The sequence below is a fragment of the Patella vulgata genome, chromosome 2 (assembly GCF_932274485.2).
Source record: "Patella vulgata chromosome 2, xgPatVulg1.2, whole genome shotgun sequence".
Lineage (NCBI taxonomy): Eukaryota > Metazoa > Mollusca > Gastropoda > Patellidae > Patella > Patella vulgata.
This window is the reverse complement of record NC_065880.2, coordinates 67239942-67384120: the sequence shown is the minus strand read 5'-3', so window position 1 is coordinate 67384120 and position 144179 is coordinate 67239942. Positions and strand designations below refer to the sequence as shown.

Here is a 144179-nt window from a genome sequence, read left to right as displayed (position 1 = left end):
TAATCTAAAATCATAACGGCAATCAACAAAAATCGATGAGTAAAACTTATTTATTCCATACATTATTGTTTATTTAACAATAAGTAAGTGATTAACAGTTTATTTAACGATAAGTACAACTCAGTTAATTGACTACTGTTATAATAACAAGGGGGGTGAAACAGCCCGGGATGAAACACCCTAATAAAAAATTAGGTTGGGATGAAACAGCCCGGGGTGAAACTGTTGTGGGATGAACTGACCTGCATCCCCAATACGAGTATTGTTCCAAAAAAACGCAGAAACCAATATCTCTTTGTTTTCTCTTTCTTTCTGCCTCTTTAAATCTACTACATAATTCCTTATTTTTTTCTCTGTATCTTTTACACTTTTCCTTATTTGAGAATGGCATTGTATTTTTTTAAAATAAATTGCAAACCTAACTTTATCGTGATACAATGCAATTCTAGCCCCATCTAGTGTCAAAAGTGTGTGTGAGTTACCTCCCTTATGATGGTGTGGGACAGAAATTTTTCTGGTGTGGGACGGAATAACTTTTTAATTGGGCATAGGTTTTTAAATTACAAGTTGTTTTCAAAGAACAAGTGTCCGCTACTTTTATGGATTAATTCATTGATAGTTTGGTATACTTTAGTTTTTTTATAAAATTAATTATAGGAAATATAAAACTTTTTGTAAGCAAAAAAGTGTGGGACGGAAATTTTGAAATAAAACTGAAAACAAATAACAGTTAAAAGGAATTTAAAAAAAAACTTATATAGATATTTGATTAGTGGACTGTTAGTAAAGCATAAACAAGTTTCAGATAATTTCAATTTTTAACATAATTTAAGTGACAACAATTTAATCTTTTCCGTCCCACACCATAGAATTTCACAACAAACGACACATTTTGTTAAAATTTAAAATTTATTAAAATCTGACCAGAAAAAAATTTATAGGCAATGAAAGGCAAGATACTTAGGTTCATTTAAAATACAAATTTATTTAGCTTGATAAATATTTTTTTTTTATTCTGTATGGTTACCGGTTTTGAAACACACCCTAGTAGCATCTGACGGTAGTACCGTAGCTCCAGGTGGTATTTCTGTAGCATCTATGAATTCCATGTCCACGTGGATCATGGATTCTGCAGCGTGGAAGCTGGTTTGTAGGTCGTACTCGGGAGAAAAGCCTCCCCGGGTACACATTCCGGATTAAAAGGGAAAATGCCGCATGCCTTAAACCCATTTTGGATGTTTTGAGCGGACAGAAAGATTCTGCAAAATCTGTTTTAAAAATTGTGGGCCAAGATTTTTTCGTGATGGTATCTGAAGGATTTTCAATTAAATATTGGGAGCAAAATTTATTATAATGAGATTTAAGTGATTTGAAAACTGTGCGATCTAAAGGTTGTGGACGTTCCGGACCGATGCTTGGAAGGAAGACTTTCGCAAACCATTCCTGGGCAAGGACATCTTCCATCCAAGCCCGTTCTGATAAGTCCAAAATGTTCCCTCGGGGGCATCTTGCACTCTCCAGGCCTGAAGTGACTTCTGGGTTTTCCCCACGTACTATCAGCATTCACGGTGGCCAGACAAGTCACGGATTCTCTGGAATTGCTGGTTCTAGCAGGAACTGACTTAGACCCCTTCCTTGCACAAACCTTTATAGGAGTGTGTTTCATCATGAAACCGGTTTCGTCCATATTCCATATTTTTTCTGGGCATTTTTTAAGTTGTAAGTCGTCTAGGATGTTGTTTAAAGTGCCAAAATAATGCGAGACCACATCTTTATTCATCATCCTAACTCTATTTCCGGTTTCCTTAATACGATATCGGGGTGTCGTTTCTGTAATGATCGAAACCAATCAGGCCCGGGAATCCCACCTTTAAAGGGGGTGTCCAGTTTCATTTGGTTGACTATCCGTCCTGTCTTGGATATCAGATGTTGCCGGCTCACCCAAAACCCCATACCGGACGCTAAGTGCCGTCTCTACAATTTCCTTTTCTATTTTTTCAGGAATGGCTGTAGGTCTCCCTATCTGACTTCCTGGGAGGATCCTTCCCTTAACGTGGTCCCGTTATGTTGACTTTGGAATACCATGTTTTGCAAATGCCTCTGAATATGACAGGCGTCCGGTTTTAATTGCCAATACCGCTTCCTCCATTTTTTCAGGGTCGTGGTTCTTATATAACCCCTTTTTGACATACGTTCGGGGCATGGTTAATTCTAAAATAAATAAATAATATAAATAAATTAAACATGCATTATGCAAGAGCAAAATCTGCTCATTACAAGTCTTTCTTTAGGCCTGAAATGTTATCTAAATTATCAATTAGACATTAATTAACGTATCCAGACCATAATAAACTCTCGATGTCAAGGCTAGCCTTCGATGTTGGCTGGATTAGATTCCTATATGCCGCGAACGGCCGTTGATAATTAAATAAAAAAAAGTGAATAATCGAGACTTGCTGTTTATATTAATGATTTTAGTAATGATGACCGAGACTATGCCAAAATTTCACGAGCTTCTTTCTCGGCTCATGGAGGATCAATTTGACTGAAATTTTCAGCAAATTACCTTTACACTATCTAGTTTTTAACTATTATAGCGAGAACTGCCATCTCGTTATCTTATCTCCCATAACGTATCTTTAATAAATAATTTACAAATGAATCGTCAGGCACGTTTTTTAAACTGTTAAGAGTTTTTAATTATGCCTATGTTATGGGGTAATATCGTTCATGTATAAAATTAACTAAGGGGTAATTTCGTCCATCATGAAAATTAGGTGGGGTAATTTCGTCCTATATTTATTTTGATTATTTTGTTAATAAACTACCATTTATTTTGCGACAGAATTGCGCTAGACTAACTATATTTATCGAAAACATAAGGGGTAATAACTTACGGGCCAATTTAAATGGAGTTATATCCATAATCCTTTAGTGGCATTTAGCAATTTATCAATATTATCATTGTGTTTGATAACGATAAGAGAATACTTATCGAAACGTGCTTGTGTATAATAAACCAGTGATTGTTGTCTAATATAACTGTGTCAGTGGAGTTATATCCCTTTAACGTAAGGTAAACTTACCGTCGTCTGGTCTGGGTCGTAACCTTGAGATGACCTAGAATTCCACCAATCACGGAAGATGTTACATATCTTATTTATTATTTATAAATGACGTAAGCGGTGTTCTGGATATGTCTATCACGTGATGTTATGATCCGATGAAAAAGCATTCGCGGTTGGAAAACGGTAAAATTTCACGCGAACGGCGTTAAAAGAAAGGTGCGCGAAATTTCCCCTACGGGCGAAATTAAACAATATTACCCTATTCTTATCACGGCCTTCACGTAATAATACCCTGCATATTTCGGCACTAATTTCGATTGGTTACAAGCCCAGCTTGTGAGCCTATCAGATTCCTCGATCGTCGCGAATACCAATTCTCGCGCTTTCAAGCTAAAATGTCTAGCCTAACCTGTGATAATCGAGTTGAAAGTTCAAAGTTCGTTCAAATGTCAAGGTTTCCGTGGAGGTCTCTTCGTCACAACCTCTGATTGGACGCTACTGTTCACGTGTCTGTATGAGGTCTAATTTCGTCCACCTTCCATTTATATGACGTATTGTTCTGCCGGAAGTAGATCGAGATGTGCTGGTGAATGATTAACTCCACGTCCAATCTGTAACAGAGACGATGATTGGTCAATATTTCTCTATTCGGTCTTCCCTCGCCCCCCCCCCCTTCCGGCCCGTAATTCCTAGACTTTGATGACAGGCAATCAACCAAGTCACCAACCGGCTCGTTTCGGAATAAATTACGACGGGGATGGGGATCACTGCCAATTTAAAGTATTTTTGTTCTCCTTCCCCGCAAACCGTTCGCCAGCGCCAAAAATAGGGGGGGGGGGGGTGGCAGCATGCGCCGGGTGCGCCCCCCCCCCCCCCATGTCATGATCGGATTAAAAAGTACTACTAGTCTAGGCAGCCTAACAAGACGAAGACCAGCCAAGCGTGATTTATTTTTTTTTATATAATATATACAGTTAACAAACTATCAGATCACCGTCAATGAAATCTGCACCAAGATCATACTGGGTGATGTCATAAGTCAACAGCATCTTCATAATTCCCCTCCTTTTCCCAGTACCTAATTCTGCGCGGAATATGTCTGACCTTGCCTATTTTTGAGCTTTTCAATTCTGCCTGCATATACAGTCTTTTCCTGAGTTTCGTTATCGTACCACTCAAAATATCAGTGAGAATGACAACACAAGTCTCCTCGAGATCATGGAAATGAGTACTGATATCTGCAATATCCCGTTCTTGTTTCTTCAGAACCTTTGCTGCTGCTCTCCTGTACAGTTCTTTCCTTATATCACTCTGCTTCTTTCTATCCCGATTCCTCGTTTTTCTCGACATACCAATTGCCCATATGACAATTTTGTACATTCCATCTAAGTAACTGAGCAATTTAAATGAAAGACACAATCCGCCAGATCACATAAAATAGGCGCTGAACATCCCAATTACTTCTTTAGCATCTGTTTTAAATTTTCCTGAATCGCCCTTTTGATATCTTGTATACAGGTACTTGAACTATCATTTTCTTCAATTTTTAGATGATAACTAAGTTTCTATATAATCGGAAGAATCGTGGATATACTTGGGATAGATTCGTGACATACGATTTGTGTTGCTGCCTTCATATGTTTTAGGATAGCAAGTACGTCTTCTACCAGGCTTTGTTCGCTGGTGTCCAACAAAATGGACCTTGCATCTTTTTTCATTGAAGGATCAGTAAATGTGGCATGAATAGGGACTGTTTGTTTTAATACCCTCTCTAACATTTCGTAGGTGCTGTTCCACCTAGTTTCAACGTCTTGGATTAATTGATGTTCAGGATAACCCATTCTATTTTGCTTGGTGTGCAACATGTTCGTTGCAAGTGCGCTCTTTTTAAAGAATCCTACAAGTTGTCGACATCTTGTCAGGAGCACTGTTAGCTGTCTGTTTGCTGCTATTCCAGTCGGATTGAGCGTATAGGCAAAACATGGAAGGTGACGAGTGGACGTTTGATCAAATTTAGATACGGCCTTTACGATATTTGAGGCATTGTCCGTAACAATACAGATTGGATTTATGCCCCATTCATTAAATGATTCTACCAGAGCATCATACAGGTTATCAGAGGCGTGGGAGCCTGGCAATTCGCGAGTTTGAAGAACACAATTTTGAAGTTGCCAGTTACACATTAAAGGAGCGGTCACTGTCATGTATGACTGAGTAACATTGGAGGTCCAACAATCTGTAGTTACGGATACGTTCATTGCTTTGTTAATTTCGTGCTTAACTTTCGCTCGCGTGTCATCGTACATCTTTGGCAGGATTGATTCCCTGAAAGAGGTTCTTGATGGCAGGGTGTATTTGGGTTCGGCCTCTCGAAGGATTTCTCTAAATAATGACGATTCTACGGTTGAAATGGGTCTCATATCGCTGAATAGATGGACAGCTACGGCTTTAGTTAATGCCATGGCCTTGGTACATGTAGTTTTTTCTTGTAGGATATGTGAAATGGTGCTTAGAAATATGTGATTGTAAGTTGGTTGTGGTACCGATATATATAATTAACTTTTGAATGACATTGCCTGCAGATCGCGTATGTTTTGTCTAACTCATTAGTATCACCATCAGTTGGGTTTTTTTTCTTATAAAATCCAAAATGCGACCACACACTACTTTTGGCCCCCGGAAAATCAAATATTGCCCGAGTCTCTTGAGACATGTTACGTGTAAGACTATTACTGTAACTACAATCAATTTGCTGTGTTTTTGGCGAAATAAGCCTAGCTTAACGTAACGGACAACAATCGTGTTTTCAATTTTCTCGGCAAAAACCAGTCAAGGGAAATAACTCTAACTTAATTAATTACAATTTGTCATTGTTGTAAGCGACATCGAAAATTACCGAAGCGGTGGTTGAACTGTAGAGTGTGCGTGTTTTTAGTTTTAGCGTGTTTTGAATGATCTAACGCTGAATATTTGATACGGTACCAAGCATTCCGTTAATTTCATTTTATTGAAGCCCCATTATTTTTTATACGTGTATCGATATCACGAAACTGAATATCGATATCCATATTTTTCATAAGTTGCCGACGATTATCGGCTATATCGATATTTTTTGCCAGCACTACTATTGATATGGATCCCTTCTTGGGTTGTTGCATAGAAGCCAAGAGTGATGTCCTTGCCATCTGCTCCGCAGTGGTGCGACTGTTATCTCCAGAGCGTTTGGCTATTTTCCCCATTAATTGGGAATATTTTCAGAAGGAACCTTGTTCACCAGAAAATCAAACACTTTCATTCTAGTATCCACTGAATAAGTTTTGCTATCCTTCTTTGTTTCGACCACTGGATTCTTCTTTAGTTCAAGCTTTTCATTTTCCAGTGTTCTAATAAAGCTGTCTTTCTCATGAAGTTTCATTTTAAGTTGGTTGTCCTGCTCTAGAGAATAACAAGTACATGCGATTCACTTTAGACTTTCTTAATCGTTCATAAGCTCTCTTCAGTCTTTTCTGTTTCTCCTCACTCAGAGATGTGGTGGTCTTCTTAAGTTTCCTTTGAAGGTCACGAATAATTTTTTTTTATTTTCAATGCTTTTGGTTTTTCGATTCAGTTGTTGATTTAATTGTTTTATTTTGATGTTTATGTTTATCTATTTCTTGTTTCATAATTTTGATTTTCTTTGAGAATCTCCCCTGCTCACTCTTTGAAGCCGACACACAAATTATTATTTTTTTTTTTAGCTTCTGCTTCCTAGGTGTTATAATTTCTCTGGTAGGTTTTGGCGGTGGGGTAGCAGTAGCTTCCGTAGCAGTAACTTCCAAGGCCGGAATAGTGAACAATGACGGATCAGTTGTTGGTATGTCAGCAGAGGAACATACAAATGGCTGTCAGGTCGTTGGGCTGGAGCTTGTTTTTTGATCAGCTTGATCAAAAGCGGGGGGGGGGGGGGGCGTGCTAACTACTGGTGATACACATTGGGTCTCAATATTGTCGTCGCCCCTGTCCGTCTGTCCACAATCTGTTTGTGAAATCTTTACTGGTTACAATTTTTATTCGATTTTCACAAAACTTAAAATTTAGGTCTATATCACCCAAGGATCTCGGTTCCTTTCGAAATGAGACACTGTTTTCATCGATTTGTGTCTGCCACGAATCTTACCGGGAACGATCTATATTCACCTCGGAAACTAAAAATAACATCTCGAGAATGCAATGAAACTTCGCCAGTTTTAAGTTGAAATGATGTATTAACGCCCTACATACCTTTGAATGAATCCTGGGGGTCCGATCAGAGTCTGTAGACAATAAGATTCCAGGCAAAACTTTAAAATTTACCGCACACACGAAATATTTTAGAGAATGAAAAAACGAGGCGGTAGAGGGGAATTTCCTTTACATCATATCACGAAATCTTTGGGAAATACCACACAACAACCAATGAATACCGGATATTTCGGGGGTAGCTCCGAACGCTCTTGAAGCCAGCCGTTACGTAACGATGGGATAAATGTGGCATCGTCGATCTTGCGGATTGCCACATACCTAATCAATGATGGAAGAATATAATCAAGATAGGATTTGAACATCTGTAAAACATGATGTAACTCACGTTACATGAAATCATAGAACTAAATACACGTATTTTTACAGTTGAATAAATAAAAATACAGTTTTATTTATAATTATATAATTTATGCATAAATTAAAAGGCAGTTGACAGACCATGACTTTATAGATGGGTTTATTTTGAAATCAAACTCCATACCAAGAAAGTACGACCAAGTTCAGGTAAAGTTAATTTCCGCAAGAAAGACTTCCTTCAACCAACATTATTCACTTGATAGCTCTTTTAATTTTACCCAAACAAGGCCCTAATTTATATACATTACAAATCAATTCCTTCAATGACACAAATCTGATATCCATTTCTTCATGATTACCACTGAGTGATATTCTGCTTAGCTGCACTTTATTCTTTGAATTGGATCAAATTATTTAATTTTAAAAACAAAATACCAGTATTCATTATTTTGCATTTTTATTTTATTAGTTCCCCGACATGGTAAAATTAGAAGTATAGTTGTGCTCACTGAAAAATATTACTTGAACAACTTTTTGAAGTTCATTGTTTTGCGAAGTAGGCCTATAGTAATACAGTAAACAAGGTAATTCCGTCCCCGGTTTAAACCAGCCATTACATTATTATTTTGTCAATCGTTTCACTGATGTTTTCTCAAATAAAAGATGACGGTCTTACTTTATGGTATGAATTATAGTCTAGGCCTAATGAATTTTCAACATACCTGTTTATAAAGACTGAACGCAGACTACGTAGGCTATTCGCCAGTGCTGACAAGTCAGTCGACGCGTCTTCGTTATGTTTGTAGTACCATGAGTCTTCTGTCAGACGTGGATAGCGGTCCATTGATTCCGGTCGCCACATGCTACGTACGACCCATGCATCTTTTCTTACTACATATCTTAGTAGCCTTGTGATCGTCTAGAATTTGTCTCTAGCTGTCTTTGCTTCTGCTTCACGTTGTGTATTTACTTCTTACTGTTTTCTTAAGACGTTTGTCTTTGAGTAGTTATAACAATGCAACAGTTACTGTTCGTTTTTTACATTTTATATATAAAGCTGGATAAATACAAGCATAGTATAGATTACAATACTAAAGTCATTCTCAAGCCATCGATATGGACGAGTCTGCTGATAGAAATGGTTACATATTTCCCTTCCAGAATAGGTCTGGTGTCTAACGAATTCTCACAAGTATGATAATTTTGTAGCTGTGGGTTTTGGACGTTCAAATATCTAATTGGTCAAATATGATGTAAACAATTATAGCTATTGGTTAATTAAGTCACATGACGTCGAAACCCACCCTTATATGGTTAAATGGAAATTTACTGGATGAAATAGACACCAAATTTTTGATGTTTTGTTTGCACATAAATGTTACCTTCAAGTTCAATTCTTCTAATCGTTTTTTTTTTTATTTTTTTTTATTTATGATTGCCAAGCTATTTTATTTTCCTACATAAATTTGTATTGCTTAATTCGTGGTGGAAGGATAAGTTTTATCGAAAAGTCAGATTAGTTCTGGTAAGGGAATACAATTTTTATTTTTTTTTAAATTTTAAATATGGGTGTTCAATCTTGCCTCGCCAATGGGGTAACTTTGAACGGTACATTCCATTCGATAAATGTCAATTCAAGTTTTGACACATTTGGGAAGAAACATTAAAACACCGTATTAGAAGTAAGGATGTAACGAGTCAAAAAAATTTGAACCGGTTAACTGATGGGCAAAAAACCGACCGTGACCGGTCAACCGATTCAATTTGTGTATAGTTAATTAATTGTCGGTAAGAGTTATTAATTGTCGGTACCGTACAAAACAACATTAAAGTTTACTTTTCACACTGTTTAACTTCATTTTAAATATAAATTATAAGGTCCTAAGTTATAAGAAGAGTTTATTTATTGCAGCTTATTTTCGATTTCATTCAAATTTCACCGAAAGAAACATTGACATGATGTACCGGTAATACAACGGTATGCTACCACGTGGTTGTCACTCGCCCCGATATCACATGATGCCGAACGTTGTGTGACTGACAGATCGGAAAAATAATTAGATATTTTTAGTGTTCAACCTGTTATGAATATAGGAATATTCTAAGGCCCCAACCTACCTCCATCTCAATGTGCAATATTGGAATGTAATCCAATAATATATTTAGTTCGGCGTCTTTATTCGCGCGCACGGCATTACGTTTATATTCATACGCAGTCAAAAGTGAATTTGTAGTCAAGATTACCCAGTCCGAACATACAACGCAAGACGTCGCTCTTTTCTGGGGAGTCTTAATAGATCACGCACACTTTACATTAGGTGAAAACATTATTATAGTATGCGTACAACTGGTGGGGAATCTAATGATTAATGGCGGGTATTATTAACTGTAGAGACAAATCACACCAAATCGAAACTATGTTTTTACGGACAGAGCATGGCAGACTCGCTTGTCATGATTCTTTGAATATAAAAAAAAATAATGACCCGCCCACTTTCTATAAAAATCGTAGTTGAAAAAAACCAAAGTGAACTACAGTAACAAATATGAATTTATTTAAATCGTAACACTAAAACAACAAATTCTAAAACGTTTTTTAAAACGATTAGTTATGACCACCAGATTAAACTCGAAGCACGTGAAAAAAAATTACAAATTATAGGCCTACTTAGCCTGTTAATAGATTTTATGTTCACGTTTAGTCTGTGTGGTATAGTCCTAAACTTATTGGAACAGTCAAAATTCGTGATTTTTATTCAAAAATAGCAACTTGTCCACATTCTCTGGTAACAAATTAGATCTGTGTTTAGTCACGGTTCTGCCTGCTGCACTAAACGTACGTTCGCTCGGGACAGATGTTGCGGGAATTGATAAATACTTGTATGCCAGCTTAGCAATATTGGGGAAATTTGATTCATTCAGGCGCCACCACTCTAAAGGGTCAGAAATTCGCACTAAGGCATTTTTAAATTCTGTTAGTTCTGATGCTATATTGTCAACGCCACTTGAGGAAGGGCCTATATCGCCCGTCAAATAATCAAAAACTCGACTCTTTTTCGCCACCGGTGCTAGATCATCAATCACTGTATTGTGTAATTGCGGGTCGGCAGGAGTACTATTGTCGGACTTATTTAATTCAGTTAAAAGAAGCTCAATTTTGTCCCAAATCAAAATTCTCTGGTTTTCTGCTAAAAATCTCAGAGATTTGTACCGTGGATCCAGGGCTGTTGAGAGCATTAATGGTGAAAGTAGACCAACGTCATTGGGAAGTCCATCCGTATTAATATCCAGTCGTTTGACAAGGCCATTTTTAATGACACTTTTTAACTCTAATACGAGATTTGAGTCACAATCATTACCAGGTAAATCGCGTTCAAAAAGACCAGCCAACAAGACATGTACACCGCTAGATGATGGTACTTTTTCTGTTGCCAAGATCTCCGTGGCGTCGGCTAACGGCTCCAGTATCGGTACCAAATCTTCAATTACTTTCCAAAACGAGTCCTTTAAATCAAGGGCAATACGATCTGATATTTTTGTAACAGAGTCGTCAAAAATTACTGAATACACGGGAATCCTTAATTTGAGAAGTCGCTCTAACATCATATACGTGGAATTCCAGCGCGTGGCAACGTCCTGGATTAGTTTTAGGGGATGATCACCCTGGGCCTTACGTAGCGCTTCTGTGGCTAAAACGGAATGGTTAAAATGGCTAACAAGTTTCCGGGCCGCACCGATGACCCTAGCAATAGCCTGCAGCTTTAACCCATCAGTTATTGCCAACTGTAAAGTGTGGGCGAAACACCCAGTGTGGGCGAGACCAGATTCTCTTGCCGCCACCTTCATATTTGCGGCATTATCGGTAACTAGGGAAACGACGCTTTTAATCTGAAATTCATTTATCAAATCTTTTATAACTTTAGAAATATTCATCCCTGTATGGTGGTCTTCTATAGCACGGGTAGCAAGCAAAGTATTACACATTTTCCACGAGTTTTCACAAATAAAATGTGCGGTTAAACTGATGTAACTAGTGTTAGTCAAACTGGTCCATATGTCGGACGTAAGTGAAACATCGACATCTTTAATTTTATTTACAACATCTTTCTTTGTTTCTTCATATATAGATTCGATATGTTTACTTATTGTAGCCCTACATGGCATTTGAAAATCTGGATTCAGGGCAGCCGAATACTCTCGGAACCCCACCCCTTCTACAATACTAACGGGACGTATATCCCTAGCGCACATGAGCGCAAGCTTTTTATTTATATAATTAGTTCTTACTGGTAAGAGTTTTTTACTTGTGAAACAAGATATGCTAGGTTGTGTCGTCGAACTATTTATCTTACCGGCATCCGTAATATTTGTAGTACCGGTACCGATATTTATTGATTTATGATGGATATTTTTCAAATGATTCCGCATGGTTGACGTACCGCTAGAATAGGCCAATAGCGTTCCACATAATGTGCATTTTGTCTTCTTCTTGTTATCGGCTAATTCAAAATATTTCCACACTGGTGAACGGTTTTCGTCTTTTGTAGTAGCCATTATTCCCTTAAATTTATATTTATAAATATTGCTGTATTAAAAGCCTGTTTTGTTTTTATTAAAATACTACGAACGCTACTACAAAATTAATTCTTGTGTTTACCACACGTGACTGAACACGTGACCCCATCGAGCCAATGAAACGACAAAAAGATTATAGCATTTGGCCACGTGCAAGAGAGACGAAAGATACTTTGTTCACGGCATGATTTTTCTACTACGTTTTTGAGCAGTGAATACGGTCGTTTTATAACCGGGAAAGTTTTGTATCAACGTGCAATATGAACAAGCGAGTGTTGGTTAATGCTAGTGTACTACTAGTGGATATACCTGACATTTTATATAGAGCGAGTAACGGTCAAGGGAATATCGAACCGGTCACCTTGTCGAACCGAACCGTAACCGGTCAACCGAGTAACCGTTTACATCCTTAATTAGAAGTAGGCCTATTATGATATTTTAGACCTAATAAATACATCAAAATACAATTAACATTTCAATAACAAAATATACATCTAAATTAAATTTATTTAATAAATAATCAATTTTTTATTTAACAATTTAACAGGAATAAACAATTTAACAGAAATTTAAAAATAAAAATATCTAAGATATTTGTTTAATCAATTCATCAACATTGATACAATTATCATTTCAAGAAGAATCAACACTTTACTGTAAGATTAGTCCAAATCTTCTATCGATTTTGGGAACTGATAAAACCCTAATAATTTGTTTGGGCTCAATAGTGCCCACATCCGGGATATTAAGCATTATTATTAACATCTACAAGGTACTTTTTACGAAGTACGGAGAAAAGACTATTTAAAGGGGCATTATGGAAGATTAGATGAAGAGCTGTCGGGAAGTCGTGCTTGAACAATATAGTGGTCTAGTGGGAAAATGCCACATTTTTTAAATCCTGCAACTAGATGCTTACTTGTTTCAGATTCTATAGGGCATATTGAAGGTATAATGAATTAAGAAGTCGTGGAAAACTTGTGATTTCTTGCCTTGTTTAGTTTTCCATTCATTTAATATTTTTTGCCAAAACCTTTCAGTGACTTATAGAAAGATACATCCAATGGCTGTAGAATATGAGTTGCATTTGGTGGCAGACAAGTAAAAACAATATTGTTTTCATTTGCAACTTTAAGAACCCGTTCACTAAAGTGACTACTAAGATTATCTCCAACAATTAAAATTTTACCCTTTAAATGACAACAAACTTATCTTTGTCGTTGTGCATGCAACAAAAATAGTAACAAACTTATCTTGAAATGTCGTGTTATCAAACCAATCACTTCTATTCCTGTTGTATCCTGGTATTTTCTGGTCCACACTCTATCCAAGTTGACCATATATGTTCACTTTTATGTATGCTGTAAGCATTTTACCGGAGGCAGACTCACTAAACATAATGAGAGTTGCTGTTTCTAATTCTTTCGGGATATTTCACACCTCTTTTCAAAATACATTTTTTTAAACCTGGATCATCAGATAAATTCGTTTCGTCATAATTGGACAGGCCTATGTTTTCAGGGTTAATTTGGCTACCATCCTGATGTAGTAAACTTTGCTGCAAATTATTAAAAAAAAATTAGCCAACAGTGAGGCTGATGTCTCCCGTCGATATAAAAAAAATAAATAGATGACACATATTAATTAAACATTTATTATTTTTTTTTCAAAAGTATCAAGCAATCAATAAACTGATTATCAACTATACACTAAGTTTCGTCACTCTCTATCAGATAGAATCAAAGTTATCTTGTTCCAAAGCAACGACCAATGAAATTGCTTACCCCTGTTTAGCTTTAGCTCGAAATGTTAATCATTGAACTCAGTCAAGACATTCACCAAATGAACATCTACATAGATGTTTAAACATTCTACCTCAATTAAAAGCAGAGTTGTTATGTTCCAAAGTCTTGACCAATCGAACTTTAGCAGAAAATTCTCATCATCAAGCTTAGTCAAGGTAGCTTTTCTTCATACCTGTCGCTTCAGTAAATAACCTGTCACTCTCAATTATCAAACTCAAAGACTAATCACATCACACATATCCATACATGTAGGTACACACGCACGTGGTTAGGTCTTTGACGTACATTGCTCTATATAAATATCGTAATATGAAACCTTTTTATTTCTTCTACATCGGATTGCTTAAAAGTTCTTGAAAGTCGGCGAATCTGCTTTGGCTCAGCGACTCGAAGATTCGTACAATTCTATCATCCGTATCCACATGAATTCCGCAAAGTATCATGGTATCACACTTCCGTACTAAATCGAATACTTTACCGTTGAGTTGTAGAATTCAGATTTTAAAATATCCGTAATAAATTGAATATCAAAACACAAATCACACCTGTGCATTGCACCGTATTTACATCTACCGCGTGCGAAGGACAGATAACGCCACCTGGAATTCCCTTCTCACATATCCGGACTATATTTACGCTGCAAATTATATTTATATATGAAATATTTTTCCGACCTGATTTTTTGATTTTGTCAAATTGTCTTATAAATTATTCATAGCCTTTATTTATGGAAATTGTTTAAAACTTTTTAAATGATTAAATTAAACAAGCAACGAGCCGCGTGCATTTCCATTCCAACCACTACTATATTTACTGTGGTGTCGTTACGGTAGAATTATTTCAGGTGACTTGGGGGTGCGTTTTAATTTATTTAGATATAATACTCCATAATGCTATAAACTAGTGTCAAGCAGATGAAAACAAGCGTAGATGGTGTGAAATTCATTGATATAAAATTGTCTACTTCCAAACTGTGTGAGTAACTGTAGCCTACGACAGAGCGAAATGTAAACAGTGCAAATGGCGGCTTTTCGCGGTATTTCCGTGATTAATTCTTGCATTTAGAAACAAATAATTAAATGTACGTAACGTGGACGTGAGTATTGTGGTTAATTTACTGAACATCAAGCGACAGGTAGTTTTATTTGCTACCTGTCAGACGAAAAAATCGCCTGTCGGCGACAAGTAGACAGGCGAACATTTCGAGCCATGGAGCGTCGTCACTAGTCTCACTTAATTAAAATCAAAGTTATTGGCCCCAAAGCATCAACCGATCAGATTACTTATCTCTGCTTACCGTAAGCAGACAATGTTTATCACCGAACTCCATCAAGGCATTCACCTAATAAACACCTACACCAAGTTTGAACATTCTACCTCAACTAGAACTAGAAGGAGAGTTATTGTGTTTCAAAGTCTCGACCAATCAAATTGCTTATCGATCTGCTTACCCTAAGCAGAAAAGGCTTATTATAGAACTTAGTCAAGGTATTGATGTGATAAAACCATACACCAAGTGTCATCACTCTCACTTAATTAGGACTAAAATTATCGTGTCCCAAAGCATCAACCAATCAAATTGCTTATCTCTGCTTACCATAAGCAGAAAATTCTCATCTTCTAACTCCCAACTCTATCAAGGCATTTACCTAAGAAACACCTACGCCAAGTGTGAACATTCTAGGTCAATTATAATGAGAGTTATTGTGTTCCAAAGTCTCGACCAATCAAATTGCTTATCGCTCTACTTACTGCTTATCGCTCTGCTTACCCTAAGCAGAAAATGGTTATTATGGAACTTATTCAAGGTATTGATGTGAAAAAACCACACACCAATGTCTCATCTAACTCCAAACCCCATCAAGGCATTCACCTAATAAACACCTACGCCAAGTGTGAACATTGTAGCTCAATTAGAATGAGAGTTATTGGGCGTACTCGATTGAACGTTCCGGAATTGAATTCTCTCAATCCCAAAAATAGTGACAATCGAGTGAAAATGGGTACTTCGGGCTACAACGCATGCGTCGACTGGATATATAAATATCTCATCCAACCATGCAGCCGAAACCTGTTCGTCGTGTTTAATTACGTCACACTTCTACTCACACCACCTCCGTCGTCGGGCCTGACAGAACTGTGACGGGGACTGAATTCCGCGTCACTCGATTGCAATTCTGTCAATTCGGGACGTTCCGGACTGTGAATCGAGCATCCCTACTGTGTTCCAAAGTCTCGACCAATCAAATTGCTTGTCGCTCTGCTTACCCTGAGCAGAAAATGCTCAAGGTATTGATGTAATAGTTATCGTGTTTTCCCAAAGCATCAACCGATCAAATTGCTTATCTCTGCTTACCCTAAGCAGACAATGCCCATCTTCGAACTCAATCAAGACATTCACCTAATAAACACCTACACCAAGTTTGAATGTTCTAGCTCAATTAGAAGGAGAGTTATTGTGTTCCAAAGTCTCAACCAATTAAATTGCATATCGCTCTGCTTACCCTGAGCAGAAAATGTTCATTATCGAACTTAGTCAAGGTATTGATGTAATGAAACTATACACCAAGTTTCATCACTCTCACTTAATTAGGGAGATCACGTGGCTAAGTGGGTAAGACGCTGGCTCGCTAGCCTGGAGGTCGGGTGTTCGATCCCTGCATTGGCCGAGAAAGTTCATCAAGATTTTCCGGCGTGGTTTCCCCTTGTCAGTGATGCAGGACCTGACAAGGACAGCTGTCTAGTCCTTCGGATGAAACGAAAAACCAAGGTCCCGTGTATACATTGGAATGCACGTAAAAGATCCCTTGGCAGTTGGAATTCGATGTAAGAGTAGGCGAGAGTGCCGCTGCCCGGGCAAAATTTCCCTCATAGCACACTGTATGGCGTATGCCTGTCTTCATTAGCCCAGTATAGGAGCAGAACAGTAGGACGTTAAATTTCTTTTCATTTCTTCGAAAGGCGGGGGACAAAAAACATTCTACAGTCGACGACGACATACCTGCCCTAGCTGATTTGATATTTTGGCAATTTCTTTTTACTATAAGCCCAGTCAACACTCGACATTGAACAATGGTACGATTTAAACATGATTTTATCAAGAGCCGTAAATCTAACTAATACCATGACTAATTGGACGATCCTCTTCTGGTGAAAAAACTGGAGGCCGACCAGGAATACCAAGGCGTTTACCTTTAATTTTATTGTTGAGCGTACCTAAAGGAATATTATAAATAATAGATCATGCCTTTCTTAAACTGTTTGTGCCATTTTTATACATGAATCACCCATTCCAAAAAATGGGCGTGTCACTGTTGCATTGTGGGAGATCGGTGAGCAAACTACTCGTAGGGCGCCATTAGCTTGCATTGGATTTTCCTGACCAAATTTCGAAAAACGCCAATTTTACGTTAATTTTAGTGATGGGGAATATTTCATATGATGTGATAGAGACACAGATGGTTGATGCACGTAAATAATACCTCAGAAAGCACATTCTGAAGTATACAGATCGCAAAAAGGTATAATGAAAACTCCATCAACCATCTGTGTCTCTATCACATCATATGAAATATCCCCCATCACTACAATTAACGTAAAATCAGCGTTTTTCGAAATTTGGTCAGAGAAATCCAATGCAAGCTAATGGCGGCCTACGAGTAGTTTGCTCACCGATCTCCCACAATGCAACAGTGACACGCCCTTTTTTTGGAATGGGTGATTCATGTATACGTCCACATTCCCAATGTGGACGTATTATGCTGTCACCCCTGTCTGTGTGTATGACTGGGTCGCCCCCAAGGCACAATTCTTAATGGATATGTCTTGAAACTTTGCACACTTATTCCTCATACCCTAAGGATGATCTCTATTGTTTTTGGTGCATGCTCGACCCCCAGGGGCAGAGCCACCCCGATTTCTTGTATTTGTTTGTTTGTCGTCTACAGGCCGCATTTCTTAACGTATCATCTTGAAACTTTGCATATTTATTCGTTATACCCTAAGGAACGTCCCTATTGTTTGTGGTGCATGCCCAACCCCCAGGGGCATAACCACGCCTATTTTCTTTTTGTGTGTCGCCTACGGGCCAGAATTCTTAATCGATCGTCTTGAAAAAAAATTTCATACATATTCCTTATACCCTAAGGATGACCCCATTTGTTTGTGGCGCATGCCCGATCCCCCAGTGGCAGAACCACGCCTACTTATTCCTTGTACCCTAAAGATGACGTCTATTATTTTTGGTGCATGTCCGACCCCCCTGGGATACAGCCACGCCAATTTTTATATGCGTCTTGTGTATCGCACACAGGCCGCAATTCTTAACAGATCATTTTGGAACTTTGCATACCTATTCCTTATACCATAAGGATGGCCCTTATTGTTTTTTGCCTCCATGTTTTCTTTGTGTGTCTGTGTGTTGCCTACAGGGGACGATTTTTAATGGATCGTCTTGGAACTTGGCAATTGTATTCTTTATAGCCTAAGGACGACAACTGCATGTCCCGACCCCCAGGGACAAAGCCACACTCAATTTTTGTGTTTATCGTATACAGGCTGCAATTCTAAATGGATCAGCTTGGAACTTGGCATATGTATTCCTTATGGCCTAATAATGGTAGCTATTGATTTTGGTGCATGCCGCGTTCCCCAAGGGCAGCGCCACGCCCAATGTTTGCGTTTTGCGCCCGAAGTCCACAATTCTGAATGGATTATCTTGGAACTCGGTATACTTATTACTTATACCCTAAGTACGGCAACTATTGATTTTGGTGTATGACCGCCCCCCTCCCCGCCCTTTCGGCGATGCAACACCAACTTTTTGTTGATAATTTGTCTGTAGTGTAAATGATATTGATAGGGTTACAATTATAAATAGATTTGGATCCAATTCGGAATGATCCATCATAGGGTTGTACCTATTTATTCTGATCCATGTCCAACCCCCAGGGACAGAGACACGCCCAATTTTTGTGTTTGTCTACATGCTGGAATTGTAAATAGAACATCTTGGAACTTGGCATATTTATTCCTTATACTGTAAGGACAGCAACTATTTATTTTGGTGCATGTGTATCTGTAAATACAGGTTGCAATATTTAACGGGTTTTGTTCAAATTCAGCATATCAATCATTTCAATAACAGGGTGGTAACTATTTAAATTGTTCCATATCCAACCCCCAGGGGCAGAGCCACGCCAAATTTTTGTATATATCGTCTACAAGCTGCAATTTTGAATGGATCATCTTTGAACTTTTCTTATTTATTCCTTATACCGTAATGACCGCAACTATTTATTTTGGTGCATGCCCCGACCCCCTGGGGCAGTGTCAAGCCCACTTTCTTTGTTAATATTTAGTCTGTAAATTTGGCAAAATATACCCAACGCATAGTCTTCTTTGCCTCTTGTCACATCACAGTCATTGCAGCCATTTCATGGTCAAAGCAGGAATGTGGACGTATATTGCAGCGTTAGCGATGGGCTCGTTATCTTCGGAGTAGTTCTTGTATCGACGTGATCCAAGCTTTCTATTGTAATTGCGAAACACATTTAATTTAAAATGTAAAAAATACAAAAAGAATAGTTAATTTATTCATTATTAATAATATGTCAGATACATAACAATCATTGTGAATAAGTCTTTGGGTCAATTTGAACATGTTCAAAGTTGCCCGATAATGGTGTATTTTTTAAATGTTTAAAGCTCTTAAACTTTTATTTTTGTTCAAAATTATGAAGTAACTGTTTAAAAATTTGTATGGAGTTTTCTAAGGTTGAATAATGTATACTTACAGATTCCTAGTGTAAAGTTGACAAGCTATACATTTCGTCGCCTGACTATATCCGCTTTTGTTACAATTGGAGTTATTGCCCTTTACCTCCAAATTATAGGCTCAATTCTATCTGTTTATGCAATTTCTAGCCTTAAATATGAAAATAGAGGCGATTTCTCAACAATTATCACCTTACTATCTCCACTTTCTTAGCCCTCTACGAATTCTAGAGTACTGTATGTGATTAACCAATGACGAATGTCAGATTTCTCACATGATTTGGAGATAGCATAATTTTTTGAAGTTCTGTTACAGGGAAAGGACTAACGTCAGGTAACAATATTTGATTTTTCTTAACACCTATCATCATGCCTATCAAATCCCTTGATCCAAGGATTTGTAACGGTGCTTTATATTTCAATTTACTTTAGAAATTTGAGTTTAAATGATGCTTTTGTTTACTTATGAAGACAGCACACTTTGTATGTGAAGAATAGAAGAAATAATTGCAATACACATAGAACAATTATTAATTATTTCATCATATATATTAACAAGCCAACAGTAAGGCTGATGTCCCCCGCCCAAAACAAATAGATGCCCATATTAATTAATCGCACATTTTTTTTTTCAAAAGTATCGAGCAATCAAACTATACACTAAGTTTCATCACTCCCTATCAGGCAGAATCAAGATTATCTTGTCCCAAAGCATCGACCAATGATATTGATTAGCTGCTTAGCTTCAGCTCGAAATGTTAATCACTGAACTTAGTCAAGACATTCACCTAATGAACATCTACATCAAGTTTAAACATTCTACCTCAATTAAAAGCAGAGTTGTTATGTTCCAAAGTCTTGACCAATCATTGCTTATCGCTCTTTAACCTAAGCAGAAAATTCTCAAAATCGAACTTAGTCAAGGTAATGATATAATGAATCAATATTCGAAGTTTCGTCGCTCTCACTTCATTATAACCAAAGTTATTGTGCCCCCAAGAATCAACTAATCAGATTGCTCGTCTATGCTTACCATAAGACAATGTTCATCATCGAACTCCTTCAAGGCATTCGCCTCAAGAACGCCTACACCAAGTTTGAACATTCTACCTCAATTAGGAGAGTTATTGTGTTCCAAAGTCTCGACCAATCGAATTACTTAATGCTCTGCTTACCCTCAGCAGAAAATATTCATTATCGAACTTAGTCAAGGTATTGATGAGACAAAGCTATACATCAAGTGTCCTCACTCTCACTTAATTAGAATTAAAGTTATCGTGTCCAAAAGCATCAACCAATCAAATTGCTTATCTCAGCTTCCCCTAAGCAGAAAATCCTCATCTTCGAACTCCATCAAGGCATTCACCTAATAGATACCTACGCCAAGTATGAACATTCTAACTCAATTACAATGAGAGTTATTGCGGTCCAAAGTCTCGACCAATTAAATTGTTTATCGCTCTGCTTACCCTGAGCAGAAAATGCGCATTATCGAACTTAGTCAAGGTATTGATGTAATGAAACTATACACCAAGTTTCATCAGCCTCACCTCGCTTAATTAGAACTAAAGTTATCGTGTCCCAAAGCATCAACCAATCAAATGGCTTATCTCTGCATACCTAATCAGAAAATGCCCATCTTCGAACTCCATCAAGGCATTGACCTAATAAACACCTACACCAAGTTTGAACATTCTAGCTCAGTTAGAAAGAGAGTTATTGTGTCCCAAAAAGTGTGACGGAAAGACAGACAGATGGGCGAGCCCATTTTAATAGTCCCCTGCTTTCTTCGAAAGGCGGGGGACAATTAATCTATATTCCAAGTTGAGCGTTTAAAAACCCAATTTCATTTCATTTATATTTCAGCAACATTAAACTCAAAATGTCAAACTCAAAATGATAACAAAGGATGGTGAAGAACCAGAAGCTGATTTTGAAGCGGTTGAACCAGCCATAGAACTAGGCCTACACCCTTCATTCGTTATAGATAATCAAATGCAAGAAACATAACAAATATTGCGAATAAATGTCTTGCAGGAGACGTTGCACATGTTCAAAGTTGCCCCATTTTACTTTAAAAATAGTGTATTACTAATATTTTTGTTCTTAAGTTTTTATTTTTATTCAAAACCATGAAATGACTGTTTGGAATTTAGCAAATATGAAGTGTTTATGTTGAATGATGTATACTTAAAGATTTCTAGTATAAAGTTGACAGGATAGACATTTGACCTAGGCTTGACCTTAATACTATTGACATGCCACAGTTACATGATGGGAGTATCATTTCATCAAATGCGAATTATTTTTTATCATCTAAGTTGTATATTTATTTTTAGTAATCATTATTTTATGATATTAAAAAAATAAATATAAAATGCTCAAACAATATATTGAAAAATGTTCAAAGTAGGCCCAGTTGACGGTAGTGCTCAAACAAAATACTGAAAAATGTTCACAGTTGCCTTACTGTTGGAAGTAGCCCCAGTTGACGGTATGGATGTTATTTCTTTGCAACTAAGCATGAATATGTGAACAGGGCCTGCTTTTTAAAGATGGGTTCCCAGAAAAGTATTTATCGGGTAGTTATTTCCAATAAAAGTATGGCAATTTTGGTTTATATGGAAAGTAGAGATATCCAATCTTACTAGAAAAATACTGGATTCCCCGAATAACGCTCATGGGGCGTATACAGGACAAAAATGTAAGGGTTCCCCTAATCGATTAGGAATTTCTGCACACGTGATGTCAAAGGTCACACGCGAACATTGAACGCTTGATGTACAAGTTAATAAACTTTATGAAGAGTTAGACGTACAACACTTTCTGGGATAAAAAAAAACGCGGGTAGTGGATAATCCGAGAATTTAATTAGGATTCGATATTTGTAATAAATAGTAAGCGATTAAAGACAACATCGTCTCATGTATGCAATTAAAATTCTCCTCTGACTTCCAAGAGAGGTAAGTCACGTGACGTAAACATGACCTGGTTTGATCGAATTTTTATAGCAGGGCATCCCTTCGCAATTACAATGTTTAAGAAGGATTTGAAGCAAAATTATGACAAATTAATTAGTTTGAATATGATTTTAGTCCATATATACCATTAAATCACCCAGTTTGTACGCGGGAATGTATCTTTAAAGGAAGAGTGTAGAAAATATTGTTACTCACGTTACATTAATATTGTAAAATCAAAACAAAAGAATACTTATAAATAAAACTTTATGGCACCGTAGTGATAACATGTTACAGATAGTTCAAATAAATCCAAGCATAGATAATACTATTTTTATAAGTAGTACTTATGCTACTTATTCAACGAAACTGTTGGTAAGTTTATTTAAACAGTGCAAAATTATCTAAAATTTAGAAATATAAGCTTACAAAAATTGTAATTTCAATTTATTACATTATAGTAGATCTAAATGCTCAAGTTCGTTTAACAGTGAACTTAGGTTCATAAAATGTTTAGAATAATAATAATAGTACAGTGAACAATCATGTACAAATATTTCTATAAATGTTGAAGTTTCTCCGTAACTATTCTTAAAAGAGCTGTTTTATCTTTCGTAAAAGGTGAGGCACTGACTAAATCAGCTTTAACTGTTGTACAGTGAAATCTACTAATATACCATTTCATCTTGTGCTATGCAGGGATAAATTTCACACATCAATCTGTATTGTTGCTTTTGAGGGATCATACACTTCACAATCATCATGTAACATGGTTTCTCTCTCATTGTTATAGGATTTGGATTGTTCTCGTTTGAAAAAAAAAAAATCAATGTTCTAAAAACTGAGGTAATATATCCACAATGTTCTTGTACACGGCCTTCTTCCATTTCTTTCATAATTTTGCTATTGTTATCAAATTTCCAGTAATGCCGGGGATACTTCAAGCTGAACCAATGGATGCAGTACATCATTATACTTGAGGTTGCATCTTTTACCGTCTCTGTAATCTTCACAATTGCCAACATTCACGTGTGTCACAAAGTAATGATTCGGGTAGACAAATCGTCGCTCATTCAGAAATCAGCGTTTGAAATATCCGATGTTTTCATCAGCCCAATTTCTGTATTTTGCGTGTCAAAACCATAACCAAAATTTCTGTGCACAAACTTTGAGATTATATGCACGACATATTAGCCCACAAGCGAAATCTTCCTTCTAAACATGCTCTGTGACCCCGTTAATTTGGACGATGACGATACGTCAGTTTGTACCAGACTTTGGCGTATCTGATGCTGATACGTGGGAAGGATGGTGACCAGAGCACGGGGTGGCTTTGGCACGTAGAAATTTGTATTTGGTTGTCGAAATCGCCCCACTACGATGCTTTTGAAGGTCATTAAGAATCATTCGAATATACCCACATTTCAAAAAAATGAAATGAAATGGGGTTTAACGTCCTACTCCTATGCTGGGCTAATGAAGACAGGCATACGCCATACAGTCTGCTATGAGGTAAATTTTGCCCGGGCAGCGGCACTATCGCCTACTCTTATATCGAATTCCAACTTCCAAGGGATCTTTTACGTGCATCCTAATATATACACGGGACCTCGGTTTTTCGTCTCATCCGAAGGACTAGACAGCTGTCCTTGTCAGGCCCTCCGTCATGCATCACTGACAAGGGGATCAAACACCCGACCTCCAGGCTAGCGAGCCAGGGTCTTACCCACGTGACCCCCCCCCCCCATTTCAAAGATTAATACTTTCTTGTTTTATTGAGATAAAGCTTTGGTGTCTGATTATTCGATTACCATTGCAACGTGATACTCATGGCAACTGCAAACCGCGATTGTCAGGGATTTACGCAAACCTGGGCATTTGGTACTAAAATGCGACACCATGTCCGTAACCCGCTTACCGGAAATTTTGTATGGGCAGGATACAGCTAGCCAATTCCTGGTTCCATTCTGCGACCTCCAGTGCCGGTGCAAAGTTCCAAATTACAAAACCACACAAAAATAAAATGAGTGGATGTATTTAAAGCATTTCTTTTGTTGTGCTGTTGTACTTTAACTTGGAAAGTTTTGGCGGAGTAGTGTGATCCAAAGAGGTAAACAACTTCACGCCTCGTTCGCTGAGAGTCTATCTGGAGATATGAATAGTTCCAATTTGCAACGGATGATCTATGCTGAACGTGACGGACTTGATGGCAATCCAGTTGACGAGTTTACCAGCATAGGCCTGACGAAGTTTCAAGATCCCCAGACTCCGCGAAAGATCCTTCCAGTCAGTCCTGGACATCTTCAGTGGTTATTTCTATGACGTTGGTAGGTGCTGTTCCTGAAAATCTTACAATCGGTGCCAATTCACTGGGTAGATTGACAGTGTCGTGGGGCGCAACGCTCGTTCAACTAAACTATGTAAAGTCTCTTTTATTCTGGCTGTGATGTGGTTCGAAAAAATTGATAGTAATAATGCAGTGCGGATGAAATATAGAAGCATGGGCGGCAAAGTCGTATTCCTAATTTGGCCAGCGCATGAGTCACAAAACAAGTGTATATACCCACATATACAAACATCTTCTTTTTCATGTAACAGAACTTCTACTCCGGAGGGCTGATAGTACTTCCCTCTGGTACTCGCATTTATAACCCATTGCAAAGCCTACTTGTAAAATTCTACTGTTTTTCTTTTCATTTTCAAATTCTGTTGATTGAACTCTCTTCGCGCGAACATGGTCTCTTATAGTACCAAATTCCTGAAAATTTAAGGTTTGTATTTCAAATAATGTGGAATGGTTTTGTATCTTTTGTGATTGTTGTTAAATATGAAACCTTCGTAATTAAGTTTCTCAAGTGACACAAGTAGTGTTAAATAATCTGGTGTTTCCGAATTTAATTTAGATCTAACTTGTATGATTAATTTTGTTTAAAAAAAACGTGTGAGGATTATTTTCATTGACGTCAGAAATATGTGACGTCATTGATTAAACGCGTCATAAAAATATTTCTATGAGTTGCGTAATCCCGCTTGGGCGAGATTTGGGAAGTTGGCATGCGCATTGCTATTTTTGCCCAGTGTATCCGGTTTCGGTCTGAATTTTTTTTTAATCAACAGTCTGTGGGACAGATTTAGTTACGCTCCTGTGTTAGCGGAAAAGAGCTGTGCTCAAGCACCGCGCTTAGCTCTATAATATGTAACAGGCATTGCCTGAGTAGAGCGAAGCTGATTATTGTCAAATAAAACCTTCATAATTAATTTTCTCAAGTGATACAAAAAATGTTAAATAATTTAGTTTTTCAAAATTGATTTTTATTTAGATCTAAATTTTATACATTAATTTTGTTTTTAAAAAAAAAAGAAAAAAAGTGTGAGAATTATTTTCATTGACGTAAAAAAATATGTGACGTCATTGATTAGACGCGTCATAGAAATAGTTCGATGAGGCTCGTAATCTCGCTTGGGCGAGATTTGGTGTGTAGAATTATTTTTGTTAGTTACGTCATAGATATGGTTACGTGATCTCGTTTGGTCGAGATTTGGTAAGTTGACATGCGCATTGCCTGTTTTGCCCAGTGTATCCGGTTCCGGTCTGAAATTTTTTTTAATCAACAGTCTGTGGGTGACATTTTCAATTACGCTCCTGTGTTACCGGAAAAGAGCTTCGCTCTATATTTTTATTTTTTTATTTTTTTTTTCGCTCTATATTAAGAATAGGACAGAACTAGAAGTGAAATGGGTTGTTACTCGTAATAAGATTTTTGTGTTTTGTAAATGTTTTCATTTCTGGAGCCCCGCCCCCTCCATGTGAGGGCCCTGAGTTGTAATATGTAGGTTAATCTAGCTGCTAAATTATCTTTTACTGCTATTGTATTTATGTATAAATTCAAAATACAATCAGTCAAAGGATTTATTTCTTCTATAACCAATACAAATCAAATGGGCGGTTATCGATGCAAAAGTTAAATGCTTTGATAAAATGTATTTTCGATTGATTATATGTAAAAAGTACAATGTACTGGTAATGATGAAGTCAAAATACTTCAAGTAAGACCAAAGTTAAATGTAAAACGTCAAATGTAACGTGTCAAATGACAATAGTTTTATTGGAAAATGCTGCGGTTTTTTTTTTAACATGTCTACATTTTACCAAGCTGGTTAAAATACAGATCTATATTTCGTTTCGTTGTTTTAGACTTTCGATGGCCTACACTACATGAAGATCTGACAAGTCGTACTATAAGGTCGTGTCAGGGGTCGTACGAGCGGCTTTTGGCCCTATGCCGTCAGACATTGATTAATCAATCGACGTTGACGTTTCGAGTGGTTTACCCACAGTTCCGTGGAACGCCAAGAAGTCGCCGTAACAGACCGTTTCACTGGCTTATCCCTCACTTCAACCAAACCGCCGGTAATACAACAACTCTTCCAGATCCTATTGTAGTGAAGACAAGAAAAATGAAATTTTGAAACGAAACGAATTAGAATTTGTGCTTTAATCAGATTGGCATTTTACATTTCTCCCATTACATTTAACATTTGCGCTCTGTCGCATCTCATTTGATATGCAAATGTAGATATCACGTGACTTATTAACATATCCGGGAACGAGACGGCGACCAACCAGGCCCAATATAAGCCAGCACCCTATAGGGATATTCACCACACGATAAGAGGAAATCAAATATTTCTCATTTTTAAAAACCCATTTTTTTTTTAGCCATGTTGGGTCGTTTTTCTGTTAAAATTGTTTACAGTGCTACTATCCCTTGCTTCGTGGCAAGGGAGCGGAGACCATGATGATATTTTTTACATTTTTGGCGCATTTTGCTTCCTTTTTTTTTAACGCTCATAGATTACTCGCTTGGAAATTGAATTTAACTTTGTTTTTTGTTTTGTTTTATTTGTTTTCCCCAGTTCTAGATATATCCCATAATTTGGTGCGCACTTCGTCTAAAGCTCGACTAAACGAGCCATATTATTGCCCAATGTCTTATAATATAAAGTCCCAGATCCTACTGTCGTGAAGACTAATAAAACACAATTTGAAATACAAAAACGAAGCTAAACAGGATCTGTGTTTTATTCAAGGGGAAGCTATCGTAGATTTTAATATTTGATTATTTGATGTTTCAGATTTTCTGCTTATTGAGGATGGTTCGGAGTTAAGAAAACAGTTAAATTTATTAAGAACAGACTTAGATAAACAGGTATTTTATCCCAAAAATCCGAAAGTTAAACGAAGAAACTATGGTGGCTCAGTGAGTATAGCACTGGCTCACTAAGCACGAGATATCGGTTTGGCCGAGAAAGTTACTCGGGATTTTCCAGTCAGTGGAACATTAGCAGACAAGTGGGAGAGAGAAATGGGGTTTAACGTCCACTCGACACAGACTAGGTCATTTCGGGACTAACATATGGTTTAATTTTATTTCAATAATTCCCTTGCGCGTAGGGGTCTTTAGCAGTGGGAGGAACCGGAGAAAACCCACGAGGTTGGACAGGCAACCCTATTCCTTGTCACGTACAACCGGAGATTCGAAACCACGCCAGTTGAGTCAATGACAGACCTTATGATACAGCGCAGCGCGCACGTGCCAACCATTCGGCCATCCACCCCCCACCCCCCCCCCACCCCCCCAGACAAGTGGGACGTAAGCACAATCCCACTTATTAAAAGAACAATTGCATATTCAGATTGGTTCCAGGGGCAGACTTCTTGTCGAAATGTTGCACAGTGACAAAACAACAGAAGTTGTATTCCGTAGTACTGTGTTTCATACTAATACACGCATACACGTGCGTGTGCATGTACAGGGAGACTTGGTAGCTTAAATTCGCCGAAGAGTGGGTGTATGCCCGCAGTTGTTAGTTCGGTGCCGACCGCAAGGATGTTAAACCTCGTCGCAGAAATGTAGGACATTAAACCCCATTTGATTCGTGTATAAGATATGTATGAGACTAAGTGTTAAATTAATGGGTGTATTTCTCTTAACATTTACAGGCTACAATATTCTGTCGTGAGATTGATAGTTTGTGGAAATTAATAAAAGATTTTATACGACTTTCTGCACCTATTTTACTTTGTTTGGTGTTTTGGATTCTAACAAGATTTACAGTCACCGTTAAGCACCAGGTATTGTTACAGTTTCCTAGCTAAAGTCTCTCAACATCTTTGGGTTATTTATTGATAATGTACCAACCCAACTTTCGGCATTCTCTCGAGATGATATAAAAAGGATAATGGTCAAAAGTCAGTCCTACCGGCAATCTTCGCTAACATCCTTTTAATCGGATTGAATCCAAACCGACATAAGTCATAAGATTTTCATTTTACATTTTGGTAACATGATTTTATTTACCTAAAGAAACATACATTTTGAATTATACAGACACTGGCACGGGTGGCATATTGCAAAGTAATCTAGCAACGCCCGGATGTTGTAAAACTCACAGTCGTTGCTTCAGGAACATGAGAGAGACTAGTTCAACCTATACCTCTTTACGTCAGTGTTCGCTTCTGTAGTGTTGTTGTGGGGGGGGGGGGGGTGTTCAGTGAGTAAGACGCTAATCCGGTGTTGGCAGAGAAAGTTCCTCGGGATTTTCCATCCAGGTTTCCCCTTGTCAATAGTGCAGGAAGGGGGAAAGACCCGTATACACATTGGCATTTGGCATGTATATTTAAGAACCTTTAAAATAAGACCAGACCGCAGTACTGCTGTCTGGGCAAATTTTTCCTCATTAGTGCAATCCGTATTGTAAATTAGTCGGGAATCGTTGAAAAAATAAACGACAAATAAATAAATAATAATAATAATGTGTTTAGAAAACGTCCCGTCATAAATGTCCGCCATCTTGGAAATATGATCATTGTAAACGGCAGAAATCGAATTTGCACCCCCGAAAATATATATTGACACAAAAATCGATTACGTAATCAAAATCAGCACATCGTCAAATTTTCCCACCACAAATTACAGCCATATTGGAAATACACTCAATATTTGAACATGTGATCATTTTACACAGTTGTAAACGGCAGAAAACATGTATTGACATAAAACACAACTATTTAATCAAAATCAGCTTATCGTCACATTTTCCCGCGAAAATGGCCGCCATCTTGGAAATATTCAAAATAGGTGAACATGTGATTATTTTACACTGTTGTAAATCGCACAAACGGAATTTGTGCCCCTAAAACATAAATTGACATCCAACATGACTACTTAATCAAATTAGCACATTGGCCGATTTTCCCGCCAAAAATGGCCTCCATTCTGGAAATATCCTCTTGAAGTGATGGAAAAAAATATCTGAAATGTAGTTATGACCCCTACCAATATTAATAGTGCCAAATTACACTTACAGTTGATATATCGGTAACATAAAAAAAAAGTTTGAATATTATCACAAAATAGCTACCCTTTAATTAATGGTGTCCCATACTATGAAGACCTACTAAGAAAAAAGGTCAACATTGGTTTTTATCATTAATCATCAAAACCTTCAAAATAAAGCTTATTCCACGATTTATTCCCGAAAAGCTGATGGATGGGAATTATGTAACAAACTGAATCGGACTATAAATCACCCCATTTATTTTCATTTGGCTAACAAATGTTTGAACTTGTGTTTTTGTATTGTTAAATAGTAATTTAGGTCCCTCTGATTTTATTACAATCAAATTGAATAGGCTACATATAGAGAATCTCCTACGAGTCTTTTTTGATATGAAAAAAATATGAACACAAGTCGATAATGTAGAAAAGAACGAGGTGATATCGCTCAGTAGAATACGAAAGTTATCACAGCGATATCTACTGTAGAATGTGTTATTGGGTGATAAATTGTAATTGCTTATTTAGCTGTAGATTGTGAATGAAATATTTGAATTAAAAGCTTTGAATACCATTTTAAATTATCATTTAAAGTGCCAGATTATTTATAATTTTAGCCAATGGTATTGTCGTCATTACTTGGTTGTGTTGTCGCCACCATGTGTGTGTATTCCACACCATTCATTTTGTCCTTCAACCGATACAGAAAGATACGCCACGAAAGAATAAAGAAATTATCTTCCCGATTCATCAGGGAGGGCAGTGTGCATAAAGTAGACTCTGATACCCGGACTACAGATAGTGACGTGACGTGTATCACTGACAGTTCATTCAGCGATAACGTTGGTAATCCCCCTATATCTTCCACTTCGTCTACTAACAGTCAACAGTCAGCAGATGGTTACACAGATCAATCAAACGTTATGGAAATTATCGGAGCTGTTCAGATGAAAGAACCAGTCGAAAATCCTGAGAAATGTTGTCACGATTGTGGTGATAACTCCATGAAGACGTGTGATTGTTGTCCTTCAAAATAAATATTAAAAACATCATTTTCATAAAACACAGTTCTCGTGAGCTTGATTGTTACAATGAAGTACGTGTATTAAAGGGATTTTTTTTTTTATATATATAGATAAATAAAGTTTTACTAAACATTCCATGTTTGGCGATATACAGCAGTAGTCTGGCTAGATTTGGGGTAGGGGAGCTAGGCGCGCATTTTATGGCGAAAACTACTATCTTTTCCTTAACATGTTGGCATGTTTCTTTTATGTATATGGACAGATTTATAGAGTTGGTAGATCTGAGAATACAAGGGCGAGCGAGGCTGGGCGTGAGTACTGTGAGGGAACAGCATGGGCGTGCTAGACTGGTTTCAGCCTTCAGGGAGACCATCTGTCGGTATACCTTGACTACACGATAAAGCTTCGGCTGAAAATGTTTTAAGATGTATAGAAGATAAAAAAAGCGGGACATCACTGACAAACCAGGTGCTTGATCCCGATTAGTGGCCGAGTAAAGGTCTATGAAGGTCTCAAGTTCGCTCCTGGTGTTGATTTCCCTGCGTGGTTTCTCTTTGTTAGTAGCCCAGGCCCGACAGTGTCTAGTCTTTCGGCTGTTACGACAAATCGTGCAAGTAAAAGAACCCAGTGCAGCAGTAATTCTAAATAAGAATGGGCTGTAGCTACGCTATCCGATCACACTTTCCCTTATAGTACACTGTATGACGTGTGCTCATCTTCATTAGCCCGGTTGGTAGCAGAAAAGTTAAAGGCCCGATGCGTCATTTAGCGCTATATAGGAATCCCTTGCAAACTACCAAATTGTGAAAGTTTAATCTCTAATATGAATATCAGTCCAAATATAGTTCAATTCCTTTACAAAGTTATGATAAATTTAAACTTCGTCGATCTATACTGTTCGCTATGTAACAAGACGCCGCCATCTTTTATTAGTAGCAGAGAAATTTAATGGGGCTATTTTAAATCCAATTGAATTGAAGCCGGAAGATTATGTCCCGCCACCCGAGAGGAGAATTCTGGGTGGTGATGATGTGTTTGAGGTGGCTTTTCCAAGATAATGCACGGACTTTTCTATTGTTCTTTCGTGGTCTTCGAAAGAATTATTAGTAGCAGAAATTCGCCTATGTATCTGTTATCACTCGTCACTTCAGTCAGTTATATAGAGGGATAACTCGTGTTTTCCTTTTGCGTTCGTCACTCTCGATTGTTGAAAGATTGATTGCGCATCTATCGTAGCAATGATCTCTGTGATAAAATAATATTTGGAACGTGTTTAACCAGTTCTATCACATATGTGATAATGACTGGCACCAATATTGTCCTTTAAAGAGATGTTCGATGCATAACTGTATGAAGCAATACCCACACTTGGCAACGGCGATCATCGGCGAAACCGCGGCAGTCTTACCACACGTCTTCTACGTGTATCGCGATTGCATGTGCGTTTCAAACACGTAATCACGGCGATTATATCAGCTGGTCAGATTTTTGAAAATTTCAAGATGACGACATACACACTGATACGTGAACTTTAAATCACCTGTTTTTATAGCAAGTAATACCTGAAAAGCATGGACGCCATAAGAGCTTAATGCAAGCTTGGTAACCGCGCAATGATCGTATTAAGAACTCCATAAACGCAGTGGGAATCCCGTAAGATCGCCATGAGGACGTGGTGCAGTCGCGCTAAAGTAGTGAAATCATTGTAACATCACCATGCCAACGCCCTACGGACTCCGAACGCTTGGCGGGGTTGTGGCAGACACGCGAGGGTCGTGGTGAAGACGCCATGAAGTGCCCGTTGCAAATGTTACAATTTTCGCAGCGTCTTTGTCACATGTGTACTACGCGTGTACTGCGTTCATGGAGATATTACCACGCATGTCTCGCCCACCTTTCAGATCACACCATGTTCTAACATCTTTCCAGGTCAGATCGCAGAACCCTGGCGTTTGTTTTGAACATGTTCTAAACAAACGTCGTGAAACGGCGATCACTTGCGACCATCTGGCGTTTCCAGCACGCGTTTACCACGCTTATGGCGATCTGAGACCATTTTCCGTCGCCGTAGCAGCGCAGTAAGCACATCACCCCGGTCTGACGGGGATAGTACTGAATGCCCCTGGATAACTGTTTTGCCGAGAATGGGGTGGGGGGCCAAAATATGATTTGGGTAACAAAAAACTCGGTGTTGAAAACCAGTCTTTACAAAATGGCAATCTGCTCTATTTTTCAATATTATTAACAGAAAATAAATCTATTAAGGGTGCTTAGTTTCATTCTTTTTAAAGGACCCTTTTTTTATCAGGGGATTTGTTAAAATTATCAAATTTCGTAACTTGTTTTGAATTAAAATGACACTGCAAAATTATCCTATAAATTATCACCTTACAATAAAGCAAATTGTTATATCTTTTTTTTTTAAACAATGCATGAATTACTCTACGGGAAGCTAACATTTTATTTTAAACGCTTACTCTTCCTGTTGGTACCTATACTTGTTTTAACAACTATCGATGTACAATTTCCAAATACAAGTTGACACCATCGCGCAAGAAAGGCTCGCCAGTGATAATTGTTTTGGCAAAGATCCACAGTTTAACATAATCCTAATTGAATATGGAATGAAATCATACAAAAAGAACTTCCATTTTGCCTTAGTTTATTACGAACAATTTGAAGGCTTATTTGAATTCAAAAGAAATTATGAAATTTGATAATGTTTAGGGTCCTATTATTAAAGTGCTATAAAATGATAATCAATATTATTACAACGCCACTCAGGTTAAGACATTGTACCCTTCCCACGCCAATCCCATCGTTTCAAGGAAAAGCCCCCTCAAACAAATGATCACCAACCATATCGAAATCAACGCAAAAAGAAAACTGCTCTAGAAAAACTTGATCTCATAAAAATTCTCCTCATGGGTGGCGATTCCCCGCCATTGAGCCACCGGACTAAAATAAATTGTCTTAAATGTTATCTGTAGACTTGAAAGGGATATTATAAAATAATGTTTTAAATGTAATTTATTGGTAAATGTACATTGGTCTAGGTATGTTGTGATTAAAATCCAGCATGTCGAAAACATAACGCCGAAGGAATTTTATTTTCAAAAATGGATTTATTTCGTATCTCGGTATTATTCGCCTTTACAATCTAAAAAAAAAACCACCTCACAAATATAATATAGATTAGTTTATCATTAATAGAGATTTATCTATTAAAATAGCTGACCTTAATATACAGTGGTATACTAGATATTTCTAGAGATAAAACTATTATTATATTAATGTAAAATGGAGAATATATTATTTCTAAGTTTAATATTAGGCTTCGTTCTAGTAAGATTAACATACAGTATTACTAGACCAACTAATATTGTTCTAGAGAATAATGGTTACAAGAATATTCTGGTTGCTATTCATCCTAATGTTGCTGAAGATCCCAATCTTATAAACAATATAAAGGTAAGTTTCGTGAAATTTAAATAGGCCTACACTATTATCAGTTCTTTAATAGCAAAGTGATATTGAGCTGTGACTGTATTTAATTAAATGTCAAATCCAGCCACATAAGAAAGTGTTGTACTCTCCTGTTACAGCTCTCAATATGTTCTTCACTATAAAGGACTTTAATATCACTTCAATGTCATTCACGTTGTGTTTTTTTAAAATACCAAAACTCAGGAAAAAAATGTTCTTCGAAAATATAGAAGTTATAACAGCTAGGAATACATATTCAAGACCAAGTCTAAAGAACTGTCTTCTCAGCCGGCGCGCGTTCTGGTCTTTTATAATCCTGATATCTCGTGGACAGCAAGGTATTAATGAATTAATTGATTGGTTGAGTATGCCAGGAATTAGCCAAATAAAGACTATGTAGGCAAGAATGTAAAACTGCTTTTAATATATTTTATGGTTTAACAACGGCTCTGGAATCTGGATGGCATTTTATTTGCGGTATTGGTTGATGTCACAAGTCTGGAAACAAGAGAAATGCGACATACAACTAATATTTTGAAAACAAATTAATTACGCTTTAAATAAATAAGCAGCATAACACAGAGCTATTATGGTATTCTTATTACGTTAGAATTCTAAAAGGCATCAATCTCCGATTATATTGAAGTATGCCTTATTTACATGTGTATTGCTTGAATGAAGAATTCTGTTTAAGTCGAGCGAAGTTCGTTCCGGTGTTTGACGACAAAGTTCCTTTGTATTTTCCTGTATGATTCTGAACTAATTGTAAGTCGGACGGAGACTGGTTAATTATTCGGATAGGACGAAAATCCGAGATCCCGTGTACACATTGGTTTGCACGTAAAATAATCATTGGCAGTTCAATTTTAAAAAAAAAGTTTGCCTAAACGCTGCTGCACGGGCCAAATGTCCCATATTCCCAGAAAAGTAAGACGTTAAATCACCATTTTATTTCGTACATTAATTTATACGTGTCTAAATAAACAACCAATTATTTGCATCCGTAAGTGATCGCCGCGATTATCTCAATATTTTGAGGTGATAACTTTCAAATGAACTACTTATATTGGTCTATACACATATTATAAACGGATACCCTGTCACAGGTTCCACTCCCTACTGATCATCGACGGGAGGAATATTGTAGTGAACGAAAACAGAGACCAGCGGTGAACGTAAAGGTCTGAAAATTGTGGATAGAATGCGCATGTTTATCTGACAATAGTCAGTGTATATTATATTGACGCTATACTCAATTTTATTTCCATGTGTGCTTCGTTAGTGTTCCAGTGTTGAAAAAGGAACTTATCTCTAAATGGTCACAGATCACTAATGATTAATTCTCGTCTCTTAGACCGGCTCTAACTTTTTTTCCAAATTTTCGTTGGGTAACTTGAGATACTTGAGATACATACACAAACTGGAAGTAAAGAGCATTAAACATGCATTTTTCGACCCTACATTTCAACCTAAACAACCTCTCTACTCCTCAAAATCATGAATATTTACCAAAACCTGGCAGAAAATATATTTTCAAACCCTTTTCTTCGATTCAACACCAAAAAGTCAACAAAAATCCCCATGGAAAAGGGAAAGGGAGAGAAAGACTAAATATCACTTTCGCCCTTCATTCGTAGGAATATTTGGTGAGCTGTGTCCAAATAAACATGTTAGATAACTCTGTGGCACCATGCAAGAACCTGATAAGCCACGTGACATTCAATTTAAGAAAAACGCAACTAAAGTCTGTGGTCTATAATTCCAAATCTATGATCTCTATTTGATGTTTTGTGATTTTGATGTGTACAGAGGCATAGTATAAAAATTCTGGATGATAATCAGTCTTGTAACTGCAAACCTTACGGAAACTTTTGGGCAAATATGAATTTCTGAGATAATATTTTTTGAATTTTCCATGCAAAAAACTGATAAGCCACATTGATGAAATCAAATTGAAGGTTTGTTGGCTTTAATCTTATAAAATACGTCATAAATCAACTGAAACAACACATACAAAAGTAAATAAAACGAAATTCCACATATGCAAGGAATATCAAGGGCGGACTCAGCGACCATATGTTTTGTGTGTGTGTGTGGGGGGGGGGGGCTCGGGTGACGAAGCGCTCAACAGGGGATCCAGGTGGCCTACTCCTGACAATTTCGAAAGGTAGAAGCCCAAAAATGCCATTTCCAGTGACCTGAGACAAGAATCCGGTTCTAAAGTGCGCCCACTGGATCGCACCCCGCACCCCTCCCCGCGCTTAAATCCTCCCTTAAATATCAAGCAGTTACGGTCCAATATGCACAAATATCGAAAGGAACCAAGATTTGTTTGTTGGATATGACCATATAAGTCAAATTTCATCAATATGGGATAAAAATTGTGACTTCCAGAGGGTCCACATTCCAAACTTGGTATTACGTACTTTTACACTATTTGCGTACAAGTAGTAGCAATTTTGTCAGGTAGTTTTTACGAAATTCAAACTCAATCATCATTTTGGTAACAGTGATATATTTAAACCTTTTTTAAATTGGATAAAAATTGGGACCACAAGCTAAAAACGTGATTTTTCATACAATCGGGGGTCATAACCCAGGAAATCATGGCCCGATATATGCAAATATCGACAGGTACCAAGATCGTTTTGATATAAACATATATTTTAAGTTTCATCAAGATCGTATAAAAGTGTGACTTCTAGAGGGACCACAACCTTGGTATAACATACTTTTACACTATTTGCAGCCATTTTGCGGGGTTGGATGGCCGAATGGTTAGCACGCGCGTGCTGTATAATAAGGTCTGTCATTGAGTCAACTGGCGGGGTTTCGATTCCTCGGTTGTACGTGACAAGGAGTAGGGTCGCCTGCCCAACCTCGTGGGTTTTCTCTGGGTCCTCTGGTTTACTCCCACTGCTAAAGACCCATACGCGCAAGCGAATTATAGAAATAAAATTGAACCATGTGTTAGTCCTGAAATGACTAAACTTAGTTACGGACCTGGGGGCAAGAATCCATGAAGTTACGATCCGATATGCGCGAATATCAAAAGGAAACAACCCGAGATAAATGACCTTGGGTGTGACTTGTGGGTTATCCGGTTCTTGCATGGAAACGTTGGCACACAAATCCGATCTTATGAGGCTTATCAGGTTCTTGCATGGAATATGCTTATTTTTATATCAGGTTAAAACTATTATAGACTTGGTTATCATGTCAAATATATTCACAGTGTCTTCATGATTACAGTCAAGATGGATACTACCCATCTACGTTCAGTGGCACTCTTATCTCAATTTTGGGGAAAATGTGGGTTATCAGGTTCTTGCATGCTGCCACAGAACTGTGGTTATCTCCTCTTAACTCTAAGTGAATGTCTAGACATTATCACAAAACGACGGATATACAATATTGAGAAAAATAAAATTTCGGTTTTGACCTTTTATTTCCCTAGTTTGGTTTCATTTCATTGAATTGAGCAATATAATTCTTGAATGAGTTACGTATCCACATTAAGAGAATCTAACGACCACCCCAGAACTCTCAATATTAAAGGACAATATTGGTGTCAGGCATTATCACATATGTGATAGAACTGGTTAAACACGTTCCAGATATAATTTCAACACAGAGGTCATTGCTACGATAGATGTGTAATGACGATTTCAATAAAGGGAAGTGACGAACACAACAGGAAAACACTAGTTATTCTTCCATATAACTGACTGAAGTGACGAGCGATAACAAATACACGGGCGAATTTCTGCTCACTAATAATTCCTTCGAAGACCAAAAGTTGTTATATAAGACTTTCGGAGGATATCTGACAATTCAAAGAAATAATTGACTGTCACTAGATATGGGAAAACGAGAAGAATATAAAAAGTCCGTGCATTACCATGTTTTTATTAAGTATAGAATGAATAAAAACCAGGGTTGACAGTTGTCAGCTAGGTTTAGGACTCTGGTAAGGGCATGGTATTCTTCCTAATTTCGACCGAACTAATATATTATTACTCAAATCCTGAGGGCAAATGATAAGCTCTGCCCCATTTCCGTATAATGATTACGTCGATAACGCGTCCACCGCTCCTTTCACATCGCGTTTAGAGATCGGCAGATCTTGTTTCACTTTATGATATCACAAACTTATAACAAAATATTGTGTTTACTAAAACTGCCCCGTTTAGTAACAATGTTTATAGTGGGGACTTTGTTCTTGTTTTTAGCAAATGTTTATAGATGCCTCTGCTTATATGTACATTGCCACGTATTACCGAGCATATTTCCAACAAGTCACCATATTGATACCAGCTACTTGGAAAGATGATCCTTCTTACCAAAAAGCTACAACACAGCTATATGATAATGCTGATATTGAATTCGCCTCACCAAATCCACTACACAGCGCCGCACCCGGACCTTTCTCTCGAAGTTATAGTGGTTGTGGTTCTCCTGGTATTCGTATACATCTAGCTCCTGATTTTCTTACCGACAGAAACATACAAAGGACATTAGGACCAATAGGTATGTTATATTGGAATACCCAGTAATGTGATGAAAGTAGAATGTACTACCGTTATAAACTCTCGGATTAAAAAAAAAAAACCTTCGGAATTCATCGAGTCCATTCTCTCGCTTATCATAGCCGTCTGGAAGGCTTATTTGGTCATCTTCTGTACATTATTGTTGCGTCACATTGTCCATATTGGGAGGGGGGGGGCATATTCAACATTACTTTTTATTGATTACATATGATATCAATCAGAACCGAAAAATACACGAACATCGGGGTCAAATTGTCATCTAACCTGGAATGACAACTTACATAAACGTACACCATAAATTTTGAGCACGTTATCTCTATTCGCAACATTGTAATGGAGGCTAACGAATGTGAGCGAAGCGCGAGACGAGCCAGTCGCGTAACGTACATGACGTTCGAGTGAAGGCTCGGAAATGCGTTTCTTGCAGCTCTTGGCTACCCTTCTCGTCACCACCGTTGAGCCGTTCTCTCTTTTTTGGGTGGTTAGTCGAAGGGAGCGGGGCGCGAGACGCGTAACGTACATAACGTTTGAGTGAAGACTCAGAAGTGCGCTTCTTACAGCTCCGGATATAGCCGCTAGTTTGAGGGGCAGGATGGTGCCCGAGACCGTGTACCCGCTTCACGCAGTGGAGACAGTGGAGCGAGGCCGGACGGGGAAACACTGTTATAGCTTCGTTATAGATACTAAGTCGAACCATCGATCGATCGAGATACAAAGTCGATCGATCGAGATACAAAGTCGATCGATCGAGATACTGAGTCGATCGATCGAGATACTAAGTCGATCGAGGTAATTTGGGAAAAATAAAGTCATTGGCTGTCCTTTTCTAGCCACCGTACATTTAGGCTTTATTATATTTACAATTAAAATGTTGTATTCAAACAGATCGAGTTCTGGTGCATGAATGGGGACGTTTCAGATGGGGTGTTTTTGATGAATACACAGAAGATGGTGAACAACAGTTCTATTTTTCGCCTACGACAGGAAAGTATGAAGCCGTACGTTGTAGTATGAGCATGTCAGGTCGGATATATAGAGTTGAGAATGGTTCTATAAGTTATTGTAGACAACTTGACAACATAACTGGTCGATATCCTGACGATTGTCTTTTCTCACCATATGATAGAGGACCTCGAGCTGAAGATGTCGAAGCTTCAATCATGCACAAAACAATGGTCAAAGGAGTAAGTATATTAAATGCCTTGTTACTATACCAATAGCGGCAATTTTATGTTTAAATAATTTAGTTTGTATGTTCCTGGGTGATTTACATAGATGATTATCCCGCATCTTAAATCGGTTCACAATTTTGGAAAGTAAAATGTATGATTTGCAAAAATAATTGAAAAATCTTGATGATCATATTTGGGTACTTGATCATAGTGGGAGATTTAAATAGAACATCAAAATTCATATAGGACGCATGAACTGTTCACGGTAAAGCACTGCACTTGAACTAAGAAAGCTCCCCTGAATTGACCGAATGATGTACATCAAACGGTGATACACTGGATACTCCAGATACTGTAGCCGTACTGATTGAATCGGAGCAAATGAAAGATAGGATAATAGAGTTAGAAACTAGATGCATGAGGGATAACATATACCTTTCGGGGATATCGAAGTGGCTATTCTCCTACTTATTTATTGTTTTTAAACAAAAGGTTATGCTGGAGATACATTAAACCCCTCACTGTACAGTACCAATTCGTTTTAATTTCCTTTCGTTGAATTTGTAACACTTTAACGGGATCAATTTTACGTGACTTCTGGCTAGTTTTATCAATAGGTCGTGTTCTAACAACCGATGAAAACGCATCGGACACTGACTTATACATAAATTCACTAAAGCCATGCACATTACCTTAGTCGGCTAAACAGGTGGTCTTAATCCACCATTACCATAAAAATGAAGTGAAATAAATACATAGTATTAAATAGTTTAAGTCAACATGTGACATCTGCCTCTCAAAAGAGGTACGTAATACTCTAAATTTCTCTATTATATAATGTGTATTTACAACAGATAGACTGGAGGGGCCCCCTACTCTAGGGAGTCCTCGTAGGTAATCTCCCACCCGGCGGGATACATTTTAGGAAAAAAACTAACTGTAAAGCGTGTGGCAATCTTACCAATTCATAAAAAACGACATAAATTCAAGACTAAAATGGGCCCGAAAACTACGTGAGAACATTAACTTCTCTAGGGGTCCCCGACCTTATCATACGCACAGGCTCAGTCTAAGTCCACCCCAAAAATCTCAAAGATCGTAAGGAATGGGGAAAATAGGGTTATGTCTTAAAATTAAGTATAAACAACGGAGGGGTCTAAATGTATATTAATGCCTGTGAATCAAAACGTAGGTATGGTGTTGTCTATTCTTTACTTTATTTTATACCGTTGTCAAACAGGTCAGGCTTTGAAATGCTGTAGTATTAAGTTGATAAAATATTCTATCTAAATGCATTACTGAAAATCAGTTTTACGTTGAGTGTTTTAAATTACACAAATAAACTAACGATAGTTCGTCAAGGAGCATGATCTTGTTCGTAAAAAAATCATTATTTGCAAATATCCATTAACAGTTATTCTAATTTTCAAGCAGTATACTGCAGTGGTTTAGTTGATGTTTTAAACATTGAATTTGAATATGTATTTCTTTAATTCGAAGAAAGGGGTTTATGAGGCCTATGCGCTTAGTGTCAAAATTAATATAAAAAGTTGAATTGCTGTCATTTATTTTCACATTTACATTCTTTTTCACTACAGATAAAATATTTTTGCGACGACAACCCTTTAACACCTAAAAAGAAGCACAACTTCGAGGCACCTAATAAGCAGAATCGTTTATGTGGACAAAGAAGTACATGGACTGTTATAATGGAGAGTCCCGATTTTAAAAGTAACAATAATCCACCAAGAGCAGGAATCGACACAACTACAACATTTACTGTTGTCAAGGCAGCGAAAACTAGAAGACTTGCGATCGTTCTTGATACATCGGGGAGTATGATGGTAAGTGAGCCGAACGCTATACAGAAACATATAATTGTAATTTTCACCCAAAACCCAAATAACTACATGTAGTTTATTTTCCAGAAATTTTGCGATTCTTACTCTCAGTCGACCTTCCTCTATGGCACGATTTGCTGCATATGCATATCTGTGCAACAGGATTTTGGGACCCTGAATGCTACCCATTGTGCCGTTCTTCTGGTTCTTGTTCCTGGGTCCTTCGAAAATGCTGAAGGCTCAGCGAATTCAAGTCCGATCGATATGAAACTTGTGAATCGATTGTCGGAATTCTTTTTTTGATAGGTGTCACAATTGCAAGATGGCTGCAATGGCGTCATGCTTGGTCCCTGGTGCAAATAGTAGGCTCGTACATGTTGTTTCTAAAGAGCATAAAAAGTGTATCCTTTGGAACTTTCTTGTGACTTTCTTTCACACCCATCGAACACTCTTTGCGCACTGTTGTGTGAGCAGTCCGCTGGCTCACTAGCAGGAATACTCGAGATGGATCCCGGTGTGGGCCGAGAAAGTTACCCGGGTTTATCCAGCCTATGTCAGTGGTGAAGGGCGGGGACCTTGTAATGAACAGCGTCTAGTCATGTACAAAAGAAAACCCTTGGCTGATTGGAATCGAAGAAGAGTAGACGGTGATGCCGCTGTCCGGGCGAACTGTCCCCCATAGCACACTGCATTGCGTATACATGTCTCCATCAACCCACTCGTGATCAATAAGTGCATATTTAGGTTGTTTGGCATGTGAATATGCATGTTGCCTCGATGTTGCATATTCGGAATTTGTTTAACTGAAGTACAGTATTTGTTGGGTTTTTTTTTGACTTTTCCCCTAATCATAAAGAACTCTCTAGATTTACAACAGGAGTGGTGCTCGGATAGTTCATATTAATCAAGTAGCCCGACAACATAGGGATGGGGAAGTGGGCCCCTTCATCGGCCCATACTAAACATGTTCATACTGCCAGGGCCAATTTAGACATTTTCTCTTGTTCAACCTCGAAATTTTTCAAAATTATTAATATGGACGATTAAGCTTGTAAATGTACATGCTTGTGTTACATCATACACGTGCGCCTATATTAATGTGTGTAGCTAGATGTGTAGTACACACATGATATCTAGCTAGATGTGTAGTACATTCTTAATCATTTATAGTCCTATCACTGTTCTATATCTGTGTACCAGTCTATTCGAGGGGTTCTATTTTTCTAGGGATCGTGGTGGGTAAGACGCTGGCTCGCTAGCCTGGAGGTCAGGTGTATCGATCCTTGCATTGGCCGAGAAAGTTCATCCAGATTTTCCGGCGTGGTTCTCCCTTGTCAGTGATGCAGGACGGAGGGCCTGACAATGACAGCTGTCCAGTCGTTCGGACGGGACGTAAAACCGAGGTCCCGTGTATATATTGGCGTGCACGTAAAAGATCTGTTGACAGTTGGAATTCGATATAAGAGTAGGCCGTAGTGCCGCTGTCGGGCCAAATTTCCCTCATAGCACACTGTATGGCGTATGCCCGTCTACATTAGCCCAGTCAGTGGTACAGGACGGCGGGCCTGACGAAACACCGAGGCCCTGTGTACACATTGACGTGCACGTAAAAGATCCCTTAACAGTTGAAATTCGATATAAGAGCAGGCCATAGAGCCGCTGTCCGGGCAAAATTTCCCCCACAGCACACTGTATGGCACATGCCCGTCTTCATTAGCTAAGCCGGAACTGAACAGTAGGACGTTAAATCCCATTTCATTTCATTTTCCCCAAAATATATTATATAGGATGATGATGCAGTTGATCGACTAAGACAAGTTACCGCTGATTACATTCATACTGGTATTGATACTAACAGTCAAGTAGGACTAGTGGTTTTTAATGATAAAGGTAAAATAATTCACCCAATGACAACTATTAAAACACATAGTGATAGAGATAGATTAAAAGACAGTTTGCCTACAGCTACACGAGGTGCTACCAGCATTGGATCGGGTATTCACAAAGCCATCCAGGTAAATTTTTATTGGACTTAAATTGTAATATTTCAAAGACATTTAGACTAGTCAACTGAATACTGATAATAATTTTTAAATAATTATATTGAAATATAGCCGTTTCTAACGGCTTGGAATTTAGCGATTATGTTTTTTCGAAGCTAACTGTAGACGGACAATGTAGGCTAAGTTTCGTACGGTGCTGTCTATGCGTGAACCAAAACTCATGACGCTGCAAACTAATCCTCTTGGGTAAAAGCACTCAGAAAACCTCAGCAGACGCCGGTACTTACGTACCCTACATGTAGCCTCGACTGTATGGCGGTAAAAGATATGTAGCTACGTCCACACAATTGTGATATGGCTACTTATTAGGAAAAGTTGTCATTTGTTTAAAGAAAATCGGATAAAAGTACATAACAAAGAATATACAGTTTCTTGAGATAAAACACTCTTCACGGGCGCCTTCATGGGCGCAGCCATTTTAAATCCGGTAACTTGAAAGTAGTTCCAATGGCGGAATTCGCCATAGAGCCGAGGTCAGATGTATAGGGTGTCGAGATTTGTCGAGTCGGGAAAAAAGCTGATATCCATGTACACAAGGTTTCCGAAGAGTTTGGTTGACTACAATTTCGGACCATAAAAGATGTTAAAAGCGAAACGAAATGATGAAGCCGACTAGGGCAACAGACTATATTAGAGACCTTTATATCTTAGCACCTTCAACTATTCTGTTTGTAAAAGAAATATACGAAATGAGTAAAAGATGTAAAGAAACTAATGACTCTTTTCAATCACAAAATAGCTGTTATCCAGTAATGGCAAAAACTCCAGCGGTTCAGAAATTTTGGTGTTAACAGATGGCGTGGAGACGACAAATCCAAAAATTGATGGCGTATTATCAAATTTAAGAGAATCTGGAGCAATTATGACAGTTCTAGCATTAAACCAACTATCTGACGAGAATTTAACACATGCCGCGCATTCTACAGGTAAATCAAAGTCAAATATATATATATATATCAGGTTTTAATTAATATTCACGATTTTGGAGCAGAATGATAGGTATGGTATATACGACGATACAGTATGCTAATTCCGGTTTCTCAAATTGCCACACCGATGTTTCATCTGTGGTAGAGACAACGAAAATTGGGGAAAACTTACCACCGGTAAAAGTGACTTAAATTACCGTTTTAGTCAATGAATTTTTTTTATGGTGATCTGTAGTCGGTTAGCTTATACCGCTTACAAATAAGGTCTGTCTGTTCGATGGAAGGATAAATCAAGACCTACCAGCGTGTCTACAGCCAATTAGAATTCAATGAATAGGCAAGTTACACAGTTTTCAAATAAATATAAACATAAGGAAATCTTTACTGTTTTAAATTTAAAAAAAAAAATGCTTTAGTATTTTCTTTTATTGCAAAGGTGGCTATGCATATTTTGACAATAACCAAGATCAATCGACGACACTCATTGACGCATTATTCAAACTGAGACAAAATCCAACATGGACAAAAGAAAATCGGGCTTTACAGGTAAATTCTTTTTAACGTAAGAATGTACAGTATACCATATTATAAAGAAAAATGTGACAATAAACTAAATTTGTACATGCATTTAAATATATCAATATATCTATAGTCAATTTCGTTTCCTTTTATTTTTGGTGCTGTGCTGAAATAAAATGAAAGACAATTTAATGTGCATGCAGTGTTCTATGGGGATATTTTGCCCGGACAGCGGAGCTACGGCCTACCCGTATTTCAAATTCCAACTGTCTTATAAGGTTCTTTCACGTACATGCCATTGTATACACTGGACCTCGGATTTTCGTTTCTTCATGTACCCTGACAGGGAAAACCGCGTCGGAAAATCACGAGGAACTTTCTCGGCCAAAATCGGGAGCAAATCGAGACCCCATGGGAGTGAGTTACCGGTGTTGGCCGAGAAAGTTCATCGGGATTTTCCTGTACCACTGACAAGGAAAACCCGTGTCGGAAATCACTAGGAACTTTCTCTGCCAAAATCGGGAGCAAATCCGAGAGCCCCTGTGAGTGAGTCACCGGTGTTGGCCGAGAAAGTTCATCGGGATTTTCAAGGATGTCAGAGGTGCAAGAAGGAGGACCTGACAACTGTCTAGTCGTTCGGATGGGACGGAAAATCGAGGTCCCGTGTACACATTGGGGTACACGTAAAATATCCCTTGGCAGATGGAATTCGATATAAGAGTAGGTCGTAGTCGGAGCAGAACAGTAGGACGTTAAATCCCATCTAATTTAATTTCATTTCACTTATTGATCGATAAAGGTATGTTGTGTTATTGCTGAGGGTTGTGAGAAATGAAACCCAAAGTACACTAAAAAAAAACCTCCAAATAGCGGTCTATTTAAAGCAAACATTAAAGGAATAATAAATAAAATGTTACACGGTGTCTCTTGAGTCCGATAATTTAAATTGCTTTCGATGAAATGTATGGTAAGGTACGAAACTATCATTGTAGTTTTAATGAGCTGAACATAATTAAAATGTTTATATGTACAGATTATGAGTCGAGCCGACAACATTTTATCTGGCGAAAAAATGACAGGGCATGTGTCAGTCGATGAAGATGTTGGAAGAAAGACTGTGTTTACTGTCATGTATTCTAAGATAGAACCCACTATAATTATAACATCCCCATCAGGTCGAATTTATAATAAAAGATACCCAGAATATAAAGCTGATGATAAATATAATACAGTCAGAATAGAGATACCTGAAATTGCCGAGGTAAATATAATTCCACGTGTATATCTAGATTGGATGTATTTAATATATAAAATGGATGGGTTAAATCTAAACTAAATAGATAAAATATCTAAACTAAATCGATAAATTTTTAAACCAAGTGGATTAAATATACTCAGAGGAAAAAGTTTCGCGACACCCCTATTTGAATATAGTGCTAGTATTTAATCAGATATGTTAGCTTGTTTATGTTCTGGAACATATTCAAACTTCCTATACTGTCTCGGGGGACACTGGACAAGGAAAGGAAGACAAAAACTGAAGTTTCTGCGCCAGGAGGCCGTTGCTACCCAACATATTTGGTCCATAATTATATTATTTTTCAAAATCTCTTTTAGAGTGGATTGTGGTTCTATAATATCATAAATAATAAACACCAAGAAACGTCGCAGAAGATATCTATAATGGTGACCAGTGAACCTGTTGATGACAATCGTGAACCAGTTAAAATTAATGGCATTCTATCGTCTGCTTCTGTCATAGGGCCTGGTGCGTTAATTATTCACGCAGAAGTAACAAAGGGATCTCTTCCAGTAACAGGAATGACTGTTACAGCCACCATAGATCGACCATTCACAGACCCTGTTTCAATACAACTACTAGATAACGGTGCAGGTAGATAAATTAGACTGTCTGTATCTATTGCAGTATCCACACAGATCATTCCAATGTGTGGGATAATCCAAATTACAAGGTTTCTGTAATTATGCAAATTACACTAAATTTAGGCATATACTTAACATGTTGACGTACCCAGGTTTGTAACTATGCAAGAACTGGGACTCTAGGCTATAATGTAGCGGTATCGAATGGGGGAGATGATACACAATAGCTTAGGTAATTAAACCTAACTTCTAACGTAGCCTAAAAAAAAGCAACATTCATTAGGCCATTAAATGGTATAAATAGAGTATTATTATATCTTTATTTTAGGAGCTGATATAAATAAAAATGACGGTGTTTATTCTCGATATTTTACGCAGTACAGTAATACTGGTATATATAGCGTTAAAATAGAAGTTAGTGCTACTGTTGGTCAAGGTATGGTCAGAAAAACACTTCCTCGTGAAAAACAGACGGAATCATTAATAATAGATACGGATTCTAGCCTAACAGGTAATGACTTAAAAAAAAACCCACTATATCTACGAATTTAAGGACATTTGAAGCTACATTCGTGTGGTTTAATTGTCAATGGCGAGACATTAAGTAATATATTGATATTGTCCGAGGGGTATATGTAAGGGTTAACGACTGAGAAAGAGCGGTTTAAGTTAGATGAACATCCGAGCTCGTGCAGAGAACGCACAGCGTTTGAAGTGTTCAATGTACGAGAGCGGGTGTTTATGTAACTTGAACCCGAGGTCCAGGTCGATAACTGACTTACACACTGAATTCTTTGTTTGTATAAGAAGTTAATTGAACGGTTACGAGAGAGAAGCAAGTTTATCACAGGCACTTTATCACACAAATCGTTATACTAATTCGTCTATAACCGGCATCAATACATTATTTTGCACGTATACCTGTTTATTTACGATGCATACACATCAGATTAAGACCATTCCAATGTCAGGTTTTTGAAACACAATTTTAAGAAATTTGGGTTGGGATACGTATAAATGTATTTTAAGCCTATTTGTTGATTTCAGGTTTTCGACACTTTTTTATGTGTCCACATGTCGTATATTGTTGTCGCCCCCGTTCGCCTGCCCGACTTCCACGCTCTGAAGGCTAAACAATTATGGTCATGAGAAGAAGAATCCTATTGAATATTAATGATTTCCAATAATTACTTCCAGCTTTATGGCCCTTGACATTTAATGTTTTGAATACTAAACCTTAAAGTAGCTAAGTCTCTAACTCAATAGCATCCAAAGTCTTACACGTTGAAAATGCGAATTATTTGTCAATTCAAATCAACATTGATCTTGTGATCTTGCCAGGAAAGGGCAGGCTTCTGATATCCAATATTTAAGACAAAATAAATATTTTACCATTGGTACACGAATCGTGTACCATAGTGGGTTTAGGCGTCATTTGCAACAAGTGACAAGAAAGAACGAGGCTAGACATCTTCAACTGGAGAGCCTGCTGAATAGACTGGAATAACCAGACGCTGGAAATTGCTATAGGGTTGAGACATATGCCTTATTTCGCTGGACATAACTGATTTGAAATTAGAGTCAAAGCGGAAACAATTGAATGTAAATCAGTTTATATACAATCAGATTACATTATTATATGCGTTGCGACCCATTTGGGTCAATTTCTAGGTCCCAAGTATAAGCGATTTAGCTCCTTTAATATAGACCAGAACTATAAGCCAAACAAGTATGACAATCTTAATGGGTCGTTATTCGTAATTGGATTTTAGACCGCCCACCATTTCTATCCTTGACACCACTACTAAGCCTTCTACCAGCTGCAGACGATCACTCAGACTTTCTACGACGAGACCACACAGCTACAAACGTAAAGATGAGAAGGTTTCATGGTACCTACCACCTGTGATGGAAAAGACCATGGTTATTGGATCCTCTAACCTGGCAAGGACAGTATACTTTCTCGGGGAATGGGAGATCCATAGCTATTCTGGAGCCTAGATCTGCTACATCAAACAGATCCTACAGAAATACATGAGACCTGCACCCGAGGAAATGGTTATACACGTCGGACTCAACAGCAGGGTGGAAGCTGGACCAAGGATACACGAACCAGACTCTTTACCACACAGATCCCCACTTCTTCCCGATTCCGACTAGACAAACAGATCGCCTACCAAAACATCAACAGCTACAACCAATTGATCTCCACTGTATCTCCACCAAACGCCACCACACTACCAAACTTCAAGGGCAAAGCAGAATTGAAGGGAAATGACGCCATTGACTGCCGGACGACTTAGCTGCTGTGGGCGTATGTTTCGTTGCCTAGCAATCTATCTTTAAAATCCACAACAGGCCAATGGATAATGTAATGTTATTCATTTGGTGTGAATGGGGTATTAAATTATTTATTGTTTTAACTGCATATATTTTAACACCTACTTTTCCTCAAATGATCACCTGTGTATGTGCTAAAACAACACATTACAGGTTGATCAGTAACTTGAACACCCAATCTGATTAAAACACAGATCCTATTCCGTTTCGTTTTTTATAGTTCAAAATTTCGTTTTACTTGTTCTTTACTACACTAGGATCTGGAAGAGTTGTTATATAATCCGCGTTCTGGGTGATGTGCGAGATTAGCCAATGAAACGGTCTGTTACGGCGAATTTTTGATGTGATGTGCACGGAACTTTGGGTAAACCACTATAAACGTCAACACTGATTGATGTGAGAGATTAGCCAATGAAACGGTCTGTTACGGCGAGTTTTTGGCGTGAGGTGCACAGAACTTTGGGTAAACCACTAGAAACGCCAACGCTGATTGATTAATCAATGCCATAAGGTCAAAATCCGCCCGTATGATAACTGACGCGACCATGAAACACTTAAAATACCGAAACTATCCCGCACGTGCATGTCAATGTAATCGTCACGCGAGTCCAATATTTCGTCTACGATCTAATGTACAATTGGCACGTTGCCAGTACCGTTATTTGAACTATATGATACGCCACATTTAAAGAGAGAGTGTGTGTGTGGGTGTGTGAGAGAGAGAGAGAGAGAGAGATGAGAGAGAGAGAGAGAGATGGGGTTTAACGTTCACTCGACACAAACTGGGTCATTTCGGGACTAACACATGGTTCAATTTTATTTCAATAATTCGCTTGCGCGTAGGGGTCTTTAGCAGTGGGAGAGAGAGGGAGAGAGAGGGTTTAACGTTCACTCGACACAAACTAGGTCATTTCGGGACTAAGTTCCCACCTATAATTTATCAGAGAGGAATTGTAAAAATAGAATAAATCGCAGATTCAAGTCAAGTCTTGTAATTTTCCCGATTCAAGTCAAGTCCTGTAATTTTCCCGATTCAAGCCAAATCCTGTAATTTTCCCGAACAAGAAATAAAAAGCAGCACCTTATTGTTATTTGGTCATTAATATTTACTCTTTAAAGATGCATTATGTAAGATTTAGATGTTTTTGTTAAAATAGATGTTGAGCAATGAAAATATTGAAGATTTCAGTCAAATTACTTTATTCTGAGCGAAGTTATGAGTGTTCGAAGTTTTCACGTGAAAGTATCGACTGTCAAATACCATTGCTATGACAATAAACAAAGTCTCCATTATCCATTTTATCATCAAATTATTAACTGGCGAGTCCGTTCTAATCCATCCAGTCTAGTTTAAACAATATTTTATTCAATAAACTGAACTGGATTGAACAACAGGCAAACATCTATATAAGTTCTCTCCAAACATATAAAACAGTTATATCTTATGTTTACAATAGACAATGGTGGACATATGTATAGACAAACATATACTCAGCCAAATTAAAAACTTGACACTCGGGATTTTTGGGACTAGATTTTTAATATTTGGTTTAAGGCAACTATTTTAGTGTTATGTTGTGCACAGACGACCTTGACATCAACAGAAAGCAAGAATACGTCTCGCCGAAACTCCTTGACATTGATAACGTTCGTGATGTCACAGTACCCCCCAAAATGAAATTCACAGACTTGGAGAACAATCGGAATAAAGTGTTTAGTAACGGGTGTGGCCCCTCTAGCGTCTCGTACTGCCACACAACGTCTTCTCGTGGATCTCAGAACATTAGTAAACACTACCCGAGGAAGACGTCGCCACTGCTCAGCAAGAGCATGTTGAAGGTCCTGCAACGTCAGTGGTGGATTCACTTGCTGACGAACACGTCGACCCAGTTCGTCCCAGATGTGTTCAATAGGATTAAGGTCGGGGCTAAGCGACGGCCAATCCAGGACTTGGGACACCGGCATTTCTTAAAAAATTCTGGGTAGCAATTGCTGTATGGGGTCGAGCATTGTCCTGTTGAAACGTTAGTCCAGGCCCATGTCTCTGCATAAACGGAAGAAGAACAGGTTGCAAAATCTGATCCCTGTACTGGACAGCATTTAAGTTCCCTTGGACAACAACAAAAGGAGAACGTCCTTGTGCACAAAAAGAACCCCAAACCATGACGCTGCCGCCACCAAATCGATCAACTTCTTTGACGCATACTTGAGCGTAACGTTCACCTCGTCTGCGGTACACTCGGGCCCTGCCATCGGCAAATCTCAAAGTGAATCGAGATTCGTCACTAAAGACAACCGAATTCCACTGTCTTTGAGTAAATCTTATGTGTCTCGTGGCCCACACAAGTCGGTTACGGCGATGAAGAGGTGTCAATATTGGTTCATTATAGGGCCTCCGAGCTCGAAGACCAGCAGCCTGCAAGCGATTTCGAACAGTTTGTGCAGTTACCCTTCCACCAAACATCTATCTACTTGTGGAGGTTGCAGTGACAAATCTGTTTTCCTAAGATGACGTAATCGTATTGCTTGATCTTCCTGGAGTGACGTCACACGTGGCGCTCCCACCCTTGGGATGTCGGCAATAGTTCCAGTTTGAAGCACTCTCATTCTAAGATTATTGTCTGGCGTGAACAATTAAAGGCTCTTGCAACAGTGACCACAGACTGACCAGCATAGAGCCTACCTATAGCAAGGCGCGGCATTTTCTAACAAAGATGAAAATAACTATTTTAATTTGTTTTTCCCGTTCAAGTTACGTGTGCGTGTTCAGTTTAAGCAAACTTGCATCGATTGACCTCACGAGTTTGTGTTTGCACGTGTTTTTCAGGTTTTTCATCTTTATATGCTCAAAAGTCACGTGATCCACGTGACTTTACAATTTTATGAAATTAAAGGCTTCTTACTACTTACTATCGTTAGAAACACTTTAAAATTTATTTGACTTACCAGAAAAAAAATTTGTTGAAATTCATCAGTGTCAAGTTTTTAATTTGGCTGAGTATATATACATGTCTTGGAGTCTAATCGTAAGGTATAACATTTTCATTTTAGATTATGAAATTTATATAAGATAAAAAGTATTGCATATTGTAAATAAAAAATTAAATGTTAAAGTGTTAAAATCTCTTGCTATCTTTAATGTATTTTTGCACTATGTTAAATATGTTAAAATTGGTATCATTTGAAAGGTTGGGGTTGCCATATAGATTATGGTCTTGTTATGTTAAAGATGAATTGTGTAAGAATTAAAGATAAAGAGTTGACCGTTCTTACTATAATAGTTTAAAAGTAGATAATGAAAACTGAATATTGAAAATTTCAGTCAAATTACTTCTGTGCGAAGTTATGGGTGTTTGGTGCATGTATATTTGGACAAACCAGGACGACAAGCACACCTAATTAGCATACCAGAAATTCGGCTGAAATATAATCAAAATCGTTTGATCATATCTGAACGACCTAAAAAGTACCACCCAGGCAACTGATCTACCAATTTGGTTATAATCTATTGAGCAAACGTCCAAAACACCTAAATTTGTCCAATCATTTTGCCCCGTCCCGTTTTATCTGGACCGAGTCAAGCAACTTTTTTTTAACAAAACACTTCTCAGGTAATATATTAACCAGTTCGACAGTTTGTATTTTGACCCATTGGTATTCTGATTCTGTAATTTAAACTATAAAAGTAATTTGTTGTCCAATTAACATCTTGTCCCGCGTAGTTTCACATTGTCAGTGGTGCAAGACGGGGGTTCTGGCAGTGTCTAGTCATTCTGATGGGACAAAAAGTTAGGTCCCGTGAATGCGTTGGCGTGTACGTAAAAGAATCCTTGGCCCTGTTGGAATTCGAATTAAGAGTAGGCCGTAGCGTAGCTGTCCGGGAAAAATGTCCCCTATAGTACACTGCATACTGTATGTCCGTCTTCATTATCCCGGTTGGTTTAGAAACGTTAGAAATTCTATTCATTATTATTTTTTTTTATGTATATAGTTAGAACTAGAAGACAGACATCAAAAGAACCGTTGATGGTGTATATCAGTCGTTCTACTACAGCTGGTTCCTTTCTTTATAAAAACATGGCGCCTAGTGCTGCTTTACCGTACCCATCAGAAAATATTATTAGTGATATTTTGCCGCCAGCAAGAATAACAGATTTAACAGTACTTAAGACATCACATACAGATCAAACGATTGTGTTATCATGGACAGCGCCTGGTGACGATTTTGACATTGATACAGGTAAAAAAATATTTTTAAAAAATGATAAGTAATAAAGATGTATATTCCAAAGATCGACTCTTACTATTCAATTTTGAATACCAAATTCACGTGCGTACGGATGTCATTGACTATCAAACTTTCTAGGAGAACACGCATATTCTTTCTAAACCATGACTAAAGGGGAAATCCGGTCCTTGCCAAAATAGGGGACCTGTCATCCAGTGTAAACATACCAACAAGAGATTCTCGGGGATTTATTATTCCAGTTCCCTACATATCGCCAACAAAAATATTCTTTGTTGTTGCCTTAAGTTACTAATATTTGTTGTACTTTTACATAGAAACATTTCAGGATAAAAATGTTTATCTTTTAAATAGCTTCCAGCTATGATATAATGATGTCACATGATGTTCAAGATATGGTAAATCATCAAAACACATGGAAATATATTTCACAGAATGATATCTTACATGGAAATCTGAAAACACCAAAAGTAGCCGGGGTGTCCGAAATCTTTGTTTTAAAAGTTCCCTTTATTCCTGGAGAGAAAGTTGCCTTGGTGTTTTCTGTTAGAGCGGTTGATAAGCAGGGAAACTTGGCGGAGAAATCTAACTTTGTTACCACGGCGTTTGGTTACCTACCAGATTATGTCAGCAAAGAATACCAACCAATCATAGAAACTGTTACAGAGAGTCCTGATTTACCGCCACCTAAAGAAATAAATGTCCTTGTTGGCATTGTGGGAAGTCTTGCTGTTGCCCTGTTTTTAACAATCATTCTATCTCTACTTCTACAAAAATTTGGTTCCTCAAAATCATCAGACATTACAAAACGTGACAAATCTTGCGTTGTATAAAGAATTTATCCGTGTTAAAAGTTAAATCAGTGCTTTACTCTACGTTCACAATGTAGAACAGTTTCGTGTGAAATTGAGGTGGTTTTTTTTTTGGGGGGGGGGGGTATAAAAAAACAACAAAAAAAAAACAAACAAACAACAGACTGTAACATTATAACCTATTTAATGAACTCTAGAAATAAGAACATTAAAGATATAATTTTATTATAAATCTGTTTTGGTGATTACCTGAAGGTGTCCATTTTTCAAAATAAACTGCATTTTTACATTTTTCAAAATAAACTGCATTTGTACATTTTTGAATTGTTTTGTGTTGCCGAATGTTACAGAAATTTAAATATTCAAGATGGCCGGCATTGGGCATTTTTAGGTCATTTAGTTGAGTAAAATGCGAGACCAATACTCAGGGCCTTGGTCTGAGACTGGTTTCTATAAGAAACCCACTGATACCAATGCGCTTGTGTCCACCCCAAAGGTGACGGCTAATTCAAATTGGGGTCCTCTATATAAGTGTGTAATATATTAAAATATGGCTTTTCGGGATCACGTGATTCATATATAAACATAAAAATATGTTCCAACCAAAAGGTATTCCAATATGACAGTTATATTCAAAATGGCGGCCACATTTCGCGGGAAATTTCGATGCTAGTAATGTGATAGTGTAATTCGTCAAACTACTGGGTTTCGGGGTTGCCGAATGTATATCTGAACAGCAAAATGTGCTATGACCAAACGAAACGCCTTATGGTTCTCAAATTAGCTAAGTTTAGTGGTCCCTGGAAGAAAATGGTAATGTAAAAACGTCTCTGCATCAAAGGACTAAAGCATGACAAATACTCCAACCAAAATGAGCCCCTATTTTGAATTTGGCCCCTTAGCGGAATTAGGAATACACCTGCTCATTGGATTCAACGGGTCAAATTCTTATAGAAACTACTTTAAACCTAGGTCCCCCAAAATTGATCATGAATTTATCGAATACTATCCAATGGTGGCCATTTTAAATTTCCCCAGGGTAGCCAGGGCTGCATCCGAATTCTGCATCTACATATCTGGAAGATATACTAAGCAGCAAAAGAAACGTCAGATTGGTATGTTATCCTGAATAGACGCATTGCATAAAACTTGCCAAATGTTTTAATTGTATATCTCCAACTTTACCTCAGCAATAAAGCTCCTTCCCAAACACAGAATTAAACCCAGGAAATGTTCTCAAAAACGCAACCCGACGTCTGAGATGGTGATGTGTTCTCCATGATTTTCATGTAACTCATGCTACACGTGCTGTTCATCGGGACTAGCCCTATAAAGTTTACCCCCATACCTGGTTGAATCTTTCACAATACATCGTCAGCAACATGCCACGACTCACAACTGCTCAGAGGAACCAGGCGCTTGGAAGACTCGACACTGGCCACACTGCCCAGCCGTTGCCAATCTCTTCCAGGTCAATGTTCGGACCATCTACAGGCTTCAGCAACGCTTTCGGGCCACCAAAAACCCGGATGATTGCCCCCGAACTGGTAGACCAAGGGTTACCACAAGACAATAAGACCGCCATGTTGTGCGACAGCACGTGCAGAATCCCTTCACACATGCATCTGAAACAGCACGTCAGACTGTGGGAACACACGGAAGACCCATCAGTAGCGATACAGTGCGCCGACTTCTCACCAGAGAGAACACCCATTGCCGTAGACGTTGCCATGGACTGATCCTCACCCCTCGCCATCGACGTGAAAGTCTACAGTTTTCCAACAACCGCAGAACTGGTGACACAGGCAATGGAGAACTGTTCTGTTCACGGATGAGAGTCGGTACTGCGTATTAACTGCAGATGGCAGGACCGGAATATGGCGTCGACCTGACCAGCGTTATACTGCCCAATGTGTCAAGGAACGGGACTCGTAGGGAGATCCAAGCATAATGGTATGGGTTGGAATCGACCTGAACCATTAACTCCGTTTACATTACAAATTTTAAGTGTACCAGACACGGTATGAGGTGCGGCACGCTTCGCTTTTTTGTAGTGTAAACGGGTCAAACGTAAGCGTGCCGCGCCTGGTATGGTGCCAACCTGGGCCACTGAAGTGAGGTGGTCTCGGAACGGTACCAGGACTGGCTCGCTTTAAATTTTCGTAGTGTAACGCTAACCGGTCTGAACACGGATTACTGCGCATGCACAAATTAACCTTGACCTTTTTACCCGCAAACTTTAACAGCTCTGTCATCAGTTCTGTCAAAATGGGTGCTCAAACTAAATCAACCATCATTATTGTTTTCATCTGGGTAATTTGTATAGGGACTGGAATTAACTTTTCTGTGAAGAGTTTCACATTTATCGTGCTTGTCAAAATTTTTGTGAAATAAACATATATTATATCTTAAAATTTCTTCAACAACGGATAAAACAATGTTACCTATAGAGTGTCCACAAAAAGTGTGAACTGAAACACGGCCGGACAGGGCCGAAGACATAATGCGTCCATATGGTGTATCGAGACAAAAAAAATTTGGAGCGCAAGAATCGTTTTGCATATACCTACATTTTGGGGGTCCAAAAAATCCGTTTCTATCAATGTATTCCTTAACCCTTAACATATATGTTGAGAGATATGTTTAGAAGCTGAGATCTTTGCAGATATAGGTGTTTACATTGCGGAATTCTTAAAGATCAGAAATGGAAATCATGCGTAAAAAAAGTGGTGCCTTTGTCTGGAACGCCCACTTTAACTTGCAAAGCTGTCTTACTTCATCAGCGATGTACAGAAATAAAGATTATAAATTTAACAACGATTACAACTGTTAGATTAAAAACCTAATAACTTTTTTATTATTAAGTTATAGACAACTGTAGATTCGTCATCCATTTACTTCTATTTGCACATATTCCCTGCATTCTAAAACCAAGACTCTGACGACGACTCTACCTGCAAGAGCGCCTCACAAGCCTAATTTCTAGTGAGATACGTCCCATCAGTTATTTTCCAGCACCATTCAGTTGGATCAAGTTGGCAGACCAACCCAACAGCTTTGCGTGTTCGAAAATCCTTGATGTCATGGCACAACCCAGAATACTGTGGGCGAAAAGGAAATTTTTACACTTGCACCAAGTTTTTCGACCACAATACCAATATCTAAGTACTATGGAAGGAATACGAATTTGACGCTGCACCAAACTTTAAGACTAAGCTTCAGAGGTGCCCTTGCAAATGAAATTGTTCGAGCATATCCCTGACTGTCTTAAAACAAGACGGTTAGACCTTGGCTAAGGTTTGTGCCAATTTCTGCCATAGTCGCCATTACTTTATGGGAATGAAAGACAGGGACTGAAACAATGGATACAGACCAAGAGATTTACGAATTGCAAACATTGGGCTCATTTCTAATTTCCACTATAACGACACAGCAACACAGAGGCATACCTCATATTACGATATTAGGGTCATCCAAAATGCCTGAAACATATGTCAAATAAACCATGTATAACATGATTATTTATTTTTAATGTTGCACTTTATTGCCATCTAAACTCAATGTCCAATCAAATTATTTGTTTGTATAAGTACAGGGCTTAGTTTTGTGGTAAAATTTCAAACCCAAGTGTATCTAATCGTGGATCTAATTTGGTTTTAAGATAAACATGCAGCATGACTAGCTCATAAAAATAGAACCATATTTACAAATGAAGAAACCCACAATAACAGCAATATTATCATATCAAAAGTTCTACACTTTTCTTGTGAAGTCACTGGTAGATTGTAAAATCTTGTTTTCCTATCTTGACTATTACTAGTAAATTTATTGACAAACACTGGTTGTAAAACTTTTTGTAAATGAGATCTAACAGCCTACTTTTCTACACCAACTGGGCTAATGAAGACGCCAAGAAGTTTTATATGTAGAGAAAAATTGTACAGACAGTGTACCATATATGTTTTTCCTCTAAATTTACATTTTTTTAATATATAAATATAGACAATGTACATGTACTACTACATATACTTGACAATAGGTGACAATGTATTAATATAATTATAACAGACACATATAATTATATATTATGTATTAATATAATTATAACAGACACATATAATTATATATTATGTATTAATATAATTATAACAGACACATATAATTATATATCAAATGTTAATAGACAATAAACCAACAATATAACAAAGTAGGAAAAAGAAACAACCCAAAAAAACAAAAAACAAAAATAACATATAATTTATAAAGATTTAAAAAAAAAAAAAAATGGAATGGCTTCCAAGGATTAGGTCTTAATGTTCTATCACAATTTCAATGTACACAAAAATGTACTAAATACATCGCTCATCCAGTCACAACACTTTTAAATCATATATAATAATAAAAACTTTGTATTCAGGAAAGTTAGTTAGGGCTAATAAGTGTTTTCTGTTCCTAGCCCTGAGCAAAGTTAAAAAATACAAGGGATATTATGTAATTTGATTACAAATCCTTAAGGCCCCTTAATTTACACCTTTTATACAAGACACCAGAGATTCAGCAGCACAAAAACTTACACTCACCAGCAGCTAAACCACACAGGCAGTTTATAAAAGTTAAATATTTTTATACAAATTTCTATGGAAGTACAAAATCCCATATAAGTGTGAAATGTAGTTTGTTGGCTCTAAATTTCATTACGGTTTATCATCTTAAATGTCTGAACATTCCAACAAGTTTCAAAAACTAGAATATGCTCACCAGCAGCTAAACCACCTAGGTAGTTTATAAAAGTTAAATGTTTTAATACAAATTTCTCTGGAGCTACGGAATCCTGTATAAATGTGTAATGTAGTAGACTGAAGACTCTAACTAAATTTCATTATGGGTTATCATTCCAATAAGTTTCAAAAATTAGAATATTGAAGTCTGTAACCTTAAGGTTTCAATAACATGATTCATACACCATGCTAATTTTCAACAGGGTTTATTATACATGTATATTTTGACTATCATCTCAACAAGTTTGGACAAAGAAATTTCTAAACCACTATGAAATGTAGGACAATTACCCAGTTTCAATGATCCCTAGCCACAAATGCGTGAACAATAGTTCTGCGATCCTCAGTTTTGTTTGGGTCCAATTTATGACAATCTGATTAAACACAGATCTTATTTCGTTTCATTTTTCATAGTTCAAAATTTTGTTTTACTTGTTTTTACTTACTACACTAGGATCTGGAAGAGTTGTAATATTTCTGGCATTTTGGTTAAAGTGAGGGATTAGTCAATGAAACGGTCTGTTACCGCAAGTTCTTGGCATGCGAAGCACGGAACAGTGGGTAAACCACTAGAAATGTCAACGCTGATTGATTAATCAATGTCCAACGTAATAGGGTTTGATTTTGTGATTAGTGAAATGTGTTTTATTTGTTTTTGTTTTTTAACAGGACGGGCTGATGGATTAGGACGACAATAATCTAAGAACACATTAACATTTTTTGAGCATGGATGTGGTATAACTAGTTTTACATCCTTTAAACAAATACTGTGTACAGGTAGAAGTATATGTGAAATAATTATGCATACATTACAGTTATAACCTTAAGACATGCACAAGAAGCATCAATATATATACCCCTTTATATAATTATAGTTAGATGTTAGATCAGGCGCTGACTTCACAAATCACTGTTCAATCACTGTTTATGAGAAATATCTTTGATCCAGAAACAAAAACCTTTGCACATACATGTAGTTTCTTATTGATATATTGGATACATTAAAACAACAAAAGGCCTATATTTTAGTTAAAATAAGGCAAACAATTTTGAGTAAATTCTTAACTTTAAGTCTGGGAATACTTTGTGAACTCAGGCCAGATCATCTTCAAATAAAAAACTAATACACATCAATTTTCTTTTAGTGCCATCTCTAACCAATCGTCTTCTATGGAATCAGTATCAGAATCTTCTGCATGCAAAAGTTTTACATAGCGAATTCTCTCCTTTTTAGGAATGCATCTACTAACAATAGAAAAAAGAAAAAACCACACCCCAGCTATAACGCTAGCACACTGAAACATTATGGCATGGCCGAAAAGGTCATAAGCCAGCCCAGAAATCAAACAACCAGCAGAAAAACCCACACCAAAATACACAGAGGACAACACAGATCTTATACTTCTGTCTATCATAGCACCCACATTAAAGTCATCATAACTAAGAATAGCAAACCACATAGCAGTATGAGTGAAAGCATGCAGTAATTCAGCAGGCATGACTGCCCATGGTGTTGGGATAAACGAATAAATGAGAACACGAGAACTGAGTAAAAATAAGGCTAATGATACAACACCAGCATTTCCCATTTTCTTTACCATCTTCTGACTTAACAGCAGCATAGGTATTTCTGCCAAAGCTCCAATACTGACACACATACCCATATTTAACTCTGATCCGCCTAAATCTTGAATAAGCCAGAATAGATAATTATGATAGGAGGCATAAATCATCCCCATTATAAGCAGCGTAAGTGTGTACATTAAACCTTGGCAGTCACAGCATATAATTCTTAATCCCTTCATCACCTTACTGTTATAGTCATGTTTCTGGGGTGGGGGGACTGGATAAAAGTAAGATACTACAAAGGTTAGACCCAAAAAGCCACCAAAAGCATAGAAATGCAACAAAAAATGGTTGATGTCCAGTGGCAGAAGACAATCTGTGAATTGCACAGACAGAGTTATTAACACGGGAAAAATTACAAAAGCAAAGTTTCCCCCTAGTCTTTGCTTGCCATATTTTTCAAGGTCATCAATGCGATCCAAAAAGTCAAACCATGCATCATCAGCAACTTTTTCTATGGAACAGCTCAGAAATTCTCCTATTATAACTACCAATAACACAATTAAAAAAAGTTCAAGTTTTTCTTCCTGCATGTTGTTCCACAATTGTTTGCCTTTATCAATAGTACTATACCATGTTATATTTACACTTCGTTTATAAATACTAGATTTATTGAATATATGCTGTCTACTTGGCTTATGCTGATAATTTGTGGAATTCTTTAAAATGTTCCATAATTCACTGATTTCATCTACACTCACATCTAACGTTGGATCTTCATTATGAATCATATCGTATAATTCACGTCCTGTTATATCTAGACTATTCAATTTTTCTGTGGTCAAGTTCATACTTAAAATTAAATCTTTGACAATTAGTTGTAGCTGATCACTAGTGGAATACTTGTTGATTTCAGTTGTGTTGATTGTACTGGTACGGGACGTAGATGTTTCTACATGTGATGATGGTGTTGTAGTTGATGGCACAGTTGTAGCTTTTGCCTTAGTTGTGGTTGGAAGAGTTGGTTGTTTATGTGTTGAAGATGATAATACAGGTTCTGTAACAGTGGTAATCGGTGAAGGCATTATGGTAGGTTTTGTTTGAGGTTTTAACTCATGAGAATTATTAAATAGGGGTTCAAAAAAAGATGGAATGATCAACCTGTTATTTTCATTTCCTGTATTATTACAGGTTTTATAGTGTGTTGTTTGTTGATATAAAACAGTTAATGAGAGGTAAGAAGCTGCAAACATAAATACTGAACACATCAAAACAAAACGCCTCTTATTATACGATATAGCACATCTTGCCCAGATTGGTGCCCCAAAAAACCCAGTTATTGTCTTTAGAGCAATCACTACTCCAGTTTCTGTGGCTGACATCCCCAATAAACGCAGAAATATGGTCAAAAAAGGCAACAGACAAGCTTTGCTTGCAGCAAAAAAGAAATGGAACATGTTACATATCAAAACAGCCTTTGAAATGTTGACTGTTGGGTCCATTTGACCGGTACGCTTCCTCGAAAATAGAACATCTGTGTCAGTTTTCATGATGATTAATTTAAGCTATCGCCTCAACATTGGACATCTGAAATTCAGAAATCAATATTACCACAACGTTTTGTAGCATTTTTGAAATGTAAAATGTTTATGATACTTAAGTGACTAAAATCTATTTTAATATAAATTTACCTAAATTTCGTTTCGTCTTGTATGGCCGTCATTCCTAAATATGGACATTGACTAAAATGAAATGAAATGGGGTTTAACGTCCTACTGTTCTGCTCCTAACCTGGGCTATTGAAGACAGACATACGCCATACAGTGTACTATGAGGGAAATTTTTTCCTGGGCAGCGGCGCTACAGCCTACTCTTATATTGAATTCCAACTGCCAAGGGATCTTTTACATGCATGCCAATGCGTACACGGGACCTCGGTTTTTCGTCCCATCCGAACAACTAGACAGCTGTCCTTGTCAGACCATCCATCCTGCATCACTGACAAGGGGAAATCACGCCGGAAAATCTGAATGGACTTTCTCGGCCATTGCAGGGATCGAACAGGACATTGACCAATATTTATAGTGTCATACCAGCGAAAAGGCAACTTGGTAGGAGGTACGTAATTTTAACAGTGTGTTGTGTCGCTCATACTGACTCTAGCGAGGTAAGCAAGGTCTTATTTTCTCACTAAGATGTTCCTTTACATTGTACAGGCGTTCACAGAGACTGACACATGACCGTTTAGCAGTAAAAAGTTGCCCAGTAAAATTGACTGAGTACTATTTTAGTTTCGACAAGGATTCAATAAGACTGTTCCTGAATGTACAGGGCGAGTGTAATGAGACTTACGTTCAGAGCTGAACTAGTTGTGCCACTACATACATTGGCCTCTGTAAGTTTAATTATATAGTCATAATATTAGTATAAAATTACTTTATTTTTAAGATGTTACATGCATTAATAAAGAAACTGAGTTTGCCACTTGGAACTAAAGGCACCCAATCCTAGGTTAAAAAAAACAAGCACATATCTCAACGTTTTTAATTTTAGCTATGTTCTCGTAGCTATACTAAGTATATAAGTAAGTTATTGGGTGTTATTGGGTAAATTGACGCGCCCTCAAACCAGTGGATAATTTTTAAAATCCCTACCCATATTCTGATCTAATCTAATTTTGGCCGTCATTCATTTTCTAATTTCTATTGAAAATAAAATGGCATAGATCTAGCCATAACTGGCAATGGTAATGTCTCTTTAAATTAATTACCTGTACTGAAAATATGGTTTTTAAAACCGACGAATAGAAAAAACCCAACGCAAAAAAAACCAACAATAACAAAACCAATATATGCATTAATGAAGTTGATACAAAACTTACAAACATAAACAATTACTTTTCTTAGAACTCGAACTGATTTATAAACTTCGACAAAGTTTTCGACAACCTGTTACCTGTTCTGACAATAATTAACAGTTGTCGTAAATATGCATAAACACTGTTATCTGTTCATACTGACAACAGATGAAGTATTCATTAGCGTGGATAGCCCTAGAATAAAATACAAAATAAATATAAATGTTTTATATAAATCTGAACCTTTTATTTCCATGATGTGATCGCTTTGCTTCGGATTTACGACAACGCGAACGATTAACATCTACTTGCCAGCGTGTAAATATACGGTAGGCCTAAATAACTGAAAATGGCCCAAGCGTCATCTGCTAGCGAAATCAAAACAATGAACTCATCTATCACTGAATCTCTTGAACAAGAAAATAAAGCACCTAGTCCGACAGCGAATGTTACGGTGCCTGCCCATTCACTAGAACAGAACTTCAACCAGGTAATATAAATATAGTCTATATTGTTTTGTTTTTTTTTGTTTTTTTTTTAAAAAAAATAATAAGTTTAGATCTACACTGTCACTTGTAGTACTATATACTATCTATGCTAATACTACAGGGTAGTACAGGCCAAATTATGGATCTAGAGAGTTCGATGGTAGAATTGCTTTGACTTTGTTAACAATGACTGCAATTTTGTGTTTTCTTATTTGATGTACATGTAACACCGGTACATATAGTATATAGATGTAGTGATGTACATGTATTGCCCTTTTGAACACCTAAAAGTAAATCATATAATGGTATTGAGTTAGTCTTTGCGTTATATTTTCCCCTTGATTAAGCGCATCTTCTTATCACAAACTTTGTGGATTACACGCATCTACAAAAACACATCCCAATGCCCAATGTCTAGTTCTTAATTTTACTATTGTTAGGTGAAACTGAAGCATCACACGGAAATATAAAATGAAGTTATTTAGATACCTCTAGATTCTCTATCCTATCTGACATTTGTATCGTCAATAGAATCACAATGGCATGACTAAACTGTCATATTGTTCAAACTTCCAGCAAGAAATGATTCTACACCACAAAACATAGTATGTGACAAGGACACAAATCTTCTCTTTCAATCGAAATGGTTAATATTTAAAAGCGATTGCTAGCTTACTATGGTTGACGTTTGCAGGTAATGACACATGAAATCTTGTGAACTGTACGTCGAGCATGGCCAGTGGAAAAACTCTATATAACGAATGATATTTACAGTTACATTACGGTATGCAGAAGTTGTTTTGCTGCATTCATTATAAACACTCAAACAACATATGTGTGCTTAATTAATGATCATACTGAAATGAAATTAAATGGGATTTAACATCCTACTTTTATGAAGCGACTGGGCTCAAATTTAATGAAGATATGTATAGGCCATGCAGTGTGCTATGACGTAATTTTTGCCCGATCAGCAGCACTAGTACTGTGGCATACCTTTATTTCAAATTCGAACTGTCAAGGGTTCTAAGACATGCACGCTATGTGTACACTGGTCCTCAGTTTTTCCATCCCATTGTAATGACGTACTGTCCACAGTTCCATCAGCTAGGCCCTCCATCCTGCAAGAGGAAACCACACAGGAAATCCTGAAGAACTTTCTCCACTTGTAGGATAAGAGATTTTACTTGAAGTGGAATCATAGGGTTTAAAACAGACAATATTGCAATTTGCGTTAATATATTTATTTCATTTTATTTTCTCTTACAGTATTTCATGAATCCAATGCTAGCTGAAATGGAGAAAAATGTTCGAACAAATACCGAAATTCTAGACAGAATAAATCAGTAAGGAAATTTACGTGTTCATGAACAATAATTAGCTAAAAAGTCAAATATGTTAAGACATTAATTAGATCATAGCACAAACACAGTCACTTTTAGTAGGATGTTGTATTTTTGTTGTGTAAACTTACTTGTTAGAAAGTACACAGGTCGTATAGATTAAAACAGCCATTAGTAAAAATTTGATGACCAAATGGAGTTGTTTGTGGTAATTATAGGGAAAGATACATGGTATATAACACCCTTGCTTCCCACCTTACTGACTAATTCCATGATTAAGAACTAAGAAGCAGTTTACCCTTGAATTTGTTTATCATGCTTATGAATATGAATGTAATACATGTATTTAAGCCTTATATAAATTCACATCAGTTAATGTTATTTAAGAGAGTTTCCATTTTAGAAATGGCTGTGTGCACAAGGGACATATGTATTATCAGTTCTATAAAAGTTTGTCTGTCCTGTGTAAACAATTTGTATCTTTATAATCCCTTTGAACAGCTTGTGAAAGTAATGCAGTACTAAGTTCTTAATGATATGTTTTTTAAAATTCTGTTGGATTGTTTATTGGGGCATAAATAACCCTCTTATTTTTAACCAAGATCAAAGAGTTATTTTTAAATTTGTGAAGATGAACTAGATACTTTGTAACAGGGCACAGATCTCTATGGTATTTTTTAATATATGATCATATGCATTGAAATGACGTAGCCTATTACAATTCACAATTTTTCAATCATAAACCTCAAGATTATTTTTCATGAAGGGGGGCTGGATGGCCGAATGGTTAGCATGTGGGTGCTGCGCTGTATCATACCGTCATACGGTCTGTCCTTGAGTCAACTGACGGGGTTTTGATTCCACGGTTGTATGTGACAAGGAGTAGGGTTGCCTGTCCAACCTCGTGGGTTTTCTCCGGGTCCTCCGGTTTCCTCCAACTGCTAAAGACCCCTAGGCGCAAGCGTATTATTGAAATAAAATTGAACCATGTGTTAGTCCCGAAATGACCTAGTTTGTGTCGAGTGGACGTTAAGCCCCATTTCTCTCTCTCTCCCTCTCTCTATTTTTCATGATAACATTTGATTTTTTACACATTCCTTCCTGTTTGTTGTATCTCTAGCATGATAGGCTACACGGTAATAATGTTGCATGCCTGAAGTATTTAAAATGTGTCATATTCGTATGATTATTTTAAAAAGATTATGACAAATAATACAAACTTGTATGATAAGGTTTTATGATAAATATGATACAATAGATTGATATCCTGCATTGCACTAGATTTTTGACAAGATGGTACAGAATCTCACCATACAACTACTATAATAGAAAATGATGGGGAAGTGAGATCAACAAACCATATGAACACAATCGGTGTAATTATTATTAATACATGTACACATAGGCTTTGCCAGTGAGCATAATATACATGTTAAAACAATGTCTGTTAAGGTATATTCTGTTTGTAATAAACATGCAGTATGCTTAATATGGAACATTTGCATGTACATGTACCTTATTAATTTATTATTGATTTTCAATTTAAAGTCATGACTAGAGTTATGCACTTTGTAATTAAATCTTGATAGCAATAATCGTGAAATGGTTTAAGGAGCTGGCAACATATTTTTAAATTTTGTTTGAAGCTTGTAATAGGTAAAACTCTTCATCAAAATTGTGATTCATGTCTCTGCATTTAAGATGTTGTGAAAACTCTTTAATTCTTGAGATTGATATATTGCTCCTCTGTGACTTACATGGCAGGCTACTGTTTTACCTTGCTTTTAAAAGTTGTTTTGGATGTATTTTTGGGTGCTTAACCTTCATTACCGTTACTATATCTTCTATATATACTTTTGCTCACTTCAGACAGATGGAGAATGAGCGGAAAGACAGACTTCGTAAAACTATGACAGCACATATTCCAGAAGCCTTAAAAGGCAGGTGAGTATATATTGTAATTATGCATTATTGGTGATTATAAATCTTTATTTCTATACAACCTCATTTTAATGTCATCATATATAATTGTCCAGAATGGTCTATTCTCATTAGGGAACTATACTACTTGATGACATGTTCTGACACGTGCTTAGATCAATTTTGTCATCATAAATAAGGATGAACCATAACGATAATCAGTGCATTGCCATGATTATTTATGGAGTTATTGCTCTTACCTTGGAAACATTGTAAATACGTTTGAAACACGTTTGAAACTGAATTAAGTTATCATAAGGATGAACCCTATCCAGAATCTAAGACTATCAATGATTATTAATTGAGTTATTGCCCTTGTGACAATCAATATTCCCACCATCAGCTTTCTAGGAAGTTAATGTTATCACAGTATACTGGGATAAGTCAGATGAACAATAACTCCATTATAAAGGAACATCACAGCAAGTATATGAAAAAATGCTCTCAAAATTCTGACCTGTAGAGTGTTTACAGGTTTTCAGTGACAAGGGCAATCACACTAACAAATAACAAATACACCACTTAATATTTTGGTTAAAAATTCAGGTGAAAAATGTTGACTGCATATGTCTAACCGATCAACAATTTAATTTATGTCTCTTTCTGCAAATTTTTTTCTTGCAAAAACTAAATCTCCTAGGAAAATTTTTTGTTGAGAAAGAAGATAACATACATATAGTGTTGGGCTCTTGTATTTACAGTGGACAGAAGATAGAAATTATAATGCAGACAGTAGAAGAATTAATTACATATGATGATATCGGGGATGAAGTAGCTGATGAAAAAAGAGAGAGGTAAGATTGAAACATAGACTAATCACAAATTTAAACCAGGTGAAATTCAGCACCACTGAATTAGCACTTCCATTGCATTATCTACTGCAAATCAACTTTTATTTCTGCATTAAACTTTCAGTTGGAAAACATGTCTGAACAAATTCTTGGTTGTTGTGAAGTTGGGGGACATTTCAAAATACTGAAAGTTGACTACAGATAAAAATAGTGAACATGTACTGTACATGGTTTTAATGAATGAAATGGGGTCCTACTGTTCAACTCTGACTGGGCTAATGAAGACGGACATGGTTTTAAAGATTTTATGGGGGCAGACGGTTTAGGGATACTTCAGAAAGCTTGCTTTGATTGTGGTATTTTATAAAGTTAATTCCCCCCTGGGGTGTAGGGGGTGATAAGAATATACCCTTCGTATGTCCTGCGTGTCGTAAAAGGCGACTAAAAGGATCCCTGTAATGGGGCAACGTGTTTGCCGTGCGTTGCGACCCGTGTTGGTGGAGAGTGGAATCCTGGTAATTGAGTGGGGATTTGGCTTGCGAGCCCTTTCTCTGCAACACATTACTTTGGCCCATGGTTCACCTAGACGGGAGGTCAGAGTGGCCCACTCTGATCAATCGGCTTTGGTCGTTTTAGCTCTGTAGGATGTACCCTTTCCCAGTTTAATGCTCTGTTGTTTATTCACTCAGCAATTACTACCTTTGTGTCCTAGTACATTGTACAGAGCGGCGGCTTGGGTCAATCAGGTTAGAAAAGTTTTTTACTTTCTGGCTTGAGTATACCCCTCGTCGAGCCCTGAGGCCATGCGCAGGTTATCCGCGCTAGTCCTCCCCCTGGTAGGCAGGGAAGTAACCTGGGGGACGACGAGGGGTGAATCATAAAAAAATTACTTCATGGATTCCCCAATCCCCCCAACCCCAACAATTGAAAGACAAAAGCAGAAACGTCCTAATTCCGAGGACGTTTCAAATATATTTAAAAATAATAGTAAAATGTCAAAGTCTTGGCCGAGGTTTCTCTTAATTGAGAGTCCCTCTAAAGACCTTTCGAAAGTGTCGCCATTTTTAATAGCTAAGGGGATAGCTGGTTTGGCCGGTGAGCCCAAGGCTATTAAAAAACTAAAGAACGGGACACTCTTAATAGAATGTGCCAAAGAACAGCATGCTACCATGCTCCTTAAATCATCGTCTTTGGCAGACATTCCTATTAAGGTGTCTCCCCATAGGTCTTTAAATTCTAGTAGAGGTGTAATACGTTGCCGGGACCTTGAAGGCAGCAGTGAGGAAGAAATGGTAGAATACCTTTCTTCTCAAGGTGTACAACACGTCAAAAGAATTAGTGTTCGTCGAGGAGATAAGGTGATTCCAACAAGCACCTACATCCTCACATTCAATCGTCCCGACATACCAAAGACTCTCAAGGCAGGTTATTTAAACATACCTGTGGATTCCTACATATCCAACCCTCTTCGTTGCTACAAGTGCCAAAAGTTTGGACACAGCAAAACTGTCTGCAGAGGTAAAGACACCTGCGCTCGTTGTGGCCATGAAGGCCATGATAGCGCTACCTGCCAGGCTGAGTTTTGTTGTGTAAATTGTAAGGGAAAGCACTTTGCTTATTCCCGTGAATGTCCAATATGGCAGAAAGAGAAGAGAATCCAACAGGTTATGTCAGAGCGGAAAATACCATACTTTGATGCTCGAAAACAGGTAGATTTGACTGCACTTTTTCCCATTCCATCTGAAGGGAAGTCTTTTGCAAGTGCAGTTAAAGTCTCTTCTAAAACCATATCTGTTCAAACAGATATAACCTGGCCTTATAAGCAGAAAAAACCTAAGACTTTGACTATTACATCAGATCATATAAAAGGGGTTTCGAGCGCCACTGAGAGCTCGACTCAAAGCACTACCCCTCTACCTGATGAGGTTGTATCCTCCTTACCTCCATCTAGAGATATTGAGATTATTCCCAATACTCCCACACAAAATGGCAAGGGGGCTTCTCCCTTGCACTACTCTAAAGCTGACGCTGCTGATTCCAGTTCCACTGGGTCAGGGGTGCAGTTTAAGAGTATACCATCCGCAAAGGAGAATATAGTGCATTCTAAAAGACATAAAAATTTATCAAAATTTCGAGAGAAAGATTCAAAGGGTTCAAAAAACCCTATCACTCTCTTCAATAAATATGGGGATGATCTGATGGACGACATTACTGTAGTGGATGTCCATGTGGACCCACTCAGTAAGCCGCCAAAACTTAAATTTCCCTGACAATGGTAAATTCCATTATTCAATGGAATTGTCGTGGTTTAAAACCAAATTTTAATGAAGTTCAATTATTAATCCAAAAATACAATCCTTTAGCTATTTGTTTACAGGAAACCTTCTTAAAGAATTCTGACACTTTGTCTTTTAGACATTTTGTTGGTTACCATCATCACTCAGTTGGTGATGGTAGGGCTCATGGGGGTGTTTCTATTATTCTTAATGGAGATATTCCTCAGAGTCAAGTCACCCTCAACTCGCCTTTACAGGCAGTTGCAGTTAGGGTGACTTTGCATATTCCTCTAACACTCTGCTCTGTATATCTTCCACCCAGTTTACATCTTAATCCCAGAGATCTTGATGACCTTGTTGCACAGCTTCCTCTCCCGTTTATTATTACGGGGGATTTCAATGGTCATCATTCGCTCTGGGGTAGTCCAGATGATAACAACAGAGGTAAACAAATAGCGGACTTCATTAACATTAATAATTTGTGTTTATTAAATGATGACTCGCCTACTTATCTACATCCTGCCACAGCTTCTTTTTCTTCCCTAGATCTCACCATTTGCTCTCCGGTCCTGTTTCAGGATTTTTCATGGAGGGTAAATGAAGATCTATGTGGTAGTGACCACTTTCCTATCTTGATTGATAATAATGGTCCCTCTCCGGTCGAAAGACCTCAGAGGTGGAAGTTGCATAAGGCCGATTGGGCTCTTTTCGAACCTGTGTGTCTCTTCTCTTTTGATACAAAGGAGTTAGAAGATGCAGATGAGCCCATGGCCTTATTCACTTCAATTCTTCAAGATGTGGCTGAGCAGGCGATTCCAAAAACCACGACTACACCAAAACGTTTCAATAAACCATGGTACAACGATGACTGCAAATCCGCTCTTAAAGAGCGTGATCGCATCCTGAGGCGATTAAAGAACCATCCTTCCATGGAGAATATTGCGGCATACCAGATGGTCCGGGCGAAGGCTCGTAGAACCATACGTCAAGCAAAGAAATCTTCATGGCAAGGTTACGTCTCAAGGATTAATTCCCGTACCACATCAAAGTCGGTATGGGATAGGATTCGTAGGATTAAAGGTAAAAGAAGTGCATTATCAGTTAATCATTTAAATGTTGATAATACCACCTTAACAACATTTCCTGATATTGCTAATTCTCTGGCCAGTACTTTTTCATTTAATTCATCATCCAATTTCTCCTCCGATGCCTTTCGAGGCATTAGACAACAACAGGAGAAAAGGCGACTTAATTTCAAGTCCCGCAATGATGAATGCTATAATGATACCTTTTCCATTGCAGAGCTTCGGGATTCGCTAAAGCGAGCTCGAGATACTGCAACTGGGCCAGATGAAATACACTACCAAATTCTTAAACATTTACCTTTTTCCACTCTCTTAATTTTACTGGATCTTTTTAACCGGATTTGGGTTGATGGGAAATTCCCCCCTTCGTGGCATGAAGCCACAATAATTCCCATCCCTAAACCCGGTAAAGACCATACGAATCCTACCAACTATCGTCCGATCGCTTTAACTAGCTGTATTTGCAAAACCATGGAGAGATTGATCAATCGAAGGCTTGTTTGGTACCTAGAGTCCAACAACCTCATTAATGACCTCCAATGTGGATTTAGGTCCCAAAGGAGCACTCTTGATCATCTCGTTCGATTTGAAACGTTCGTCAGGGATGCTTTCATCCAGAAGCAAGATTTAGTTGCAATATTTTTTGATCTGGAGAAAGCATATGATACAACGTGGAAACACGGTATCATGCGCGACCTCCATAACCTCGGCCTACGAGGTCGCTTACCTATCTTCATTAAAAATTTCCTGGAAGATAGGTCATTTAAGGTACGACTGGGATCAATATTCTCTGACCCATTTCCTGAGGAAATGGGAGTTCCACAGGGAAGTATTTTATCTCCAACATTGTTTGCAATTAAAATTAATACTATCCCAGCGTGCCTTAAACCAGGTACAAACGGCGCTCTTTATGTTGATGACTTTCAGATGTGCTATGGTTCTACAGACATGCGGATAATCGAACGTAAGTTGCAGCTTTGTTTGAATTCACTTCAACAATGGGCAACCGAAAATGGATTTCGTTTTTCGAAATCCAAGACTGTCTGCATGCATTTCTGTCAGAACTTTATTTGGATGGCAACCGCCTTCCAGTTGTGGATGAAACCAAATTTCTGGGGCTGATATTTGATAAGAAATTATCATTTATCCCCCACATTAAAAGCCTAAAAAAGAAATGTCTGAAAGCCCTCAACATATTGAGAGTCTTATCAAATACTGACTGGGGAGCAGACCGTAAGGTCTTGCTCCGATTATATCGAGCTTTAATAAGATCAAAACTCGATTATGGGTGTATTGTGTATGGGTCAGCCCGCGAGTCTTATCTCAAAGAGCTCGACACCATACACAACCAGGGACTTAGAATCAGTTTAGGAGCATTTCGTACATCTCCAGTGGACAGTTTATACGTCGAGGCGCATGAGCCCTCATTGCACAACAGACGTGATAAACTGGCCCTGCAGTATGCTACGAAAATAGCATCACTTCCAAATCACATTTCATTTAACACCATATTTAGACCTCTTTATGAGCATTTGTATCTGGTGAAGACTAATGTTATTCCATCATTCGGTATTCGCATACAACCCCTTTTGTCTGAGGCTGGTATTAGCCTTGACAGTATTGCGAATACCCCTGTCTTTAGGACTCCACCGTGGGCTATATCTCCCCCAAAGATCGATTTCGATCTAACTCAACATAAAAAGAGAGATACTAGCTCTACGGTGTTCCAATCTCTCTTTAGAGAGTTAAGGTCTAAGTATGGTGATTATGCTCCTATTTACACAGATGGTTCTAAAGATGGTGATCGGGTAGCCTCGGCTACCGTGACGCCATCTGAGACCATTTCTGTGTGTCTTCCACCTGCTGCTTCAATATTTACAGCTGAGCTCCAGGCCATTCTTCAGGCCTTGGAGTTCATACAATCCTCTTCATCTTTAAAGTATATCATCTTTACTGATTCTCTGTCCTCGCTTCAAGCAATTAACAACAAACAGCTTGAACACCCATTAGTAGCAGATGTTTATCATCTGCTATTATCATACGAGTTCAACAGTAAAGACGTCGTCTTTTGCTGGCTCCCCAGTCACGTAGATATAAGGGGGAATGATCAAGCAGATTTTGCTGCCAAAGCTGCTTTAGATCTTCCCCAATCACCCTTTTTAATACCATATAAAGATTTTAATTCGTGTATAAATCATTTTATTTATGACCGCTGGCAACGGTCTTGGGATTTTGCAGGCACAAATAAACTTCATCACATTAAGCCTCTCCTAGGAGATTGGCCCAACTCCTATAGAACCAACAGGAGGGATGAAGTTGTTTTGTGTCGCTCTCGCATTGGTCATACTTTTTTAACTCATATTTTCATTTTGAAGCGAGAGCCTCAACCGGAATGTGTTCACTGTCATGTTCCTTTGACAGTGAAACACATCTTGATTGAGTGCAAACATCTCAAGAACATTAGATCTAAATATTACCGTTGCCAGTCAGTACGTCAGCTATTTGCTCAACCGGAGCTATATGACAAAGTGCTAACATTTTTAAAAGAGACAAACTTTTATAATCAATTTTAATTGTATATATTTAATCATGTATATCGTTCTAAATATTTATATATGTAAAAGATTTGTTATATTTATTTTTAATTAATATATTTTCTGTGATATTTGTTTTTATTTACATATATAAATTCATTTATGTGATATTGTTTTAATTTGTCTCAGATTCACCATATGTTTGGCGCAATATAGCCCGGTTGGAGCTGACGTGCCATAAAACCATATTTCATTCATTCATTATAAAGTTAATTACTGTATGTGATATTTTGTGCTTGAACAGATGTGCAAAGATTCAACATTTAGACAAACATGGTCAGGCCTCAGTACTAGCGCACAGTATTGTAGCTTACATTTCCACACTAGATGAAGAACATTTAAAAAAGTTTACCGCCAAGATAACATCTGACTGTGAACTTTGGCTATCCAGATTGTTCAGGTATGATTAAATAATATACTACATTATGTGGATTTAGAAGGTAATTTGGAGCTCAACTCAAGGGCCCTTAAAGGAGTACATAAATAATACATCGCTATGTACCGAAATCAAAATATATCTAGCCATATTAGAATATTATATCAATATGGACCTGCCCTATCGCAGTATTTAATTGTGTATTTGGAATCAGATTCTTCTTTTTCTATCTCTCTTAAACCTTTTAAGACAGCAAAATGAAAATATTGTGCCATATGTGATTTCGCTACTTGTTTATTTTATGAGATGTGTTCAAGCTAGCCCCCTCCACTTTATTCAGGATAGTTTTTCTGTATTTTAGATTTACTGATTCATCAGTGATATATCATGAAGAAGATAGAGACGGTTTAGTAAAGGTATGTCGTCTGGCTATGTATCAGAAGTTTCCTAAATATGCCACAGAAGGTTATGATGCTTTATATTCTCGTCCACCTGTTATATATATAAGTGCTGCAGCTAAATCTGGTTTAGGACATCATCTATGTTTACAGGTTAGTAAAATACATTTTACCACAGAAGTCATACCATCCATCTTTAACCCATTGCCAACCTGGATACTCTCTGTATCTTGAGATGACCCTCAAATTATTGGAAGACACCATAAAATATCGGTATGATGCATTCTTATAATGCCTTCATTCAACCACAGAAAATGAACAATGGGGTCTAAAGTATGAATTCTCTATATTTTAGACATGATAGTAAACTAAAAGTATTCTTTGAAAAAAAAGAGAAAAATGTGACTAGAATAAATTTTAATTTTTCCAGAGAAGGTTAAACATACATTATGCAAGAGCTAAATCTGCCAATTGCACGTCTTTCTTTAGGCCTGAAATGTTATCTAAATTATTAAGTAGACATTAATTAACTTATCCAGACCATAATCAACTCTGGATGGCATCGCTAGCCTGCAATGTTTATTGGATTAGCTTTCGATTTGCTGTTCGACTTCCATTCATGATTAATTACTTTAGTAATGATGATCGAGGCTAGCCCTAATATTCAATCGCTAAAATCTTGGTTCAGAGCGGATCAATTTGACTGAAATTTTCAGCAAATCCCCTTTACATTATCTAGTTTTTAACTATTATAGTGAGAACTGCCAGCTCTCTATTTAATCTCCCATAATGTATCTTTAATTAGTTATTTGTTTTACTATCTTTTCATGTTAATAATTGTTTTACAGCTTGGTTTACCATTTTCTTGTATATGTACAGTACCATGTAACACTATGTTTGGAGGTGTCAGTAAAATGGTAAGTGTTTTTATATGCGCACATTTAAATGTGCTTGTACTTGTAATCATGTATATTGTTGTCACCCATGTTATATCATCCACAATACTTGTCAATGCTCTAGAGGCTAAAGTTGTCATTCAATTGTATGGAAAATTACCCACAGTAATTATATGTTCATGAGACAAGAAGCCAAATGATTTTTATACGCCCACATTTTCATGTTGACGTATATTGTCGTTCGTCTGGAATTCCGTCCACAATTTCTTTGTGGACACTCTACAGGTCACAATTTTTATTCGATCTCCCAAAGATCTTGGTTCCTTTCGGTATTGGCATAATTTGGACCATAACTTCATGGATTATGACCCATGATCGTATGAAAAATCAAGTTTTTAGCTTGTGGACACTCTACAGGTCACAATTTTCATCTGATTTTGATGAAACTTGGAATGCATATTTATAACCAAAAGATCTTGTTTCTTTTCGATATTCGCTCATATCGGATCATCACTTACGGAATTAAGTCCCTTGATTGTACGAAACATCACATTCTTAGCTTGTTGTCCCTCTGGTAACAATTTTTATCCGATTTAAAAATAGATATATCACTGTTTCACCCTTATGATGGCTGAGTTTGAATTTCGTGAAAATTGAACCAAAACTGCCAGACAAAATGTCTGACCCTTGTACGCAAATTGTGTAAATGTATGGTATATCAAGTTTGTGGACCCTCTAGAAGCCACAATTTTGATCTGATTTTGATGAAACTTTAAATTCCTGTTTATAACTCAAAGATCTTGGTTCCTTTCGATATTCTCGCATATCGGATCGTAATTTACTGAATTATGGCCCTTGATTGTACGAAAAATCATGTTTTTAGCTCCTCTAAAAGTCACAATTTTTATCTGATTTAAAAAAAAAATGTTTGAATATATCACCGTTACACCCTTATGATGGTTGAATTTGAATCTCAGGAAAATTAGATCAAAACTGCCGTACAAAATGGCTGCCCCTCCTACGCAAATAGTGTAAATATATGGTATATCAAGGTTGTGGACCCTCTAGAAGCCACAATTTTGATCTGATTTTGATGAAACTTGAAATTCATGTTTATAACTCAAAGATCTTGGTTCCTTTCGATATTTGTGCATATCGGATTATAACTTCCTGAATTATGGCACTTGATTTATATTTTTAGCCTGTGGTTCCTTTAGAGATCACAATTTTTATACGATTGAAAAAACGTTTGAATATATCACAGTTACACCCTAATGATGGTTGAGATCAAAGTTTGTGAAAATTGGACCAAAACTGCCGTACCAAATGGCCGCCCCTCGTACGCAAATAGTGTAAATATATGGTATACCCTCTAGAGGACACAATGTAGACCCGATTTTGATGAAACTTGAAATATAACATTATATCACAAATATCTTGGTTCCTGTCAATATTTGTGCATAACAGATCGTAACCTCCTGAATTATGGCCCTTGATTGTACGAAAAATCTCTTTTTGTTTAGCTTGTTCTCTATCCATCTTTTGCAAAATGTGGGCGTATCTGTCTGGCAGCTGCTGGTTAATAGTTTCAGTAATACTTTGAGAGATATTCCACTTATGGATAGGAACATCTGATGATTTAAGAATATGCATTCTTTTATAGTGAAGTATAATTTTGTAAAACATTAGAGAATCATCTTACATTTATTAAAGGAGATTCTATTGATTAAAACATTTTAATGTTTAGGCATTCATATTCTTAACTTATGTGAAGCTAACATCCCAACCTTGTTCATATTTGGGGATCACGGTGGCTAAGTGTGTAAGACGCTGGCACGCTAGCCTGGAGGTCAGGTGTTCGATACCTGCATTGGCCGAGAAAGTTCATCCCGATTTTCCGGCATGGTTTCCCCTTGTCAGTGATGCAAGACGGAGGGCCTGACAAGGAAGGCTGTCTAGTCGTTCGGATGGGACGGAAAACCGAGGTCCCGTGTACACATTGGCGTGCACGTAAAAAACCCCTTGGCAGTTGGAATACGATTTAAGAGTAGACCGTATTGCCGCTGTCAGGGCAAAATTTCCCTCATAGCACACTGTATGGCGTATGCCCGTCTTCATTAACCCAGGTTAGGAGCAGAACAGTAGGACGTTAAACCCCATTTCATTTCATTTCATTTTGTTCATATTTGGCACCTGTCCATTTGTCTGTAGGTTTAAGCATTTAATTTGTCGTCTATATAAAGAATATCCATAATCTAGAGGCAGAGCAGGGTAGTTTACAGGGTAAAAATTGAGCTATTTTCAAATATTTAATGCAGTTTTGATTTAATTATAACTTTATATTTGTTAATAAAATAGGGCTAGGAGTCCTTAGGGCCAATATAGAAATGCAATTTTATAAAGACTCAAACCTTTGTTTTAAAAAATATTTATTTTAGAAAGATTTCTTTTTTATTGAAAGGGGGAGTTGGATGGTCGAATGGTTAGCATGTGCGTGCTATATCATAAGGCCTGTCATTGAGTCAACTGGTGTGGTTTCAGGGCTGCCGATAACCAGTATCGCAGCGCAATTTGCGATACATATTTTGTCCGTTGCTAATCAAAAATTAAACTCTAAAGCTTTTGATTCGCAGTAACTGCGAATCATTAATATGCCTGTCATTTTGGATATTGACACAAGGATAATCCGCATTTGAAGACTAGAAGGCTTTTTCAACACTTTCAATGTGTATAAAATGTTGAATAAAATTTTATAAACAAAACTGAATTCTCCGAGTGACATTTTCTACTCGAACTACCCAGACACAATTCATTATACGGTACTATATAATACAGGGACATAACTCTATGAATAAGGACTATTAAACCGGAAATAGGGAATCAGGTAGTACCACTCACGTTGCGAGACATCAAGTAATTATATCATATTCATTTTGAAAGAAATAAATCCAGTGTATCCCCCATGTATTGTAAATAAAATATAAAAAAATAAATATATGTTAACGTATTGTAAAATGATAAATCAAAGTAAAAATTCCCGTAAAATATCGCGTGTGTCTAGTTAATCGAAGTGCGCCCGATTTAACAAAAGTAGCAATACACGATAAAAAGCAGACGAAATTGTTTTCTAACGAAGATTTCTAACGTTACAAAAAATAACAATTAAAATGATTGGGGCTTCGGAAGTCACTGTTAAGAATTGGCTTCAGACATAAGACCTAACTAAATGTCTACATCACATTCACAAACTGTCACAAGTACTTGTGGCAGTGCTAAAAAAATCTAAGAATAGTAAGAATGGAATCTAATCATATTTGTTATGAACTAAAGTAATATCTTGTTATTTAGGTGTTTTATGTTCAAACTGAAAAACTGCTAATCAATTTTTAAATTTGCTAATCAAATTTGGCAAAATTGGACTTTTTGATTAGCAGTGCAGCTAATCAACTGTGAAAAATTACCGACAGCCCTGTGTGGTTTCGAATCCCTGGTTGTACGTGACAAGGAGTAGGGTCGCCTGTCCAACCTCGTGGGTTTTCTCCGGGTTCTCCGGTTTCCTCCCACTGCTAAAGACCCCTACGCGCAAGCAAATTATTGAAATAAAATTAAACCATATGTTAGTCCCGAAATGACCTAGTTTGTGTCGAGTGGACGTTAAACCCCATTTCTCTCTCTCTCTCTCTCTCTCTCTCTCTATTTTTCATGATAACATTTCATTTTTTATTGAAAGATATTATTTCTCAATGTTTTTCGTCAAAAATTTAGCACAAAAAATGTTTCATAACTATAAACTAATATTATTCAGGATGTTTCAATGTTAGAAAAGCTCATTCAAGATGATATTTCAGCAGCTAAAAAGCCAACCTTAGTTATAGGCTATGCAGGTCAGTTATTTAAATTATTTAGCAAAAAGTATCTGAATTTTCAATATTTCATCTGACAAGGAACAGCGTCTAGTTATTCTGATTGGACAAAAAAAACCAAGGTTCTGTGTACACTTTGCCATGCGCGTAAAATAACCCTTCGAAATAAGAGTAGCATATACTAGTGTAGCTATACGGGCAAATTTCCCTCATAGCACACTGTATAGTGAGTACAAAAAAGTAGGATCTTGAACCCATTTCATTTCATTTTTTTCACTCAACGCTGTATTCTAATGTAGCCAAAGTAGCTCTGACACCAGAACTAATATTGGGCCTAAATTTCATTGTCTGACAGCATGTTTAAATTTTTAATTTTTCCACTGACTACAATTCGTTGTGTACTATAAACCAGTCCTTGATTTATTTATGTCTTCGAAACACTTAAAATGTCCAAGTTATAATGTACCTTCAATTTGAAATGTGTATGCAGAAAATGTAGATTATATGTTGATAATTCTCAGGTACACCTCAAGTAGGACAAGTGGATAACCTACAACGTTTACAAGAAATATGTAAAACAAATTCTATCTGGCTACATGTAGAAGGGTAAGTGTACTTCTTATACGCCCATATTGAAATGTGGTCGTATATTGTCGTCACCCCCGTCCGTCTGTCGGTCCGGCGTCCACAATCGCTTATGGACGCTCTAGGGGCCAAAGTTAACATCCAATTGACTTTAAATTTATACACAGTGTTTAAGATCATGAGACAAAGAAGCCTATTCTTTTTCAGCGATTTCCAATAATCACTTCAAAAAATCTTGCAGATGGTCTAAAGGCTAAAGTTAATGTCCGATTGACTTTAAATTTGTACAAAGTGTTTAAGGTCGTGAGACGAAGAAGCCTATTGATTTTTTAGCGATTTCCGATAATTACTGTCAGAGTTATGCTCCTTGATCACTTCAAAAACTCTTGTGGACACTTTTGAGGCTAAAGTTAATATTCAATTGAATTTAAATTTATACACAGTGTTTAAGGTCATGAGACCAAAAAATCCTATTGATTTTCAGCGATATCCGATAATTACTGCCAGAGTTATGGCCCTTGATCACTTTGAAAATTCTTGTGGACGCTTTAGAGGCTAAAGTTAATATCCGATTGACTTTAAATTGATACACCGTGTTTAAGGTCATGAGACGAAGAAGTCTATTCATTTCCAGCGATTTTGAATAATTACTGCCAGACGATTTAGCTGCTGTGGGTGTATGTTTCATTTGCCTGGCAACCTATCTTTTCTGTTCTTCTGTATAATAGAAATTAGGTTTTTTTATCATTTTTGTTCTGTAGCTACCTGTAGATGTAAAACTGAGACAGTACAAAAGGGTGCATATTTTAATTTAACCAGGTTGTACATGTTTATGCAGATGAAAGTAATCGCCTTCATTGTATGTGTCCATTTAATATGGACGTTTGGAACCATCCCCAAAAATACAAATGTAGCAAAACAAATATTAAAGACCCTTTTGTGCACCACCCACCACAAATTTTTAAAAACTACATATAAATAAACATCAACCACAAATGTTCTGTCCAGCCATAAACTGCAAAAGTAAAAGGGTTGTTCTTTGCATTTGTTAAAAGTATTAAAACCACATTTGTTAAGAACCCATAAATGTGTAATTTTCAATGGTGTATTTTTAATCTTGTCAATATTTCTGTCTTTTTTCAGAAACAACCTAGCCACATTAATGATGTTTTCAGTGCCCTCATCTGTTCAATCCGCAAAATCAGGAGACAGTATGACAGTAGATTTAAGCCGTTGGTTGGGTATTCCAGCTCTACCATTTGCTGTATCCTTTTAGTGTAGTAAATATAAATATTTTGTATCGAGAAGACCTAATATGATATATTGAATAGGTATTGCGTAACATTAATCTTCAATTGTATAATATTAGAAAGCCACATGATACTTATAACATGTGATGGATGTTCTGTTATCTAAAGAAGGTAAGTGTTATAGGTGATTTTTTATACGTCCACATTCATAATGTGAACGTATTATGCCGTCGCCCCTGTCTGTGTGTGTGTGTGTGTGTGTGTGTGTGTGTATGTATGTATGTGTGTGTGTGTGTCTGTGGTTCGCCTACAGGGCGCAATTCTTCATGGATTTTCTTCAAACTTGGTATACTTATTCCTTATACCCCAAGGAAGATCCCTATTGTTTTTGGTGCATGCCCGACCCCCCGGGGCAGAGCCACGCCCATTTCTAGTATTTGTTTGTTTGTCGTCTACAGGCCACATTTCTTAACTAATAATCTTGAAACTTTGCATACACATTCTTTGTACCCTAAGGAACATCCCTATCGTTTGGGGTGCATGCCCAACCCCCAGGGGCAGAGCCACGCCCATTTTCTTTTCGTGTGTCTTTGTGTCGCCTACAGGGCGCAATTCTTACTGGATTTTCTTCAAACTTGGTATACTTATTCCTTATACCCCAAGGAAGATCCCTATTGTTTTTGGTGCATGCCCGACCCCCAGGGGCAGAGCCACGCCCATTTCTAGTATTTGTTTGTTTGTCGTCTACAGGCCACATTTCTTAACTTATAATCTTGCATACACATTCTTTGTACCCTAAGGAACATCCCTATCGTTTGGGGTACATGCCCAACCCCCAGGGGCAGAGCCACGCCCATTTCCCATTTTCTTTTCGTGTGTCTTTGTGTCGCCTACAGGGCGCAATTCTTACTGGATTTTCTTCAAACTTGGTATACTTATTCCTTATACCCCAAGGAAGATCCCTATTGTTTTTGGTGCATGCCCGACCCCCAGGGGCAGAGCCACGCCCATTCCTTATATTTATTTATTTGTTTGTCATCTACAGACCGCATTTCTTAACGTATCAACTTTACATATTTATTCCTTATACCCTAAGGATGATCCCTATTGTTTTTAGTGCATGCTCGCCTCCCCGGGGCAGAGCCACGCCCATTTTTGTATTTGTTTGTTTGTCGTCTACAGGCCGCATTTCTTAACGTATCATCTTGAAACTTTGCATACTTATTCTTTGTACCCTCAGGAACATCCCTATCGTTTTGGGTGCATGCCCACCCCCCAGGGGCAAAGCCACGCCCATTTTCTTTTTCTATGTGTGTGTGTCGCCTACAGACCACAATTCTTAATCAATTGTCTTGAAATTTTTTCATATGAATTGCTTATACCCTAACGATGACCCCTATTGTTTTTTTACCCCCAGGGGCAGAGCCGCGCCCATTTTCTTTTCTTTTTATGTCTGTGTGTCACCTACAGGCCACAATTCTTAATCAATCGTCTTGAAAATTTTTCATATGAATTGCTTATACCCTAAGTATGATCCCTATTGTTTTTGGTGCATGCCCGACCACCAGGGGTAGAGCCACGCCCATCCCTTATATTTATTTATTTGTTTGTCATCTACAGATCGCATTTCTTATCGTATCACCTTGAAACTTAGCATACATATTCCTTCTATCCTAAGGAACATCCCTATTAGTTGTGGTGAATACCCAACCCCCAGGGGCAGAGCTACGCCCATTTTCTTTTTTTATGTCTGTGTGTCACTTGCAGACCGCATTTCTTAATCGATCATCTTGAAATTTTTTTTAGACTTATTCCTTATAGCCTAAGGCTACGTTTTTACACTTATTCCTTAATCCTAAGGCTGGCCTCTATTATTATTTTTGGTGCATGCTCAACCCCTTGGGACAGAGTCACGCCTAATGTTTGTGTGTCTTGTGTTTTGCCTACAGGCCGCAATTCTTAACCGATCCTTTTGAAATGGGGATACCTATTCTAAACGTCATGCTTTTAGAATAAAGACATCGATTGTTTTAAAATAAAAATTGTGTTCTGTTAATGTGAACGAAACGTTAAACTGATAGCAGTCCTACAACCCAGTTTTATTTCACAGACCCTCAATGCAAACTGGACCATATCAAACAAAACAGGAATGTGGACGTATATTGCTGCGTTAGCGATGCTCTTGTTTTATTTTCCGTCAGTGTTAACACTGGTATCAAACTAGTTTAGACACTAGACACTAGTGTACACACTAATGCTAAATCGAGAGGCCCATCTTAAACATAAAATTTTGTTTTTGCTTAGAACATATTTGACAAACCTAACATATGTTTTACACACTAACATCTTGTACACCATGTATGGTAGTATATAATACATTTCATTATATTTTTATAATCCTTAATGTTAAATGATAGACACTTTATAAAACACCTGATCCAACATTAGCTCTAGCAGCTGGATTAAATACCTTTAATCCCAGATTAAAATTAAGTTGTCTTTCTATCTGGATATGCCTACAAAGTTTAGGCCATGATGGTATTATTAGTAAGATTAAAGCTTCAACTCATCTAGTAAGTATTGTTTTACCTCTTTCTGTAAGAGACAGTATCCTGCTAGATTGTTTAATTGTGAAAGCAGGGCTTCTGTTATGTTGTAAAAATATGGACGTATATTGCCGTCGCCCCTGACGTGACAAGGAGTAGGGTTGCCTGTCCAACCTCATGGGTTTTCTCCAGGTCCTCTGGTTTCTTCCAACTGCTAAAGACCCCTACGCGCAAACAAATTATTGAAATAAAATTAAACCATATGTTAGTCCCGAAATGACCTAGTTTGTGTCGAGTGAACAGTAAACCCCATTTCTCTCTCTCTCCATAAGGATGATCCCTATTGTTTTTGGTGTATGCCCAATCCCCAGGGGCAGAGCCACGCCCCTCTTCTTTTTGTATGTCTGTGTGCTGTCTCCCCAGTCTATGTGTGTGTGTGGCGCCTACAAGCCGCAATTCCTAAGTGATCATCTTGAAACTTTACATAATTATTCCTTATACCCTAAGGATGATCCCTATTGTTTTTGGTGCATGCCCGACCACCAGGGGCAGAGCCACGCCCATTTCTTGTATTTATTTGTTTGTCATCTACAAGTAGATCAAAGTTGCTTGGCCTCGCAGGAATTTTGATAAATAAATTTTTTTTGATTTATGTTTTAAAAGTAATTGTTTTTATGTACAGCAAAAGGGGGAAATACATAAAATTTGTTTTTATATTTTTAGGCTAAAAAAATGTTTGAACATATAGATAAGTTAACAGCAATTAAACAAATTGTAAGTATATTCAGTGAATCAATCTGCACTGGCAGTTGATCACAAAATGCCAATACTGTAAAGCAAGAAATTAAATGCCCAAAAGGAATTGTAAATGCTTATAAATTAATGTGACAAAAGGTACCATTTAAATGTGAGCCTAATTTCCTGAAGAATACGGTAGCATTAATTGTCTTCAAATATTTACAGTGGACTGAAGAAGATAATTGTAAAAACCAAGTTATTGCTCTGAAAGGGAGGATAGTTGGTCACCTCATGAGCTGTGCTGTTTTTCCAATTTATTTAACAGTAACTGTTTATAGTATCAATTAAATCATTAATAAATAAAAAAACAGTACCAATCGAACTTTGCATTTAGAAAAATTTGAATTGTTTTATTATAGAGTCGTGAACAAAAAGATAAACAGAAAGATGTCACATCATTAGGAGATATTTTCTCTAGAGCTATAAATGCATTGGTAAGTCTGCTTTTAATTATACAAGAATTAAAAATATAAATGTCATTTCTATGCTATAAAGATGTGCACTCTTTAATATTTTTTAATTTTAATGAATAATTCTAGTTCTAATGAATAGTTCTTGACCGAATTGTGTGAAACTCAAAGTTATTTAATATTTCAGATTTTTGATGGATATTTACCCAGAAGGGGGTCTCCGGCAGACATCTATATCTGAATATGCTAGATTACACAAAAAAAATCTTCCTGTACTGGGATATCGTTCTACCAAAATGCTATGGACTAATTCCATAATTATTTGTTACAGTGTTGGAATTTGTTAAACACCTTTTTTTATTTCCACTTTTATATTATTTATTACAGCTAGTGTTTGAAATTGTTACACCCACTGTAGTGTTTAGATATGCAGAAGATGCAAGTGGTCCAGGTAATATAATCTTAAGAAATTTATTTCTTTGAAGGGAAAGAAAATGTTTGTCATTGAAATTCAGATGAATTGTGTTCTTTTTGGAAATGATAGGATTATAATAAAACAGTATTAAAAAGGAAATTACAATACTGTTGGTACCAATTTTTCAGTCTGGTACCCCTTTGACAGTAGTGCAGGGTGGAAGGTCTGGCATGGAACAGTGTCTAATCATTCAGATGGGACAAAAAGAAGGTCCCATGTATCTGTTTGTGTGCACTTAAAAGAACTCTTAACAGTTGGTATTCGATGAAGAGTAGGTGGAAACACTACTGTCTTGACAAAATTTCCCTTAAGCTTAGCACAGACAATAGAACACTTATCTCCACGACCAAAAACACTTAACAGATATTTTTGTTTTTGTTGAGTGCAGACAAAAAACTTGGTTCCGCAGACGAACAAATGTTTAAAGTCGAACAATAAGTCTAGCGCCACATAAAGTACCAGCAGACGATAACATGGTCCCGCAAACGAACAAATGTTTTAGCTCAAACAATACACTACCATCCACTGACGTATATATATTAACATATGTCATTGCTACCGCCACATAAAATCATGTGATTTCAAAATGGCGTACATTTCACATTACATTTGAATTTGAATTTGAATGTCATGTGATGTGTATATGATTGCTGATTGGTGCTGCGTGGAAAGAAAATGTTTCATGTCCTTCATGTATATTAAAAGCCTTGTTGCTGCTGTATAAAATGCAGTTGTTCTTGATGTTTAATCCAAAATATTTTGTCATTGATACAAATTTGCAAAAATCACTTCCATGACACATTGGTCAGAATAACACTGGCCACATCAACGCCATATTCTAGTCCTGCCATCTGCAGTTGATACGTGATATCGACTCTCATCTGTGAACAGAACAGTTCTCCATTGCCTGTGTCACCAGTTCTGGTGTTGTTGGGCAAACTGTCGATGGCGAGGGGTGAGGATCAGTCCACGGTAAGGTCTACCTCAATAGATGTTCTCTCTGGTGAGACGTCGGCGCACTGTATCAGTACTGATGGGTCTTCCATGTGTTCCCACTGTCTGACATGCTGTCTCAGATGCCTGTGTGAAGAGATTCTGCACGTGCTGTCGCACAACATGGCGATCTTGTCGGCTTGTGTAACCCTTTGTCTACCAGTTCGGGGGCAATCATCCGTGATGTTGGTGGCCCAAAAGCGTTGCTGAAGCCTGTAGATGGTCCGAAAATTGACTTGGAAGTGATTGGCAACGGCTGGGGCAGTTTGGCCAGCGTCAAGTCTTCCAAGCGCCCGGTTCCTCTGAGCTGTCGTGAGTCGTGGCATGCTGCTGAAGTAGTGTGAATGATTTCCCCAGGTAGCAGGGTGCATTTGATAGGGCTGGTCCCGGTGAACAGCACCTGCAGCATGAGTTACATGAAAATAAATCATGGAGAACACATTACCATCTCATAAGTCGGGTTGCGTTTTTGAGAACATTTCCTGGGTTCAATTCTGTGTTTGGGAAGGAGCCTTATTGCTCAGGTAAAGTTGGAGATGTGGTGACAAATATACAATAAAAAGATTTTGCAAGTTCTATGCAATGCGTCTATTCAGAGTAACATACTAACCTGACGTTTCTTTTGCTGCTTAGTAAATATTAACTGTTTAATGATGTATTTTTCAGGATCAATTGTAGCATCTTATTCAAGTAGTGGTAATAAAGAATATCAGCAAACAGATGATAATTCTACTTATTATAATGCCTTAAATACATGGGTAAGCAACATAATGATTGATAATTGACAGACGGGAGGAGGCTTTCAAATGGTTATTGTATTTACACACCCACTCTGAAAATGAATGTAGACTTTTTGTTCCTCCTCTTAAGGGACAAAATGCTCTTTTGGGGCAAAATTTTCCTCATACCATAGCACACTGCATGACGTTAACCCATATTTTAGCCCAGCTGTGCAGAAAAGTCCATTTTATTTCATTGTCCCCCGCCTTTCGAAGAAAGCAGGGGACTATTAAAATGGGTTCGTCTGTCTGTCTGTCTGTTTTGGGACACAATAACATAACTTCTAATTGAGCTAAAATGTTCAAACTTGGGTTATGTGTTTATTAGGTCAATGCCTTGATGGAGTTTGAAGATAAGCATAGATATTTAATTTGATTGGTTGATGCTTTGGGACACGATAACTTTTGTTCTAATTAAGTGAGAGTGATGAAATTTGGTGTATAGTTTCATTGCATCAATACCTTGACTAAGTTCAATAATGAGCATTTTCTGCTCAGGGTAAGCAGAGCGATAAGCAATTTGATTGGTCGAGTTGTTGGAACACATTAACTCTCATTCTAATTGAGCTAGAATGTTCAAACTTGGTGTAGGCTTTCATTAGGTGAATGCCTTAAAGAGTTTGATGATGAACGTTGTATGTTTACGGTAAGCAGAGATAAGCAATCTGATTGGTTGGTGCTTTGGGGCACGATAACTTTGGTTATAATGAAGTGAGAGCAATGAAACTCCAAATATAGATTCATTATATCATTACCTTGACTAAGTTCGATAGTGAGAATTTTCTGCTTAGGCTAAGGAGCGATAAGCAAATTGATTGGTCAAGACTTTGGAACACAACTCTGCTTTTAATTGAGGTAGAATGTTTAAACTTGATGTAGATGTTCGTTAGGTGAATGCCTTGACTGAGTTCAATGATTAACATTTCGAGCTGAAGCTAAGCAGAGCTAATCAATTTCATTGGTCGACGCTCTGGAACAAGATAATCTTGATTTTATTTGATATAGAGTGATGAAACTTAGTGTATAGTTTGATTGCTCGATATGTTTGAAAAAAATAAATGTACTGTTAATTAATATGTGTCATCTATTTATTTTGGGATTTCGGCGGCGGACATCCGCCTCCCTGTTGGCTTATAATTTATGGGACTTTAAACAGTACAATACAATTCAACCAGATCAAAACTTTTAGATAAAATTATGGTCTAGATGTTGCTTATAAAGAGGAAACTTATTGGAAATTATAGTTGCAGACATATTGCTCATGTCATTTAAAAATTAAATCTTGTAAACTTACTGTAGGTCAAAAACTGGCTCGGATTATTTGGTTTGTCCTAAGGATTAACCCTTTATTAACCATTTTGATATACACTGTGAACAGCATCAATTTTATGTGAATTGTGAATTTATTCTCCATTACTGATACATAGTGTTATTTCTCAACAGTTCAAAATGTTTAATATTTTAAATATACCTGACACTGGTGAGCTTGTTTTATTGACCATGTTCTATATATGTTGATGACATTAATATTGATATAAGTATTATTTTAGCTTGTAGACACATTACAGTGTAGTGTACCACAGGTTCCAGTTACTGCTGTAGATATTAATAAAGAAGGTGTTTGTGTCAGATATTCACCTTTAGAAACAGCTCAGTGTAAGTAATATAGGTATATTTTTATATACATACATTGTGATGTTTATTATATTGCTGAGTGTGTCTCTCATTAGTCCCTAGCCTATTTATAGGACAGTACTCTGGAAGGTCTGTAAGCTAATTCCCTAAATTTGACTAGATTTGAACATTGGCCATAATAGCCATAAAAAAAAATCAAAAATGATCTATTAAATATTTGTTCTTTAATAAGAGTCCAGTGATATACATTTAGATAAAAACATTACCTATTTGGTTTATGTCCGTTTTGTCCATATCCAGTGCAGACTGCAATTTTTTTTTTTCATGTCTGTAAATACTAAGCGGAATTTGACCATTTTTGTACAGATATTCCTTCACAACATTGTAGTTTGCAGGGGATTACAATCTCTCAAATGACATTCAGAGACTTTAAATATATGCATTTTTGGCATTATAGTTTCAGGTACAACAGAGGAAGATATACAGACATTTGCTGATTGTTTAACTGAAAATCTGGTAGGTTTAAACTAATGTAATCCAGATTGTTCAGTTTTAGATTTAGAAAGATAAGGAAATATCTGAAAAGTACTTGTAATACTGTTACTCTATTATTGGGGTCTGTATAGCTTGGTGGGGTAGGGGAACAAGCAGAAATTGGAAGTGCCCTAAATGTATATCTTGAATAATTGTGGGTGTGGAGCAGGGATGCTACTTCAACCATATATTCCAGACATGTCCTAAGCAATTTTCCAAACGTCTGACCAGGAATATGCTCGATTGGATCTCAAGATGTGAATAATATTCAACATTCCAAAATATATTGACTGTACTGTGTGTATAACTACTACTCATCTTGATTATCGTTGATAAAAGGCTGGATTGATTAGATAATTAAGTGTTCAGCATATTTATCGTGTTATGCAGTCTATACCCCTACTTTGATTAACTTCTTAATCTGCCTTGATTACTTTGTTTGATTATTCATCAATCCACTCCCAAAAAGAAGTCGTTGCTTCTCCTTTGGCATTGTCGAATGATTAGCATGTGCACGCTGTATCATAAGGTCTGTCATTGAGTCATCTGGTGTGGTTTCAATTCCCCGGTTGTACGTGACAAGGAGTTGGGTCGCCTGTCCAACCTTGTGGTTTTTCTCCGGTTTCCTCCACTGCTATAGACCCTAGTCTCAAGCGAATTATTGAAATAAAATTGAACCATGTGTTAGTCCTGTAATGATCCAGTTTGTGTTGAGTGTACGTTAAACCCCATTTCTCTCTCTCTCGCTTCTCCTTTGTCTGACTATTTATCAATTCATTAAGACTAAGAGTGATTAAAAAGTTAATCTTTGTGATTACCTTGTGGTTGTAGTTCTCCATTATCAGACATGTTTTTCTCCTTGATGTCACATATCCTAATCAGTGAACAGTCATTTATATTGTGCCTTGACATGTAAATAACTTAATTAAATCAACCTGTTCATAATATATTATATTATAATGTATTGGATGCTAAATTTGTAATAAACAACAACAACATGGACAGTCATTAAAACTTTCAAAAGTTCTGATATCCGGAAACTCGGACCAAAGACCACTCGGACCAAAAAAAGACCAGTCGGACCAAAACAGAGACCCCTTGGACCAACCCAAAAGACTACTCGGACCAAACCAAAAGACCACTTGACCCAATCAATTTATATTGTAAGATCACTTGGACCAACATTTATCTTTGCTACTCAGACCAACCCAAAGGAGCACTCGGATCAATTAAATTATATTATAAGATCTGACTTATTCATTTTAAAAATAAAATACAGACAATATGTTATTTATTTATTATTAAATAAATAATAATTTATAGGTGAGTATATACATAACAGGTAAGTTCATATTAGCAAATATTCATCTTTATTACATCAACAATTTAATTGTTTTTCTTTGATGTGCTTCATCAATTTGATTGGCTTGTAACATGGGTAAGTACAGATACATGCGAATTAATCACTACTCATCGTTGTTTTGTTAACAGATTTTCTTTGACAATGATGAAAAAATACCACTTTATTATTGGTTCGTGTAGTCATATTAAAATAAACACCATTATCATTTTATTAAAACAACACTTTATTATTGGTTCGAGTAGTCATATTAAAACAAACACAATTGTTAATTTATTAAAACAACACAGTTGGTCCGACTGGTCTTGGTCCAAGTGGTCATGGATTCCAAGTTCTGTGCCATCACACAATAATTTTTATTGTAACCATTTAACTTCATAAGAATTGCCAAGTGGTCCCACCTGGCAACCCATTTGCCATTACACAATATTTTAACTACACTGAGCGCCATGGAAAACGCATCACTTAGTTTTTCGTATAACAAAATGATCCTGTAAACATATCTTATTTATTTTGCTTCTTATTGTGAACAATATTCAAATGGGAACACATCAATAATAACACATTTGTACACTTATGGATGTTTAATCTGTAATCAACGGTACAAAGTCAGAGGGGTCAAAACCAAAAGTACGACACAGATGTCAGTAGCGCGTGTGTCCTCCACAGGCTCTTACGCACGCTGTGCAGCGACGTCGCATGGAATTTACCAATGTTTGAAAGAAGGCCTGGGGCAATTTGTTCCATTCTTGGACAAGAGCAGCTTCTAAAGCAGCAATGGTGTGCATCTGTGGTCTCCGATACAGACGGCGTCCAATCTCATGGCTGGCCAGTCCAAAACATTGATGTTGTTAGCAGCCAGGTAGTCCATACTGAAGTTGTGGGTGCGCTCAAAACCACGGAACAACAATTGGTTGCAAGACATCATCACGGTAGGCTACAGCATTAACGCGACCCCTGCAAATGTGTAGGGCGGTCCGGTGATGAAATGTGAAGCCTCCCCACACCATTACACTTCCCCCACCCCATTTTCGTTTTGAATACGCAGCAGTCTGCAAGACGTTCCCCAAGCGTCTCCACACACGTTAACGGCCATCAGCGTGATAAAGATGAAAGCGACTCTCATCACTGAAGAGCACACTTTGCCAGTCTAGTCTTCACCATGTCTGGTGTCCTTGAGCCCATATCAAACGCTGCTGACGGTGATGATCCCTGAGGATAGCTTCAACATAAGGTCGTCGTGCACGGAGTCCTACTTCTCTTAGATGACGTCTTACGGTGTTGGCACTTACTGGTCCTTGTCTTCCGACGACTGCTACACCTGTTCGAGTCGCTGGGCGGAATCTGTCACGCAGATGAGTGACCCGGATGTAGCGGTCTTGAGCCTGGGTTGTAGCGCGTTGTGGACCAGGACGTTGACGGTCACGTGTTGATCCAGTAACTCGAACTTGTTCCACCAACCTTACAATAGTGGACTGATGAAAATTGAAGTGTCTGCAATAGCACGTGTAGACATGCCAGCCCTGGGCATTCCCATGGCTTCATTCCGTTGATTTTCAGTAAGTCTCAGCATCACTAGCACGATTCCTTCACACGTCCAACAACAAATTACGACAGATTGACGTTTCACAGTTCATGTACTGCACATTAAGTTGAAAACATGCTTTTAAAGGGCTCACACACAATGCTGCACGTGAATATTGGGTTTTTCATGTGCATCGCGTGCAATTTATTTTTTTTTGCACACGGGCCGATATTTTTTGTGTTTGGGAGCATTGTGTGAAACAATAGTTCATAGTATTGCATAATATTATACATACAAAACCACCTAGTAATAAAATATTTGGGAAAAAAAAGTGATGCGTTTTCCATGGCGCTCAGTATATTTTCTATTCACTGAAAACAAAATATTCTGTACATATTCGCAAAGGTATAAAAAAACAGGAGACCAACAATGAAAAAACAGGAGAATCCAGGAGATTTTTCTTTTTTCATCAACTAACTTCATTTTTATTCTTCATAGGCTAATACTAAATGTCTTTAGCACTTTTTACACTGTGCGCTCATTTTTGCTGCATACAACAATGAACAAATGAAAACCCCCTTTGGATTTTGGGTCAATAATTTAAATGACAGAAAAAATTTTTTTGAAATATTTTGTGAAAATATACATAAAATGCTACCCAAAAAACTTTAATACGGTACTCCAAAAAGTGTTTTCAGTCACCTCTGAGTGACATCATAAATAATCGGTATAGCAATCTGATTAAAATACAGACAGATCTATATTTTCGTTTCGTTTTTTTTTACTTTTGATGGCCTACGCTACATGGAGATCTGACTGGTTGTAATGATAGGTCTCGTCAGAGGTCATACGAGCAGCTTTTGACCCTATGACGTCAGACATTTGATTAACCAATCAGACCGTTTCATTGGCTAAGCCCTTACACCATTCAGAACGCGTCAATGATAACAACTCTTCCAGATCCTAGTGTAGTAAAGAAAAGTAAAACGAAATTTTGAACTATAAAAACGAAACGAAATAGGAGGATCTTTGTTTTAATCAGATTGACGGTATAGAATCGGTCGTACAAATTTTACAACTCAAATCCGTGAATATTAGCCAGTTAAAACTTATAAAAATCTTAATAATTTGAATGATAATATATAAAATATTTATAATCTTATTAATATCAGATAAAAAGCAGGCTACATTTAGTCGAAAATAGCAAATGTACGTCAGTCTGCAAAACCGATAAATCCTGTTTTCTATGGCTGTAATCGCGTGGATGGAAATTCCCGGAATTGTGACGTCAGAGCGGTATTTTCCTGCAAGTGTCTCCCGTACATAAACGGTAATTGGGCTTATATTTTGATAACTTTTGAGTCAGATTATTTGCATACATTGAGATCGATATCTCAGTATTATAATACAATCGCTAGTAATATATTTAATTGAAAAAGTAATCCAAAATCGCAGATTTTAAGTCGGCTAAATTTCAGTCAGTGGCTTCCGGTTTCACGCTAAAGTCATGTGGCATGAACTATTTTCTCTTCACAGGAGAATTGTCAAAATCGCATAGATAGATACTATTATTATACTAGGTCTCTATTTTATTTGGTACGCTCATGTACTCTGATACCATTACAATATACTTTTACTCCAAACAATACTACGATGTAGCACAAACACACATTGGGCTGTCAGCCCATCATGAGGTTGATTTATAAAACGAAAGTAAGGGAGAAATTTCCTCCCGTGCGGGAGATTGGGAGAAAGGTTGTGAATCTGTGAGTCTCATGGAAAAAACAGGCTAGTTGACACGTCTGCTGCCTATTATTATCTATTAATAGCTATTAATAAATAAACACCTATTTTCCGTAATGAAACTACATCTACAGTGGCACTTTCCTGCGATCTTGCTGTCACACGGAAATCATCGCTTAGGCATTGGTTACTACGAAACTAGTAAAATGGTTGATTTTGGCGTGAATTATGTGTAAAAGAGCACGTAGGCCAATAAGAGACATGATAATGCGCAGAAGTTGACTATTCCTTTTTACGTGTGATTTTAAAAACTAACAATGTAATTTTAAAATACCATTTTATAATGAGGAAAACAGTGTTTGGATATCACAAACTATTCTTATCACGAACATTTACGTTTTCTATTGTACAAATGAAGGCAGGTGATTATTGATGAATATTACTGATGTAAAGTAGAAGCCGGTACAGGAATGAAATATGAAAAATAGCGAGGACCACCAAACTTTTTCTACTAATCATAAACATTATTCAGAACACAATATGCTACGTGACATAAGAAATATTTATTGTTGAAGTCCATTTAAATGAATGGCAGCTTATTGACCTTATTTGCAGAAGCGGACCTTTTGGTGACCTAGTTCTGGACTCTGTTCCGTTAACCCTAACTAAAAATGTCTGAGTGCAAAATTTTGAAATGGCATCCCTGGTGTGGAGGGTGCTATTATAGGCAAAAATGGAATTCTCTATTGTTAGTTAATGGTTGCACCATGGCCCAATAGCTTCCCACCAAAATACACCACATAAGTTACTTCAACTGACTACAATATTTTTACAAATTTGAGGCAGATGTTAATTTCACTGTTTTTTTAATAAATTGAAAACAGTCTACTTTTTACAGAGATATTCATGGACCAATTCATATTTTACTCAGTAGGATCAGTGGGACTTTCTACAAAATAATCAAATAGAACAGCAATTATAGCTACAGGGAATTCCCTAATGCCATACTTGAAATGATAGTTGTCTTTTCATTGGTCTGTATCAAAAAACATCCTTTTAGACTGAACTCATCAAGAGAAATTAGTCTTAGAATTAGAGTTCTGGATTTGTATTTTTGGAACTAGTCACTGATAATAATATTTAGCACAGACTATGTAAAATTACAATTATTAAATAATGTATTTTTTTTAGGCTGTTTTAGATGCCACAGTAGCTCAGCGACATAGATTCCGGTCAATTGTTGAAAATACTAATAATCTAGTACCTGTTAATCTTCCTACCTGGGCTGGATTAGGTGCTATTAGGTAATTTCATATATACTCTTCAAAAAAAAGTAGGGGATATTGAAATGCAAATACCTATGCAGGTTGTGATATGATAAATAGTCATGGACACTTGACATGCTTTGAGAGTATGTTCACAGATGAAGAACTATCGCCCCCCCAACAGAACCACTGACCCCCCAACAGAACCACTGACCTGCATGTGCGACACGCAATAGTGCCATACACGTGGGAGGGGTTCATTGTCAAATTTGACACTTCAAGGAAGGGTTGATGAAAACTGCCGCTTGCTGGTTTATCCTATCCATGTTTGCTTTCCTATCGGTTCTTGCATAAGATTTACTGTTTAGCATATCTTTGCTTTAGTGTGTTACATTTAATATGATTGGGAGACATGTTCGTCAACGTCGACGTCAACACTGCAAGAATTGGCCGTAGCACTGCAAGAGGAGTGGGTCAGATTGCCCCAAATCGTGATTGGACGATTGATTAGGAGAATGCCACGACAAATTGCTGAATGTCTGAGGATTGGTGGAGCAATTACTCATTATTAAGACAAAAATCAAAAACGTCTATTTTCACTTTTGACAGTGTATCTCTTTGCGAGTGAAATGGGGCCGTCAGATAAGCCGCCCATATGAACTGTTTATGTGTAGGCAATTTATGAACATACACTGGTTACCTCTAATAAAAACAGCAGTACATTTGCGCAGTTTTGCATGTTTCTGAATATCCCCTACTTTTTTTAAAGAGTATATTTCATGTACAATTTTAAAATGAATGTCTATAAAGGATGCATTTTATAATGTTAGTCCTACTTAATTTGTCATTAATGGTATAGTGTACTAGCATTACTAATGTAATAATAAATGGAATCAGCTAGAGAGAATTCCGTAGTAAATATTAATTAATTATATTGTCTATTGAGGGTAATAAATGTATGGGTATTTTTTGTGGCTGTCCAGATTTCATGCCTAAAATGCAAATTCTACAACTTTAAGTAATAGTTACAAGGGGAAATGTCTAATAAATTGGGTGATGGCAAAACTAGATTAATTTATGATAGTGTAGTGGGTGGTTAATTGCTGCAGCTAAAATTAAGAGCCCTGGTACAGAGTTATTGCCCTTACTACAAAATGCTTCAGATATGAAAGATATGGATGAATTTTTTCAAAACTTGCATCGTTAAAATGTATTATCATAGGAATAAATCAGTGCATATAGACAATTGTTTACAGAGTTGTTGCTCTTGTCAAAATCTTGCAGTGGGAACTAAAACTAGTTTTGTTATTTATTGTATATTTATTGTTAGCAATACTCGTTTTTCCAATACACAGATATATACCTGATCATTGGTTAAATCAAACACCAACGGAACAAGGTAAAATAGATATTAGCAATATCAATGGTGAACTAGTTCATAAACTAAAGTCAATGGATACAGCTTTCTCTACTGGTAAGTTACACAAAATTATCATAATAGATACAAATGAAGTACAATTTATCCTAAACAGTGATCAGACAACAAAGTTCTTGCTAGTAGTAGCAGTATTATTTATTCTTTCATAAATTTTATGTAAAGCCTACTATATGGTGACTGATTAGCAGGCCTTCACATAAAAGGAGCGTGATTTCTCTCGCTGTCCTAGACGTGCCTGCATGTTGGTCGGGGTGTGCCTTTCATCACTCCCCTCAATTGTCTAAATTGATTCTTTTCAATGAAAATAAATAGGAGAAATATAGCAGTAACAACAATTACTGTCAATTACTGACCGATTACTTCTGTTCTGTTTCACACGAGTAACATGCATAACATAAATTTAATTCTCCTGTCTCTCACTGTTTATTGTTTACTAGTCCTTCTTGGGGCATATGAAATAGACAGCGGTTGTAGCCTGGTCTATATTGTGGTTGTTCATTATATAAACAGGACAGTTCATTGGATCGATTGATGATAACAGCCAGTCAGAATGATCCTTCTTTAACGACTGTCGTCATGCCAAGTTTGACTTTTTCGTAAAATATTGAATGTTGTTCTCAAATAATCTGAATGAAGTTTCTTTTCCTTCCTATATTATACCTAAGACTTGTAACTGTTTTAGTATGTAACTGTGTGGATAAAATGAGTGGCGGCAGTGAAAGTGTTACAACAAGCCCGTTTTTGTTTTATAAAAATTACCGTTAAATGTGCTAATTACTTGGATTATGAACCATATGGTATGACTGTTATTGTAGTTGATAAGTAAGTTGATTGACTTCTTAATCAACAAGTAATAATTAATAAAAAACAGACTTTAACAAAAATAATTCTTGGTAATTTGTTATGGAGAATCTCTTATTATTATAATATACGAAAATAACGACAAACTGTGCACCATTCACGTATAGGGTTGAAGTTCACGTCAATAATATTCCTGAATAAATTACCGCAAATTAAATAGGGTGGGGGAACTAAAAATATGTGTAGTAAGACATGGTTAAATTGCTAGTGTACTTTAATAAATATAACATCTGAACTTGTATTTTAGTCTTTAGTCCCTAGAAAGAAACACATCGGCCAACCTCGGCATATTCCAGTACCCTACATTATTAGATATTGTAGAACTTTCTGAGCATGTGATGTATATATTTCAGGTCATTGTTCAGATGATGAGATTTGTGTAAGGTTTGGTTTAATAACTGTTAATACAGATGTAGAGGAACTTGTAGCTCTAGTTCATACTACAGGTAAACAGATTGAAGAGTCCTCTAAAGTAAGTACATACATGTAATGTAAATGTAGATAAGCATTTAATAAGGCGCCCGAACTCCAACACAATGTGATGTTCAGTAGTACTATGATACAAATGTAAACGAATAGTGGTGTGTGTTCATTTATTTAAACATAAATGTACATTATGCACGAGCTAAATCTGCCTATTGCAGGTCTTTCTTTAGGCCTGAAATGTTTTCTAAATTATTAATAACATTAATTAACTGATCCAGGCCATAATCAACTCTCACTGGCATCAGATTTCTGCGATATTAAATAGATTAGAATGATTCAGCCATATTTTGATTTAATTTAAAAATGGAGGAGCAAGACTATTGCACATATCTTGTCAAACCTTCAAAGGCTAATCTCTTCGCTCACAATAAAGTAATTTGAATGAAATTTTCAAATTATTCATTTTACATTATCTGTTTTGGAACTATTACAGCAAGAATGGCTAGCTCTTTACCTAAATCTTACATACTTTTTTTTTAATAGGCGGGAAATATACACAAGCAATTGTATAATATTACTTAGGAATTTAAAGTGCTATTTTATTCTTTCACTATCATCAGCTGCTTATATCAACAGGATTTTCTTTCTTGATGCTCAATGATCTTGAATATGTTTCTGATTCACTATGGATGATTATATGATTTTTGAAAGCCAGTATAATCTCATGATTGAATTACGATATTGTGTAGTTAAAACTCCAAGATAAAAGAAGATATTGTTTAAGCTCTGAATTTGAAATAAATTTCATCCAAATAAATAATATTTGGATTTTCGTGAATAGTTAAAACCCTTCTTGATCATGTTAACTCAAAAATGTCGATCGAAGAATGGACATACAGGACTGAAGTAACTGTTGCAATAATCAAATTTATTTATTGAGCAGTATTTGGAGTCAATGTCTGAGATTATCAAGAAGAATATTGATGTAGCAAATCAAGAATTACATAAGGAATCAGTAGACAAGTTGATGCAGGAGGTAAGTCCATCAAGTACTTTTCTAGCCCATTAGTCGATGTCGTTATTTGCTTATTTCATACCCCAGTCCATCATCTGTTAGCCTATTTTTCTGAACCACTTGATGGATTTCCGTTATATCAAAATGAGTCAAATTTTATGGTAACTGCATTACAAGCTCTTGGTTACAAGTAATTTCTATTAATACAAAAATTGAAATATTTTCCATTTAATTTTGACAATTTATGGTTTTCTTAAAATAGAATAAAGTTGATAAAATATAGAAATATATAAACCTGTTCTGGGAGAATTGTGTTTATAAATTATATCATTATTGATACAGGGTGTGATGAGACAAGTACCAATTGTCGGATCTCTGATTAACTGGTTCTCTCCCCCAAAAGATCCAACTAAAGGTCGCACCTTTAATCTTAATTCAGGTAAGATTATTATCTTTGAACTTAGATATCCATGTGACATGTTCGTGATTTACTTTGCCAATGATGCATGTCAAGGTGATTTAACAAATTAGTAACTTAATATATCAAATTCGCTAGGAATATGATTATTCATTTATTGGTTAGATGAATCATATCGAAGTTGGTGTTAATCACAGAGGTAAATTATCTAATTGTTTTAAAATTGATATATGTTGTTTACATTAGTGAGATGAAGAAGCCTATTGAATTTCAATAATTTCCATATATTACGTCTAGAGTTATGGCCCTTGTTTCACTTTATTGAACCTTGTGAAAGCCCCAACGCCAAAAGTTATCATTCGATCTTTGTGAAATTTACATGCATTATTTAGATTAGTGAAACGGAGAAGCCTATTGAATTTCAGCAATTTCCGTTTATTACGTCTAGAGTTATGGCCCTTGTTTCACTTTATTGATCCTTGTGAATGCTCTAACGCAAAAAGTTATCACCCGATCTTTGTGAAATTTATATGCATGATTTAAATTAGTGAAACGAAAAAGCCTATTGAATTTCGACAATTTACAATAATTACTTCTAGAGTTATTGCCCTTGTTTCACTTTGTTAAACCTTGTTAATGCTCGATTGATGATAGTTATCATCCGATATGTATGAAATTTATATGCATCATTTAAATTAGTGAAACAGGTCTATTGAATTTCAGCAATTTCCGTCAATAATTTCTAGAGTTATGGCGATTGTGAACATTTGAATGACAAAAGTGATCATGTGATCTGTGAAATTTATATGCATTATTTAAATTAGTAAAACGAAAAAGCCTGTCAAATTTCAACAATTTCTGTAGATTACTTCCAGAGTTGAGACCCTTGTTTCAGTTTGTAGAACCTTGTAAACCCTCAAACAACAAAATTTATAATCTGATCTGTATGGAACTGTCTTGTAAAGGCCCCCAATTACCTACAAAGGATTAAATATATGACAACCCTTGACGACCGCTCGGACGATTTACCTGCTGTGGGCGTATGTTTTGTTGCCTGGCAACCTATCTTTCCAGATGTCGCTCCTGCTGGTTGTGATGGTATTCCAGGTTTCCCCTACAATCAGGTGTGGGAGCGCCCTGGATGTCCGCGTGGCTCTGGCTAAAACATGGTGTGAAATGAAATGAAATGAAATGGAGTTTAACGTCCTACTGTTCTGCTCCTAACCTGGGCTAATGAAGACGGGCATACGCCATACATTGTGCTATGAGGGAAATTTTGCCCGGACAGCGGCACTACGGCCTACTCTTATATAGAATTCCAACTGCCAAGGGATCTTTTACGTGCACGCCAATGTGTACACGGGACCTCGGTTTTTCGTCTCATCCGAACGGCTAGACAGCTTTCCTTGTCAGCCCCTCCTTCCTGCATCACTGACAAGGGAGAACTACGCCGGAAAATCTGGATGAACTTTCTCGGCCAATGCAGGGATCGATCACCCGACCTCCAGGCTAGCGAGTTAGCGTCTTACCCACTTAGCCACGTGATCCCCAGAACATGGTGTGACTTCACTGGTAGTGTAGTATAGAAAGGGAGAAGCCCCCGTGGCTATGACTGTGTCAGTGGAGCAGGTGGTGGTTGTGGTGTCTTGATCGAGCTCTCCAATGGTTGCATTTATCGCTATTTTGAGGGTATCAGCAATCAAGGCTGAGTTTCCCTCTTCTACTGCAGGTTTGGTGCCTTTACACCGGTGCTTTGACAGGTATTCTCCTGAATTTCTTCCCACATTCTTCACACCTGGAGAAAGTGGGCTGATGCCTTTCCCTGGCATGTCGCAGAACATGGCATCTTTTAGAAAAAACTTTTCCACATTCGTTGCTAGCTTCCATCTTGTTTTGGAATGTGGTTGCTATGACGTCAGGTCGGTCATTGTGACGTAATGTTCGAGTAACATATAGGTAAAGGAGTATATTAGGAATCTTGACTTCGAGTGAGTGCAGTGAGTGGGATTGTCTCTTGCTTGCACCGATCAGCATCCCATTCGGTTTCTGGTTGTGTAACAAGCATAGCTAATGAGTGTGTAGAGAGTTTTCCATTTTGAGATGATATATCAGCATCAAAATTATCTACCACCACTTCTACCAAACCTGCTGATGCATCACCTATACCAGGACAGGAAAGTTCCAGTGTTGCAGCTTTTGCTGCTGACCGCTTGAAACGCAACACTTCGTCATAAGAACTAGTCAGACCAAATGACTGCAGAGTTTTGATAATCTTTTTTGATCGGTCCAATTTGGAACCCAGAGTTATCTGAAGCGCAGTTGGGTTGTTTTTGATAACCCCAGTAACAATTGAACTGATCAGTATGGCTGGGAAGGTCCTATCCAATTTTGAGGATAAATGTCCCAGTAGTTTCATTAATGTTTCACTAATTTCATCCATTGACATCTTTTTATTGATCGTTGTTGAATAATGATTTTTATCTGTGTTAATTTCATTGATTTCACTGCGAACTTGTTTATTTATTCTATTCAACATTGTTTCGAGATCATTGTCTTCCTCATTTACGAGTTTTAGGGCGTTTGCCGCCCTACTACGAAAACAAACAATCTTGTCAATATCCTCTGAGCATGAAATTAGTTTAAAAATTTGTTGACTCTCCAAACATGGCTGATGGTTGAGAATCATCAGCACGGTTAATTTTGATTGGAGTTATGACACCCACAAACCTTAAAATACTGCCATATTGGCCACCATTTAGGATTTTTTATCATCTAATCACTCCACAACATAATAAATAATAAAACTATTCCGAAAAATTACAATAACTTACCATTTCAATAATGCACCCACACCCCCCAACACTTTCTATTTGATTGATTCCGGGTTAAGCAGAGGTCCCGTGTATACATTGGAATGCACGTAAAAGATCCCTTGGCAGTTGGAATTCGATATAAGAGTAGGCGATAGTGCCGCTGCCCGGGCAAAATTTCCCTCATAGCACACTGTATGGCGTATGCCCGTCTTCATTAGCCCAGGTTAGGAGCAGAACAGTAGGACGTTACAACCCATTTCATTTCATTTCCGGGTTAAGCAAGACGCTTGTAGACCTGAGAAAACTATTCCGAAAAATTAGAATAACTTACCATTTCAATAATGCACCCACACCCCCCGATACTTTCAATTTGTAGCTGGATAAAAAATTTGCACCATGTAGCACTTGGATCCCCAACCCAAGGGCAAATCTAAACCTAGAAATCTTCTTCAGAGTTATAAAGAACCAAATCCTCAACACCGAGATTATAAAATTTAAAATAAACAATCTTTCTAAATAAGAAAGGTTGGCCATTGTTCAATTAAAAACGAACCCAGACATTATTATCAAAAGAGTCAACAAAGGCTCAGCCGTTGCTATCCTGAACAAAACCGATTACATCCTAGAAGCAAAAAGACAACTATCCAACACCATCTTTTACATGCCCCTTCATGAAGACCCAACTTCGGAATTCAATACTGAAATTACTCAATTTTTAACTAAACTCTACCAGTCGGGTCAGATTACGGAAAAACTTCTAAAAGGCCTAATAGTTTTTACCTACTACCCATCAGTGGTAATGGGACCCCATGGAATTCATCAGCAGTTTCACAGACGAACATGTCAAACACTTCGCTTGTGTTTTCTTAAGTGAACTAGAACAAATTATGTTAAATAAAGTACCTTTCAAACCGCTAGTCTTCGTCCGGTTTATAAACGACATCTTCCTTACCTGGACACATGGAAATTCTAAACTACAAGATTTCCTACAGCTGATGAACAGTTTTCATAAAACAATTAAATTCACAGCCGAATATTCCACAGATAAGGTGTCCTTCATAGACACCATGGTAAGTTTTGAACACCACACAAAAAAACTCAAGTTTGATCTGTTATGCAAGCCGACAGACACACACTCTCACTTATCCTACACCTCATGTCAATGTCACCCACCGCATATAAAACACAAGGGACCGTATAGTCAATTTCTTAGACTCAAACGTTTCTGCTCCAATCCAGCAGATTACCAAAAACATGCAGACAACCTGGTAAACTATTATCTCAAACAGGGCTACCCAAGAGATACTATCCAATCAAAGCGAAACAAAGCCCATAATATTCAGAGGAAAAACCCCCTAAATACGAAAACCACACCGAAGGATAACAAGGGTCCAGTTTTCGTAACGGACTATAATTCAACTTCGGCCCACATCAGCAAGATCATCAGGAATAAATGGCACATCCTCCATATTTCGAACGATTGTCGGACTGTTTTTCGGCATCCCTGCCTTACAGCTTATAGACGCAACCCGTCTCTAAAAGATCTTTTAACTTCAGCAACTATAAAAGACCCCACACCCTTGCCTCAAGTAAGTGGGAAAAGTTACAATTTTTTAGAATTCACCTGTAACTATCCTTAATGCAATTACTTCAATACGTTAAAAGGAAAGAAAACATTTCATTCTAGCAAAACAGGCAAATTGTATAATTCCATAGCAATTACACCTGCTTCAGCAAAAACGTTATCTACCTACTTACTTGCAACCTATACCAAAAACAATACGTTGGTGAAACAAAAAGACTGTTCGAATTAGACTGAAGGAACATTATGCTGATATTACCCACAAAAGAGACACCCCAGTTGCCTCCCACTTCCACCAACCGAGCCACTCTAGTCGAAACCTTGACTACCAAATAATTAAACAATTGGGTACCGATCCTGACCTCCAAAAATCTACAACAAATAGACGCACCATAGAACTTCATTGGATCATTAGATTGAAAACCTTTCAACCATACGGAACCAATGACAAAATCTGAACTTGGGCACCCCCCTAATTTTTCCTTCAATATATATATAGTTATAAAAAATGCTACATGTAGAATCTCAAGTTTTATTGATAGGATTTTTAATAATAATTAATATAATACAAATACCAGTTATAATAATAGTCTATTTATATCGTGCCGTATCCATGAATGAGTATGCTCAAAGCACGGTCCAAAAATTATACAAACAAGGGCACAAAGTAAATGCTTTCTTCAACAAAAAAGTTTTGAGTCTGGATCTAAACACAACAATATCTTGAGTGTTCTTTAGATAATTCCACTCTGTTAAGGCCGAGTAAGAAAGAGTCCTTTGACCCAAATGAGCTGTTTTAGACTTCAGCACAGCAACGAGGAGATTTTTCCTACAGATTAGGAGTGTAGGATTGTAAGGGACCACTCGAGTATTTTGGGGCTGTACCATTTCAACATCGAAATGTATAACACAAGAGTTTTAATTTGATTCTGTAACTAATAGAAAAATGGAGTTCTTTGAGAATTGAAGTTATGTGACTATAACAAGGGTCGAGAGATATCCTGTCTGCTGTGTTCTAGAGAAGATGGAGCACTGACCAATAAACAATTGCAGTAATCTATTCTGGAAAGAATCCATGTGGACACCAGTATCCTAGTAGGATCTGCATTAAGATATTTCTTGATGCATGTTTCATTAAATAAGATAGCACACTTTTGATAAGGTTTGCATATTGAGGTGGCTATCAACATCTCTCAAGATTTCTTATGCTGTTTGAAACCGTAAATAGAAAGATTGCCAACATTCACATGGGTTATGCCACAAAGATTACTTTTAGATTCAGGACCAAGAAGTAAAGCTTCTTTTATCTCATCATTAAAAGTTTTAATACATTTGTTGTCATCCACAATTTAATTTGTTCATTACACCTTGAAAGTTGGGATTGTGGTGTAGGCTTAAATATAGACATAATTTGAAAGTCGTCATCGTGAAAATGTCTAAGAAGGCCACAGTCATAAATAAGTGTACCCAGTTCTTTAGTATATAGGGTGAACAAAACTGGCCCCATTACAGATCCTTGAGAACACCACAGGTTAAAGGAGCTAAATCGCTAATATTTGGGATCTACAAATTGACACATATGTGTCGCAACGTATATAATAATGTAATATGAATGTAAATCAACTGATTTACATTCAATCGTTTCCGTTTTTACTCTAATTTCAAAGCAGTTATGTTTGGCGAAATACGCCAGAAGTCTCAATCAAATGGCAATCTTTAGCGTCTGGTTATTCCCGTCTACACCGATAGTATTTATTGCGCATGCTCTCCAGATAAGAATATGGGGTCACCGTTTGACATGACTTTTGGAATATGTCTAACCATGATCTTCCGAGTCGCTTGTTACAAATTACGCTGAAACGCATTACGGTACATGATTCGTGTACCAATCGTAAAATGTTTATTTAGTCTTAAATATTGGATATCAAAAGCCCATCTTTTCCCGGTAAAATCAAAAAACCGATGTTGATTAAAATTGACAAATTATTCGTGTTTTCATTGTCAAAGGTTTTGGATGCTATTGAGTTAGAGACTTGGCTACTTTAAATCAACAGCAGTAGAGACACAATTGTGCACTGCAACACTTTGAGTACAGTCTATTAGATATGAATGGAACCAATAAAATTCAGTACCCGAGAGTCAATAGACATTTTTAGCCTTGAACTTAGATTACTGTGGTCGATAGTATCAAACACTGCACACAGTTTTAAAGCAGTACCAAAAGAACAGCATTGTAGATACCAGTACATAAATCATTTGAAACACAGAGAGCTAATTCTGTACAATGGAATGGACAATAAGCAGACTGCTAAGGCTCAAAAAGATTATGTAGATGTTGTAAAGACGAAGAAATACTGTACATTCGATAACTTTAGAAATACATGTAGATGGAAGGTTTGGTACTGGGCAGCATTTTTTTTTTTTAACTCCTCAGAATTAAGACCTGGTTTCTTCAGCAAGCGTTTAATAGGGGCTGTTTTGAATATTGTTGGTATTCTCCCTTCAGTTATACTTGGGCTGATATGATCAAAAAGAAGCTTACAAGTTGTTGGTTTTGACCTTTTCAGAAAAGGCAATACAGCTTCAGTACCAGTTGCAAACTCAACTAATGGTCGAGGGGGTGGGGCAGTGATGGGATTTTGCCCGTATATTCCGGGCTTGTCCAAATCTTTTCCCAAACGCCCAAAATATTCAAAATTCCGAAATTAATATAGTTTACTGAGTGTATAACTACCACTCAACCAGATTATCGTCGATAATACGCTGGATTGATTAGGTAATTAAGTGATCAACGTATTTATCTTGTTATACGGTCTATAAACCTACCTTGATTAACTACTTAATCTGCCTTGATTGACTGACTTAATCCTTTGTCGGACATCAATCTTAATCTTAAACGGAAGCCATTGTTTCCCCTTTGTTGGACTATTCATCAATCCATTATAATTTTAATCTTCGTTTGTTAACCTCGTGGTTTCTGCATTGACGGACATTTTAATCGCATTGATGTGAGCCGACAATATGTATAAACTAGTCATAGAAGTCACATATTTTAAGAGTATATAACGCCCAGATCAATAGACAGTCATTATAATTCGTCTGCTATATCACTTCGGTGGAAGCGAGCGTTAAATAAAGCTATTTCACACACACACATATATCCGAAAAATATTAGACATTTCTAGCACGCTTTTACAGCACTCAGGAAACCTCGGCAGATTCCGTTACTCTACATCTAGCTTCGGCTGCATGACGGTAAGTGATATGTACCTACGAACTTGCCGGTTTTAGAAAGAAGTTATCAAAATTGGTCGTTCGAAGCGTGTTTAGAATTTTCAGAGCAAAGTTGTCCTTGTTTGAAGAAAATCTGATTAGGTACATATCACTTACCGTCATAGAGCGGGGCTGTTTGTAGAGTAACGGAATCTGCCGAGGTTTGCCGAGTGCTATACCGGTATTAGAAATCTCGCGAGACGCGTGAAATTATGAAATGAATACGTGACTAAATTCACGCTTCTAATGTCGAAGAAAAGATTCTATTTTGATGGCATATTCTCGGATTTACGATCATATTTTGAATGGGGTTTATGTTTTTAAATAAAGAAATAAGTAACCTAGGCAATGTTGACGAATATGTCGATTGAAATAGTGTAAGTACTTAATTGTTTTAGACGATAGCGCGTGCTAGCGATTATTTAGGGGATGGTGTCATTCCTGGGGATATCATATTCTATTTCTTACCCTCTGTACATAAGTCGTAACGGAGTTTAAGACGAATGCCGGACTTCTGCTGAAAAATGTAGCGACTTATGACCCGAAAATACAGTAATTTTGGAGGAATTTGAAACAGTACAGATCGGCAGCAGTCGGCACGCTTTCATTCTACCGTATTACGAATTTTGTAGGAATATTACTGACATAAATTTGAATACCGTACGGGAATTAAATATGAAAAATAACGAGGTGCACCTATTTTTATATTACGGACGAATTTGAATATTTTGTTTACACATGATTTTTGTGTGTAGTCTAAAAACTGCCATTTTAAATAACGATAAGAGTTATGTCCCTTTATTTTCGGTAAAAATGTCCGACAAAAATTTTTTTGAAATCCCATCACTGGGGTGGGGTATTAGTTGATGATACAAACTCCATGTCATAAAGTTGTTTGCAGATATTATGTATCTTCTCTGCATAATAAGTAGAGAAAGCCTCTATAATATCTTGATATCAATCAAGATCAGGAAGAATTGAGCCTTTGTCTTACACGTGAGTCGAAACATTGGAGACTGTCAGTGATTCACCGATCTTGGTATTGATGTAGCTTTGTTTGGTTGTTCTCATTTGATTTCCTTGACAACACAAGATCAGGTTGTTGCATATTCCTGATGATGAACCTCCAGAAAGAACTTCCTCCATCTTCGTTTAGATTTACGTTGAGATTAAGCCAATCTCACATCATCGGTGTATACTTGTGATGTATCAGGTCTTAAAGGAATTTTCTTGGTTATTTCTGGAGCTATACCCCTGCCTCTAGAGACACAATATATTCCAGGCAAGATAGCATAAGTGCAGGCATTTGGTGCAATAAAAATGCCGACCACGGTTTATGGTCGGTCTAGACGTATATTATCTCCCCCAAAAAGTCCCAGTCCGAAATCCATGCCAAATAGGCCAAAATCAAAAATGGCTGCCGGTTTTGGCTTGTAAATTCCGATTTCGATCCAATTATCATAATATGATCGAGTTTGTTAGCAAAATATACGTTTTTGGTGCAACTGAATCCATTTCCGTACATACTATTGTGATAAGTGTTACCGCTGAATCAATATTGGGGGTTATTCAAGATGCCGGTCAGTTTTGACGGGAAAATTCGAATTTTACATAAGCATCAAGTTCGGTGTCAAACTATATGTTTTCAAGGTGACTGAATCCATTTTTGTACATATTTTAGTGATTATGTGGTTTCCCGTGTCAATATAGGAGAAATTCCAATTAGGGATTTAGATTGGGGATTGGAGATTAATGATGCTCCCAACTTAGACCTAATACAATGACATTCATCCAGTATCAACTAAATTTCATTTAGAGTGTCCCCCGGCTCACTGCAGTAGCAGTGTAGGGGTATGTCGACTGGGGCCATTCCCAGGTCACTGCGGAGTAGTAGTATCTTGGTGCTTAAACGTCTGCTTCCACAGAAGTCACTGCAGAAGCTGATTGTGCCTTTTGAAGCATGTGGCGAATTTATTTCACAAAATGATTCAAATGTTGAGACACAGATGGATACAGTATGGCCTGTTTGTCAGATATGCAGTAAACCATTTGATAATGAACAGACGGGACAAATGACGATTGGGCACTAATCTAGTTGTATTTAACAAATCAAGATTGAGGCTGGTGTCCCTAAATAAAAGACACAAATTAATTACTTGCACATCTAACAGTAACATATTTATAAAACATCTGGCATTGAAATTGTTCATCACTCTGTGTAACATAAGCAACTGGAAATAGTTCATAACGCTCGAATCCGATGAGATTTCTTACCAGGATATAGGGGAGGGAGCGAGGGTGGCTATGTCATGAAAATCGGACCGAAACTGCCTGACAAAATGGACGCTCCTTGTACACAAATAGTGTAAAAGTATGTACATGTAATATCAATGTTGTGAACCAGTGATGGGATTTCGCCCGTATATTCCGGACATGTCCAACGCTATTTTCCAAACGTCCTAAATAGTCTGACCAGGAATATGCCCAATTGGACATCAAGACATGGTGAATAATATTCAAAATTACAAAATTAATATAGTGTACTGTGTGTATATCTACTATTCAACCCGATTATCGATGATAATAGGCTGGATTGATTAAGTAATTAAGAGATCAACGTATTTACCGACCGTGTGATGCCGTCTATACACCTACCATGATTAACTACTTAATCTAACTTGATTGACTGACTTAATCTTTTGTCGGACAATTCATCAATCCAATCCTGAACAGAAGTCATTGCTTCTCCTTTATCGGACTTGTGTTTTCCTTTTGCTATTGTCACTTCCATTTCTTGAAATTTTCGTTACGCATCTATCGAAGCAATAATCTCTGTGTTTAAATTACTTTGGGACCATACTCTATCAGCTGAAAAAGGAATCCAAGTTGTCTGTTATTTGAAATAAACATGTCTATCGGGGTCACTAGGGAGCATTCTGAAGTGCAAAGTGATATTCTCTTCTGAAGGGCAATTTTATTTATAGGTCAATTGTGGCACCATGCACACGAACGAAGAATTTTGTCCGCCATACTTGAAACAAATCAGTCTTCTACTGGAATTTCGTTATGTGTTCAACTTGGAACCGGTTCTGGAGTAGGAAGCCAGGGGATTTTATGTTCTGAAGTGGTGTTTTATTTACTTTGGGGCCATACTCTTTCAGGTGAAACATGATTAAAAGTTGTCCTCCATATTTGAAATAAACCTCTCTAATGGGGTCAGTAGGGGGCGTTCTGAAGTACAGAAACCAGGTGATATTTTCTTCTGAAGGGCATTTTTTGTTTACAGGTCAACTGGGGCACCATTTCTCACGAAAGAAGAATTATGTACGCCATACTTAAAACAAATCAGTCTTCTACTAGTTCTACCGAGATTTTGTGATGTGTTCAGCTTGGAACTTGTTATGGAGTAGGAACCCAGGGGATTATTTGTTCTGAAGTTGTGTTTTATTTACTTCGGGACCATACCCTATCAGCTGAAAAAGGAATCAAAGTTGTCTGTCATATTTGAAATAAATCTACGTACTCAGGTCACTAGGGGGCGTTCTTAAGCCAGAAGCCAGGGGATTTTTGTTCTGAAGGGCACTTTTAAAGTTTGCTTAGCAACGTGATCATATGTAGCAAAGATTAACTTTGTCCGAAAAAAATTGAATTAAATCGACTTTTTCTGCCAATTTTATCCGCAAGTTTAGGAACAACGGTCAGCTAGCTCCCCTACTAATAAGAGTGATTATAAACTTAGTCTACATGATTGACTTGAGGTTTCTCTATTGTCAAACATTTTAATCTCTATTTGATGTCAGTCGACAACATGTAGAAACTAGTCATATGTCACATATCCTATTATATTTGTTAACTTGTCACACACACACACACACACACACATGTGGTTATAATTCAATAACTGAAAACTAAAAGTAGAAATCTCGCGAGACGAGTGAAATTACAAGAGATGTAAACATTGTGCCAATTATCACATGGAAAATGTCAGAAAAAAGATTCTATTTTGTTGCATATTCTCGGGTTTGTGATAATATTTTGAATGGGGTTTATGTTTTCAAAAAAAGAAACAAACAAGCTGAGAAATTTTGACAAATATTCCGAATTTGATTGTAGTGCAAGTAGTTAAATGTTTTACACGACAGCGTGTGCGATCAGAGTCGAGCTCTATTATTTACCAGACGATGTCACTAGCTCTGTATTATTACTATCATGGAGCATTGGTTACTGGCCAAAACAGGGGAGTTGGATGGCCAAATGTGCGCGCTGTATCATACGGTCTGTCATTGAGTCAACTGGCAGGGTTTTGATTCCCCGGTTGTACGTGACAAGAAGTAGAGTCGCCTGTCCAACCTCGTGGGTTTTCTTTGGGCCCTCCGGTTACCTCCTACTGCTAAAGACCCCTATGTGCAAGCGAATTATTGAAATAAAATTGAACCATGTGTTAGTCTAGAAATGACCTAGTTTGTGTCGAGTGGACATTAAACCCCATTTCTCTCTTTCTCTCTCTCTACAGCCCAAAAAAATATTTTTACCTCCATCTGTATATTAGTCGAAAAGGGGTATAAGGCATGTTTTTTTTTTAAAGTGTACCATATGTTCCCAATCCCAACTGAATTATGAAATTCCAATTCGTCTTACAAAATCCCTGTCTCAGGGAAGATTGATACATATTCTTCCAAAATATATTTTAAAAAAGATAATTTTTTGCAAAATAATTTTTTTATTGAACATTATACCTAACATTATGAAATTTTTTGAATCGTATCAGTCTAGATGACATTATATCAAATGCAAACAATGCACATTAAAATTCATATAAATAGCAATCTCTATAGTTAGAATATACATTGAATTATGTTAAATGAATGAAGATGCTATTATTTTTGGGTCATAAGACAGTAAAGATGACCATTTTAGTAAATATAAAATGTCTCTTTTGAATTGGACAGACGCATGGCACATTTATTTTCCTTTTAGATATTAACTGTTGCTTATATATATTAATAATTTTCTTCAAAAGTTTAATGTAATAAAACATCTAAATCTGAAGTTTCATGGGATATGATTAACAAATTAATTTTTAATTTAAAAGTTAATTGCATTGCTAATGTTACATGTGGACAGACATTCTGGCAGATTTGTAACATTAGCACTAAAGTTTGAAGAAAATTTCTATTTATAGTGTTGATGTAAGAAGTTAATGAGATTTTTTACATGCTAAATAAAGCATACTATTAAGAATTTAAGATTAATATAATAAAATATAATCATATATTTTAATAACCTAAAATTTAAACATTTATCGGGCATGCAACTGTTGCTAACGTTACATAAGGACAGACATGGACATTTTATAAATAACTGTATTACTAATTTACTTGAATTATTGTTTTGATCTAAAAATAAAAATAGTCCGCAATGAAAGGTATTAATATTAATAATAAATTGTATAGTATTTCTACCCTTGGGCGAGTTTTAAATTTAAAATCGGACAAAAAGTATTTCAAAAGCACGTGCTTACGTTACGTAAGGACAGACGGTTTATTTAATCGGTCTGACAATTGACACGTTAGAACTTTTTTGCGGGGGTCAAAGTCATTTTGATCGAGTGAATAAGGCGAGAATGCCGACCGCCATGTTTATGCATCGGGAATCGGAAAGCCAGTTTTCTTTTCTAAAGGCCGTAAAGAAAGTGATACATTTTGAGTAAATAACGCCGTGAAAGGCGAATTAGTGGTGCTAACGTATCAAGAGTGCTAACGTTAACATTTTCGGACAGACAACTGTAAAAATGGCATAATCAATCGACTACTCGTGTCAAATTATCCGTATCCTGTGTGGAAGATCGAGACTACATTCACGCTCTGTTTGCAGCGGTTATTCAAATTCTATCACGTAATATGAAGCCGAAAAGAAATATTAAAATAATGCTAACGTTTCGCTAAAAATGGACAGACATCAATTGGACGAAACGTTAGCAATATATAAGCATGGAAATTTGATTTTCCAAACCATTTTCCTGCTTTTTTTAAATGGCATATACTAAAACATAAACAGCCATTCCACAAATGGACAAATTTATTTCCACGTGACGTAAAAATACAAAGTTTACAAAACAAATGTAAGAAAGACCACTTCAATGATGTAGTGGATGGACAGACTAGTCAAATTTTCACTGGGGTTTGAACAATTCAATTTTCGGAACTTGTTATTTTTCTCATCAGTATATTTTTAAGTCTGTTTTAAAGAAGACACACTTGCCATTATAATTATACAAAAATAAATTAAAAATTTTAAAACAAATGTTATTTCAATGTATTCTAAAATCTTGATAAAAAATGATGGGAAAAATGTCCGTCTTAAATGATGTAATTCATTAAAATATTTGTAACCTTTTTTAATAAAAAAAATACATCAATAAACCTGGTATTAAGTATTTTATATGTTCAATATATGCTGATTTTGAAGATAAGAAAAATATTTAAAAACTCTTTTTCGCTTTTCTAATAAAACCATTACATTTGTTAGATACCCACTAGTACACTTTATAATAAAACATGCCATAAGACGAATGCTAGACTTCTGCTGAAAAAAAGTGTTGACCTAGATCCCGAATAAATATGTTAATTTGGGAGGAATATTACTGGCGTGAATTTGATAAAAAAGTACGGGTCGGCAGTAGTGGGCATGATGCTTTCATTCTATCATATTATAACACGTAATTTTATAGGAATATTACTGACATAAATTTGAATACTACACAGGAACTAAATATGAAAAATTATGAGGTGCACCTATTTTTTATTACGTACAAATTTGAATAATTTGTTGACACATGATTTCTGTGTGTGGTCTAAAACTGCCTGCTTAAATAAAGATAAGAGTTATGTTCCTTTATTTTCGGTTAAAATGTCTGCCAAGAAAAATTTTGAAATCCCATCATGTGGCAACAATGGCAATTCTTACTGTGATATTTTGAATTCGTTGAAAGCAATTTAGTTGAATGTAAGGTAGACCAATGATCGCATGAGAGCTTCAGCTGAATCCTGTGTGAGAACATGGTGGATGGAACTGATATTTTTCAGCTGAAGGTGTTTTCTACACAGATCATAAACTTGTTGTATGAAGGTCAGACTACTATTCATAATTTGGAGTTAACCCTTTCGCCGAAAACGTTCTGGATCTCATAAAGGCTACAGGTTTAAAACAGATTTATTTCAAATTTGATGTGTAGCATCCGGGTCATGAGAATATCTTGCATGGCAACTGCTTGTCATTGTAAGTAACACTAACTCACTGTGTTATATTTTTCTCTTTAAAAGATATTTAGTTGTGGAAATATTTCATGCCCGTTGTTTATGTTTGCTTCTGGGTTTCTGTTAATAGCAAATTCAAAGAAGTCGCCAATCTGTATCAAAGAAAAATACAAGGCAAAAATGTGTGTAGGAGACAAATGGTTGATAATTCAATATAATTAAATGTACTCCATAAGGTTTTTATGGAATGATCAAAGTGATATAAAAATATAAGTAGGGACATATATATGCCATGGTAATGTATAATGAATATTTAACTAAAGAAGTTGTTTGTAAATTGTTTGGAATGTCACCAGTTTTCAAGACTGGTCTAAGTAATAGCATGGACCTTATAATTCATGGTAATAGCTTGACATTCTTATTAAGTATGCTAATTCTGCCTAATGGGTTTTCCTCATTACTGTCTGAAAATATTATTTTTTAATAAAACACATTTCCTGTCCTTATATTAATAGAAAGGCAGTCTCTTCTTTTAATAGGTGTCTTTAATTAAATTGTCATTTTTGACAATAAATAGATGAAGATCTTCACTTTGTAACATTATTAATAGACTATAATATCTTTTATAGACATGTAAATTATAGGCATATTTATGTCAATATCCTGTGTATTTTGTAATGATGGAATTAATATACCAAGTAAAGTATAATTTTCCATTGAATGAATTTACCAGTGCCATTACGATTAGCATCATCATGTGTCTGTATATTGTCAATTAGGTTAAACTGTACTTGGTTAGTTTGTTCGACTACATAATATGTAGTTCTTAAGGTCTGCTTTCACCAAGGATGAAGTCGATATCAAACTTGCTAGGCTTGTACCTACTTGTAAACACAAACTTTATCAAATTCAGAGTAAAAGACCACATAAGGTGAAAAATCGAAATTTCATGTACGTATATCTAATGGTTACTTTATCCACTTTACGGCAAGTTCACACCATTCTGATTAAAATTAATTTGGCTGTTAACGTTTCAGTATCCGACACGCAAGAAATGTAGATCATCTGATGTAAACTGAGTAGCCAGTTCCACGATGTTCTAGACTGTAAACATCCGGAAAATCAAAGTCTTGATCACTCCAGACAGTTATTCTGTTATTTTTACTCTGTGCTATCTGTGCGACAAAAATAGGTCAGCTTATTCAAGACTTAAAAATTTCGCGCGAGAGCGAGATCCCCGGCTTCTAGCAGACGATAAATCCCGCGCAAGTTACCCGGCCTTGGTATTTACATATGAAACATAATCCAGTCCAAATTTGTAGGCTAGCACTATGCCAAAAATAACATCTTTCTTCAAAAAGTTGGAGGATGATACACGCAGTACCCTAAACAAATCTTCAACTACCGATAACTTGATAGACATTGCAGCGGATAATTCTTCCACAGGAGAGTCCGCGAGATATCTCAAGGGTGAGGGTCAAGGTCGTCTCGGCTCTTCGAAGCAAAATGACATTTCTTCTCCTACTAATTCTAATAAAAGTCGCACCTTAAAGACAGCTACGGTGCGCAAATGGCCAAGAGAAGATCTTGGGGTTTTTTGTAAAACAGAGGGGATTCACCCATTCAGTACAGTTTTATTTAGTTTCTGAAAGTCTGTTTTCACCAAGGGTGAAGTCGATATCAAACTTGCTAGGCTTGTACCTACTTGTAAACACGAACTTTATCAAATTCAGAGTTAAAGACCACATAAGGTGAAAAATTGAAATTTCATGTACGTATATCTAATGTTTGTCAGTCACAACCTTTGTCATGTCAGGCACAAATTCTTGAGTTGCATCCAGGCTTGCCGACACGCCAAAATGCTTTTCAATTTTTCAATTACGACCTTAATCATGTTGATTGGCTGGTGACGTCACAGGCACTACACATAGTATATACATTATCTATACAATATATCACTGTCTGTACAAGTGTCTATTGACGGTCCAAATACCACGTGACAGGCCTTATCATAATCACCAAATTATTGTCTTACATTGTTATAGATTAGACATTTATGATTTGAATATTTTAGAGTGAATTTAAAATGCTGACATGCTGTATCAAGCCGTAGATCCATTTAAGCGTCCTTTGTTTAAATAGGCCATGTGACAAATCAAGACGACCCAAGCAATTCGCGCATTTACCGGTAATTTAGATAACCCCATTATACTTGATATCCCAAACTATTCTCTATAAGTACAGAAATACAAATGGGGCCAGTCATTTGTCGATATATTCATTATAAGCTATTTAATAATAATATTAATAATAACCATTTCTATTTACAAAGAACAACTTTTATCATAACTCCATTTGAAATTCAAAGCAAATATGGAATTTCCCGATGACTATGCATAACATAAAGATCGCCCTCATTTCTCAGCCAATCAATGCTAGGTTACTATGTATGGTTCCATGCATACTACTGGACGTAGTAACTGAGGTTAAACTTTGGCGCAAAAATTGCATGGGATTCATGGACATGAATATCAAATACACTTGATCATACGTGTAGTTCCTGATGCCAGTTGGTGAGTGATTAAACTGTCAATGTAATTCTAAAATACCGTTATTATAAAAAAGTTAAACAATGTTAGACGTAACCTAATCTTATCACAAACGTTTATCCATCGAATGATTTATATTCAGATTTCATATCAAGTCAATTAAATGTTGTTTAACACCAATCAACAAATAATACGAGGCTACTTTATTACAAAAACATCGATGAGTAAAGCTAATTGAGTATTGCGTAAATATTAAATATAAACAACTGATGAGTAAAACGTAATTATTTTATACAATTAACGTGTGTACGATTCTACGATCAGTTCATTCGTCAGGTATTACGCACCTATAGTGATGTCTTTGATCTGGCCTGCGTAAAAAATGACAATTACCTTACCTAAGCAACTTTAAACGGATTGATTAATTAATGACATATTAACGACACTACACTTGCCATATTATTATTAATACACAAATATAGTTAGATGACCCTTCTCAATCTGTTATTCCATTTAGATGGTTACCAACAAAATTTATTTGTACTGTTAATTCTAAAGTATATTGAGATATTTTTTCGTATTTCATTTTCACAGTCTATTTCAGAGTAATGAAGTCAAATCTGCATGCAGAAAGAAAGGCGCCGTACGATGGCTACAGGAAAACGAGATACAGTTGGCTACTCTAATAACGGATCGTCATTTACAAATCATGTTTCAATCATGTTTGACTTCTACGATACATTTTGCATGACCACATCTTTTTACTCCTGTACTCTTTTACTCGGGGGAAATTACAACCACAATACTTTTCCGACGAAAATGTATCTCGAATTGTTAGGACTGTACATGATGGTAGAGGGACTATATCAAAAAGTCACTTTAAAACACAGTTTTAGCTTGTCTAAACACAGTATTAAAATCGTTGTCGTGAGAAGAGAGGGGGGACATAATAAAGCAAAATAAATTATTCCGTAGTCAATTGTTTTATTTAATTAGGGGATTAAGGAATCAGTCAGGTGTTAATGAATACACATGCCGGCTGTATATAGGTAATAAAGGAATATTACTGGCGTCTGAGGGGATTAAGAGTGTTTTCGATAATTGGCAAAGTCGTTTTTACGGGAGGTCTATTTTTGCGACTTTGAGTGAAGATAGCTGAATTAATTTCAATCAGATTGGTGTGAACTTGCCGTAAAGTGGATATAGTAACCATTGGCTACATGTACCGGAAATTTTCCTTGTCCATCTTATGTGCACTTTTTATTGCATTTCATCATTTTAATCACTATACAAACTTATTGGCATGAATTTGATATTAGTGTCACTCATGTACATTTAATCAGCCAATTGCAATTTGATTGAAAGATTATTTGAAACCCAGTAATTTTATGGATTGTACATGTAATATTTAATTTGTCTACTGGAATTACTTGGGTCAAGTCTTTGAAAATTGAATGCAGTTAATTAAGTTTACTTCTACATGTAATGCAAAGATATTAATTAACTCTCAACCCCACCCCTTAAGTTCCAGAGTCTATGTTCTTTTATTCAGTTGTGCATATCAAGCATGAAATTGGCTTCCTTTCCATATATCACACTTTGTTTTTTAACAAGAACTAAGTTGTTGTTGTTAGTTAGTTGTATTTTACGTCCGCTTCCACCGAGGTGATATCACAGACAAACAAGAACTAAGAAAGGTTTAAAGTACTTAAATTAAACACAGCTACTAAAATAAATGAACTAATCGTAATTTATGCATAAATCAATTAAATTGAGTCAACTGATAAGTAATTACACAAAAGTACACAGGAGGGTGTTAACATCAATGAGATTATAAACAGATTAATATACACAAACAGATCAAACAGTCCTGGCTAAACTTGTGTAACACCTTTTAATTATACACAGACAGTTTAATCACCTGTGTAAAGGTTACCATTGATGAAATGAACAGTGATTTAAGTATTTATGGCTTCAAAAAATACAGACATTAAATATTTTACATAGTGTGCCCTGACTGAACCCCTTGTTAATACATCTTCTGTTCTACTAATCTCTACATATTTGAAAAGAAAAAAAGTTTGGCAGCATATAAATATACTGACAAATGAAGGTTTACATGTAGTTTTAAAGTTGCAGACATTCAGACCATGAAATGTTATCACTTCAGTAATTAACCTGTCACTCTTTATATAATTAATTATCCAAGAACAAACAATTTACACACATACAAATATTCTTAACTTGTTTAATTAATATATTGATCCATATAAATAAAGTATAAGACTTTTCTGCTTCAAACCGTTGTTATTGAAATTTTGTCCAGTTACACTAGCTGTAGTTACAGGCCTATCTAAGGCTATCTTGCACAATTTATTCTCAATTTCACTGAATTTTATACTCCACGTCGTTAATCATAAACTAGATAATTCTTATTTTGCAAACTTCAAATATTTTTCATATATATTTAGCCAGGTGTGCTCTGTTTTTTTTACGCCCACATTTTCATGTGGACGTATATTGTCGTCGCCCCTGTCTGTCCGTCCGTTCACAATTGTTTGTGGACACTCTACAGGTCACAATTCTTATCCGATTTTGACGAAACTTGAAATGTAGGTTTATCTTCAAAAGATCTTGGTTGCTTTCGATATTGGCATGTATCGGATCGAAACTTCATGGATTATGGCCCATGATTGTACGAAAAATCATGTTTTTATCTTGTGGACCCTATAGAGGTCACAATTTTCTTCTGATTTTGATGAAACTTGAAATGTAAGTTTATAACCCAAAGATCTTGGTTCCTTTCGATACTCGCGCATATCGGATAGTAACTTGCTGAATTATGGCTCCTGATTGTACGAAAAATCGCGTTTTGAGTTTGTGGACCATATAGCGGTCATGATTGTTGTGCGATTTAAACGAACGTTTGAATATATCACTGTTACACCCTAAGGATGGTTGAGTTCGAATTTCTTAAAAATTGGACCAAACCTGACAGACAAAATGGACACCCCTCGTAATCAAATAGTGTAAAAATATGGTATATCAATGTTGTGGACCCTCTAGAGGTCACAATTTTCTTCTGATTTTGATGAAACGTGAAATGTAAGTTTATAACCCAAAGACCTCGGTTCCTTTCAATATTCGCGCCTATCGGACCGTAACTTTCTGAATTATATCTCCTGATTGTTCGAAAAATCGCATTTTTAACATCCATATTCTCTAGAGGTCACAATTCTTTTTCAATTTTAAAAACCGTTTAAATATATCACCATTCCACCATAATGAAGGTTGAATTCGAATTTCAAGAAAATCAAATTGTGTAAAAGTATGCTACAAAGGTTGTAGACCCTCTAGAGGTCACAATTTTTATCCGATTTTGATGAAACTTAAAACATACCTTTATATCCCAAAGATCTCAGTCCCTTATGATATTTGCACATTTCAGACCGTAACTTTCTGGATTATTGCCCTTGATTGTACAAAAAATCCTGTTTATTTTTAGCTTGTTCTCTATCCATCTCTTGCAAAATGTGGGCGTATCCTGCCTGGCAGCCGCTGGTTTGAATAAAATATACCATGTATTAAGAATTCCCCAAATGATCTAGTTAGTAAAACCTCAACATTGTGTATTTTACAGGAACTATTGAAAGCACAGAAACAATATATAGATATCATATGCAAATACAACCAAGTCCATCAGAATCTAACACATCTACTACAGAACATAGTAAATCTGCTGGTGAAGTTAAAGCTGGTATTATAAACCAAACTACCACAAGCAACAAGTTAGAAAAGCAAACAGTATCAAGTGTTGAAGATAAAACTGGGATAGAAGAAGATGAAACTGTGGAAGAGAAAGAACCTGTGTAAGTTACTGGACTAATAGTTTTTATCACCCAATAATACATTCTACAGTAGATATCGCTTGTGTGATATTTTTCATAATCACTGCGATATCTAAGGAGATATCGCTTTACATGAATTTGATAGGTCAGTTGAAAAGGAACTACTTTTTTTTATTTTCAAAGAACAGTTCATTTCTTATTAAAAATAACTTTTTTTAATTAAAAATAAACTATTGTTATTCAATTGACCTTGATGGAAACACTGGGTCAATATAAAGGACTTTGCAATGGTTGAATTGCTGTCAAAAAATGATGTATCACTATGCCGTAATGTTCAGTAAAAGTGAAATCTACAGCAAAGAATTATATTTATCTATTTGTGCATGTAAGAAGGGATTGGGTGATAAATAAAATCTCCTACTCGTCTTTTTTGATATCAAAAAAGACTGGTAGGAGATTCTCTATGTATCTGTCACTCCATTATGTTAACAATAGAACAATCATTTAAAAGTTTAAATGTAAAATCAGAGTTTTCTTGAAAGATTGCAGTGTTTCATGAAGATGGTAGTAAGAGAAACTGGATTAGTATATTATATTGTAACCATACTCGTACTAAAGACTACAGTTCTCAACCAATTTTTATACGCCCACATTTTCATGTGGACGTATTATGCCGTCGCCCCTGTTTGTCAGTTCGGACGTCCGTCTGTCCACAATTTGTTTGTGGACACTCTACAGGTCACAATTTTTATCCGATTTCGACGAACGTAAAATATAGGTCTATCTCCCAAGGATCTGGGTTCCTTTCGATATTGGCACATATCAGACGATAACTTCATGGATCATGGCCCCCTGATTGTACGCAAAATCACATTTTTAGCTTGTGAACACTCAAAAAGTCACAATTTTCATCTGATTTTGATGAAACTTTCTAAATTTGCGCATATCGAATCGTAACTTCCTGAATTATGGCCCTTGATTGTACAGAAAATCACGTTTTTAGCTTGTAGTCACTCTAGAGGTAACAATTTTTATCCGATTTAAAAAAACTTATGAATATTTCACCGTAGGACTCTAATGACGGCTGAGTTAGAATTTCGTGAAAATCTGCCCAAAACTGCCAGACAAAAGGGAGCCCCTTGTACGCAAATAGTGTAAATATATGGCAATGTTGATCCAATTTTGATGAAACTTGAAATATATCTTTATAACCCAAAGATCTTGGTTCCTTTCAGTATTATTGCATATCGGATCGTAACTTCCTGAATTATGACCCTTGATTTTACGAAAAATCGCTTTTTGTTTAGGTTGTTCTCTATCCATCTCTTGCAAAATGTGGGCATATCCTGCCTGGCAGCCGCTGGTTAAAAGTAGTTCCAGAGTTATTGCCCCTGACATTTTGTCAGTCTATTCGTCTTCTTGTAAACACTCTACCAATTTTCTGATTTTCTCCAAACTTGCTGGGCTTATTCAATAACTCATAGACATGACTTTTGCATCTATATCTGCTGTGCTATTCCCCCAGCATCAAAGCCTTGTAATCGCTTGCTGGACCAATTTGACTAGATTAAAAGTAATAGCTGCACTTGGTTCCTGCTCTTGTCTTCAAAACCCTGCAGACTTTAGTTTTAGAGAATTTGTCAAACTACTGGAATTGTTTTTATAAATCATTGCCATAAATAAAGATGACCCCTTATGGGTCATTTGTCTAAATTATTGCCCTTGATTGACACCTTATAATTAAACAAATATCAAATATTTTTTTTTAGGATATCTGAAATACAGGGCAAAGTACCAGTTCAACAATAAATACTGAAGATGTAAGATATTCTAAAATTGTCATTTATTGGATGAAATTCGGAACATTCCTGTAAAATATTGCACTACATTAATCATTATAATAATATGTATAATAAACAAGCCACTGTCATGGGTCAATATTATTGGGGAACTTCACAAATAAAATAAGAAAAAATTGTTCATTGTCATGTGTCTAAAACATCATAGTTTTTATAAGCCCACATTTTCATGTGGATGTATTATGCCATCGCCCCTGTCCGTCCGTTTTGTGAACAGTATACAGGTCACAATTTTTATCCGATTTTGACGAAACTTGAAATATAGGTCTATCTCCTAAAGATCTTGGTTCCTTTCGATATTGGCATGTATCGATCCATAAATTCATGGATTATGGTCCCTGATTGTGGACATTCTAGAGTCAGAATTTTCGACTGATTTTGATGAAACTTGAAATGCATACATGTTTATAACCCAAAGATCTTGGTTCCTGCGAAAAATCTTGTTTTTAGCTTGTGGTCCCTCTAGAGGTCACAATTATTCTCCGAACCAAAACTGCCAGACAAAATGGCCATAATTTTGATCCGATTTTGATGAAACTTGAAATACATGTTTATAACCCAAAGATCTTGGTTCCTTTCGATATTGCACATATCAGATTGTAACTTCCTGAATTATGGCCCTTGATTGTAAGACAAATTGCGTTTTTAGCTTGTGGACCCTCTAGAAATCACAATTTTTATCCGATTTTAAAAAAACAAAAAACGTGTGAATATATCACCGTTAAACCCTGATGATGGTTGAGTTCGAAAATAATATAAAAATATAGTATATCAAGGTTGTGGACATTCTAGAGGTCACAATTTTTATCCGATTTTGATGAAACTTTAAATTTATGTTTATATCACAAAGATCTTGGTTCCTTTTGATAATTGCGCATGGAACTTAAAATATATGTTTATGTCCCGAAGATCTTGGTTCCTTTCACTATTTGCACATATCGGACCGTAACTTCCTGGATTAAGACCCCTGATTGTACGAAAAATCAAGTTTTTTAGTTTGTGGATTCTCTAGAGGTCACAATTTTTTTATCCAATTTTAAAAACTGTTAAATATATCACCATTCCACCATAATGAAGGTTAAATTTGAATGTCGGGAAAATCAAAACGAGACTTCCCGACAAAATGGCCGCTCTTTGTATGCAAATTGTTTAAAAGTATGTAATACAAAGGTTGTGGACCCTCTTAGAGGTCACAATTTTTAATCCATTTTGATGAAACGAAAAATATATCTTTATATTACAAAGATCTCAGTCCCTTTCAATATTTGTGCATTTCAGACCATAACTTTCTGGATTATGGCCCCTGATTGTACGAAAAATCCCTTTTGTTTTTAGCTTGTTCTCTATCCATCTCTTGCAAAATGTGGGCGTGTCTGGCCTGGCAACCGCTGGTTCATTAATTTTGGAGAAACAAGAGATTAGAATGAAAAACAAAAATAAGGTTTACAACATCTGAAGCATTTCTAAAGTGTATTGGTCCAAATTTACTCTGAGACGTAGGAGTATTGGGATGGGGGTAAATTTCGATTTAGACAAGATAAGAATCTTAATTGTGAGAAGGTGTAATTGAGTAACAAATTTCATCCACCACTCAATATTCCTCTTGTACTGTTTCAGAACTGTATAACTATAACAAATATTTTGTTTCAGACCTGTATAACTATAACAAATATTTTTAACTTTTGAAAGTGTCAGACAACTGTAGGCTATAGGTGACCTAGCTTGTTACTCCATCATTAGACCCCCATCTGTCATAATGTAGGTCTTCAATTCCACCTTGCTTCTAGAGATTAGAACTATGGAATAATGATTATACAGATTCTTCTTCATCCAATCAATAAAGTATTTAGTTATTCATTCATTTAGTTATATATATACCAAGTATACATAATATTAACCTTTCAATACTGATTAGATGTTAATTCTTTTAATTATATACTTTTATGTCTTGAGAAGAAATCCTTCATTAAACCATTGATACACTGTATATTCCTTAGGATCTTATAGGTTTCCTAATTGTCTAACCTTGCAATCCAGCCTTATCTTAGATGTTTTGGTGTAAGAAAACATTTTTTTGTTAAAAAGTACAAGACAAGGGTGATTTTTCACTATTGGTAGAAGATATTTTGTTATAGTTTTGTATTTAATATAGCTATGCAAACATTAAAGCTATTTGTATTTCACTGCTTAAACTGTCAATTTGTCATCAATGGTATTTTATTTCTCTGTAAATGAAATATACAGTCACATGAAACCTTTCAGCATATATTATTAAGTAAGAAGTACAGCTTTAAAACAGCCGAGATATTTTACCCTATTTGCCAATGGGACATTTATAAAACGGAACAAAAAAACTACGCATAATATGGCACAATTCTTATCAAGTTTGAATTAAGCAGGGACTGGTGAGGATTATGCATTTAGATCAACTGTGGGGTAAATTTTATGAAAATCAGATAATTAATATTAATTAAACATATTTTATTATTATTTTTATACACCCCCATATTGTCGTATTACATGTGTCCGTGATACTTTACATTAGTTGTTAGCAACATATGAAATACACCTCCAATTTTGAGACTGTTTTTATACGCCCACATTGAAATGTGGTCGTATATTGTCGTCGCCCCCGGCAGTCCGGCGTCCACAAGGCTCTAGAGGCTAAAGTTAATATCCGATTGACTTTAAATTTATACATAGTGTTTAAGGTCATGAGAGGAAGAAGCCTATTGATTTTCAGCCATTTCCGATAATTACTGCCAGAGTTATGGCCCTTGATCACCTCAAAAAATCTTGTGGATGCTCTAGAGGTCAAAGTTAATTTCCAATTAACTTTAAATTTGTACACAGTGTTTAAGGTCATGAGACAAAGAATCATATTGATTTTCAGCGATTTCCGATAATTACTGCCAAAGTTATGGCCCTTATCACTTTGAAAAATCTTGTGGACGCTCTAGAGGCTAAAGTTAATATCCGATTGACTTTAAATTTATACACAATGTTTAAGGTCATAAGACAAAGAAGCCTGTTGATTTTCAACGATTTCCTATAATTACTGCCAAACTTATGGCCCTTGATCACTTTAAAAAAACTTGTGACACCCTAGAGGCTAAAGTTATCATCCGATTGACTTCAGATTGATAATAACTTCATGAGTAGTTACTCTTAATCAGATTTAAGTGTATTATAAATGTTTCATTACCAAAAAAAAGTAAAAAATATGCAACAACACTTGTTGACTGCCCGGGCGATTTAGCTGCTGTGGACGTATGTTTCGTTGCCTGGCAACCTATCTTTTTATTAGTTTTATGCACCATTATATCATTGGCAATGAAATTGACGCCCAGGATTTTTCAGCAAGTTATAAGATTCAGAGTAGCAATTCTATTTTATGCTGTGCCTTGTAAAAGACGTGCGGTTTATAAACACCCGACTTTGTCAAAACTTGGTAGGCTAGTTCAACTATAATTATGAGAAAACATATCGAAATTCAAAAGTGGGACATAACCTTCTAAAACTATTAAAAGTTCTACAGTTCGGAATTTTAAAAATTTAAACTTGTTGGGCTAGTCACACGCAAGAATCTATCATATATGAGTGTAGTATTGGTACATTTCGGAAATTAATAGCTAGAATAATTTCCTGGAAATATTCCCTCACAAAAGTAGTCATATAGTTATTTCCCAATGGTTGATATACCTAAATTGCTGAAAGTATTTAGTTACTATGTACTGCTGATATACTTTCACTAAATTATCAATCAGGAATAGTTGATAACTGTACAGGAGAGATTTTTTCAATGATAAATAAGGTTGGATCTTGATACCGAAACCTTATGCGTGCTGATTAAAGTGTTGGTGGGCATACGTCACCTGGCATGGCAAGCTATTCTATTTCTTAATCTTCTTGCAATTAGAAAGGCGTCTAGATCGTGACTGTATATAGATAAGTTTATATTTATTCCGCGGCTGTTTCTGTTGGTTATTGTGTGTGCTAAGCACTGGGATATATTTATTCTTAGAAATGTGATAAGAAATTTTAGTATGTTTATATTATTATTGAGTTTTTTATTGTTGATTATTTATTTTTTGTAAACACCATGGGGGGAATAATATATTAAATAAGCCTTTTTGTTTTATAAAGTTGTGGGTATGAAACTAATGGGCTAACAAACTTGTGGAAAAATTAATAATAAAAAGAAGAGGTTTAGTTTTGTGTTGTGTTGTGTCTATTCAAATAGTGTGGTTTCTATACGCCCACATTGATATATGATTGAATATTGCTTTCCGCGGTCTGCCCACACACCGTGACGGATACCGGTAATATTTCTCCGGCTATGCAAGGATATGTATTATGTGTCTTAAATTAACTGTAGGAATGTGTTACATTGACGCAATGATGATGCCTTTAACATCAGTGAGGTGAAGCAGCTGCATATTGAATTCCTTATAACTTGCCTGCACTTTCTATCTTGCGAGCACTCTAGCGTTTAGTGGTTGTAACCACGAATACTATACGGCATCTCATGAGTTGTTCATGGCGAAAAACAATGATTTGGCCGCAGACAACGCCATATGAGCAAGTCACGCCAAAGTCTTAAAAGAAAGCTTTGTCTGACCATGGCACCCATAGCTGTAGGCTACTCGGAGATGTGCCAATCTAAATAGCTGGTAAAATTGAATTTAATTTGTCGGATACATTTGACAACAAAATAGCACCGACTCCTTCTGATGCCAAGTTTGACCAATCCTTTATACAATGCGAAATTATCGTATTCGTCGTCGTCAACCAATATTTGCAGCAGTCCCGATTCTAAGCCGAAAAATATCTTCACCGAATTGTTCAATGGGAGAGACCAGTCCGCTTGCATGGGACTCATGAAAATCAAACGAAAACATCCGCCATCCACAAATATCCAAACTCGGGATCTGTCAGAGATCATTTCATCTACGACAGAAGGAAAGGCCAAATCTATTTGCCTTTGCAATCAATATGATTCGTTAATCGGCAGTATGAAGATCACTAAAGGTCCCTTATCATGTCAGGGGTGTTGGATGGCTGAATGGTTACTGTGCGCGCGCTATATCATAAAGTCTGTCATTGAGTCGACTGGCGTGGTTTCGAATCCCCGGTTGTACGTGGCAAGGAGTAGGGTCGCATGTCTAACCTCGTGGGTTTTTCCGGGTCCTCCGGTTTCCTCCCACTACTAAAGACCCCTACGCGCAAGCGAATTATGTAAATAAAATTAAAACCATATGTTAGTCCCGAAATGACCTAGTTTGTGTCGAGTGGACGTTAAACCCCATTTCTCTCTCTCTCTCCCTTATCATGTATGTACATGTACATTCTTTGTATACTATTCAAAAAAAGTAGGGGATATTTGATTTTTGGGGCATAATACTGAAATATGCAAATGACTACGAAAAAAGTCACTATAGAACCTAACAGAAGAAACATTTCCAGTTACATGTGACGCCCAAACGCACCAATAGCTACCGCATGGAATGCAGGTGATGCTTGGGATCATCATGGGGGTCCAACCCAAGATTTGCACGACTCTGACTTTGAATGTTACAGTCATTGTGGCATTGAATTCCAGGGTGGAAACATCAGTTTAATTGTTTTAGTGACCAGAAAACAAATTTTGATATGCGTCGGCTTACCCAAAATGAAAGGTTACGTGCCCTTGGCATGCTACAGATCGGCACAACACAGGCGGTTGTGGCGCGGACGATGAATGTTTCTCAGTCTGTCATAAGCAGGCTATGGTCCAGATACCGTGATACACAATCTGTACAGGACAGACCACGCTCAGGTCGACCAAGGGCGACAACTCAAGCCCAGGATCGATTTATCCGTACCTTGGCCTTGAGAAATCGTGTCATCACAGCAAATCAGATCAGCGCTCGTCTTCAAACAGACATTGGTGTGAGAGTGAGTGGCCAGACGATTCGGAATCGACTGCATAGGGGTCACCTTCGCGCCCGACTACCTCGCGTGATCCCTTGTTTGAGAGATCATCACATTCAGGCAAGACGTCGTTGGTGTAGGGATCGTCAACACTGGGATAATCGACGCTGGAGCAATGTGATGTTTTCAGATGAGTCAAGGTTCACTGTTGATTTTTTGGACAGACGTAGGAGGGTGTGGCGTCGTCAAAACGAGGGCTTCCAAGACGTTAACGTCATCAGACATGATCGATTTGGGGGTGGTTCTGTTATGGTGTGGGGAGGCATCACTGTTGCTGGAAGAACGGCTTTACATGTTGTTGCAGGGCGTGTTACAGGCCAGTACTACCGGGACAACATCTTGGCAGTCCATGTCGTGCCGTTCGCACGACGTCATGGCCGCCGTTTCATCTTCCAGGATGACAACGCAAGATGTCACAGGGCCAGGATCGTTACAGGTTACCTCCAACAACAGAACATCACCACATTACCTTGGCCAGCACAGAGTTCCGACCTCTCCCCCATCGAGCATGTCTGGGACATGCTTGGACAGCGGTTACGTCAACGTCAACGTCAACAACGTCCTGCCAATGTCCAAGAACTTGCTGCTGCGTTGCAACAGGAATGGGACAATCTGGACCAAAATGACCTTAGACGTCTCATTAGGAGTATGCCACGTCGGATCAATGCTTGTTTGGCAAACAGAGGAGGATTTACCCGTTACTGGCTTGGTTGTGATGCTGTGGTAACTTTGCTGTTTGACCCCGGGTATCATTTTACCCTTATAATGGTCAGTCTGTGCCTTACTTAGTCTAACGATCATTTGGAATAAATCGATGAATGTGAACTTCATTTCATTTTGTCATTTGTTTCTTCGTCAGTTTCATTAGGTGACTTTAATAACACTTAAAAATCAAATATCCCCTACTTTTTTTGAATAGTATATGTTCTTGCTGTCGGAAGCACAATCGGCAATTCTTTGGATTATAATGAATAGGCTTTGTCTGACCTAAGTCCTGTGTTAGCTAGGGTACATAATTATTGTCCCCGTCTGTCGAAAATTTCGGGTTTTTTGGATACTCGGCCGGTTTCCCCCCACGGGAAAGACCCCTGCGCGTGCTCTAAGATAATAAAAATGAAAATATGACTTGGGGCTAATTGCATGCGTAACGTTTGCATCAGTCTCAATCTGAATCAGTCTAGATAGATCGAGTAGATGTCTTTTAGTTCATAGATTTATGCTTGTTCCTGTGTCAGCGGGTGCCTAGTGGCCTAGAGTGCTGCACTTCGACCTCTAGCTGGCCGGTCACCTCTAGCTTGCGGCTGTGGTTTCAATCCCTGGTGTGAGCGTATGTGGCTTGGAGATAGGGGCGCCTTCTTAACCTCGTGGGGGTACTCCGGTGTCCTCCCACAGGGAAGACCCCTGTGCGTACGCTAAGATAATAAAAAAAATATCACCTTCGATGGAAGCGGACGTTAAACACTAAGAACAACAACAGCGGTTGCGGTCAAAAGTTCTGGGGTCTAGTGCCAGGTCATAGCATTTGTTAACAAAGCCACCGTGCACCGAACAGAAATCAGTGAGCCAAATAAACGTTCCATTAGTGTAGAGAAATGGTTTAAGAGAGCACCAAAAGATATTTTGACCACATTAACACAAACTGTGGCAGTTAGTCAGGTTTTTTCGACACTCGATCACTAAGGATATAACGCCGGTCGATTTCACTGGAAAAATGCATTCATATCAAGGAAGATTACAAGTATAACAACCAGGCCACTTTTACATAACAACATACTTAAAACATGTCTGGCCTGCTGTCTTAATATGATCATGGATGCAAAATGGTCAAATACAAAACCGGAATTAAAAAAGAAATGAGCTCGACATATTTTTCGCCTTTAGTGGGAGCATTCGTCTTGATTTATTAGATTTGTAAAAATTAATATTTGCTTTTGAAAAGACCTTTCGACTCGTCAAATTCATGTTTGCGGCAATATTACATCACTTCCAGTGCCGACAGAAAGCTTTACTGGTAGAAAAAGTTGAGAATTCACAGCTCAAAGCATATGCATGAGCTTTTCTTTTATACAAATCAGGCAATAAATAATTAACCTAGAACCCATAAACTAAAACTAAAATGCGAAAAATCTTAAAAAGTGATCCTGACAAAATTGTTTATCTCTCGGCAAGGGAAGATGTTAGAAACAGGTACTGTACATGTAGTCGATCAAATCCAACACTAATTACCTCCCTGGACAAACACTGACTCCAGTAGATTGCATAAGTCTAAGTTAGGCTTTTCCAAATGTGACTTTGATTTGAAAAATATTTTTGATCACCCAGGATAAAAAAAAAAAGGATTTAATGGAGGATTTACACTAAAAGTAAGACAATAACACATTTAGCAATTAGAATAAGTGTTATTGGTGCTTTAAATAAAATAATACAAATGCCGTTTTTGTTTCGCACTGGACTAAATTGTCCCTCTTTTGTGTGGCCCCATCTCAAACATGCTTGGATTTTTTCTTGCAAATTAACAGATCTCTGATAAAACTGACTTCCTTAACCCTGATGAAGTAGTAACAAGTACTGCGTCATGATGTGATTTCTTTGGTAAGATCAATGAAGGAGTAGGGTGGTGAATGAGAAGTACTAGGTCTAGTAGTAGGGATAATGGACATAAAGGCCCTAAACCAAAACGGCTAGAGTATTTAGTCATAATAGTCAAAATATATAAATATAGCATAATATATATACCCTCATTTCGTAATAGATAATATTTACATATACGGTACTTTTATTTAATACATAAATTTAAATACACTGTAGACATTTATACTTAATACACCGTATAACATAATTTACATAGATATCTATTTAATATGAAGGGGGGGGGGGCGAATGGTTTACCATGTACACATGAAATCATAAGGTCTGTCACCGAGTCAAGTGGCGTGAATTTGTTCCAAGGATTAGGGTCACTTGTTCAACCTTGTGGGTTTTCTCCGAGTCCTCCAGTTTCCTCCCTCTGCTAAAGACCCTTACGCACAAGCGCATACTTTAAATTAAAAATGAACCATATATTAGTCTCAAAATGATCTACTTTGTGTCAAGTGGGCGTTAATGTGTGTTGTTTTTATTAAAGATTTAACGTCCAATACATTAAATATGATATTATGGACAGGTTGATTTAATTAAATTATTTACACATAATAGGTTGAAAATTGGTAAAAACACAAAATAGAAAATACCGTGTATATCAAAAGTCACCTTGAAATTGGTAAAAACACAAAAATAAAAAAGTCCTTGTATATCAAATAGCCACTTTAAAACGCACTTGTAAAATCGCTGTTGTGATAAGAGAGGGCGGGTCATCTTTACCCTTTGTCATAATAAAAAAACAGGCTAAAACAGGAGGTCCATCTTACTGATGTTTGGCGTCATCAGTGCGGATAGAAAAAAAGAACCCGCTTGCTTTATGTGGAAAAGCGAAGTGTTCCTGGAAAAAAACACATAGCTGGGCACGTGGATTATTTACATATTAAAAACTGTTCGCCCAATAAGTTCCATATGGTTAAAAGTTAGTTAAAAGTTTTTTATTACGGTTCAAAGCGTCAGCGTTCAAAAGTTACCTGAAAAGAACAGGAAGAGCCAGCAGCAACACAGAACAAAACAATTACAACAAATTAAAACATTTATAGAAATAATACATGGCATTAAATTTTTAGACATAAATTAAATTGATTGATATGCACTGTCATTGTTAATAATGGTTGGGTAGGTCCCTATTTTTTCATGTCATTATTTTGCCCTAATCTATTATTATATTAAAACATACAGTAGGCTGAACCGCCATACTGTCCTACAACAACAGTTCCTTCCTTTGTAATTAGGTATGTATAGTTCCCTATCTTAATGTCAATTTATTCTGATATTATTAAAGCATCCAGCTGGCTTAGCCACCAACCTGGTCTACACAACCAGTTATCTTTCCATGACTAGTGTTCTTTTTCGTAACTAACTTAGCAGTATTAAAATTCCCGATTCTGCTATGAATTTTGAGATCGCTTCATAAATTTTATCTGATATTTTCCGAGGTGGAAGAGTATATTTTGGAGGGTATATTGAGGTTTGGCATCTTCCATTACCATTAAACCTCTTACTGGGCGTCTTTTCTCTTCCAATTTATTGCACGCAATGACGACATGATTAACGGTCAAGATGTGGCCGCATTCGCACTTCACTGGTTTATATTCATGGTCGGTAATTAAATCTTTAGTTGTCAGTCTTGTGATTAACCAACACTTTTTGCGCGATGAGTGATTGACCTCCGCCTTTACAACCAGGTCGTTATTTAAATTGAGTCTAAAAGTATTAGCTCTGGCCAACTCAGTTTTCCATTCTGATTTAATCTTAAGTTTTAATAATGCTGTTAAATTCCTGAACGCTATATTTTAAGTCTTCGGTCTCGCAGAGGCTGGGTCCTTTGCGAGCCAGATTGTCTGCAGACTCATTGCCTACTATGCCAACAAACACTTGCTCGAATATTTTCAACAATATCTAGTCTAGATGTTGTTTTATCATGTATTATTGCCTTTATGCTGCTAAGGGAATCTAACACAATTACTGTTCTTTGAACGGATGACGAATGACGACACAAGCCACTCAAGAATTGTGGATATTGCCTTTAAACATTAATTCTGCGGTATGGATGTTCATACTGCAGAATTAATTTTTGTAGAGTTCATATTACTTAATCAGAATAGAGGAGTGTGAAGTACTTAATTCGGGATTTTCTAATTAGTTGATTAATTAGTACTCCCTTCTTTCCTTTGAATCACAGTATGTAATTTTCTGGGTTGACTTGGATGGTTATATTCAATTCTTTCATTCACACATTTTTCTGGACTTATGGTCTGTGTAACTGATGCGTGCACCTTTATTACTATATTGGAATAGAAGTAGCCATATCTTCCTGGTAGAAGAGAATAGAATAGAATATTCTGTAATATAGTTCCAAGACCAAAAGTTACAAATATAAAATATGCACAACAATATTACATCATAAATCATAAATTGGTAACATTGCAAATAGATTACATAAATAATTTATAATAAATAATATATAATGTAAGAACAGGTTGGTTAGAGCAAACTTTTACCCTAGTCTGTAACATTATAGGTATACATAGAAATTGAGGACAAAATATGAGGATCACTGGTATTTGACAAGCTTAAATAATTATGTCGATTTAAATAGAACAAATCAATAGTATCGAAAGAAACCGATCTTATGTTTCGTTTTACCGCATGCAAACATAAAATGGAATAAATCTTCTTCGCATTGGTGACATAACGAGCAAGTGGATTCGACAGTTAGATTTCTCTTCAAAAGAATTGATTTGTGGATAAGAGATTTAATCTAAACTTTGTAATGTTACGTTTATGTTTGTAGGGAATATTACTTGATAAATAGGTCTCCTGGCGTAGTTTTGCTGATCATTCTTGTAAATTTATATCTATTAACCTTACTTTAATTTGTCTTAAAAACAAGTTTTTATTTCCAATACATTCACTTTAAAAAAAAACCCCAAATCCTAAACAGTTTAAAATAGTTATAACTTTAGATATCCAGTTTGTTCTTCCTGCTTGGTCTAATTGTCTTAACATAATGTACACAGTAAATACATAAAGAATGACTTCTACATCTCCTAAGCTGCCAACATTTGGTGAACTCTTGTTTATTCCTAAAATAAACTTGCAAAACTTATTATGTACTTTTTCTATTTCTGGTCTACATTCCACACCACATAATTCGCTACCATACAGCAGAATTGGTTTAATTACAATATCAAATATTTTGAAACAATCTTTCATTCCTAAACTTGTTTTTTGGATTAAACTTTTTATAGGTATCAAGGCATTTTCCGCTTTGATTGACAAATTATGTATATTCTTGCCCCAGTTTAATCTGGAAGAAAATATTAGTCCTAGATAATTATAATAGGTTACAGTTTCTGTTTTTTGGTTATCTATAAACCATTTTTCATAGTGTTTAATTATTCCTCCGTTTCTGAAGACAACAACTTTAGTTTTATCAGGATTGACTTTAAGGTTAATTTTTTTTATAAAAGCTACTTAATACATTAATCTTATGTTGTAAATCACCAACAGAATCAGATAACAACGATACGTCATCGGCGTATAATAATGACGATATTTCTGATGCTTCGGTAATAGTAAATATGCATCCGTGGTCTTCTTCGTCCAACATTTCAACCAAATTGTTAATATATAGACAGCATAATAGTGGACTGGGTATACAACCCTGTCTGACACCAGAGTTACAAATTTAAAATATGAGGTTAAATACGAGTTCAATTTTACACACGAGGAGACATCTTTATACATGCTATCTAATGCAGTATACATTTTTCCATGCAGACCTTTGTTTATTAATACAGACAGGAGCTTAATTCTGCTTAAATTATCGTATGCTTTATTGATATCCGCGAATAATACCAATAACCTTGCCTCGGACATCGATAGATATTTTTGAATTAAAAACTACAAACTACAATGTAAAAGCATGATCTATTGTTGACCTACTTTGGCGATACGCTGCCTGTGCTTCGTCTAGTTTGCCTTGGCTTTCTGGCCAGTATTTTAGTCTATTATTTAAAACTGCTGAATGCAGTTTGCCAATGTTGTCCAATAAAGAAATACCCTTGTAATTGTTGAGGTCTGATTTAGAACCTTTCTTGTGCAGAAGGGTTATTAGAGCTCTAGTCCAAAAAATTGGAAAATAGCCAGTGTCAAACACCGTGTTAAACAGCACAGTGAGGGTAGGTATTAGTTCTTCAGGACAAGCTTTGATAAAGTCCATCCTTATTCCATCAGGACCAGACGGTGTTGCTGCTTTTGTGTCTTTCAGACATTTTCTTACCTTTTGTTCTGTAATATTACAATTAACTAACAATTCAGCGTTACAATTTTCAACTGTACAGTTATTATCAAAGTACATGTATCTACAATACGAGAGGTTTAGTTCGAGAGCGAATTGCCAGTTTCATCGTTTCTTGGGTTAAGAAGACATTCGAAATAGTTAGGCCATTCTTCGGGATTTATACCAGGGCGGATTATTTCCCTTGGCTTCCAACGTTTTAGTATTTTGCAGAATGTACTAGGATTTGCTAAATTGTTTAAAAGTTGGCTATGGCGCCCTTTCTCGAATAAAGCTTTCTTACTTTCACACACATATATATATATATATTTATCTGAATTCACATTTCTGATTTTTATACTCAGTGAGAATATTAGGGCTGTTTGTTAACCTAAACAAATTTAATGTGGAATATTTCCCTTTCTTTAATTGCATACATTCGTTATCAAACCACGCAGGTTGACGTGTAGAAGGGGTGACCATACAATCTTGGGGACTTGAAATAATCATTTTTTTGCATGTGTGAAAGAGCCTCATCTATGTTAGTATTGCTACTTTGTAGCATGTCACTAATTTCTATGAATAAATTTTATTTGTGGTCGGATATATTACTCTTATAGGTTGGAGCTAATGCGTCGTTCCAGACTAATTTGGAATACGGGGTTATGTTTTCATGATTGAAGACATGGGTATTGGGTATGCTATAGTTCAATGCACAGTTTAAGGGTAAATGCTCAGATTCAGTTCTACACTTTACACTAAATGAGTTAATGATATATATGATAAATATTAGTTGACACTAATACATAATCTACAATGGAAGCGCCATTGTATTTTATACAAGCAAATTCAACTTCAAAATCATCCTCACTTCTTCCATTAACCTCATGAAGATTTAAAGTTACACATAACCTTAACAGTAACAGATCGCTACCAAAATTGTTCGTTTCTTTACCTTGGGACTTCCTCGGTACTCGAAAGTTATCGTATCTGTACTCTGCATCCTCAAGGCCCGGTAAAAAACAGAAGTTGTTGTGTCATCTAAAATGCGGTCACCATATTCATCATTTCCAGTTCTGGAATTAAAATCACCACACCGAATAATATTGCTATCTGGAAAGTCCGAAACTACTTACTGTAATTGTTCTAGACCACCAATACCATCCTCGCTTACGTGTATAGGGGATCCTTCAGGGCCAATATAAACAACTCCAAATTTATAAGAGGCACTAAGTGTTTGTCCAGATTTTATTAAGAAAACCGATTCGTTGAAAGTTTTGTGTATGCCAGTGATATTACAGAGGTGGATCAATAGTTTGTTTACTAAAACAATGACACCGCCTCGATGTTTCCCATTTTCACGGATACAGTTAAAAACTTCATAATTTGGAAAATGCTGTGATAGATCAATCTCGCCACACCAGGTTTCTAGTAAGCAAATGATTTCAAAACTTCATAGGTACTTGATAAACTCTGGGAATAATAGCTTACTTTTTAGGCCGTTGACATTCCATTTTACAAAATTAATTACATGCAAGTCGTTGTCTCCATTTGTCCGGTTTGGTGTTTGCTATCTTCTGGATCCAGTTTTTGATAGTTAATTTGTAGCTATGTTGATGGAGAAAACATCATTGTCGATAACAAGTTTATCATTCTTGAGAAACGATCTCTTGTTCGCCCCCTTCGCCTTGACTAAATGTGGTATTAACCACACATTATGCAAGAGCTAAATCGGCCTATTGCATGTCTCTCTTTAGGCCTGAAATGTTTTCTAAATTATTAATTAGACATTAAGCTAAAAATGGAGGAGCGAGACTTAGCGTCGAACAACAAGTGCGGTGGTTGAAATTATTGCACACGTCTTATCAAACCTTCAAAGGCTAATATATTCGCTTGCAATAGGGTAATTTGAATGAAATTTTCAATTATTCATTTTACAGTATCTATTTTCGAACTATTATAGCAAGAATGGCTAGCCCTTTATCTAAATCTTATATAATGTATCTTTAATGCTTTTCGAACTTTTTGAAAAGTCTTCAGATATTTTGATATGCGCATCTTTGAGTTGTTTTCTTCCCGACGACAAAATCAATCTCTATCTTTGAGTTTATTGAATACAACTAATATCGGTCTGGTCTTGTCTCTTTGATTCTTACCCAGCCTAAACACACGCTCAATACAAACATCTGAATCCCTACTCACATCTTGTAACTTTGCTATCATGCCGTCTCTCATTAATTGTTCACATTCACTAGGCGTTTCAATTCCGATTTCCTTTTCGTCTAATCCATGAAATTGTTCCCTGTCTGTTGCTTGGTCCAGGATTGGATTCCACATCCCCATTCAGTAACAGTAAGCAAGACAACACGATCAGGACTGAGAGGGTCAATTTTGTAATTCTGAGTTTATGTAACTTACATTTTGCAGTTGCTATTTTATGATGATAAAGTCCTATAATCATTCTCCATGCACTTAAATCCACAAACATGACGGCACAATAATATAGTTTATCCAGAAAATCCATGAAATCAAAGTTACGGTTGGGTGAACACCGTAGCCCTTCAACAACATCTCCTTACACCTCGGTTGCTATAGATGTTGATTAAAGAGATTATCAAAGAGAATTGTTGAAGGATGATTAGTTGAAACCATGTTTAAAAGTTTATATTATGAGTAAATTGTTATTTTTGGCAAATGATTAACAATAATATTCAGTTGTTATTTTTATCAAAGGTAAGTAATGTTTGGTAAAATATATTAAAAATATACAGATCCCAAGTGTGACAGTAGATGTTGCCTTCTCACTTTCTAGTCTAGTTTTGCTTTTTTTTCTCGCACCTTTCAACTGCTTGTAAGACCCTGTTTTGTCCGTAACACGTTGGTAAAATCCGAAAGCACTACCGACTGTATCTTCAATATAGCCTATCCTTCGTAATTAATCCATTTGTATCGAAAAATGCTAAAATGGACTGGCCATTTCCATCCAACTGTAACCAGTCTTTAGCTACTTCACGCCATTTGTCCCGGCTTGTCTTAGTCTCGGTCACCAAGAACCTCCTAGTCTTCAACGTACGGAGGTTCTGGGAACGTTGTCAATATTTGACGAAAAGTTCCATTGCCCATGCGTAAGCGGGGGTGTTTTTTTTATACATACATACACACATCCTCTTCAGCCTCGATTAGGCGATGTGCCTGTAAGCTGATCTATGGGGTTCTCTAATTGGTTATCAAAGTCTGTTTGGTTAGCGGGAGGTGGTGTATGTGGTGGTATGGGGTTATAGTTACTGGTCTCTTCTGTTGTGTACATTCGCTCCTTCCATAGCCTGTCGAGGCTGGCCTTGAAACTGTTTAAAGATGGTGCATTAACAACGTTATCCGGCAGTTTGTTCCACTGGTGGACTACTCTTTGGCTTAAGAAGTGTTTCCTGGTGCTAGTTTTGCAATACTTGGTCGGTAGTTTGTAGTTATGACCTCTGGTGATGGTGCTTTCTTATGGTGGAAGGAAATTAGTGGAGTCCTTGTATATATTGTGGGTGAATTTGTATGTTTCTATCATGTCTCCTCTTTGCCTTCTGTACACTAGGCTGGGTATGCGTAGATGTTTCAATCTGTCCTCGTAATCCATGTCTCTTGTCTCGGGGATGAGTTTTGTGGCTCTTCTCTGCACAAGCTTCTTGTCCTTCTGTAGTCGTGGGGACCATGCTGTGTTGCTGAACTCCAGATGGAGTCTAACAAGTGCTGTGTAGAGGAGCCTGAGGGATTCTGCATCTAGATGTTGATATGATCTTCTTATTAGTCCCAATATTCTGTTTGCCTTGTTCTCTTGTATTTCCACGTGTTTCTATCATGTCTCCTCTTTGCCTTCTGTACACTAGGCTGGGTATGCGTAGATGTTTCAATCTGTCCTCGTAATCCATGTCTCTTGTCTCGGGGATGAGTTTTGTGGCTCTTCTCTGCACAAGCTTCTTGTCCTTCTGTAGTCGTGGGGACCATGCTGTGTTGCTGAACTCCAGATGGAGTCTAACAAGTGCTGTGTAGAGGAGCCTGAGGGATTCTGCATCTAGATGTTGATATGATCTTCTTATTAGTCCCAATATTCTGTTTGCCTTGTTCTCTTGTATTTCCACGTGTTTGGAGAACTTTAGCTCTGGATCAATGTTGACTCCGAGATCTTTTTTCTAGGGATGTTTCCGCCAAGCTGGTAATGCCTTATTTCCCTTGTATGCTGTAGTCATGTTTGGGGTTACTTTTCCCTATGTGCAGGACTTTGCATTTCTCTGTGTTGAAACGGAGTTGCCAAGTATCGGTCCATGTTGTGAGCTGGTTGATGTCCTCTTGGATGTTGTCGCTGTCAGTTGTACTTCTTATGAGTCTGTAGAGTCTCGGTTGGTGAATCTGTACAGTTTGGGAGATCGTTTATAAAGATAACGAAGAGGGCTGGTCCGAGGACACTTCCCTGTGGCACGCCACTGGTCACCTTTTCCCATGAGGAGCTTGAACCATTCACTTTCACACACTGTCGTCTGAAGCTCAGGAATTCTTCTATCCACTTGTGGACTCTTCCCTTAATGCCATATCCATACATCTTATTCATTAGCCGCTTGTGTGGGATTGTGTCGAATGCTTTCGCAAAGTCTAAATAGATGCAATCGACAGGAATGCCATCATTGGTCCAGTCGTCTAGAACTTTCAGTGGGTTGGTGGTACAGGACTTGCCTCGGACGAATCCATGTTGATTCGTTGACAGTAGATCGTTACTCTCCATGTGGTGCATGACACTGTCCCTGACCACAGATTCCATCAACTTGTATACCACACCTGTAAGACTCACTGGCCGGTATTTGCCTGGCTTAGACCTCTGTCCTTTCTTGTAGATAGGAGTAATGCAGACATCTTCCCAGCGTTGAGGTATGTATGATTCAGTGATGGATTTGTTAAAAACAATACTGAGGGGTTTTGCTAGTGTGTCCGCTAGCTTCTTAAGGATGTATGGGTGGATATTGTCGATTCCTGGTGACTTGTTTGGCTTGAGTTTCTTTAGCTTTGTCCTGACATTTTCATCTGTGACCCTTACTATATCCAGAGGATAATCATGTCCTCGCTCACTGAAGGTAGGATATTCATCGTTCTCTACTGTAAATACACAACAGAAGTATGAGTTCAAATTGTCTGCCTTCTCTCCATCGTCTTTGGTTAAGTTGCCATCTATGGTCTCTAGATCGGCTATCCCCGCCTTGACCTTGGTCTTGGAGCTGGCGTAGCTGAAGAATGCCTTTGGGTTTGACTTTGCCTCCTTAGCAACTTGCTTCTCGAAATTCTTTATAGCTCAGCGGCTGGTTTTCCTTACTTGGTTTCTAGCCCTGGCATATTCTCTGTAGTCATTACCATCTCTGGTTCTCGAATACTTTGCGTAGCTTTTATTTTTTCTCTTGATCCTGTCGATTACCTCTGTATCAAACCATGGTGGTTTTTTTCTTATGCACTGTTTTGTGTAAACTGGTTCTTGGAACTGTTCTTGTCAGGGTTTGGTTCAGAGTTTCCTCGAAATGATTCCATGCTTGGCCTGTGTTCATGTTTCTCATGTCTACTTCCCAATTCTCTTTCTCAAGGATACCTCTCGTCTTGTCATAGTCTCCTTTTCTGTAAATATATCTTGATTCTCTTGGTTTTGTTCTTTCTTCAGTCCTACACTGGAATGAGAACTTCAGAAGCTGGTGGTGGCTCTTACCTATCGGTGCTAAGTGCTCCAAGTCTGTGATCATACCTTCTTCATTAGCCATTAACAAGTCTAACGTGTTAGGTTTCTGTTCTGACCGATAATGTGTGGGCTCTGAGACCATCTGGTAAAGAAAAGTATCACTTAGGCACTTTCCGAGGTGTCCTTCGTACTGACTGCATCTTTCCAGTCAATGTCTGGGGAGTTAAAATCACCTGTCACTATCACTTGTGGGCGCTCTTCCACTGCCTCGTTGATAATATCATTTATCAATATATTGTTGTCATACGAGCTATTTGGTGATCTGTATATGCAACCGACGAGTGCTCTATCCTTATGCCCTGTGTTGAGTTCGCACCACACTGCCTCCTTAGCCTTCGCCTTCAGCTGTACTGGTGTAGCGGAGAGATCCTTTCTCGCGTAGACTGCAACTCCTCGATGGCAGTCTTCTCCTAGGTTTGTGAAGCAGTCGTATCATTGAATCTGGAGTTCACTTGCCTGTACTTCTGCGCGGGTGTGTTTGGGTAAAATCTCAGTGATACAAACTATGTGCGGGGTGACTTGTGCAAGTAAATGTGCAAGTTCTGAACGCTTGGTAAGCAACGTATCTACATTTGTGTAAAAACAAAACAGCTTCGAGTCTGGCTCTACTCTACTTTCGTTTGTGGAGTCAGGTTTATCCTTCTCTCCACGTTCACCACTACTCCTCTCCTTATTACCCAGTTGGCTTGTTCCCCTCTCCCTTCCGATTCTTTCCTTTTCTGGTTTCTTGTTTTGACCAACTCTCGCATCTCTTCCCTCTCTTAAGGGGTCATATCCCGTTTCATTGAGATATTATTGAGGAGGGGGTTTGAGGTATCCTGTAGCTCGAATAGCTTCTGTTACCAACTCACTACTCTCCAGTGTAACCCTTAGTGGTCTGTTTCCCTCTGTCCTGTTTCCTAATCTTGTGGTTCTTGATATGCCCGGTGTTATTCCCATTGTCTCATCAAAAATACTCTGCAAGAATTGCTTGTCAAGCTCTGCTCTATGTGTTGAATCTAAGTCGTCACTCTCAGGAATGTTGAACAGTATGATATTCTGTTTACGATGTCCCCTGTTTCCCATTTCTCTAACACTGTTTCTTGTCATTGTTAATGTGTGATTTCGCACTGTGTTCTCTAGCTCAGTGATTGTATTATTCTGTTTGTCAATAGTTTCTTGCAAGTTTTTCCTAGTACACTGAAATTCTGTATCAACTTTCTTAGCTATTTCATTATGTGCTAGATCCATCGTTTTATCGATGTGTGAGATAAGTTCTTCTTTTACATTTGTCATGTAGAATTTACACTTTTCCTCTATTAACTTGTCCGTTTTCACAGCACTTATCGCTGCACTATTACAGTCCATACAATACCATGCATGTTCGAAGTATGCTTTGGTAACAAATTATCACCCAATAATACATTCTACAGTAGATATCGCTTGTGTGATATATTTCATAATCTACATGAATTTGATTGGTCAGTTGAAAAGGAACTACTTTTTTTATTTTCAAAGAACAGTTCATTTCTTATTTAAAGTAACTTTTTTAAAATTAAAAATGAACTATTGTTATTCAATTGACCTTGATGGAAACACTGGGTCAATATAAAGGACTTTGCAATGGTTGAATTGCTGTCAAAAAATGATGTATCACTACGCCATAATGTTCAGTAAAAGTTAAATCTACAGCAAAGAATTATATTTATCTATTTGTGCATGTAAGAAGGGATTGGGTGATAAATAAAATCTCCTACTCAAAAAATATTAACACTGGTTGATAAAGTAAAAAAAAAACTCGGCAAAAGACTGGTAGGAGATTCTCTGTGTGTATTCCTCTTCTTCTAGTGACGAACAAAGTAAGCATAGCCATAGGTCACAACGTTCACATTCAATAAGCTTGTCAACGCACGGAGGGTCTGGGACCGTTGTCAATATTTGACGAAAAGTTCCCTTGCCAATGCGTAACCTGGAGTTTGTGTTTTTATGTGGTTGATTATCCAGTATCTTCGGCCAAGTCAAGTAAGAGTTGCGCCCCTTCCCGCAATAAAT

The 144179-nt window shown here is 36.9% G+C and overlaps 3 protein-coding genes across 4 annotated transcripts; 2 read left to right on the top strand and 1 right to left on the bottom strand.

The window, feature by feature from the left end:
* Positions 1-47359: 47359 nt before the first annotated feature.
* Positions 47360-55034, top strand: LOC126811214 (calcium-activated chloride channel regulator 4A). The gene is made up of 4 exons (XM_050536788.2): positions 47360-47580; positions 47899-48081; positions 53902-54150; positions 54511-55034. The coding sequence occupies exons 1-4, from the start codon at positions 47370-47372 to the stop codon at positions 54987-54989; spliced, it is 1122 nt and encodes a 373-aa protein (XP_050392745.1). The 5' UTR covers positions 47360-47369; the 3' UTR covers positions 54990-55034.
* Positions 55035-55135: 101 nt separating this feature from the next.
* Positions 55136-64280, bottom strand: LOC126811182 (major facilitator superfamily domain-containing protein 6-like). Of its 2 annotated transcripts, none has more exons than XM_050536742.2 (2): positions 64194-64280; positions 55136-62899 (listed from the first exon to the last, which is right to left on the bottom strand). In XM_050536742.2, the coding sequence occupies exon 2, from the start codon at positions 62860-62862 to the stop codon at positions 60877-60879; it is 1986 nt and encodes a 661-aa protein (XP_050392699.1). In that variant the 5' UTR covers positions 62863-62899; positions 64194-64280; the 3' UTR covers positions 55136-60876. The 2 variants fall into 2 exon arrangements, with proteins under 2 accessions (XP_050392699.1, XP_050392700.1); XM_050536743.2 differs by having other exon boundaries at positions 64210-64274.
* Positions 64281-64471: 191 nt separating this feature from the next.
* On the top strand, positions 64472-127707 carry LOC126811168 (putative pyridoxal-dependent decarboxylase domain-containing protein 2). Its single transcript, XM_050536692.2, has 24 exons — positions 64472-64659; positions 65927-66003; positions 67870-67944; positions 68682-68774; positions 74971-75126; positions 75464-75653; positions 76349-76417; positions 80202-80280; positions 80781-80865; positions 81988-82108; positions 84512-84667; positions 85364-85414; positions 85798-85872; positions 86236-86299; positions 87983-88074; positions 89646-89751; positions 90188-90246; positions 96084-96196; positions 97513-97631; positions 98810-98928; positions 99826-99918; positions 100240-100336; positions 121429-121657; positions 123406-127707. Exons 1-24 carry the CDS (start codon positions 64519-64521, stop codon positions 123443-123445), a joined length of 2499 nt encoding a protein of 832 aa, XP_050392649.2. The 5' UTR covers positions 64472-64518; the 3' UTR covers positions 123446-127707.
* The last annotated feature ends 16472 nt before the right edge of the window (positions 127708-144179 follow it).

Coding starts and splice junctions, on each gene's coding strand:
- LOC126811214 (XM_050536788.2), top strand. CDS start 47,370: ATGGTGACCAGTGAACCTGTTGATGACAATCGTGAACCAGTTAAAATT. Junction 47,581..47,898: donor ACTACTAGATAACGGTGCAG/GTAGATAAATTA, acceptor TCTTTATTTTAG/GAGCTGATATAAATAAAAAT. Junction 54,151..54,510: donor CGATTTTGACATTGATACAG/GTAAAAAAATAT, acceptor TCTTTTAAATAG/CTTCCAGCTATGATATAATG.
- LOC126811182 (XM_050536742.2), bottom strand. CDS start 62,862: ATGAAAACTGACACAGATGTTCTATTTTCGAGGAAGCGTACCGGTCAA.
- LOC126811168 (XM_050536692.2), top strand. CDS start 64,519: ATGGCCCAAGCGTCATCTGCTAGCGAAATCAAAACAATGAACTCATCT. Junction 86,300..87,982: donor AGAAGATGCAAGTGGTCCAG/GTAATATAATCT, acceptor TGTATTTTTCAG/GATCAATTGTAGCATCTTAT. Junction 121,658..123,405: donor GTGGAAGAGAAAGAACCTGT/GTAAGTTACTGG, acceptor ATTTTTTTTTAG/GATATCTGAAATACAGGGCA.